The sequence below is a fragment of the Neofelis nebulosa genome, chromosome 5 (assembly GCF_028018385.1).
Source record: "Neofelis nebulosa isolate mNeoNeb1 chromosome 5, mNeoNeb1.pri, whole genome shotgun sequence".
NCBI lineage: Eukaryota > Metazoa > Chordata > Mammalia > Carnivora > Felidae > Neofelis > Neofelis nebulosa.
The window spans coordinates 15866520-16010698 of NC_080786.1; the positions used below are offsets into that span (position 1 = coordinate 15866520).

The 144179-nt window shown below is 43.1% G+C and overlaps 1 protein-coding gene and 1 long non-coding RNA gene across 6 annotated transcripts in view; both read right to left on the reverse strand.

Moving 5' to 3' along the window:
- Positions 1-633: 633 nt before the first annotated feature.
- On the reverse strand, positions 634-92769 carry LRRC3B (leucine rich repeat containing 3B). Of its 5 annotated transcripts, none has more exons than XM_058729709.1 (3): positions 91134-91765; positions 59283-59322; positions 634-1889 (listed from the first exon to the last, which is right to left on the reverse strand). In XM_058729709.1, the coding sequence occupies exon 3, from the start codon at positions 1723-1725 to the stop codon at positions 946-948; it is 780 nt and encodes a 259-aa protein (XP_058585692.1). In that variant the 5' UTR covers positions 1726-1889; positions 59283-59322; positions 91134-91765; the 3' UTR covers positions 634-945. The 5 variants fall into 5 exon arrangements, with proteins under 5 accessions (XP_058585692.1, XP_058585691.1, XP_058585693.1 ...); XM_058729708.1 differs by having other exon boundaries at positions 59270-59322; XM_058729710.1 differs by lacking the exons at positions 59283-59322; positions 91134-91765 and adding an exon at positions 92645-92769.
- Positions 92770-94458: 1689 nt separating this feature from the next.
- LOC131511725 (uncharacterized) overlaps positions 94459-144179 on the reverse strand; it is a 70703-nt gene continuing 20982 nt past the window's right edge. Inside the window, exons 4-7 of the long non-coding RNA XR_009261692.1 lie at positions 109556-109755; positions 107105-107248; positions 106784-107006; positions 94459-94759 (exon numbers count right to left, since the gene is read on the reverse strand). This is a non-coding gene — a long non-coding RNA (uncharacterized LOC131511725). The remainder of the gene's footprint in view (positions 94760-106783; positions 107007-107104; positions 107249-109555; positions 109756-144179) is intronic.

The window sequence follows — 144179 nt, forward strand, 5'->3', positions numbered from 1 at the left end:
GTTCTAACACTTTCTACCTGGCACTTCGTTGGCCTTCTTTCACCTCAGTTTCCTCTTATGTAAATGGGGCAGTTGTTACATTCTCCTTTTGCAGTGAAGGTTTAGAGACCTAATGATAGTATAAAAATGCCTCGCACACTGTTGATGCTATATTACAGTCAGGACTTTCCTTTTCAGCATAGCTATTTCTATGTTTGTCACATACACCTGACCACCAAAAGGTGATCTTCAGGACAGAATATGTGCTGTCCTTTTCTTGTCCATGTATCTGGCATAGAGTAAAAGCAGTGTGTTTAGCTAGATATAATATAATATAATATAATATAATTAATATAACAGCTAAACACACCAACTTTTAGATAGCGAACATCTAGCGGTATCCCAGCTGAAGCCTCTGCAGGATGCCGGAATGTGTGTTATCACTCGGGTTTGCTAAGGCTCAGTATTTTAAAGTCTGACAGACACTTTCCTTGCTCGATCATTCAGCTATGGCTTCCCCGTGTCCAGTAGGACTTAATAACACATCTTTCACTATGATAATTCTTTAGGCTCATAAGGGTTGTCGATTTCTCTTGAAAGCAACGGAATGACTGTACTGTTTTCTGGACCAATAAGTCACTCTGTTTTCCATGGTTCAAAGTTAAGCTTTTATTTGGTTTTAAATTAAAAAAATAAATTTCATTATTAAATAGTGAGATGGATCTAACTTATGTCCAGATAGTAGCTTACTCAGGAATATACCACTGGGGGTACAATTAAGGGGTGGGACACCTAAACTAAAATTATCTGTTATGTTGTCATGTTTGTTAAAAGCTCGACAGTGGCATAATTCAAAAGAAAGGGAGATACAAAGTTTTAGATGTTTACAATGGATGGGAAAAGTAAACCACTTATTCTATTGCAACTGCAAATGAATTTCTTTCTCGGTGCCAGTCTGTTTGGACGCTATACCACAGTGCTAATGTCATCGGGCTCATCTGCTTTCTTCTGCCTGCTGGGCAGGGATTTCAAGTATTCAAGGTGTCTCCGGGCATCCTCCTGATTTTGCCTCACGTAATACACCACATATGAGATCACCATGGTGAACCAGCCAAACATGGTGACCAGCATGGCATAATCGGTAGTCTTTTTGGGGAGGTTACAAAGGTCAGCATCATTGGCAGCATTGAGGAATGGTCTCCCGGCGTGCTCATCCAACACAGAAGTCTTACAGATCACATTGTGGGCTGTCTCGTGGTTGGATGCCATGCTCCTCAGAACTTGCTGGAGAGTACAGTCGCAGTGCCAGGGGTTGTTGGCGATTCTGGCCCTGGCCTTCAGGTTATTGAAGGCATTTTTGTGCACGCTTTGAATCCGGTTGTCAGACAAGTCCAGAGTCTGCAAAGTTTCCGCTACTCCTTTGAAAGCATGCTCATCGATAAACTCAATGCCGTTTTTGGACAAGTTGAGAACTCTTAGTTGATGGAGGTCCTTAAAAATCTCATTGGGGATAGATGTGATCTGATTGGAGTCCAGATACAATAAGACTGTTTCAGGAGGAAGATCTCTAGGTATTTCCTTGAGATTTGCATTGCTACAGGTGACATTTAAACCCCCAGAGGAAGAACAGAGACAGCCCTTGGGACACATACTGGCTGAATGAAAGCACAGTATCATAAGAACAAAACTTTGTAGGAGGAGACACATGGAGAGGGAACGGGTTAACCACAGGTCTACCAGATTCATGCTGGAATGTCAGCATAATCACAAGCCCATTCCTCATTCACTCCGACAAGCAAGCGTGGCAACGGTTCCAGCCTTGTCCACACTGCTGATTTCCTTCTTGCTTATTTCAAAAGGTTGCAGCTAACACATGTGTCTCTTCATTATTCCTGTCCTTGCTTGGGTACCTAAAGGAAAGGGAAGCAGAGACAATTAGCTTTTTTTGCAGAGAGAGCAATTATAAGTGCTCTCAGGCGCCTGGCATTCTATGTGGGCAGGAGAGGTAATTTCCATTGATACCACTGGGAGATGTCTGCATAATGGGAGTCTCCTGCTCAAATCCCAGGTGCTTGGGGAAAGGTCTGTCAATAAATGACATTTCCGAATCATGCTGCCTTGTTTTTAGTTGTGCAGAATTACAGCAAACAGTCTAGAATTCTGTCATCTCTACTAGTCCTCTCAACATCCTGAACCCCTTCTAAATTATATAGCAATAAAATTTAATTATGCCTTTCCTCCTTTCTACAGTTGCAGATGCATGAATGCAGTTTAGACCTCCTCTTGAGCAGCAATGAGAAATAACACTGATATTTCATGGTTAATGACCATAGATAGCAATAATTGTCATGGCTCCTGAATGGATGCTCAATTGGAATATTTTCTCTAAAGAAACATCTTGCTTGAATTAAGAAATGAATAAATGCATTCCAACCTTTACAACAAAATGTTGCTAGGGACTGATAGAACAGAATCCCCAAAAGGGTTGTCTCCCTGATTCTCTCTGTTTTCTAAACAACCTATCCCGTCCCCAATAGGTCTTCAAATATGACACACACCTCCAAGACTTTTTAAAATATAAGATAAGGACTAAAAAATATTAGCCTCTAAGACTTTCCCAATAGCTTATTTTTTCTTTCCAATCATTATATGTATATATTATTGCTGAAATGTATATATATATACATATACATGATAAATTATATATATATAATAAATTACATATATAATAAATACACAGTAAAACCTTGGATTGCAAGTGACTTGCTCTCTGAGTGTTCTGCAAGATGAACAAACATTTCTAATAAATTTTAACTTGATAAACGAGTGATGTCTTGCAATACCAGTGGTACATGACACCGAATGTCATATGATCACAACGGAGGCAACGGTTCTTGAAATTCACTTTGATATACAAGTGCTTTGGATTACATGTATGTTTCCAGAATGAATTATGCTTGAAAACCAAGGTTTTGCTGTATATATATATAATATTGTTGGAGGGGGCTTCTGAAACGTAATTAAGTGATATTTTAATATTAAGTAATATAAGTAAGGATACAAGCTTACTCAGGAACAGAAATGAGAATATTAAGTGAACCCTCAAAACTCTTTTCTCATATAGAGAGGACAGGCATCTTTGGGACCAGTTCACAGAGGAAGTGAGTGGATTTTGGAGAGATTATGTGATTCGCCCAAGGTTATAGCTCGTAGGTGGCAGAGACAGGACTTACGCCAGAGGCTTTATTCTGACTTATTAATCTCCTAACACTCTCTACTACCCCTACAATGCTCTCCCAACATTATCTGCTCTATAAAGACAGTTGGGATCAAGGAAGCATTGCTTGTTGTGACTTCTGATGCTGTTATGTTGAAGCTCAACCCCAAATTCAGTACCCCATGGAGCTCGATGTCTGATTTCAGAGTGTCCTCTCTCAGGATGTGAGAAACAAGGGGAATATTCCTTCCTCTTACCACAGTGAGTAATAAATGACTTTCTGCATGAGCAACAAATGAGTCTCTGCAAACTTATCTTTTCTAAAGATCCCAGATGGATAAATACAGGGGGAAATGACTCCAAATGTTACCAAACTCACAGAAGAGAAGATTAATGTGAGCTGAAAACATAATGAATGGGGTTGTTAATCATGGAAAAAATGAGATTAGCACTAGCAGAATGGAGTGGATGTGCTTTTGGAATCCTGAGTCCCTTAAATGCCAGAGAATGCTAAAGAAGGACCTCTAGGCTTACTGAGCCATCCATCAATAGCTCATTTCATTTGCAGTGAGTTTCCCTCCCTTCCATGTTTTCCTTGAAAACTGCATTGCACGACATTTGGGACTCTAGTGATTGTCTAGATGGGAGAGAGGAAAAAATAAGCAGGTGTGGAGGGGAGGGCATTCAGAGAGAAAGGAGGGTGGCAGAAGGATAAGATAAAGGATGTTAGGAGAAAGGCATGAGAAGGACACAGGAGATGGGGGACATGAACATGATTAGAGAACATGAAAAAAGTCTATGCGATCAACCAACTCCCATCAACTGAGGCTGTACAACCAGCCTAAATCCTGCTGAAAGGTGGGAAGGCTTCTCTGGCAGACCCTCCACATCTCTCCAGAGACTGATTAAGAGTCTACCTGAAGAAAAGTGTTCACCAAGTTAGACCGTAAGTTCCATGAGGGCAGGGGCTTGTTTCTGCCTCGCGCGGAAACAACAGCAAACAATTAAAAAGTGCAAAGTGTAATTAAAAAGTACACTGGCATGTATCCCAGCTTTAGTCCTTATTAGCACTGTGTTCCTGGGCAAGTTATTTAACCTCTCTAAGCCTTATTTTCCTTATCTTTGAATAGAAATGATAAAAGAACACAATTACAAAGTTGATTTGAGAATTATGTGGGATAATCCACATAAAGCATTTAGCCCAGTGTCTAATAGGTAGTAAGAGCTCCATACTTGTTACCTACGGTTACTGCTATTATCCCAGATACGTTCCCAAATGCTAGCATAGTGCTTGACATGTAGTAAGGGCTATACAAACATCTATTGTATGAATGATCGAATAACATATTGAAGCATATAGCTTTACTTTTTCTTCCCTAAGATAATTATTTTTATTTTTAATATAAATATTGGCTCTTCCAATGTCTATTGGTTTTACATGTCAACATGGTGGTCTTTGGAAAAATCATGAGCGCAGGCTCCTAGCTGATGAAAGGAAGAATGGAGCTTTTCCGGGAGGCTTCTTGAGACTTAATCTTGGTTTCTCCAGGATGATCGGTCCAATAGTCATGGTAACAGACAAGAAATGATGAGAACACATCTTGAGTTTTCAACAACAGAATGAAATACCTCTTGAGATGGAATCCAATGAAATGGCTTCACCTTGAAACCTTGAAATGGTCCACCTATACACTGAATAGAACGCCTATTAGGAATACAAATACAGAGTTATCTCTTGCATTCAGAGATGCTGGGCTCAAACTAAGTATTTCATTTTCTTCCTGTCATGTTGGAGAAAAGGGAAACAAAAGCTCTGGGACTGGCTAGATTACTTGGCTGCTATGACTCAGCCTCTAGTGCTCCCATGCTCAGCCAGGACAAAGTGACAAGAGATGCAAGGAGTAGAGAATTGAGCCCTTGGATGTCTAGGAAGCAGACAGCAGGGGCCAGAGTTATTGAGTCAAGGTCATCTTCAGCAGGGAAGATGGAAGAACGGCCTCTCCACTCTAATATGCCGAATTACTATTTTCCAAAACCAGCTTGACATTGTCTTAAATTGCTGGAGAGGTCAAAAGAGGTTCTTGGAAAAGAAAGACATGGGAGGTGTGCCTCACAGTGAAAAACATAGGTATTCTTCTGACATCAGCTACCACCCAGCAGAATATAAAGCTAAGGAGCAGCTCAAAAACTTAAAACTCCCTCCTGCTCTATTTCCAGTCAGGTCTACCCAAATATGCGAAGCAGCAAACACAATATTCTGCTAGAAAAAATAGAGTGTCTCCTTTCTAACTTCAGGAGGAGTATGTAGAACACCAGAGAAGGGCTGGGGTCACACTGGTGATGGCAAGAATAGAAGCAGCATCACTGCCTGTCCTCCTGATAAGGAACAAGACCCGATAAAGGGACAGAGCAAATTAAACAGTGCGTTCTCTACCTCTTGACTCCCCCCGGCATTTCTCAACTCATCATACTACCCTATCTTCATTCCCTTTAAATATGTCTGGGGCAGTCAGGAAGCTACTGTATTTTTGGAATGTGGTATTTAGGTATGAGCTGTGCTCCCAAAGGGGGCCATTTTATCCCTGGACCCATGCCTTGTCCACATTTCCCCATCACACGGGTCTCCAAGGTCCAACAATTAATGCCCGGATTGGGTAGTAACTATCAAATGTTGTTTCCAGAAGAAAAAAAAAAAAAAGTGTATTTAGCAAACTGCCTGAGAAGACAGATCTTTCAGTGGTTGATTAACAACTCTATCTTGCTTCCTATTCCTTTCTTCTCATCATTAGGGGATAGATACTCAGGGACACTCAGGGCTTCAAACCCAAAGCTTTCATTAACTCTTCTAAGATCAGTGAGCACACCAATTCAAGAAGAAATAACAGACCGATTTCTCCCAATTTCTTTCCATGCAACACTGCTACCAACAAGGATTTGATTAAAGAGCACAATACAGCAACACAGGAAGGCCCTTTGATTCGGGGTGGGGGGTGGGGTGGGTGGGTGGGTTCATTAATTTTCAAATTAATGAAAAAAGAAAAAAAAAAACCTCATAAGTTTAAGCACTTAAAATTAAAACTTCCATAGGGCAAAAGTAAGACCATACACAAAATGAAAGGGCAGATGCTAAAACAAAGGGTTGATTTCTTTAATATACAAGACATTCTTACCAAGGGATAAGAAACTGATCCAACAGAAAAATAGGACAGAAAAACAATATATACGAATGACCAAAAAAATCCTATGAAAAGATCCTTGATCTCACTGACACAAGAATAAATTCAAGTGAAAGTACCTAACATCTTGGTTAAAATTAGGAAAACTAGGGTCACTGTAAGTGACCTTGTAAAAAACAAAGTGACCTTGTAAAAAACAAAGCACTCTCAAACCCTTGATGAGGGGATACTTGGGACACTCTTTTTGTACAAGCAATGTAGGAATATCTATTCAGATTTTAAAACATGAGAACAAGTTAGACTGACTTGTACTGATGTAAAGATCTCCAAAGATGACCTCAAAAAAGCAGCTAGGAAAAAGGGGTTTATAGTATCATCCTGTTTGTGTAAAGTTTTAAAAAGAGGACACGAATGTGCAGCTATAGGTGTATAACATATGTTTGCAAATGCATAGTTCGTTTCTGAAAGGATCTGTATGGAAGGAAATGTATAAGAAACTATTAATAGTGTTAACTGAGGAGCAGGACTCAAGGGGCTGATGGGGAGAAAAGCAGTGGTCTTTTTATTTCATACCCTTCTAGTGGATTTAACTTTTTATGATACAAAGGTGTTTTTGTTTACATAAAATTTTAAAAAATATAGTGCAAAAGGACCAGAACTTAACTGAAAAAACAATCTGAACATAATGCCTCAGAAGACAACTTTCGAGCACCATGAAACAGTTGGACAATGGCGGCCAAGAAGGTTGGGTCAATAACAAGACAATAAAGTTTAAAAAGCTGAACGTGTTTCAACCTGAGAGACTGAATACGCGAAGGGACAATGGTGAGACCACATATCAAAACAGAACTTCAACTCACAACCTGCTTAATCCAGCCCAGGGAGCCAAACTGCAGCCTCTATAGCAATTGTCCCAACTCAGCCAGATCAGTAACTGCCAGCTTCCCTCATTTTCCCTCCTGCTTCCAATTTAGGGTTAACCAGGGAGAGCCAAATCTGCTCCCCTAAGCAACCACATAACGAGGTTCTGGGTCTAGTTAGCCTGCTTCCAGATTCCTCATGCCAAGAGCCACCAATCAGGGCACATCTGAAGCCTTTCATTTGTCCCACGATAAAGCTTTTACACTCCCTGCCTCCCCGTGAGTCTCTGCCGAATGCGAGGGATCAGGGCTGGCTCCCTTGCTATAGAAAGCTTGGGGAAAATGGCCTCTGCTTGTTCTCATTTGGGTAGTTTTCATTTACTTCCACGAAGACTACAGTATGTGATATTTTCAATGTAATATTTCCAAAGTTAGCTTTATAACTTATTATAGAAATTATATAGGGATTTCTTTCCATGCTCAGGTTTTCTATAAACTAAGTATTGGTTGCATAAAACATCAATGTGTATAATTCCTGACCAAAAAATGAGGGACAGTTGGGATCTGGATAATTCAGGTGAATGAACTATATAGATAATTTTGAGATGACGTTCACAGATATGACACCTTAATTCACAATCTTTAGCATTGAGCTCTGCCATGAACTTTAGTTTTGCATTTCCACTCGCAACCACCTCTCACCAGAAGATTCCACCTGGGCTTCACAATGGGCATCCTTAAAAGTAAAATCACTTTCACCCTTTATCCTCACCCAACTAACTACCTTCTACCATAAACCACCTATTCTTCCCTCCTGATTTCTTGGGAACCGTTTCCATTTTCATTCTCCCTGCCGGCTCTCTTGTGCTTTGTGTCCCCTTTTTCTCTCTCCTGTTCAAAACACTATCCTCTTACACCAAAAGGAAGCCAAAGCCTCCTTCCCGGCCTGCCTGTGTGCAGCTTCTGTTCTCCTTCCAATGTCAGGTGCAAGTAACACTTTGACCATGAATTTCCACTGGCCAAAAAGCTTTCACGAGCCCCTGTTGTTCATGGCAACCCTCCTTTTCCAATCCTATGTCCCACCACACTTACTCACACAGACACAGAAACCTGAGCTCAGGAAACAGAGATCCACAGTTAGAAAGCTGATGATGAAGAGCACTTCCTTCCACAAGCGTGAGATTTATCACAGGTCATCCCAACCCTCTACAGCTTGGATTCGCTTTCCTGGTTTCAAATCCGACGATGAAGATCTGGCCCAGGAGTCATTCGGCTGGTTTATAACAAGCAACTATCATCATTTAGTTATGGATATGAACTAATAAGGCCAACAGATACAGGAGGAACTGAGGATCATTATATTTAGAAGGAGTTTAATCGGCTTGCAGACCCAATATGTCATAACAGGTTAAGTCAGGAAGCGCCTGAAATCTCAAAATTCTTGCTTTTACAATTGAGGATATCGGTTTACTTTTGCTACCAGACCATGAGCTTTCAGAGGGTAGGGGTCAATGTCTTACTCATTTTTATATTCTTGCATCGCCCATAGTAAGAGTTTAATAAATATTTATTGAAATGAATTAGGATCCATCCTCATTTCATCATAAAACAGCTACTGTTCACTTGGCATTTATTATATGCCAGGTATTTATTAAGTGATGAACGCATCTAACATGAGTAATGGATGGTGAAACTGAAGTTCTGATTAGGTTCCTATTAAATGGATATAGAATTCCAAAGTGAGGGCTCAAGTTGCCATGTGAAGGTTGGGTGACATGTTCTGTGAGTCTAACATCTCCTTGTCCACTTTGAGGGAAAAAGGTGTCAAGAGGCATCTATCTTATCACCTCCCCAAAGAGAGGAGAGAGTTAATAGGATTCCTGGAGCTGGGGTGGAGGTGCAGAATGTCCTAGCACAAGGTTGGCCATTGATTGGTGGTAGAGTTGGGTAATGTTTTGATGTTGGGGTGAGCCTGCACTCCCAGAGCTGTCAGACAAGGGATAGAAAACTACTCCCTATCGGTCAGATATGGCCACCTGAGGGAAGGAACTCCCCAGTGAAAAGTATCTTGGGTCCTTTCTCATAGTCCCATAGGATTCCCTGGTAGGGCCGAGGCATCTGAGCAACAAGAAACTGAAGGCCAGATGTTTGGATTTGGGGAATGTAGCCATCTGGAATGTATCCGCCACAGGGACCAGGGGAGTCATATTTCGGGGCATCATACAGGTGGTAGGGGGCACAAAAGAGCTCCAGAAAGAAGCACCAAGCCCATCTCATTCTACCTTCCAATGAGCCTCTGAGGAGAGTAGCTGAAGCCCAGTTATGCTGATGGCCTGGGGTGGGGTGAAAGGGCAGAGAGAAGAAACCGAGCTACCCACCATACCTTCTTTCCCTTTCCTTTACGCCTGAAACAAAGAAGAGAGGGGAATAGTTGAATATTAGATGAAATTCAGTGTATTGGCTAATCTCTTGAATTAGACGCTTACATAATCATATTCAACTTTTACTTTGGCTTAAGTCAATTGACTTTGTGACTTAAGGTAATGGTAGGACAATCTATTACCTGAGATTGGCACAGATTGGCTGACTGATGTGTCATTCAGGGACTAGAGGAAGATGGTCACTTGCACAGAATAGAGATTAAAGGAGTGGCGAAAACAGAAAGTCAGTTGCCTTCTATTCTGGATACACATATGTCACCTTGCAAAATCCTCAGGACAACCCTGAGCACTGGGGGAAGCGTTGCTGAAAAAGAAGACTAGTGAGATAGCAAGAGGGAGGGAGAAAAGGTGACACATGCTTCTGAAGGGGTTCAGAACAAGTCTCCCCAGAGAGCACCGTTCTGGCATGATGACTACTTTGAACTGAAGACGATCAAGTCCCAAAAGACTCAGGAAGAGCTTGGCACCTCCCCCTTAACTGCCTGGAAAAATTCAGACAGAGGGCCCAGTTCGGAAGAACAGGATGGGCTAGAGGATGGCTGGAAGTCCACAGAGCCTGTTGGTTCAGATTCCCTTCTGCGTCCCATTGTCTCTGCATGGCACCACAGGCATTTGTTTACTAACCATTTGGTCTTCCCATCGTTCTGTGAGTTGGCTTCCTCCCCTTTGAAGCCTCAGATCCCTACCCCCTTCCCCTTAACTCAGAATGGCACGCACACCTCAACTGCCTGTCAGGAAGCCTCTCATTGTCTTTGTGGGGCTCCCACTCCATAATTAAAGTTTTTTTCTGTTAACCTGTTTTATGTCAATTTAATTAACAGACCAGCCAAACAAACCTAGAGATGTGGAGGAAAAAATTTCCTCCCTTACACCTCTAAACTGAAAGCTCTAACATGACACATTTGCCTTACGTTTGTGAACTACATTACATTAGATGCCTGCGGGGCAAGTCCATGGATATGCTCTTATTTAATTATCTCTAAGCAGCCTTTTTAGGGAAACATGATAAACATCATTGGTCCTACTTTAGCACAGTAGAGGAACGCACCAAATGGAAATGGCTTAAAGTCACACGCTGGTTAGCAGAAGGACAAAATTTGGATCCTAGGTGTCCCACAGGGTAGATTCCATTCAACACTCAGTGATTTATAGAATCCTTCTACTGGCCACATTTAGATATAGAGGGTCTGCAAACACAAGTACTGAGTTTCAAATGCCAAATCAGTCCTCTGTTGACTACTTTCCACAGACTTTGGGAAGGTCAATAACGAGAAGAGAAACTCCTTTTCCTGCAAAAAATCTTCTAAGAGCTACTCATACAAAACTTTTATCAAAACGACATGATGTCCATCTGTCCCAGATCTCAGTCATTTTAGGCACTGCTTTTCTTCTTTTGAAACCTATTTCACAAAATAATTCTTTAAACAAACCCTGAACTTATTGGGGGACAAACAACTCTTATGAATACATTGCCTCCTTTCTACATGATCTAATGCCCATAGATCTCCGGAGTAGATGTAAAAATTCTTCCCACCCATAAACCTGCTTGAAAAACAAAGAAATACATAAACAAAATCCACTTTTTTTTTTTTGACATAGTATCTATCTCTCTCTGGGACTAAACACAGAATAAAGATAAGACTATGTCTTTGCTTACATCTGTATTTATTATTCAACATGCTGCAAGTTTATAGGGAGATTGAGTGGGAACCCATCTATCTCAGTTTCTTTCTGCTTCTCTATTATTATTTCTCAGCAAGTGCCTATGACATTTAACAGTGAGAACTTTGCAAGCTCTTAACACATAATCTACATAAATGTAGGCTCCCTAAATCTCAAGAGGGTCCTGAGGCAATCTGAAAGCTGCTTTTATTTTATTTTTTTATTTTTTTTATTTTTTTATTTTTTAATATATGAAATTTACTGTCAAATTGGTTTCCATACAACACCCAGTGCTCATCCCAAAAGGTGCCCTCCTCAATACCCATCACCCACCCTGCCCTCCCTCCCACCCCCCATCAACCCTCAGTTTGTTCTCAGTTTTTAACAGTCTCTTATGCTTTGGCTCTCTCCCACTCTAACCTCTTTTTTTTTTTTTTCCCTTCCCCTCCCCCATGGGTTTCTGTTACATTTCTCAGGATCCACATAAGAGTGAAACCATATGGTATCTGTCTTTCTCTGTATGGCTTATTTCACTTAGCATCACACTCTCCAGTTCCATCCACGCTGCTACAAAACGCCATATTTCATTTTTTCTCATTGCCACGTAGTATTCCATTGTGTATATAAACCACAATTTCTTTATCCATTCATCAGTTGATGGACATTTAGGCTCTTTCCATAATTTGGCTATTGTTGAGAGTGCTGCTATAAACATTGGGGTACAAGTGCCCCTATGCATCAGTACTCCTGTATCCCTTGGATAAATTCCTAGCAGTGCTATTGCTGGGTCATAGGGTAGGTCTATTTTTAATTTTCTGAGGAACCTCCACACTGCTTTCCAGAGCGGCTGCACCAATTTGCATTCCTACCAACAGTGCAAGAGGGTTCCCGTCTCTCCACATCCTCTCCAGCATCTATAGTCTCCTGATTTCTTCATTTTGGCCACTCTGACTAGCGTGAGGTGGTATCTGAGTGTGGTTTTGATTTGTATTTCCCTGATGAGGAGCGACGTTGAACATCTTTTCATGTGCCTGTTGGCCATCCGGATGTCTTCTTTAGAGAAGTGTCTATTCATGTTTTCTGCCCATTTCTTCACTGGGTTATTTGTTTGAAAGCTGCTTTTAGAGCACACTAGCTTATGCTGAATTCAGTCGAATTTCTGAGTAGGCTGAGTGACTGTTATCATTTTTTTTTTTAAACCCTTGTTTTGTTTAACCTTATTCATTGATTTGGTGGGGAAAGTACAGGATTGAGATCCAAACCAAGGTCTAGAAACTGGATTCAAACCCTGGCTTCTGAGGAATGAATTCCAGGAATTTAGCAAATCACACACTTCTAAGCTTTATTTATCATAGACCTATAATGAATAATATTCACCTCCCTGGTCTCATAGTTATGAGGATAAACTGAAATAAATATATGTGAAATGCGCTTCAGAAGCCATCAATGGCCACTTAAAGATTATGCTGTATTGTGGGTTTCAGTATTTGGCTGTTTTGCTCGAATATCAGATCATTCTTTTTCCAGAGCCTTACGTGTCTTTTTCTTAAGCACAACCAACTAGGATGTGATTCTCACATAACCTATGATAGTATTCATTTCAAACCATATTTAACCTGAATCTAATCATGAGGAAAGGATTTGACCGATCTGAAACGTGAGGCACTTTGCAATGTGACTGATCAGGACTCTTCAAAGGGTGACTGAAGGGAAACAAAACAAAACAAAACAAAACAAACACACAAAAAACCCAAAGCAGTCTGCGGAACTCTTCCTGATTAAAGAAAAAAGATGTGATAACCAACAGCAATGCAAAAGACTGACTTCTGGCTGTAAAAAAAAATATGCTAGCGAGGTGCATTATTGGAACAATGAGAGAAAACTCTGATTACAACCTATATTAGATATTATTGAATCAAATATAAATTTCTTGGGCTTTTCATGATTTGAGGAGGAAGGAGAGAATCCTTGTTCCTAAGAGGTACATACTGAAGTGTTTTGGGGTAAAGTGTCATGACAACTGCAAAGGGTATCAAAATACCCAGGAAAAACAAAATTATATTTTTATCTGGAAAGAGAGAGACAAAGGGGCAAAAGATTAAGAACTGGTAAATGGAAAGTGATCACCTAAAAGTATTCATTGTACCAATTTTCCATCTTGTCTGAAAGTTTCACGTTTCTCAAAGGAACATGTGGAGGGGCGGTTCTAGGCTTAAAAAATAACAGCAACGGAAAGAACTTCAAGAGAAAAAGAAATCCCTTCCTGATGAAGGAAGAGAGTTTTAGGAATACTCATTTGAATGTGGCCTATCTCCTCATAGTGACACTGAATAGAAACCGAAGGTGAAATGAGAAGGACTTCTTTAAACTGTATTTTGTGGAGGCACCTGAGTGGCTCAGCTGGTTAAGCACCTGACTCTCGGTTTCAACTCAGGTCATGATCTTGCAGTTCATGGGTTCGAGCCCCATGCTAGGTTCCACACCGACAGTGCAGAGCCTACTTGGGATTTTCTTTCTCTCCTTCTCTCTCTGCCCCTCTCCTGCTCATCCACCCCCCCTTTTTCTCCCCCCACCTCTCTCAAAATAAACAAATAAACTTAAGAAAATAAAATTGTATTTCTTGTATGCCAGGACTACCAAAGTCCCAGCACACGGACAGACGTCACATATGCGGTGTGGACCTGGTTTTAATTGGGCAGCATGGAGATCATGGCTTAGCCATTTACTAATTATGTATCCTCTCTTCCCCACAGTTAAACATGGGGGTATTAATAAGTTCTATCCAAGGGATTTCATGAGGATTCACTGAGGCAACACATATAAAACACTTAGAAAAGCTTCTGTTACATGAGAAAGAAACTGTCCATGAGAGTTTACTATTACTCACTCTACCACTACGATTATTGTTACTATCATTACCGTCATCATCTTACACTTTGTCTTCTCTCTGCTAGGACAATGGAGGACCAGAGTGATGTATCTTTGATGCAACAAAGGGAGTAACTCCGAGAGTGGCTGACATTTCTTGGACATGTACTATGTACAAAAACTTTACTTTGAGACAATGAGGAATTTTGCCCCAGGAGGCATCATGCCCGGAGTCTCCTCATATCCGCTTTGGATAATCTGGATGATAAGATCTGGGACTTTTGAGCTGATGATCCTCAGATGAAATTTTGGATTTTTTGAATTGATGCCATCATGGGCTGAGACCTTGGTAATGTTGGGATAAGATGGATATATTTTGCATGGGGGACGAATGTGAATCTTTGGGACCAGAAGGTAGATTGTAGGAGGCTGAAAAATGCCCCCCCCCGTCCCCGCCCAATACCTAGGTCCTAACCCTTGGAACCCATGCATGTTACCTTTTATGGAAAAAGAGACTTTGCAGATATGATTAAGTTAGGAATCTTGAGATGGAGGGATCATCCTGGATTATCTGGGTGAACCCTAAATGTAATTATAAATGTCCTTATAAGAAGGAGGCAAAGGTGTAATTGACATGGGAAACAAGAAGGCACTAGGACTCCCGAAGTAGAGATTGCGGTGATGTGGCTACGGGCAACATGGCAGTCCCCAGAAGCCGGAAGCAGCAAGAAACAGATGCTCCCTTAGAGCCTCTGGAGGACATGGGCCCAGCTGACAAACTGATTCTGGTCCAGCAAAACTGACTTCAAACTTCTGGCTTCCAGAACTATAGAACAGATGTGTGTTGTTTTAAGCCACAAAGTTTGTGGTAATTTGTGATAGCAGCCATAGGAAACTAGCACCACAGTAAGTGAAGAATAGAACCCACGGTCCATTCTATCTGACTCTCCATCACACTGGATAAAGGACTTTTGCTACAACTAAATACCTGGCTTAGCTCTGAGTTTCCTGCCAAAGGAAGAAGACAAAAATGTCGAATTACAAAATGATTGCTATCTAATGTAGTGAAAAATGACTGGCAAGCAGAGAGAAACTTTCAAATTTCATGATTAAAAATTATTTTTGAGAGAGAGAGAGAGTGTGTGTGTGTGTGTGTGTGTGAGCAGGAGAGGAGCAGAGAGAGAGGGAGACACAGAATCCAAAGCAGGTTCCAGGCCCTGAGCTGTCAGCACAGAGCCTGATGTGGGGCTCGAACTCACAAGCCATCAGATCATGACCTGAGCCAAAGATAGATGCTTAACTAACTGAGCCACCCAGGCACCCCTCAAATTTCATAGTTTTAAAAAGATTCTGTGAAAGGACGACCACATGCCATAACGGGCAAGATCTTTACAATTGCACTAATGACGTACGCAAACTCTCTTCTGGCTCTAGATGGAATGTGAAGTCATTGCTCTGTGAAAGGCTTCCTAAACCACAGAAAGCTAAATTCTCATGTCGGATATTTACTAGAGATGCAGGATTAAAACAGGGATGGGATAGAAAATATGACAGAACAGGAAGGTTAGTATGCCCCTTATAGTGCAGGGGTCCACAGACTTAATCAGACAAACCAAGTCACCTCCGACAGTGAAAAGCAGTGCTGGGAACAATTGTACTGGGACAACAGGGTCAAGCAACAACTGTCCCAGAAAAATGAGACACGTGGTCATCTTGCTAATAGGCAACATCCTTCAAAGTGAGGAGACAGCCTAGCCAGACCTATAGTATGCCTTTTCAAAAGAATACGTCAGTCTTTGAGACAAAAAACAGACTTTTGTTCAAAACTCACATTCTTCATGGGGCACCTGCGTGGCTCAGTCAGGTAAGCATCCAACTCTAGATTTTGGCTCACGTCATGATCTCACAGTTTGTGAGTTCGAGCCCTGCGTCAGGCTCTGCGTTGACGGAGCAGATCCTGCTTAGGATTCTCTCTCTCTCCTCTCTCTCTGCCCTTCCCCTGCTTGTGCATACTCTCTCTCTTTCAAAAATCAACACTAAAAACAACCTCACAGTCTTCCTCGACATCCATACAAATTATCTTCTGTGAACTAGTAACTTATTGAATTTACAAATAATATTATATACCAGATATGTTTTCTAAATGAAATAGACTACCTAGAATTCAAACATCTAACAAATTAAGTATCTTATCCTTCCACGCAATTTTATAATTGCCATGTTAGCATAGGTGACAATTTTGTTTCTTTTTTTAAGATTTTAATTGTCATGTTCTTCATCATTTTAATACCAGCACAATGCCCCAGTTATACATTAGATCCACTCAAACGTTATTCTTTTGCTAGATATTTTGATTTTCTCCCATTTTTGCTAGTAATTTATCATAAATAATATGCAATTGAAATAAATGTTTCAGGGTGATACATTTTCCTCTTGGATCATTGCCTTATGATAAATTCCTAGAGGTGAAATTTACTCAAGTCCAACTCTGCATCTGAATTCTGTTCACTGTTTCCATCACTGAAAGGGCCAATTGCATAAAATTATGGGCAAGTGTTTAAATGACATAGAGTTGGTTACATCTGTCCACTTTGTATTGAGTATGTGTCCATAGCGTCAAAACCAAAATATGTAACGTTGTTCCACAGGGCAGGTAACAGCTTCCAGAGTCTGAGTCACCCTCTCCTGGTTTTAGTCATTGTGGACCTTAGTCAGAGTGGCATTGGATAGGACCACTGGCTCAGTCCATTTGCCCTCTGGTCAGAACAGAGCTGACCAAACAAATAGGATACTATATTTGGTCCAAAATTTGTATTTAAAGAAATGTTTATTTACAGCTCATTAACACTTCCTTGGCAATGGTCCACTATTTTTCCTAAGAGAGGTCACCGGGGAAAATGATGTTCTGTATTGTTTTTGCTTTTTGTTTTCCATTAAACATGTAACCGCGCAAAGATATAGGTATAAGATTGTTTTTTCACTGAGACGCTGTTTGCTACAGCAGAACTTTTTTTTTTAAAAGAAGGAATTAGGGGTGCCTTGGTGGCTCAGTTGGTTAAGCATCTGACTTCGGCTCAGGTCATGATCTCATGGTTCGTGGGTTTGAGCCCCGCATCGGGCTCTGTGCTGACAGCTCAGAGCCTGGAGCCTGCTTCAGATTCTACGTCTCCCTCTCTCTCTGCCGTTCCCCCACTCAGCTCTGCCTCTCTATCAAAAATAAATAAAGATTGAAAAAAATTTTTTAAATAAAAAAGAAGGAATTAAAAATACAACTATAAATACCTTAAAAGTCCGTCACAAAAATTGATTAAATATGGTTCATAAATACAAAAGAAAGAAGCAATCTATAAATCCTGATTTTAAAAAAAGATGTCAAACATATATTCAGTGAAAAAGGTACATGTACAATCTCATCTGTGTAAAACAAAATAGAAAGATCTATACACACACATACACACGTAATTAAAAAGCTACAGGAGAACAATAAAAAATGATAGTCTTACCCTCTAGGGGAAGGTTCTGGAGCTAAAAAAATGGCGAAGAATCTTCACTTTTTATCTTATACCCTTTCCTAGCCTTGCAATTTTTTTGCCATGAGCATAATCATACCGATAAGTAGGTAATAAAGGGGTTGGCCAGGAGGCATTGACATATCATCTCTTTTCTGTCAGGAGCTATAGGGATTACAAAAATGTGAAACATAGTGTCTCTTCTGAGCAGCTGAGTCACCACAGGCAGTCATTTAAACTTTCTGAATCCCAGGAGAGTGTACAGGAAACATTATAGGCCTGATGTTAGATAAAACCAGGTTTAACTCCCAGTTATGGCACCAGCTTCTCAGTTTCTTCCACTATAAATAAAAAAAACAATGCCTATTTCATGGGTTTCCGATAATGCCTGGTTCTGACAGTGTCTGTCTCAAAGCAGATGCTTGACAAATACTATTGACCTTCAAAGGGATGAGAAAGAATCCAGTTCAGATTTCCCAAGGGTTCTGCGGAATACTAGGTATCTGAGATTTCTACCATGTGAATGTTCTGGAGTCACATAAGTCGGAGAAATACCCTCTTTGAGCGCCACAATGGGCGCCAGCCTGTTAAAGGTTCTGAGAACTTAAATAGCAAAGTAACCGATTACCTCATAATTTCCCCAATACTTGGTCCCCTTGCCAAAGGCCTCCCCACACCCCATTATTTTTATAGCATAAACACCCACAGAATGCATTGGCTAAATTCAAATTAATTACAGAACATTTCATTCTCCCTCCGTTATAATCACTAGTAATATATGGTCACAAGTTTTGCAAATGCGAATTCTATTTGTACTTGATCCCTCTCAGGCTGCATAATATAGAGAAAGAGCCACTGCCAACTGATGCCTATTACGGGCGGAACGAAAAAAACTATCCATAGCTATCTAGGGTGGTTTTATTTAATTAAAGAAATGCCCCTTGATTAAAACTAGTCATGCCTATAAGTAAATGAAAAATGGGTTATTATTATCTTTGAATTTTATCCTCTGCTATATCTTTTTCCTCAGGCACCACTTAAATGATCAACGAGATCATTTAATAACATGACCCCCAAAGACCTTGAAAACCTTACAGAGTGGGGGTTTCGAAGGACTTTGGAGTTAGACGTGCCTAAGTTTGCCTAACTTTGTCATTCAACCACTTACTAGTTACTAATCAGTGCTAGTAAGTTACTAGTCGTCAGTTTGTTTTTTGGGCATGCTACTTAATACTGGGCCTCAATTTTTTTCGTCTATACAGTGAGCATAATCACTTCACGTGCTGTCGTAGCTTATTTTCAAACAGTTTCCGTTACTCCCCACCCCGTAACATCCCTGTCCTTTTGCAAGGTAACCTGGAGTTCCTTCCATGAAGACATGGGGTCCATTTCTCTTTCCCTTGAATCTAGGCTGGCCTTGGAAGTCCTTCTGACTACAGACGAGGCAGAAGTGACATTATGCCAGTTTCAAGCCTACACCTCTCCAAGAGGCCATCCATGCTCTTGCTTTTGCTGTGGGAACCCTCCCCCACTGCAAGCCACCACAATCCTTGCCTAGCCTGCCGGATGATAAGCAGTCATATGAAGGAGGGGCCACCTGGCCCACGTGGATCACTCTAGCCTAGAGCTGGCCACACTTCCAACATGCGAGAAAGGCCAACCCAGATCGTCAGATACAACTCTCCGACCTGTAGCTGACCACAGATTCGTAAGTGAGCCCAGTCGAGACCGGAAAAACTATCCAGCCACCCATGAATTTGCGAATGACAAAAATGACCCTGGGTGTGGGGTGTGCTTGTGATGTAGCAAAATCCACCTGATACACATGACTATTTTAACAATTTAAAAAGTTAATATGTTTCTGTTTCTTACGACACCTGTTTGACATTTGTTTCATGCATATATACTACCAATAGAAGAACATGCTTCTTCATACAATAATCACAGAGACCTCATTCAAGAAAGTGCTAAAGGACACCAGCAGTTACATTATCAATGGAAACCAAACTATGTATTTGCTGACTATGACTGTCAATAATATTCAAAATTGTTACGGTAACCTCCAAGTAGCCCAGAAAAACTGATACATAGATGGAAGACATCCATCCAGTTCCTAGGTCAAATCTGAATGAGACACTTTAATATTGTTTGCTTACATATTCCTCGTGCCAAGCGCAGTGCCAGCATGGAGTCAGGGCTCTACCAGTGCAGCCCAGGGGTTAGGAGCAAGGGCTCAGTCTGAGTCCCAGTTCCTTCCATAACTTTGCCTTGCCTCAGTTTCCTCACCTGTAAGTGAGGATTACAGAAGCATTTACTGCTTCTTTCGTATAAGGATTAAGTGATATTATTTAGACAACGTACCTACATGGCACATAGTACACAAGAAATGTTAGTCATTTCTCTTTGCGAGTGATTTTTGTTTGAAACATCCTCCTGGAAACAGAGCCCGTGTGGTAGTTCTGGGCATATGTGAGTAGCCACCCTTGGGCTTGCTGGATCTCGCAGGCTCTCAGAAGCTATCCTGCAAACACAGAGGCAAACATAAAAGAGACAACTAAAAGAAAGCAAAGTTTCTAGAGAGTCAGTGAAGAATTGAAATGTCATGTCTTAGCAATCGCGATGAAACAGAACTGAAATAGGTAACATTTTATTAATTCAGGAGCTATAGCGAGCATGTAGACACTCTGAGGCTCTTCCCTGTTGTTTTGTCAGCAAAAGGTTTCCACCAAATGGAACCCACTCTCCATTACACAGATCTGAAGGGTAGAACCCTGAGGGTCCACTTCCTCCAATTTCATTTTGGCCATTTATCCATTAACAGGCCTGCCCAGACCTGGGACCTCGTAGACATTTTCACCGAATGACCTAGGCTGATGACCTGAGGCTAACACCTGAACTCTGATTTCAATGAAAGGTGAACAGAGAATTTATTTGCACTCAGATTACCCTTCCTTCTAGAACCTCACAGTTTCTCCTTTCCAGAACTGCTGTTTTATCAAAGCACATAGAATTGCTACCCCTCCAATCTGTTAGTGGAAACTAAGTGGTAGATAAATCATTCCAATCTTCACGTAAATTTGCCCTTGATTTCAAATTTAGATTCTTCATTCTGTTAAGCTCTCTAATGTACACTTTCAAATTTCATCTCCTCAGTGACCACCTGGGGATCATGTAAGATAGAAATTTCTTCATTTATTTTATCCTGTGAAGTGTATTTTTCAAACAACAACAACAACAACAACCCTTAAGTCCTCCCTAAAGAAGAAGACAGAACAGAAGAACAACCCAGTATTTGTAGAACAATAAAGTAGTACAAAGAACTTGCCTGGATACGATGGATGGCAGTTTAATTTTAACAAGAGGATCATGGGACAGGCTGCCTGCTATTTACCTAATTATGCAAATGCATGAAAGAGGCAGCCCTTTTTAGATCAATGGATTGTATCTAGTCTAGAAATGGTCTTACTGCTTCCTGTTCTCCACCTGAGCCCTTTATCTTTTCAGTTAAACGTAAGCTTCTATCAAATGTAAAAAATCTTCTTTTCATAGTAAAAAAACAAAACAAAACAAAACTCCACAACAAAAAAGAAAAGAAAAAAAAAAAGAAAAGAAAATCAGAACAGAGATCTATGGTTTTTCTTTTCCATGCTGTGTAGTTCACTGAAGTTCCATAGAGAAATGCGTAGCCCTGAGTTGGCTTGATTGTCCTTTGGGAGTCACCCGGAAAAATCAACAGCTACCCAGGGACTTAGCTCCTGTCAACAACAAAGCAAATCAGACTTTCCAAAGTCATTTAATTGTCTGCAGGATGTAGTAAGGCTTCCCCTATCTCCTTGCTCAGACATAATATGCCAGTTTAAATAAAACTGAATTGGTATTCTTCATCCTAGCATTTCCTCTTATCTCAGTGAACCAACCAGCCAGGTTATGATAAGTAAAAAAGGTAAGGTCAGTCCAGGTGAAGCTAAGAAAAAGTCAACCAGAAGAGAGACAGCCATTTTCAGAGAAAAAAAGATCATCTGAAATCCTATCTTGTCTCCTCTAAATGCTCGCACAATTAAAAAAAAAAATAGGTCATCCCAGTATTAACATGCAATCACAAATCTCATTGCCTATAGGATGGTTTCAGTAATCAAGACCGAATAGCTACTGCTTATACATGTTTGGCTCAAAAAATGTTTGGTTAGGTGAGAAAGTATTGTTTATACCCAACCTGTTGCTTTTTGCCTTGCACGGAGCCTCAGGATATGATAACAGGAAGGGTGGTGAGACTGGTCTGGTGTCCCTGATCCCCTGATGCAGTAAACTTGGTCTAAGCATGAGCACAGAGCCCATTCACCCCCAACCCCTGGCACTCTTTTCCTTTTCTCTCTTTCCACTTCAGCAATTCTTAAAGTCACAGAGGGAAGAGCTGGACAGAGCAGAGCCAAACTCCCATGTGTGGTGGGCCTCTGGACCATCTGAATGCCTCGGCTGTGGGCATCCCCAGAGCCGCATTAGGGACAAAGACACAGGAGGTGCTCAGGACGTGTTTGCTCAGTGAAGGGCCGGATGACTGAAAACACACGGAAGCTTCTCACAAACCTAACCCTGACAGGGTAGGGGCTGGGGTCCCGGGGATGAGCCACCCTCCCCTCACCAGTGCAGACTTTTCCACCTCTTGTCACTGTGGCAGTCCACGTGGAAATGGAAGAGGAGGGAAGGAGCCCCTAATTATGAGCTGCTTCTTATGCAACTGGGTTCAGAATAAAAGCAGAGCTGCTGACACTGGGGACATGGGGGAGGCAGCATCCAATTCATGACATCTGACACCTAGCCAGATAAAGGAGGATGACACTTCTGCTCCCCACAAGTCACCCAGAGATGCCCGTGGTCACAGGAGGTCAGGCTCTGGGAGGGCTCACCATTGGCCACTGGGCCCGTGACTCGGGCCTGGCCCATGATTTTCAGAAACACATAGTCAAAACACGAAGGTAAAATATTTCTGCGCTGTGAATGGCAGAAAGAGACTGACCGTACTGACTGTACTAATGTACAGCATTTCCCTCTTTGCCTCTACTTTGCCTCAGCTCTAGAAGGGAAGCCATCATTATCAACCCTTAGGGAGACGGGGCATCGGAAGAGTCTACACATCCTGCTTGTGTGCAGCTGCTGAGAACTCTGTGGAGTCCAGGAAAACGTGGTAGAGCTGTGGCCACCACGTTCTGTGCAGCTGCAGAAACAGATGGCACCCCCCCAAGGATGGAGAAGCGGAGGCCTTGGCCACATGACACGCCGATTCTTCTAGTATCCAGGTATTAGACCCTTGTCATCTTGGGGATCCAGGTAGATCTGATTGAGCCAGCTGACAATTAGACAGGCATACCTTGTTTTATTGCACTTCACTCTGTTGTACTTCACAGATATTGCTGGGTTTTGTTTTGTTTTGTTTTGTTTTGTTTTATACAAATTGAAGGTTTGTGGCTGTCCTGACTCAAGAAAATCCATTGGTGCCATTTTTCCAACAGCATTTGCTCACCTCGTGCCTCTGTGTCACATTTTGGTCACTCTCACCATATTTCAAACTTTTTCATCATTCTTACATTCGTTATGGTGAACGGTGACACGTGATTACAACTCACTGAAAGTTCAGATAATGGTTAGCAGTTTTTAGCGATAAAGTATTAAAAAAAAAATTTTTTTTTAACATTTATTTATTTTTGAGACAGAGACAGAACTTGAATGGGACAGGGACAGAGACAGGCAGACACAGAATCCAAAGCAGGCTCCAGGCTCCAAGCTGTCAGCACAGAGCCCGATGTGGGGCTCAAACCCATGATCTGTGAGATCATGACCTGAGCTGAAGTCAGAGGCTTAACCTACTGAGTCACCCAGGCATCCTAGCCATGAAGTACTTTTTAATGAAGGCATGCACATTGTTTTTTAGACAAAATGCTATTGCACACTTAATAGACTACAACGTAGTGTAAACATAACTTTTGCATGCAGTGGGAAACCAAAAATTTATTCGACCTGCTTCATTGCAGTGGTCTGGAATTGAACCCACCATATCTCCAAGGCATGCCTATATATGGCAGAGGCCATTCTTGCCCTGCTAAAGCCAGAACTAAGAGGGAGTGGTTGAAAAATATGCTCCAGGCAGTAATTACGGGGGTGGATGGGAGCGGTCGTTATACTTCACTGGTGCTGACAAATACTCCCCGACTAAGCTGGTCTTTTCCCCACCGGCACAAAGAAGCGGCAAGTACTATTTTTTGCTCCCTGTTCTCCCAGGCAAGCATTACTCTGATCTGCTGACCAGAGAAGGACAGACGCCCGGGTGTCTGGAAAGGGCCGTGGACAGAGTTTTGAAGGTTCATCCCTTTTCTATCAACCTATGATCGTACAAAGTCCATGTTATGTCTTCCCAAGTGCACTTGTGGATACCCGAGCTTTGTCCTGAGATGACCAAGAGGAAAGCTTCGATGAGCTGCCTTTGTCGTGTCAACAAAAGAAGAATCGGACAGAAATCTTCCCAGAGGCCACTTGTGGAGCGGCTCCGCATTCAGCGGGCTCTGTTCAGCGGCCACATGAGATACAGCAGGGCGAGGGGAAGGGACTGAGGTTAATTCTTGAGTGTTCAAGGTATGGACTCTCTCAAGCCCTGGGTTCTCCCCCACTTCCATGTGCCTCCTGGGCCCCCGGTCATTTTCACTGCTCATTACCACGAGCACCAGAGGGAAGGCAGGGGAAATGAAGGCAGATGAAATTCAAATGAATCCATCCTGCCACTTGTTAGCAGCTCAGCTCACAAGTACACAAAGGGGGAGGAGGCTGCAGTTCTGTGGGTTTCAAAGCTCCCTGCTATTCTTGTCCCTCGTGCTGCCAGGCAATATCGAGTGGGCTGTATGGAAATGATCTGTGGGATGAAAGAAGAAAGGAGGGGGGAAGCAGGCTCCATCAGTCGCTTCTTCGAATAAAAGAGAAAGGAATTATATGCTCGGTGGCAGCGTGCCATGCAGAGTAGCCCAAATTTTATTAAACAAACTCGTGTTTGGAAGCATCTTATTCCCTCAGCACTGGAGGGAAAGGGATGCTGAGACCGTATTTAGAGCAATTATAATGCAGAGGATGCACTGATGGTCATAGCAGCAAAAAGAAAATGAGAAAGTATTCTTGAGAGCTGCTTCCAAGGACGGCAGAGGCAGAAACAAGCAAGGGCTGTATCAAAACCTTAAAGGATAATGAAAGGGAAGAAAAACACAGTAATCCTTTAAGCCCACTCCCCCTAACACAAATAGGCGGGCAGGGAGTGGATGGAACTGTGTTGCAGAAGGAGGTGCCCTCCTCTCTGAGCTTATGGAATAGGAAGGAGGAGGCCTGTGGTTACCACGGTCCTGTCCTGCTCTGTGGTGGACGCTGTGATACGCCATCCAAATGCCCCTCTAATGAAGGGCTTGTTCCAGCTGCTGGGAGCGCTGGGGGCAGAGAACTTTCCCCTGTCAGCTTCTTCGGGGCTTGTCTCTGTGTGGCAGAGGGTGGCTCTGCCCTCCAGGGACAGCCTACATCCAATGACTGACCGATGTAGGAGGATAAAGGCCTGGCCTGCTCAGCCCAACCTGGGGCAGCTCCGAAGGGCCACTGGAGAGATACAGCGGGGCGAGGGGACTCAGAGCTGCCTGAGGGACTGCCTGAGGTTGTCGTTGGGTATACATTACAGCTCAACTTCTCTCTCCAGTCCATCCCATCCCGCCCACAAATGTTGATTCCAAGGGTACTTTTTTTTTTTCAGAAAGAAAGAGAGAGAGAGAGAGAGAGAGAGAAAGCCCATATGAGCAAGGGGGATGGGCAGAGAGAGGGAGAGAGAGAACCTTAAGCAAGTTCAGTGTGGAGTCAGACGTGGGACTCAATCCCATGACCCTGGGATGGTGACCTGAGCCAAAATCAAGAGTCAGATGCTCAACTGATGGAGCCACCCAGGTGCTCCCCCCACCAAAGGTACTTCTTAACGAACCTCTCGCATATAGAATCCCATTTCCAGAGTCTTCTACCCTGGAAGCTCAACATGCAATGGTCACTACTTTTTCCTTATCCTGCCTGGGATGTATAGCTTATCACTTTCTCTGAGTGAAAGATTTACTTTTATGTACGATGCTGGCATATACAGGAAGAAAAGTTATGAAACACATCAGAGAGAGACAGGTTGGAGAGATAGGGGATGGAGGAGAGAACAAGACCATGAATGAACCAAATGGGAATAGAACAAAGAGACAAAAAATAGAATATTGAGCATGAAGACGTCACAACTACATCATTCAAGATAGTTGTATGGCACCCATAACAGGCCCAAGCACTGGGGAGACCGGGGAAGGGGACAGCATGAGTTTACCTCAGCAAGGCAAGAGGCGGAGTCTGTGTGAATCCTATACCATAACTGAGTCCATCAATGGGAACATAACCTGTTTTTTGTGGTGTTTTTTGGCTAAGCCTAAGAACATGATACCTTTCATTTGGGGGAATTATTGGCAATACAGTCACAGAGAATGCTTGCCACCAGGTAAGATCATAACAGAGAGTTTGGACTAAATTATTATTTAAAAAATTTTAAGTTTAGGGGCGCCTAGGTGGCTCAGTCGGTTGAGCGTCCAACTTCGGCTCAGGTCATGGTCTCACGGTTCGTGGGTTCAAGCCCCATATCAGGCTCTGTGCTGACAGCTCAGAGTCTAGAGCCTGTTTCGGATTCTGTTTCTCCCTCTCTCTCTATTCCTCCCCCGCTCACACTCTGTCTCTCTCTCTCAAAAGTAAATAAAAACGTTAAAAATTTAAAAATAAATAAATAAATAAAATAAAAATGACTCAAATGTATATATTTTAATATTTATTTATTTTTGAGAGAGACAGAGCACAAGTGGGGGAGGAGCAGACAGAGAGAGATGTTTATTCATTTTGTCTCTCTCTCAAAAATGAATACACATTAAAAAATTAAAAAAACATTTTTAAGTTTATTTATCTATTTTTGAGAGAGAAAGTGAGAGGGAGAGAGCGAGAGATCCCAAGCAAGCTCTGCACCATCAGCAGCAACCTCTGCAACGTCAGCTCAGCAGAGTTCAACTCCACATGGGGCTCGAACCCGCAGACCTTGAGATCGTGACCTGAGCCGAAATCAAGAGTCAGACACTTAACAGAATGAACCACCCGGGTTTTCCTTTGGACTAAATTACTGATAGATCTGAACACACTTCCCCAATGAATGGTATTAGACACAGCCTTTAGAGCCTACATCTGAGAGGAATAAAGCAGGGAACAGCTCAACAAATGGAGATTCATGAAACCAAGGTTTTCCTGAATTGTTTTATAGGAATTTTTCATCACTGGAGGAACTGCCCGAGAAAATTAAGATACAGCAAAAAAAAAAAATAATAATAATATGTAACCAGTTTTAAAAACAAGGTGGATACACACATACATACACATGCACACACCCACACACATAAAGTCTACATTATTAACAACAACAACAACAAAAAGGCCAGTTGCATAACAGTGTGTGGTGGTGGTATAATTCCATTTGACTCAGCAAATACTTATATGGCCTCAGGTACACCTGATAATTTCACAATTCCCAGCTCACTTAACATGCCTAACCACCTTCTGGGGAATTTACAACTCTTGTCCCTATTTCCAGGTGGAGGAGTTGCAGAACAGACAAGTTAACTAATTTGCCCAAGGTCACAGAGTGAGTAAGTCATTAAGCCAGGATTTGCACCAATGCAGAATCTATGTTGACCGCCATGTTGGGCTTTCTTTTATCATGCCTGTGCAAATAAAGAACAGAGAGGGGTTAATTTAAAATCTCTTTCTCATCACCAAACTGAAGCTGGACCTTGCCAAGAGGAAGTATAGTGCCATCTGTATGGGTTTATCATGTGCTTTAGAGAGGATGGGCTGCCATTTCAGGGCCTCACAAAATTCTCAGTGCTCCTTCTGGAAGGTGGTAGGATTGCACTTCTCCTCCTTCTTTGAGGTTAGCTGTGCCATGTGATCACTTTGGCTAGTGAATTCTGGGCAGAACTTAGGCTCCCCTACCTCTGTCTCCATCTTCCTGGGTCAGTGAATAACTAGGAAAAGCAGATCCCCTCCCTGACCCATGTTATGTGGTGTGAATGAAAAAGAGGCTGTTGTCCCTTTATGCCACTGACATCTGAGGATGATTACAGTTGCTTTTACCGTCCTTCCACAGACAAAGAAATTGAGGTTCAGGTACTAGTAAGATGGGAAGCGGTTTGACTGGCAGAGAGTGAGGGGCAGTATCATTTCGGGAAGGAAGACCAACTTTAGCAGCGTCGAGAAGGTAAAAAAGTATACTTGAACATCCGCAAATATCCCTTCCAGTGTGGGGGGACAGAGAGCTCAGAGGAAAACTCAGAGTTCTGAATGCCAAGTGACTATCAGGTTCATTCTGAACTCATTGGATATGTTTACAGGAAGTCAGCAAGAGAGCTGGAGCAAAGGACCAGAAATTGTCAGAGGAGAGAGAGAAAAGTGTAAAGCACAGATGGAGCTTACACCATCGTCAAGGCCAGGACATTATCAAGATTTTGCTACAACCTGCCCAGTTCCTAACACTGCATGGTCCGTTGTTCAATGCCACGTAGATTGAGACTCTGACTTGATTGCATGGGAAGCAGCTGGACTGACCAGTTCCATGCAAATGGCTTCCACCTTTGGTTCCTTTGCTGCCGTCAGAAAACGCAAAGCCAGGGGTGCCCGGGTGGCTCAGTTGGTTAAGTGGGTGACTCTTGATTTTGGTTCAGGCCATGATCTCACAGTTCATGAGTTGGAGCCCCACATCAGGCTCTGTGCTAACAGGGTGGAGCCTGCTTGGGATTCTGTCTCCCTCTCTCTCTGCCCCTCCCCTGCTCTCTCAGTCTCTCTCTCTCTCTCAAAATAAATAAACTAAAAAAAAAAAAAAAGAGAGAGAAGAAAATACAAGGGGATACAAAGTGGAAATCTAGCGAGCCTGCCCTCTTGACTCAGAAGAATGGATAACTTCTGAGTTAGCAGACTAGTGGAAGTTGTCCTGCTTTGAGTAGGCAGTATTTCAGGGATGGAATGTGGGATTTGTTTCACCGCTTCAATAGTGTAGAGTCTCAGTCACTCTCGGATCCACCTAGTCTCTGCCCTTCCGTGTTGGATCAGGCCTTTGGAAATTCCTGACCTGCAGCATATAACACCTGGTGGGGCCCTGCCATCAACTTCTCTGCTCCTTGAAATCCAACTCCCCGCATATTCCTGCCAAGTCCCTCTTCAATGTGGGGATTCCAGCTGGGTGTCGATGCATCCTCTATCGAGCCAGTTTTTACCAGGCCTCTAGAGGTATGATCAGAACTGCTGTCCCCTCCCCAGATGGGGTGAGGGAAGCCTCATATCTTCATTAGCTTCCCTTTCCTAGATGCTGACCTTTCCTAATCTCCTCCTATTTCCAGAAGGTGCTTCTGAAGTTCCCGCATGCCTGGTAACTAAGCATGACTAGAATACAAAAGACCTCAGAAGTGAGTTGCTTGGGTTTAACTGGTATATAAAAAAAAAATGCAGACAGAATTGTTTTTGTGTGTCATTCTTAATACAAGCTGCAGAATGCCTGTGCAGAGAAACACAGGGTGTAAATTAGGAAATCTCAGATGTTGCATTGTTTTGGGTAAACACCATGGAAAAGTGAAATAGGAAATACAGAGCTAATTGATGTAGAGGAAGGAAAAACAGCAATCTTTTGATGCTAATGTTCTGTGGGTGAATGCCACATACAATGCGCAAGGGGAAGGGGACGCACCATCCCACTGGGGTAATAATGGCCCTGGTGTGAGAGCCTTGTGCGGGACTGCATAGATGTCTAATGATGCTTTAAAGTGAACAACGTCACTACCAAAAGGAATGTTTAATTTTTCTCTAGACGGGGGATGGTCTTTCCAGTGGCACACAGCCAGGAAACACATTTTCCCGTCTCCATGACAGGACTTCCTGGGGGTAAATAAATAGCTCTTCCCACCAAGAAGAAAAACAAAAGGAAATGTTACGCGGTAAACCAGGTGACAAGAGAGCAACCAAAGAAGTTCTCTTCTTCAGCTGATCATGTGTGTGTGCACGGCAGGTGTGGCACAAAGAGAAAGGGCGAGTGAACTTGAGAGTCTGCGAGGGAGAGGTGGCAATAATGGGACACACATTATGTGTAGAGGGGTCTCAATCCTGGGCAACGTGTAAGGAGAACAAAGTAAGTGTGAAATAAATGGGCTGGACAGAGAGGAGATGCCAGCTACACAATCTTTGCCAAGTCCTGAGTAGGAAGGGCTTGGGGTTCACCGTAGGACTTGGCTGTACCATAAAATGGATCTGGTTAATGGCTAAATCTGGCAAACACACTGCACATCCTGATTTATTACGTGAAGTATTTTGTGTTTGTAAGTTTTCAGCTCAGAAGAGGCTTTGCCCATTTCAGAAACACTTTTACTCATACCAAGTTCATCAAACCATCTGGTTGCTAATCTCGTGCCAGACAGTGATTGACATTAATGATCGTATGGTGATAAGAATGATGATTATAACTGTAGTGGCTGACATTTATTTAGCCTTTACTTTGGACTATATGCTTTATACACATCGTATCATTTTATTTCACACGCAGAGCTACCCAGAAATGTGTGAGCAACTGTAGCTCCTTTTATAGATGAGGAAATCAAGGCTCAGAGAAGCTTGCTTGAGTCAGGTACACAGCCTGGATTTTGACCCAGATCTGCCAACTCAAGAGCCTGAGCTCATAAACATTATGGAATATCATCTCTTGGTGGGCAGAACTGATGGGGTTTGTATCTATTCCTCCCTACTGGGCTGTGAGAAAGAGTTTCGTGTGCTACAAATATGTTCTCATAAATATATTTAATTCAGCTTCAGTTTTCAAATATGTTCCCTGTTACAACTACGTATTCAATATTACCCTCTCTTAAACCACAAAATCAACACCTATCATTGTGTTAACACAGCTTAGTGGGATCCCAAAGGATTGATGTTAGATTACCTAAATCTGAACAAACTTCCACGAACACAAAAGAACAACAACAACAAAAGGACAAGTAAATGCCAATGAGAACAGAAACCATATATTAATTATTTCACTTTCCAACCTTTCCCTAACTGCTTTCTTGCTCCCTCAACAGCTATTGTTTTAAAAGCCTGACCCAGACCACCGTATTTAAACTGTCTTGGGTAGTATGTAAGTGACAAAAAAACACATTTGGGAGAACAAAAGAGTCATTTTTCCTTTCTCTGTCTAATGGTGCCTTTGGGTTTTAGCTTCCAAAAGAAAATTTGATGATTACTAATGAAATAGGAACGATAAAGCCATCTTTCTGGATTAGGATACTTGTCTGAAATATTTGGGAATCTGTGTTTTAAGATACGCCAAGGTAAGTCCCCTCTCTGAGCTGAACTATATTTTGATTCTTTTAACCACAGTGAAACAAAAGATGTTGAGCCCAAGAGGGGGGGTACAGTTTCCTCTACCAATCCCAATGCCCAAACAATCTCTGCATATTACCCATAGGCTCTCTGCATTCTGTTTAAAGGTCTGAGAAGTCAGTTGTTTTGAGCAGTGCTGGGCTATAGGAACTGCATGTTTGTGATTTGGGGTGACAGAGAAACTTCAGAAGTGCCTTATATGTGACATTTCTGGAATGATCCTCCAGCAAATGGATAGGATACAAAATCCTATTTCATAGGCATTGGGAAATTTGTAGTCTCTGTCCATGGCATTAGGCCTCATCCAGAGAAATCCTAGCAGAATCTCCTTTTATTTCATGTGTGAAAGAAGGAATGGTCAACTCCTAAGTAGATTAACAAGGCATATATTTAAAAAGTACAACTTAGTACAATTCTTAAACATAGGAACTTCAAGAGAATTTATGCATATAATTTTCTTTCCCTTGGGAAAGTTCTTGGAACTCTGGGACAGTAACCACAATTTATTGATCTGTTTGGATTAATATAAAAAGGAAAATCTTTGATATGGCCAGAAACAGGAGATTCAGCTTTTTAATGGAAATTTTTCCAAGGATCTCCCATCAATTTCAGTGAATACTAAAGCTCTGTGCATTCCTTTCTCAATAAAAAAAGGAAAAAACATAGGCCTAAGTGTCGAGTACATTTGACATTTCTTCCATAAAAACAAAGTTGTCATCCTACCCTTGAATCTGCTAGTTATCATCTATAATTTTCAGCAAGTTACCTTATCCTCTCTGTACCTCAGTTTCCTCATCTAATTAAATGGGGACATTGATTATTCCTACTTCAGGATTGGCTCATCTACTTCAACAGTCTCATTCTACTAATTCTCAACTTGACTCTTAGGTAGAGTAGTAAAGGTAGGTGATCCAAGCCTGCAGGTGAAATGGAAGAGAATCTCATACTGGCCAAGTAACCTCTGATACTTTTGCAAAGGGAGTGCTCAGAATACCCCTCTCTCAGAATAAAAAAAGAATGCGCAATGAAATGGATCTTTGTAGCCTGCCCAATATAACGTGGTTGTTACTTGTACTAATCTAGTAATGCAAGTTATACAAGTTATGGACTTTTATGCTGGATTGATTGTGATGGGTAGGTAGTAAACTGATGTCTGGTTTCTAAATTCCAGTTTTTAAATTATTCATAAAGTATGCCTCCTGGGCTGGGCCTTGCTTCTTTCTTGCATATCTGGTTTGGGAGAGGGAGTGGTCAAGGAAGGGCTGGAAATTTCAAGTAAGGAGTCCAGGATAAGGATGCCAGGCATGACTTTGTGCCTCTTGAGTTGGGGGTGAAGAAGAGAATAAAACTCTGGAGGGGACAAGGAGGCTGTAAAACCCTCCTGGAGGGAAAGAATGTCACATCCACTCTCTTGTTAGCACAGAAGTCCCTGCGTCCTGGGAGTCCAGACTATTCTCCAGAAAGTGAAATGCTCGCTTTGGCAGATGGTAATGACATTCATTCACTCAACAGCTCTTTACTGAGGGCCTACTATGTGCCAGGCACTGACTAAGGAGCCGTGGATGCAGAAATAAGGACAACAGAGTGAGCCTCCGCCTTCACAACAAGGACTCCAGACACCACATAAGCGAGATGGGCACCGCCTCGTTGTCTGACCATGCGTTCCTGTGTCTAAATCTGAGCGACAACAGGTGCCACGGGGAAGAAGAAAGAATTTGAGTCCAGGCTCGGCAGTGTGATTCTGGGAGGATGACTTAACCTGTTTAAATTTCTGTGAATGTATTTTCAAATGAAAGCAAAACCATATGGTCTCTAGTGCATCTTCCTTAATCTTTACCTGTTAATTATAAATGAAATGCAGAGAGAAGCTACTTTCTTGTTCTGGCAGGAAAATCTTCGGGAGGACTATCGATACAGAATGTTTACAGACATAGGATCTTTAACACTATCTAGCACATAATCATCATTTCCTAGAGGGGATTACCCACCAGCACACCTCACTGGCTACCCCAGGACTCTGAGATTTTCGAGAAATTATCCAGTCACGCTAGCACTGCACCAAATGTCTAACCAGACTGTCACAGTGGGTATCATTTCCACTTATCAGTAGAAACAGAGTGAAAAGGATAAATAACTCTTTATAAATTGGTATCAAAATGCATTAAAGATCCACCCAAATAAAAAGCTCTTATGTTATTTTGACTCTTCAGTCAGGATGAGACACACGGAAATTGAAATTACAGAACTTGAAAAAAAAATGTTTATTTGATTATTTTTCACCGAGAAAGAGAGCGAGCGGGGTAGAGAGAGAGGAAGGACCCCCCATGGGGGGCTCAAACCCACAAACCACACAAGATCATGACCTGAGCGGAAACCAAGAGTCAGAAGCTTAACTGACTGGGCCACCCAGGCACGCCCCCCAAAATTACATAACTTTTAAGGGGCGAGGAGGTCCTCGGACAAGCAAAAGAGCTTTCCCCCCTCCTTGAAATTCAAAACGACCTCTGGGAAAACACGGTTTATTTTTGTAAATAAATAAAGTCAAGAAAATGTAAATCCCAGAATTTCAGGTAGTCTGGGTTTTGTCATTTTATAGTTTCCTTGACCTTTAATAATTTTTTTAAAAAAATCAAAAATCCCATGGAATTAGATCCTCAGGAGGACTCATTCAGAGGGAATTTACCTTAAGGGCCCTGGGGGAGAAGCCGATTCCATTGGCAACTTCCTCAGGTTTTCCCTTTTGCCTTTTGCTCAAGGCCCCACCCACCTGAGGCCCACAGGTAGGGAAAGGGGTGGGTGGGGCCAGGAGCGGGGGGAAGGGCCCCGGTGTGGCAGGCCCTGGCCCACGGAGCAGCAGTAATGGCGGCACCTTCCAGATTCTTCGAAATGCAGAATCTCAGGTCCCACCCCAGACCTCCTACATAACGAGCTGCACTTTCACAAGGTCCAGGTGATTTTCTGGCACTTGAAGGTTTGATTCGCTCGGCCTCAGCCGCCTCTGCAGGCTGAAGGAGGAAAGCAAGTGAGCATGGCAGAGGTAATGACCCATGGAGGGAATGAAGCTCAGGGCCCCCTCCTCCCCTGAATGTGGCGTTTCTTTGCTTTTTCCCCACCTCCAATCCCGCATCCCTCGCTTTCATTCGTTCATCTGGCCACTCAACAAACATTTTCTTAGGAGCCTCCTCTGTGCTAGGCACTGTCCCCCGCTGCATTGAGGGTATGGCAGTGCACGCAGCAGACCAGGTCCCTGCCCAGACAAAGCTTGGGAGGGAGGAGGGTGGAGGAGGAGGAGGAGGAGTGAGATGGACAGGAGGCAAACACATAAAGAAACCATTTAATGTCAGGGAGTAGCTATGAGTCATAATAAAGTAGGACAAGAAAAGCCTGTGGTGGTGGGATGGTGCTGTTTCAGACAGGGGTTGGGGGACGCCTCTCCAAGGAGGTACCTGTTGAGCAGAGAACTGAGTGAGGAAACCATTCTGAAGGTAGTTGGGGAACAGTGTTCCAGGCAGAAGGAACAGCATGCGCCAAGACCCTGAGACATCTGCAACTTCTTTGGGGAAGAGTGAAAAGTCTAGCTTTGGCTGAAGTGAGGTGGTCAGCAGGGGCTAGAGGTCAGCAGGTCTTCAAAGACCATAGTAGGGGGAGGGGGTTGGATTTTAATTTATGCACAATGACAAGCCACTGGAAGACTGTGAGTAGAGAAGCAAGACTGTCTGATTTATATATTGAAAACATTACTCTGGGGGCACCTGGGTGGCTCAGTCAGTGAAGTGTCTGACTGTTGACTTTGGCTCAGGTCATGATCTCACGGTTTGTGAGATCAAGCCCCACATGGGGCTCTGCACTGACAGCGTGGAGCCTGCTTGGGATTCTCTCTCTCTCCCCCCCCGCCTCTCTCTCTCTGCCCCTCCCCTATTGGGCTCTCTCTCTCAAAATGAATACATAAACAGGGAAGGGGAGGGGAGGGAAGGGAGAGGAGGAAAGGGAAGATTACTCCAGCTGTTGTGTTCACACCAAGGCCACCAGCCATCACCTCTTCTAAAGAAGCATCTACAATGCCACAGATTGTCCATCTCTAAGGGTTTGTACCCCCTTGTTCAAATATTTGATGACTGAGTCAAAAACTGAATGAACGATTGAATAAATGGTTCCGATTGCCCGTATTTTGGCTACCTGAAGCAAATAATCCTATGCTATGCAGTATTGATCTTTTCTCACCATATCTATTTGGATTTGCTATAGGATAGCAGACACATTGTCAACAGGAAGTCCACCCAAATATTCCTTCAAGATCTGAGGTTTTTAGAGAATTCCGGATTTCACTTTGTTTCTAATGGGAAACCATGGAAAATACACATTTCTCTCATAGGCAGACTTAAGAAGGAAATTCATAACCATTCCTCTTAGGAAGCTCGTCTCCCCCCCTTACTCTCAAAGACTTTTATAATAACCCTCAATAGAATGTGAATTGCGTATTGGACGACCTTCGAAGTCACTTTTATCTCTGGTTCTGTGAATCTACGATTTTGGTGAATCTTGACTGTGGTGCTTTTCCAACCTTTCTTCCAGAATAAGCAGCAGGAACGCTGATCATGATTAGCATATGGCTTTGAGGGTTAGGTGCAAAATCTGGTTCCTTGGACACCAACACTGATCGACAATCTCTACTTCTGCCAGATGTTCACAGGTTTCACCAAGAAGCCCTCTCTTGTGCTTTTGTATGTATCTAAAACAACTTTTACAAATTCTAATCTGGCCATATTGGCAGCTCAATTTTGGCTGGCAGTGAGAATGCATGACATGTGTACCTGCGTTTCTTTGGAATTACAGCGTTATTGTCCTTCCGTGCTCTAAATAACCTTCACATTTTTATAGCATTAGCACAGAGGTGCTTCCAGTGTCCCTCAGCCAACTGGCCCCCTAGTCAATCTGCTCTGACTCACACAGATGATCCCTTCTTCACATACAAACCCCTAGCCCCTCCAGAGTGGGTCAGGACCATGGTGGACGAGCCTGTCTCCTGACAGACAGCAGTGCTAGCTCCACGAAAGGTCCATTACCTGACTCCAACCACCACCCACCATTGTGATCATAGCCCAACACCAGACAAACCTCCCTCATATTTGCCCTCACGTGGAAGCCTATGGGAAGTGCAATCTCTGCAGCACACAGCACTGGTGGTTGAATATTCTCGAAATCAACCTATACACATGCCCACTTCCTCAGAGGAAACTATGGCTTCCTTATATAATGAATGACTTATTTCTGCATAGTACTGTACAATTTTCAAAGTGCTTCATGCACATTTCTTTTCTTTGATTGTTCAACATCCCTGCGGGGAAGACAGACACGGTTTTTATCTTCATTTTGCAGATGAGGTTAATGACTCATCTTCATGACCAGTCAGTGATGGAGCGAGACTGTGAAGCCTGCTCTCTGACCCCAAGACTAGCGCCCTTTTTATTCCACTGTGACACCTCACCCCAGTCCAACTTTATGCTGCAACTCGGAAGCACAAACATCTCCGATCTACGTGCCCATCCAGTCAGAGACTGCAGGGAAGCCTAGACTCCCATCCTCCAAAACCAAGCTTCCACACCAGTGTTCATGGACGTGCTAAATTTAAAGATGAAATAAACCAAGGACCGATATAGTACGGTCACATTTTATTGTGTCAGCTACCACCATTATTTCATAAAAGTAACATGGCCACCACCAAAATAGAAAGTAAAACATTTTAGAATAAGAGCTAGTCTTTCCTAAGAAACAACCATTAAACCATTTGCACCACTCTATTTTTAAAGATATAATTATATTTTTGGGGGCACCTGGGTGGCTCAGTCAGTTGAGAGTCCGACTTTAGCTCAGGTCATGATCTCACAGTTCGTGGGTTTGAGCCCCACGTCAAGCTCTGGGCTGACAGCTCAGAGCCTGGAGCCTGCTTCGGATTCTGTGTCTCCCCACCGCTCTCTGTCCCTCCCCTGCTCGCACTCTGTCTCTCAAAAATGAATAAATGTTAAAAATATATATATTAAAAAAATAATAAATAAATAAATACATATGTATAAAATTATTTTTTCAAATCTAAAATTAGAAAAATGAAAACAATTTTCCTTTAACTATGCTTTATATATATTAATAATTGACAGTTTGTCAATCTGAGTGTGTGTACATATATGTGTGTATATATATTATATACATACATATATACATATATATATTCACCAATGCAAGGAAAAACAGTTATTTCAATTAACTTCATTTCTGTCAATATTACCAAACCCCCCAGTTTCACATGCTATTTGATAAAAATGGAAATAACACTCACTAGGGCTTCTTCACATAGCTTAGAATATTCTAGGCCAACTGAAAGAAGTGGGGAATCAACTGTTTCTATGCCACTGGCTTCTTTTCTGCCTCTGTCTCTCCCTGGAACTCTAGGAGGATAGTGGATCGTTGGCAGGGTGTGCATCTGGCTGAAGGTAGCAGGTGCTGTAGGAAGGGGACTGCAGCACCTAGAGCCTCTGCTGAGACCCAGAGCTGACGGCCTGGGCCTGATTCAGAACCCTGCCACTTGCAAATCATCTGATTGGGGTATCACAGGCACTTGTGTTACAGATCTGATTTTAATAATCACTGGCTTTATTTACATGCTATACTTGAATGTCTCCATTTTATTTTAAGAAAATAACGTTAAGTCCCTACCTGTATGGCATCTATCTACCTACACAGGTATCTTCTTATATGCAACAGAAATTAGGTGGGGAAGGACTCCATAGGGAAGACATTCTACTAAAGTACAGAGAAAACATATATCAAAGACTAGACGACAGGGGTGCCTGGGTGGCTCAGTCGGTTAGGTGTCCGACTTCAGCTCAGGTCATGATCTCATGGTTCTGGAGTTCGAGCCCTGCACCGGGCTCCGTGCTGGCAGCTCAGAGCCTGGAGCCTGCTTGGGATTCTGTGTCTCCCTGTCTCTCTCTGCCTCTCCCCGACCCATGCTCTATCTCTGTCTCTGTCTTTCTCTCAAAAACAAATCAACATTAAAAAAAATTTTTTTTAAAGACTAGAAAACATTAAGAGAAGGATTTCTTGGTCTTTCTGTTTGCGATACCCCAGGGTGTTTACAATTATTTCAGATCAAGTCATTGAATGTCAACACAATAGCCCAATATAAAATGATGCTAAATCCATTTTAGATTATATTTATAAGCTCATGCTCTTTGACAGACAATCCTGATGGACAAAACTTGAAACATGTTGACACTCAGGTCAAACCCTTTTCTCTTCACTGGGGAAGAAAATGAGAGGAGTAGGTTGTGGGTTGAAGCACATAAGGAATGGTCAAGTTTGAGCTCCTTTCTAGAAATGCTCGTTTGATGTACTTGTGGGACTTTGAGGTTATGAGGTCTCGTAGGTAGCTTATAAACCATTTAATCATCTAAAACTATTTATTATTACAGGTGACCCTTGAACAACACAGGGTTAGCTAAGGGTACCAACCCTCTCCCGCCCCCGCAGTTGAAAATCTGTGTATAACTTGGACTCTTCAAAAACTTTATGAATAGCCTACTGTTGACCACAACCCCCACTGAAAATATAAACAGTTGATTAAGATATATTTTGTATGTTTTATGTATTATATACTTTATTCTTATGGTAAAGTAAGCTAGAGGAAAAAATGGTAAGAAAATCATAAGAAAAAGTACATCTACAGTACTGTAAGGTATTTATTGAAAAAAAAAAACCCATGTGTAAGTGGACCCATGCAGTTCAAACCCATTTTGTTCAAGGGTCAACTATATATTTAATGACTGACAACCCCAGCATTAGGTTCTAGGGATTAAAAAAAGAATACGGGCCCCGCTTCCACAGAGAACCTACATTTTAATAGCAACCATTTCTGTGGTAGCTAATAAAATGCTTTTATTCTTTGAGAAAACTTGTTTTTAAATATATAATTCATTTGCAAATTTTAAAGAGCATCCTTCTTTTTCTTTTTTAAGTCATCACCACACCCAATGTGGGGCTCAAACTCACAATCCCAAGACTGAGTTGCATGCTCTACTGACTGAGCCAGCCAGGCACCTCATCTTTTTTTAAATAAGAAAACAGGAATAGAAGTCAAGTGCTGTCACATTTACATAATTCCAACATTTTACTTTTGTTATTTTGATCTGGCTAAATTAGTCAAGAGCCTACATTTTATTTCAGTCCGTTTAATTTCACCTTAATATTTTTCGCCTTCACGAGTAAATGTGTTTGCTTCTGTCCTATGACAATATGACAAAATATAGTTACCAAATATTCATAATTAACCTGTTGAATTGGATAGCACAACCTCCCACAGACTTCAGAAAGATCTCTATTAATTAACTTTGGGAGATGCTGAAAGTCACAGCCACATTTCTGAGAGTGCCACATCATGAATCCACAAACTAACCCAACATAAACCTCTCTTGTAAACTGCAGAGTGTGCTTGCTTCAAAAATTCAGGAGGTTTAAATGTTTCAATGACTACTATTAAATCATTGAATTGACTTAGCCCCAAATCTCATCATCAGCAAACCTATTTATTTCTTTGCTATTGTTTTATTATTATTTGTTATTTACAATCTCCACGAGGCCCGAAGATTGGGTCTCCTGTAGCTTGCCAGCTTTCCAATGTGGTGCACAATCCAGGGGTCATCTTCTAGAACATTTGAGATGTCTCTATTTTAGTTTAAGAAAACGACCTAAGTTCCCACCCATATGGTATCTAACTACCTACGCCGGTATCTTCTTACATGACATAGACATAGTAGAGGGCAAAGTAGCCAGAGAGGAAGCAAGATAGAGAGGACAGCTTTTACTCCATCCTGTGCCAGAGAACAGCTCCCCTGGAATTCTATCCTGCTTGTAGGCTGGGAATAGATGTGGAACAGGCAAGGACTCACTGGTAAGTGTCTGTATCCAATCCACAGGCCCCGTTGCACTGTCCCATTTACTACATGTCCCTAAAATTCTCCCTACACAGCTGAGAAAACCTTAATAGAACACATTTTCATAGTACCGTGGCTCAACTGTGGTGCCATTTTTTTCTCCACTATCTACATAGTTTGCAATAACCCCTTGAATATCGTTGGGTTTTCATCTCGCACAAAGTGTATCTAAAGACACAGCAGTACAGTTACTGCTTGAAATGAAAACCTTAGCATAAGAGAAATAAAAGACTGCAGAAGCTAACTTTTAGATACTTCATGTTCCCATTTTTTAAGGATTATGATTTGTACCAAGAAAAAAAGAAAGCAATCTATGAACACTTTCATTTTTCTTGGTTTGACATTTGTGCAGAAAATACTGCTCACCACTGCAACGGACCTTCTTGGGGGCTATGCAAGTGCGATCTCTAAGATTCACTTTATGAGGCAACGTTTACATTCGCCGAGGCCAGAACTGGAATCTCAAATGCTATGAAGTTGGGTGTGGTGTGGGACTTTAGAACAGTGAGTAAACCTAGTCTGCCATCCAGGATTCTTATCTCGTGGGCAGCCTTGCTCTAACTCACAGTCATGTGGTGTAGTCGCCTTGGTGAAAGATGATAACAAGTATCGTCAACCTTCCAAAAAGTGGCCCCTACAAAAGGTACGCTATGAAGTTGTTTCTGAATTAAGATGTTCAAAAAAGACCCGGATGCATTCTATCCAAAATGGATTGATTTCAGAGACAAGGAGGGACTATCAAATATGGTGAGTGCAAAAATCTTAAGTAGCTACTAGAGTAGCTGCTACTGTAATGTGAGCCCCAGATTTGAGGCTGAGGTTTCAGTCTCTGATGGAAACTGGATAACCAATTTGAGATTTTATGTCTAACGATAAAAATGTGAATATCAACAGCCTGACCGGGTTGGAGGTTGGGAGCAGGGACTCAGTATGAACTGCCAGTCCAGGAAATGCACGCTAAATCTAACGTTCTTTTTCAAAAGGCAGGTGATCTTCCCAGGGTAACCACCCAAGTGAAGGGTCTTCTTCTTTTTTTTTTAATTGTTTACAATTAGCTGAACATCGTGGGAAGATATTTCCATATACCTGTAATCACAACTAACTTTTATCAAACAGTTAAGAACTGACCTAGCAGTTGAACAATGAAAATACTAAGAAATCAGGCTGAGAACTGCATGGCGTGTTGCCAACTTATCACCACCTCTCTCCTCCAGAATTGCTGACTGTGATTGCTAGGATAGCATATCATTAAAAGCTGTGTTCCCTCTTTCTTGATATGTCTTTGGCTTTGCCTTTTGACAAATCGAGATTATTCTCTTCAAAATGTATTTTGTCTTCCAAAAAATGTACTCAATTTTAAATTTAAGGGTTCCATTTAAAAAGACTGGCATTGCCATATCAATGTGTATGTATGTATTAGATCTTTTTATATTCAATATTTTTCTTATAAATCCAAAAAATATATGCAGAGTGACACAGTTGTTTACCCAGAAAGCAGGGTGTTTTCAGGGGACGAACATCTCAATTACTGGATAGCAATTTATTTCAAGTGGTTGAAACCTAGAGCTGGGGGGAAGGGGTGTGCCCAGAACACCATATGTTTGAAAAGTCCATAAAATGAGTTTCACAATGAACCATTGTTACTGTAGGGGCTTTTCAATTTTCTAGCAACAAAACAGATCTTGTGTTTAAAATCCACAACGTTTATATCTTGTCCTTTCTGGGAGAGTTTTCTGTTAGGGAAGGATGTCAAGCTCAAGTTTGCAAATACAGAAGAAGGAACTCTAGGACAGAATTTGAACACCTAGAATGTGGTCCTGGTTAAAATAATCTGCTTCATGTCCCTGAACTTCAGTTTCCTTTATCGGTAAAATGGGGCTAGTTTTGATCCTTTAAATATAGACATTCTTTTCGTAAGATACATGAGAAAAGGACTGTGTTCACTTTTCCCAATGCAGGTTCCACTATGATGCACCTGCCATAGGATGCAATGAACATAGCCTGAAAGGATTGAAATGTCAGAATTCTCCTTGCTAGTTCTTTATATGTGCTGATAAAGACATTAATGGTTACTCAACTTTTATTATGCTCCAAGTACCACACTGAGCTCTTTATGTGAATTATTGGTTTCTATTTGCCTAATCTAATGAGGTAGTAGCTATGATTATCTCTATTTTATGCTTGGGGAAACTGAGACACAAAGAGGTCAAGTAACTTGCTCAAGGTGATACGTCAGTAGGCTTGGGAATTCAATACCCAGGCTTGTTATCTCTTTGAATAATAAGGAAACAAATAAGAAACTAATGACTGTGCCTTCAGCTTTGTTAATAAAACTTTTGATTCCTGATATTTTTATAGCACTTGTGGTATTTCTTGAGATTCCCAGACAATCCTGGAATATCATGAGCTTTATTTGATAGCTTAAAAGGCCCAAAACTCAGGAAGAAGAAATAATTTGCCCAAGGATCTAAGTGGAGCAGTGAACAAGAATTCGAGCCTTCAGAATACTAATATGACGACATTCCCCTGGATAGTTCACCATGACCTTCTATCAAAAAATGGGGTAGAAGGGAGGGCACAGGACTGCGAACTAAATCCCTTCAGTTATTTTGGGAAACACGGTACGAACATGTCTCTCCATATTCTAGAAAACTGCTTTGCATCTCTCACTTGTGAAAGTCAAAGTGATGAAGTGATTTCTCTTTAGAACAGAGCATCCACCAAGAAATGTACCTCCTTTCCTAAACACCCTCACTTCTCCAGTGATGAAAGAAACAGACTAATTAACAGCACCCATAGGATAAAAACAAACAGGACAAAGGAGATAAATGATGAGAATGAGGTGCTAAGCTGATGGCAAAACTTCATCAGGTATAGAAAGGACAGAAGTATTAATTCTAATCACCTAAAAGGAGAAGGCTAAGCAGGGTGGAGAGGGAGAAGGAGCATTTTATGAAGCTCAGGGAAATGTGATTATATTTGGAATGTGCTAGAGTGGATGAGGAGGACTTGATTCTTCTCCTGGGGTGAGCACCCCCAAGTAACAGAACTGAACCCAAACGAACAACACTAAGCGAAACTAATGGGCTTGGAAGGGGCATCTGTGAGCACATCCTACTCATGGAAAATCCAAGAAATCACCTTTTGCTAGAGACTGTATGGCTTTAAGTAAGATTCAACTTTGGGGAAAGTAAAGTAATGAAGTGTGAAATAGTGTTTTCTTCAGAATGGCAAATAGGAAATCTTTATTTTCCAAATTACTGGGTTGCTCTCTTCAAATAGGGCAGATTTCACTAAGAGTAAATCTTAAAGAATAGGAATCAAGCAATTAGTGAAAGAAGGTTCATGACTCTCGGGGTTATCAAGGGTAAAATGGCAAAAGTCATCTCCTTATTTTACAAATGTTGGGTCACTAAAAATTTTCAGTGTACCATCAATGGATGAGTCTTTCGAGTCAACATGGCTTTGAACCTATCATTAAGTGTTGCATAAACAGTGTTTTGGACCTATCATTTTCAAATAACTAGACGATGGAGACATATCTGGGTTGCAGTTAAATCCTAAAGAAAATGGATTTGCTGTCTTTATAATCTATCTTGGGAATGCATAGAATAGGGGAGCTCTCTTTTTCCCTCCATAAGTGAATTGGAGAGCCTTTGTTCCAGAGGATGTGTTCTGGGAAATGACTAGACTTTTTGAAAGAATAGTAAGCAATCAGGTTTATTAATGTAACTGTGGAAGAAGGACCTTCCAAACTATGTGAGCAATTTGCTGCTTCTCATTGAAAGGAGCAAAGTAAGAAGAGTGAAGGCAAAGGAGGTATTCTGGAAGCATGTGGCTGGCATGGACTGAAGTATGACATGGTCTAAACAGTGATGGCTCCATAAGTCAGTCATCCCTCATCACAAACACAGGGACCCCTCTGGAACATCAGTACATCGGGGGGCCTACTATAAGGTAGTTGAACTTATTTAATATTCATTGACTGAAAAAATAACTAACGACAGCAAGCTACTCTAAATTCAGTAGTGCTTTTGAATGAATTTGCATTTATTAATCTCAATGAATAGCATCTTTGTATGTTTACCCTATGGTCGAACATGTGTGTGTGTGTGTGTGTGTGTGTGTGTGTGTGTGTGTGAAATATTAATTTGTTCAATCTATTGATAATGTTTGATAAGCGGGCAGATTTGAGGACGCTTATAAGTAATTCGTGGCTCCCAAGGATTCTTCAGCTGCCAGATGGGAACTACTAAGCCCTTTCTCTTCTACTAAAGACTCCATGAACTAAAAATAGGCTTTTAGAAGGCATTCCAGCACGTTATCCTGCAAAAATTTGCAGTCTATCTGCATTGAAAAAGAGCCAGAGTATCAAACACTAAAATGGTAACAGTATTCATTGCTGGCTAGAATAGTTTAGGGAGGTTTATTTGCTTTTCTGTATTTTCCAAATTTTCAACAGTAATTATTTATTCCCTTTGTAGTAAAAACAAACAACAAAAAAGCCAAACAAAAACTTAACAAAAGGTCCCCATGCCATGATTATCAGGAAGGCCCTACCTAGCAGTTCACTGTAAACACCCAGACTCTTGGAAAATGTCCCTAATAGCTGCTTCTACTCTCTCCTGAGGACCCATTCCTGCAAAGCAATGTGGGAAACTATGAGAATGTAAATGTGCATTCTACAACCATGACGTATCCCACAAAAACTAGGTTTCTGGCAAGAACAACTACATCTTCAGCACAAAAGAAATCCTGTTCTGCTTCTGTTTGACTTGGAGGAAAATTGCACAGCCTTCAAAGCTTTCTGATACTGCCTCCCCCTAACCTCTCTAGCTTAATGCTTAACCATGATGTTGAGTAACCAACTCTGGCTCTGTCATGGCATTTCAAAGCCATCTTGCTTACTAGTTCTTCAAAGAGTCTAGGTATTTATTTCCCAGGACACATCCTCTGGAACAAAAGCTCTCCAATTCACTTATGGAGGGAAAAAGAGAGCTCCCCTATTCTATGCATTCCCAAGATAGATTATAAAGACAGCAAATCCATTTTCTTTAGGATTTAACTGCAACCCAGATATGTCTCCATCATCTAGTTATTTGAAAATGATAGGTCCAAAACACTGTTTATGCAACGATTAATGATAGGTCCAAAGCAATGTTGAGTCAAAAGACTCAACCATTGATGGTGCACTGAAAATTGTTAGTAACCCAATGATCTGTGTCTGCATCTACAGGAGGGATCATACAACATTGCTAAGTGTGGGGGAGACCACTATTTATCTCCCAACTCCCAGTATCACCTTCTTCTTTGGTAAGAGATACTCAATTTTTGCAGGTACGTGACCACCCGCAATAAAAATCATATACCCAGCCTCCCTTGTATTTAGGACCGTTCATGTGACTAAGTTTTGGGCAAGAAGATATGAAGAGTAAGTGTTGTGCTGCACTTCCGGAAATCTTCTTATAAGGGAGAAGGCACACCCTTTTCTTGCTCCATCCTACTACATGCAATGTGGATGTGATGAATAGAGTTTTACCAGCCTTTCTGGACCAGAAGAATCAGGCCACACTCTCGGGATGATAGAATAGTGAGCTGAAGGGGGGGTTATATCCCTGAGTGAATAATTTCTTTAGCTTTGATTCCAGTTCTGTATTGCCTACTCTGAATTGTTTCTAGGTGAGAAGATAATAAATGTTTGCCTTCTTTAAGTCGCTATATTTACTGGGCTTTGTTTTGTTTTTTGTTGTTGTTTTTTTTTTTCCAAACCTCTGTACTTGCAGCCAAACCTTATCTTGAAGGCTATATGAAGTTTTGTATGACAAGCAGACATTTTAACAGAATGCAGAATTAGAACACTTAATAAACTTAAGTTAGGCACTATGTTCAGTAGTGAATATCAAGTGTTAGTGATCCCTAAGAATTCACTCAGAAGGTTAGCATCCTCATCAAATCTCCCAGAGGCTGAAGGGTCATGGGAACGGATATTCTGGTATAACCTAAGGCTTGTTTCTTTCTCTCAAAAGGGGGCCTTTAGAAACAGTGAAAACAAAATCACAGAGGCAACATTTCTAGAATTCAAGGAGCCCAGGTATTGGTACAAAACAGTTCATTCTTAGTTTTCAATGTTGTTGCTGGCAAAAGTTCGTACTAATACCTCCCTTTTCAGCCGAAATCTCTATCTTTGATGTAAGTGTTACAGTTGATACATGTCTATTAAAAATAGCAATTTCAATTCTACAAATACCTAACCAGTACTCTGCAAAACTGCCAAGATCACGAAAGACAAGGAAGATTGAGAAACTGTCATGGACCAGAGGAGATGATAAGGGTAGTTTGGATACTGAATTGGATCCTGGAAAAGAAAAGCACTGTGGTGACATCCAACTAAAGTCTGGAGTTTGGTTGATAGTGATGTGCCGATATTAAGAGTTTTCATTGTGACAAAGCAGACTAACATAAGGTGTAAACAATAGGGGAAAGTGACTGAGGGCATAAAAAGAACTCTCTGTTCTAGCTTTACTTTTTTTGTAAACAAAATTTTAAAATGTTATTTAAAAAATGGTAATATCTTTGGTAGATTTGTTGTGTTAATAGGTTATAAAACCATGGACTTGTAGAAGGGATCCAGCAAGTGGTAATATCCTTCCTTCCAAGTAAACCCTTAATAAAATCCTTATCAACCACTTCACTATCAGACAAATTCTTTGATGTGTACTTCTGTCATGGCACAACTGAACAATCTATTCTCTTATTATGAACTTACACAAATTTGAAGATGGTTTCGGGTTTTTTGTCCTTTTCTTCACCATCAATTAACTATTTGTCATCAGCTTTTCCTCTTACACTTCTTTCTTCCATGAAGTCATTTTTCTGGTCTTTCTAAGTTTTCCACATATGACTAAATTTCAGATTCAGATCATACTAAGTGCTCTCACAAAGGCATGCTGACAGTAAGCTTTCTAAGGGCAAAAGTTCTCCTTCTCTGTGGTTCCGTCTCTTCCCTTTACACAGAGTAGGTTCTCATTATGTTTCTATTAAGTTGACTTAAAGTAATGAACAAGGAGTATAGTGAAAGAACCATTTCATGATTCTTGAGTGACTTATCACCTTTGCAAAGATTCTAGCATGATGTCAGATTTAATCACAACACTAAACTTTTAGCTCTCGCATATTTATTTCAAAGCACCAGGTTAGATAGATTTTCCACTACATCATGAGCTACTCTTGTGAACATCAGATGCCTCTGGGAGCCTAATGAACTTTTTCTAACAACCCAGGATAAAAACTGTGGAAGGAAATCCTCTTTTAGTAAAATAAAATCATACCTAAGGTTTGGCCAAAATTCTCACAATTGCCAAGATTCCTCACTTATTTCCAAAGAGCATCTAGAAAATCCACAAACTAAGCTCTAATTTTTGTTTTTGTTTAATTCTAGGTCCTTTCTTGTTGAGTTAGCCTATTTTACTGTCTGGTTGTTTATTTCTTAATGCTACACTTTTTTCTTACACTATATTTTTAGTTTGTTGCCTCAACTCTTTTCTTTATTACTACACTCTACTCTTTTCTGATTAGATAATGACATTATGAAGTTTGTTTTGGTACATTAAGATAAAAGAGAACATACAAAGAAGTCAGCTGGGAAGAAAAACATATCAGCAAGACAACATCCAATGTTGCTTCCAGGAAGTACTTTTGGCAGAACTTAATGAGGACAAGAAGAGAATCAACGATAAGAAGAAGAAATAGTTTAGTGAAAGTGTGATTGTCAATTACCGCAAAGTGAAATTTGATTTAGAAGTTACTCACATAAGTCATCCTTCAAATTGGGATCTGGCCTTGGAGTACAAATGGGGCCAGCAGCACTCTGCCCTGGACAGCTCAAATCGTCTTGGGCATTAGTCTGGGCTCAATCCCTGAAAGGAGATGCTGTTGAAGCAATATCCTTATTCCCTTGGATCCCTTGATGATTCTGGTATGTCTTCATTCCTAGAAGCCTATATATCCACGCCCTTATTGTAGGATGACCCTCACGCTGCTGTAACTTGCTTTGCTTAAACCAGTGCTTCTCAAAATACGGTCTGCAAATCAGAAGCATCGGCACCACCTGGGAACTTGTTGAAACTGCAAATTCTTGAGCCCAACTGCAGACCCACCGAATCAGCAACTCTAGGGGTAGGGCTCAACAATCTGTATTTTAATAAGCCCTTTAGGGGATTCTGACACATGAGCAGTTTTGAGCTCCACTGACTTATATACATAGAAAGTCAAGTGACTGGGACTTTATTTTTTTGGGGAGAGGCAGTACCTGGCCAATGTTGATAGATGTGAGTGTATCGAAACCCCAGGTGCCCCACTTCTGGTGGGGACAAATCACAGGTGGGACCTAAACTGTCTCCAGAACTCTCTTGTAGAACTGAGCCAAAATTACCTTCTGTGGGACTCTCCTGAGAGCAGCCCATACTTGACCTCTTTACCTTTATATCCCTGCCTCACTGCCCTACTCCTTTACTACTTTTTCCTGGGACCAGTACCTAATAAATCATTTTCACATGAGCCTTCAGCTCAGAGTCTGCTCCTAGGGAACTACACAAGAAATATGTCCTTCAGGGAAAAAAAAAAAATCCACCTTCGTTGGTTATGGCCTGGTGACCCAGCATTACATTATCAATTGTTACTAGACTCCGGGCACCGTATTACAGAATGGGGACAACACGAACAACAGGAGTCTTTCTGCCCTTAGAGAACTTAGGGCTAGCGGCAATAGTGGTGGGAAGCAGACACATGAATGGATATTGTCAGTATAACAATAGTGAAATTCTCAACAGTGCTAGGAAAACATTTCCCCCCAAATTCCTGAAAGGGGCAATAAGCCAAGCTAGCTGCTCAAGTGTGGATGAGGTTTAGCGAGTCAGGATAGGGAAAGTGAACAAAATATTCCAGCCCAAACCACGGACCACAACATGAAAGCGAGCAACAGAGAAAAAAGTCATGATTTGGTGTTCGTGTGGTGTCAAGTTCAAATTGGAAAGGGGCAGGTGATGATGCTGAAAAAAATAGGAAAGCACTGGAAGCACAGGAAGACACGTCCGTGCCCTGTAAAGTAGCATGGCCTTTTTCTGTATCTGCTGATGGCTCTTAAGCATGAGAGTAACTCTGTCAGAAGTGCATAGGGAGATCCTTCTGGCTGAATTAAGAGGGATGATCCTACCATCAGGCAGACCAAGTCAAAGACTCCAGGGATAGTTCAGGCAAGACATACCAGGGGCCCGAGCTAGAGGAGGATCTGTTAACACACGAAATATTTAGGGGGGTGAAAGTGACAAGAGTTTGACTGCATAAATGTACTGAATGACAGGGAAGAACGAGGCAAGGACAAATCCAGGTTTCTGGCTTAAGTGATGCAATTAACTTAGAGTCCTAATCATTTCCATTTTGTCAGTTCAGAATGAGGACTAAAACAGTCCTGCTGAGAACTGCTCCCCCACCTTAGGAAAGCAAGACACAACTAATATTCTACATCAACACAGTTGACGGAAAACTTCATCGGTGCCGACAGACACAAGGCGGCTCTGATTAGCACAGATACAGAATTGCCTAATCAACAAAAACACCAGGCACAATTAATACACAGGCCCTTTCAGTTAAATGCAATTTAGGCATGATTACTTAAATGGAACGTTTATGAAATTATCCAGTATTTCGTCAGTAATTAATAAAATTCTAAGCCTTGAGAGAATCAGACGTAGAGCCATGTACAAGTTTACTAGAGAACGAACAGTGAAGTAAAGATGTTTGTGTTGGGGTGCAGGGAGCAAATACGTAGTCACTGTAAGCGGTCAGCAAAGCAACCTGCAAAATGAAACCCTCGAATTACTATTTGGACAGGAGCGAGCACAGCACCTGACTCTGGTACATAAATATTACCATTAAGTGTGCCTCTTTTCTCAAAGCCAGAGCTTACCACCTGCATAAAGGGAGGAATATGTAGAAATGACTTGGAGGAGGGTTTACTGGTGCCTACAATACAACCCAGTCTAGCTCCATCCTCTTGCACACGATGCACTGGGAGCAAAAGTGACTGAATGGCAAAGCCAGCACAAGACCTTGGCTCCCCTTCTGTCCAAGTGTTCGAGCTCTTAGAAAGGGCCCCTGAGTAATACACATGCACGTATTCACATCTCTCCTTCCTTTCTGCTCTCTTTGACTTAAACTCCTTGGTATCCAAAATGAGGAGAAATAGCAATAGGAAAGACCAGTGTCAGGTTTCCCTGAAAATAATGGCGATGTCAATTGGCCTCATCATCCCACCATCAATCTGAGAATAGACCTCCTTTAAAGAAGCGTCTGGGTCGGGGAAAGCAAGAGGCAATGGTGGGAATCAAGTGATATTCGTACAACCAAAATAGCTGCCTTCTTTCCAAGAAATTTATAGGCAAAGACCCCAATCCCAATTTGAATAGAGCAGAGATATCTGTCTATCTGTCTGTCTTAAGGCAAGCAGGAAACAGCAGCTACAGCAGAATTGAGAAGCTGCATGGCACAGAGATTTCAGAGGAGGGGCTGGGGTTGCCAGAACAGTAGGAGAAAGTTAGGGGTGAAGGGGGGCCTTTTAAGGGGACATAGTGGTAGAAACTATTTATTACTCAGTACTAATGCATGTCACTATTTCAATGACTGGTGTGCTGGTACCATGTGGATCAGAAGAGTATCAGTCCTAACAAACAAGAATATTGTTCTTTTATTAAACTCTCTAAATCCCCAAATGTGAAGCACAGGTAGGGTATGGCAGAGAGTTTAAGGACAGTAACAAATTGAATTAACTATAATGATCAAGGGGGGGAAAAGATAAGGCAGGGTAGCTTTAATAGTTAGAAGAAATGACTTAAATTATCTAACTCAAGGGAAGGATAAAGAAGGGCTTTGACGAAAAGATCTGAAATGCATATTCCCTTAAAGGTGAAGTTAATGTGATTGGTTTTCTGGGATAGATAAGGGAATGCTGGGGTGATAGGTTAAGGACAGCAGCATTTCTCAAAGGAGCCTCAGGAGCCTCGGGTAATTACTAGAAGGCTCTGAGGGGTCACAGAGTTCAGAACCTATAACCCTGAGAACACAGTTAGCTGAGCAAGATGAGTGACCCCTATCCATTCCAGACCTTTCTGTACCTTCCTGACCTTCCAGCCTTTAAAAGACATGGAGATGTCAGAGACTGACTTGGTCTTTGATCTTGAGCTGGGGACTCTACAAAACATCAGGAAATACAGTGGGAGAAATTGATGGCAGTTGCATGAACCAACTTCCAACTCTAATGACTTGACATATTTGGCATATGCGGGAGACATGTGACCATTGTCACAAATGCTGCAACATCAGTATGACAGCTAAGAACTGGGAAAGCATGTGTTTTACTCTACAAACTTGGCCTGAAAACTGACAACACATCCATTCAATATGATGGTACACAGTCATTAAAATGATCTTTATCAAGACATTGTAATAATAATGTTTTTTAACATACATAATGAAAAGGGAGGATATAAAATTACCTGTACAGTATGATTGCAACTAACAACAAACACCTAAAGTCATTAAAAAACCCCCCAAATATTAATAATCTTTGGGTTGGGGATTGAGATTTTGAGTGGCATTTCTTCATCCTCTGAGCTGCCAGCACAGAGCCCAATGAGGGGCTTGAACCCATCAACCGTGGGATCATGACCTGAGCTGAAGTGAAGGGGTTTCTCTTAAAGATGCACACATTTGTGGGATGGCATTTCTATGGACTGGTTTGAAAGGCATTCCTAATTCATTCAGGGTGTTTTTGAAATCGTTCAAATGTCTAACACAAATTATTGCAGCCATTAGGGTCCCACGTGGATTAATAGTAAGTCAAAGATAAAATTATCTCAAGACTTGTCTTAACAAGTTTTATCATCTTTTAAAGAAATACATGATATTCCACACAACACATTAGTGTGGTCGCCACCACAACCCCTGAGGTGGAAACTATTACCACTCCACATAAGGGGGAGGCAGAGGCTTAGGCAAGATGAGTTAACTCACTCAGGGCCATGCAGCTAAGAAAGGAAAAAAGCAGCATCTAAACTGGGTGCTCTCTGACCTCAAGCCCTATATCTTTGACCATATCCTATACTGTCTGTATTTTTTGACTCCAGAAATACATAGATAGCTTGGAAGCCAACAGTCCTCACAGACCGTCTTTCTTTGTCACTGTTTGCTCTAAAACAATACCAGAGAAAGCAAGCCATGTTCGGGAGCACACATACACACAGTAACCACTGGAGTTCAGTAACTACGGGCCACTTCCGAAATCTAAACGAACCCTATCTTAGAAGCTACACTTAAAGGAAAATGATGATGTCGTTGTCTGATGGTTCTCCTTTGATGAAATCAGCTTCAAAATGTTACCTCCTTGCACACATAAAATTCACTCTGTGAATTTGTTCTGTTTCGAATTTGCTAATTTGTTTAAGAGAGCTAATCGTATCTAACACTAACATTTACTCTGAAAGACTTATCATGAGCTGCTGCCCAAAAGGAAACAATTCTGATCTGGAGAAATTGAATGAAATAGAATAATATTCTGGTTTAAAATTCACTTGCTTCAATTCCCTGACTTTCTGACCAAAACAAACAAACAAACAAACAACAAAGAAAAAATTAATCTCTAATCATAATTTGTATAGTTTAATGATCAGGAGGCACCTCCATCACACTCATCCAGGAACCAGAGACATCAAAATCCTGGTCCCAGCAAACAAGCAAAGCCCCTGTGATCTTTCCTCCTGACAATTCATATTCTCAAGTCCCCTAAATTCTTGGGCAGAGGAGAGATGTAGTAATACAATTATGACCCAAGTCCTATCTTACCTCTCACTAAAACTTAGAGGGACAGAACTGTGTGCAGCTGGAACGTTAAAACTCTAAGTGACGGCTTTTGCAGAATGAGAAATATGCTGGCGCGAGACAAGGCAACAAGACAAATCACGGGCTGAATCTGAGTGCAAAAATCTCTGGTGAAATGGATTTCATCACAAAACACCTTTCCAAATGAAGAGCTAAATGCTAGAGGCCTCAGAGAATCATTTCAATCCAGATGGGCTAACACTTCAGAGAAGAACCTGTAGGGAATATTTCACAAAATAGGAATGAATGAAATCAGCTGATGGGGCTTCTACTGGTTTTTAGCCTCTGCAGAACATTCTATTTTCAGAAAACCTAAAGAAAGCAAATCCAAAAAGACTTTTTTTTGTTGTTTTCTGTTTAAGTGTCCAGGCAAAACTAGTTCTTTCTGAGGAAGCAGCAAAAATATAAAAATAGAGACTCAGGAAACATAAGTTGGGTCTTTACCCGATGCTATTTAAAATATATACCAATGATAACTGAATGTGTCCATCTAACCTTTGAATCTGTCTATACAGCAGTATATAATGTATATAATTTCAGTGCATTATCTTATCTCAACGTCCCAAGAATCCCGGGAGGTTGCAGGACAGCACTGGGCTCATTTCACAGGTGATGAAACTGACACAGAGAGACTAGAGGACTTCTCAAAGGACAGATGCAAATGGCAGAATCTGAACTTGAACCCCCACATCCTTGGTGTATGTGAGCCCAGGACGAGCATGATGAGAGAGTACGCTCGGCAGCCAGCCTGCTCAGATTCAAAATCTGAGCTCTGTTGAACTGGAGAGTGTGCTTAATCTCTCTGTGACTCAGTTTCTTTATCTATAAAAAGGAGACAAGGACAGGACTGTTGTGAGGATAAAATGAGTTAATATGAGCAAAGCGCCTGGACCCCGTAAGCACTATACTTGTGGCTGTTATCATTAACTATGCACAGATATTTGGTCCCACCTCCCCTTTTAGACATAAAAACGTACTTATGAAGGTATGTCTCCAATATTTATATCTGGGTATCTCCAAATTCCCAATGTACTATGCAAAATCATTAGCAAGTTAGCATCTGATCCCAAGCCAGATGCCTAATTTTCTATGATCCCGATATTCACCCCTGCTCTCATAGTTCACCATCCCTTCTGTTGGGTAATCGGTTGCAGTCAGCTCATAGCACCGCTCAGATGGAATGGGATCTGTTATCTTCCTGTTCACCGTCTGTGTAGATGCAACCTTAGCACTGGAGTGGCCTGAATTGCACAAACTCGTTCGGACCCAGAAGAGGCACTTTATAAAATACCGTAGATTAAAAAAACGTAAACGATCCCACTTGCCTCCTGATTGCAATTTTTTTAGCTACTTTCACAATCGCAGCCTGGTTATTACTCCTTATCACAGAGACCACCTCATCTGAAAATATTTTGTATAAAGAACGAGGCCTTGCAGCACCTACCGGTTTGGCCATCTCAATCACCCTAAATTTCAACTCCCAGAAATTGAGTGTTGGAGAAAAAAATTCCTTGGAGAGCTCATTGTCATTTGCTATTTCTGATGAATGCCCATTATTCCCTTTAAATTTTAATACATTCAGAGGAAATAGCCATATTGTATGGGCTAATGAAATGTACTACATGAGCAACATACTCTGAAAAAGCTGACGCTTGGAGTTTGCTTTTGGAATTATCATAACTTAATTTGACAGAGGTTTAAGAAACAGATAATAATAGTTGTATGCATTAAATATTAATGAGATGCTATGGGATGTTCCTAGCTTACAGCTGGTCAGTGAAAATGCTCCATAAATGTTCATTCCTTCCCCTTCACTGCCCCCCATCCAAAAAAAAAAAAAAAGGCTCGGTAAGAATGGTCTCAGCCTCATCAACTCCCCCACGCTCCTCAAAATGTGGTAGCGCAACCAGCAGCATTCCTGGGGAGCTTTCTAGAAATGCCAAATCCCAGGCCCCATTTCACACCCACTGCATCAGAATCTGCAGCGTAAGGTGATCCCAGGCGAGGGGCTCCGTTGGTGAAGCGTCCGACTCTTGGTTTCGTCTCAGGTCATGATCTCATGGTTTGTGAGATCAGATCGAGCCCCGTGTTGGGCTCTGTGCTGACAACATGGAGCCTGCTGGGGATTCTGTTTCTTCTCTCTCTCTGCCCCCCACCTCCACCCCCATGTACTCTCTCTTTCTCTCTCAAAATAAATAAATAAGCTAAAAAAAAAAAAAAAAAAAAAAAGGATGATCCCAGCTGGTTCCCGTGCACGTGAAAGTCTGAGAAGCACGGGGCTACCTCTCTGCAGGACCTTTATTTACAATTGTCTCTCTTACTGGAGAGCCCATTCAAGGAATGACACTTTGGTAGCTGTTCGGTGGGCAGGTAAAGTCAAGATTAGCCTAAATTTGATAGTCAGTACTACGATCCACCTCAGCAACCATTCTAGAACTAAAGGCAGCCAATCTATCAGATTTTCTCTAATGTCCCTTGTTATTTACTCATGAAAGCTTAAAAAAGCAGATGCGGCCTCACCTGCAACCACCCAGAACCACAAAAGAGTGAGTCATCCCACTTTCACAACTCATAGCTGGGTGAGCCCAGGAATGAATGAAAGGCCAGGCGGACCATCCCTCTTCGAGACTCAGCTCAGAAAGCAACCTCTCACAGAATGAACTCGGTGGCTGGAATTAAGAAGTTTCAAGAGATTCCAACAAGAAAAAAGAATTGGAAAAGGAAAATAACATAATGAATCACTCTGATTTTGGCAATACTCAATGCAGGAAAGAAAGTCTGAGTCTGTTTAAGTGACTAACACCATCAATTCAGAAAAATGATTTAGCAAATAAGAAAGTTGGAATGTGATCACTTAGGATAAAACACCCTCAAAGAGAGAAATGGGACCTGAATGAGCCCCCCGTTAAATCCCAGGGGGGTCAGTCACGAACTACTCTTGTACCAGCCCCCTAGTCACTCTGTCTTTGGCCAGCAAGTATATTTTAAAATTGAAGGTAATTCAGGGGTGCCTCGGTGTCTCAGTCGGTTAAGCGTCCAACTCTGAGTTTCAGCTCTGGTCATGACCTCATGGTTTTGTGAGTTCGAGCCCCGCATCAGGCTCTGTGCTGACAGGGTGGGGCCTGCTTGGGATTCTCTCTTTCTCTCCCTCTCTCTCTCCCCCTCCCTTTCTCATGCTGTCTCTGTCTCCCTCAAAATAAATAAGTAAATAAATAACTTTAAAAAAACTAAACTTGAAAGTAATTCAGTAAGCAACAGTTGGACAGCAACTGCATGCCTGGAACGTATGAATATCTGGTGGGGATTCCAAACATGGAGGTGATGCAGGGTGTTCGCTCAGGAGCCTACAGTTAGTTACTCACGGTGTGTGTTGAGAATGAACATCTATTTCAATCTTTAGAAAAAAAATATATTTTCACGCGTAAAGGCTCTACTTCATCCAGGGGGGAAGGGCAAAGCACGGAGCATGGGGTTCAGAAAGCAACTCCCCAGGTAATAGGCCCTTAAGCAGAAGTCCCCGATGATACCAAAAGACAAAACATTAAATGCTTTAACTATCTCCTTGACATTGAGTGGTTTCTCAAACACTTTTTCATAGCCGGTTCATTTGTATATGTTTGGGAAGCCTACAAAGAAGGTAACGAGGTGCTTTTCCTCCTAACTTAAGAGAAAAGGCCTTGCAGCTCACAGCTCAAATGAGTGAGTCATGCTTACATAGCTAGGAAGTGGCAGAAAAAAGAATGTGAACTTGGATTCCATATCTCAGTCTAGGTCTTTGCCTCCTATTCCATGCTAAGTTGCATACAAAGCATACATACGCACATACCTTATTTCGCTTTAATTTTGATCTTAAATTACCCTGTGGAGTGCAAAGCTGCAAGGGTGATTGATTCTGATTTTTCAAATGAGAAACTTGCCAAGTGGCTGTTAGTAATGGGTCGTCAGGAAATGTCTGGGTTCCTAGACTGGGGAAGCTTTCCTCCGCTCCCTGATGTGAGTATTCGGGACAATTCATTTCCTCCTCTTCTTGGAAACCTAGCTTGACGATATTTCACAGGCTTCCCTGCCATTAGGGTATCCGTGTGACTGAATTCTGGCCAATGGAATGGGTGTGCAAGGAACATACACCTCTTGTAAGGCCTGGCCTATGAAAGTATCCCATGTACATTCCTCTAAACCTCTTTGCTCCTGGCTGACTGGAATGGCAAACAACGACAACCATGGAAGCCACACATGGTGATAACAGAGCCGCAGACAGCTGAGGTCCCTGAATGGCTACATGGAGCAAAGTCACCTTTCCCTCCCACCTTACCATCAACTTCAAACTGCCCTGGAAACTATTTGACTAAGAAATAAAACTTTTGGGGGCACCTGGGTGGTTCAGTCGGTCAAGCATCCGACTTCGGCCCAGGTGATGATCTCACAGTCCGTGGGTTTGAGCCCCACGTTGGGCTCTATGCTGACAGCCTGGAGCCTGTTTCAGATTCTGTGTCTCCCTCTCTCTCTCTCTGCCCCTCCCTCACTGTCTCTCTCTCTCTCTCTCTCTCTGTCAAAAATAAATAAACATTAAAAATTAAAAAAAAAAAAAGAAATAAAACTTTTGTTGTGTTGAGTCATGACATGATTGGGTCAATTTGTTTAAGCAGTTAGAGGATCCTGGCTATGATACACAACCAGCCTCCCCGCCTGCCAGCTCATTTGGGGCAACAGCAGCAGCGACGTGAGTCCTGCTCTGTTTCACAGAGACCGTCAAATCCCTCCCTGTGGTGATTGTTCACTGTGCTCGCAAGTCATTGAGCCAACTGGAGGCAGTGTAGACAAGCAGATGAGATTGACTCTGTGAACAGACCTCAGTCTGGAGTCTAGCTCCGTCATTCCTCAGCTACGCAAACTCCGGCCGGTCCCTTAGTTTCGGAGTCTTGGTTTCCTCATCTATAAAATGGTGATGATAAACAACAGTAATGTTCTGGTGAATGTTAAGCCACGTCACAATGTCAGTGACAGGCATGGCACAGGCCCTGGCCCGTAAAGGACGTCTAGAAACCAGCAGGCATTAGCGATCTTTAGCAGGTGCACCGTGGGCTCTTCTGTCACCACAACACAACTAGAATGGTGGCTGAAGGTAATACGAGCAATTGGTAATAGAAAATCAGAGACATGAGCTCTCCTTCAACTTGGCTTTCCAAGGAGGAGACAGCCGCAAAGGACAGTTACTTGACAACGAAAAAGATGCAGGTAGGTGCTGTCGATGCAAACAGGGCAGATGACTCGGTGAAATGAACGGAAGCGGGTTTGTCTCCAGCACTACTGGGTTTTACTCATAATCCTAGACCTACCTGTCGAGTAAGATCGATTTATCAGCAGAATGCCTTAGTCATGCAATTGTAGCAGGCTCTAGATTGGATTTTACTAATAGTCTACATAAACAAAGCAGCATGTAACTCAAGATAAGGACATTATTATGTGTCTCGAAGGCTTTAAGAGAACTCCAGAGGGTTAGTAAGAATTACATTTCCTTCTCCACTGGTCACTGGCTTTAAAGATAGGGTCGTAATGTTTGCTCTGCGAGTGCCGGCTTATTTCCCTCATTACTTTCTTTGCCCAGCAGTTTCGAATCTACTTTGGAAAGTTTCCATTTACCATAGTGCTTCGTGAATACAAAACACAGACACATATATGGACACCACAGTGTTCTCTCGGCTTCAAATCTAATCAGCCCCTCACCAAAATAAAATGTGCCCACATACGACTACAGCCATGCAGCACACTATTTTCAAATTTCGTGACGCTCCAAATTCTCATGATTCTCTTATTTGGTATTGTGTTTTATTTTTTTTTATTTTTTTATTTTAAAAAATTTTTTTTTTCAACGCTTTTTATTTATTTTTGGTACAGAGAGAGACAGAGCATGAATGGGGGAGGGGCAGAGAGAGAGGGACACACAGAATCGGAAACAGGCTCCAGGCTCCGAGCCATCAGCCCAGAGCCTGACGCGGGGCTCGAACTCACGGACCGCGAGATCGTGACCTGGCTGAAGTCGGACGCTTAACCGACTGCGCCACCCAGGCGCCCCGGTATTGTGTTTTAAAGATGACAATCACTAAATCCAACTGTATTTAGTTACAGTGTGTGTTACCAGTTAGGTTCATACACACCGAGAGCAAGTACGTTCTTCCTGGGATTATCAAACCATCAGGAGCTGCCTTTTCTGCAGGCAAAATAAAAGGGGATGATTAGATCTGAAGGAACTCTCGAAGATTCGCTGTCCTGACCTTTACCATCTTTCTCAGCCACATCCCTTGTAGGTATTTTGGCATTCGAGCTGACACATGGCAGGCAGACTGGAGCTGCATTCTCTGGGGGCAACACTGACAAAATGCCCATCACCCTCATGCAGAGCCAACAGGGGCCACTGGCCAAAGACCGGTGCGTCTGCCTCTGAGCGGTCTCATTTCCATTCCATCTTCTCCAGACTCATGGCCACTGCCCTGCTTGGTGCCGTTCTGTCTTTCACACCCCTTGCAGACCTTCCCTTTTCACAAAGAGGCCGGGCCTCGAAGTCGGACTCCTCGGTGGGTGAGAGTATCTATCAAGAAATGCCTTTGTTTTAGTCCTTTAGTTCTGTCTTAGTTCCTAAGGTTAAGCTTCCATTTATGAAAAGTGCTACTAATTTTCCATTAAGGGAGTTGTGTAAGTATTGACGGAGATCCACATACATATATATTCTTTGTAGATAATTTAAGTAAAGTAAGTCCATTTAAAGAAAAGTATTAGGAAATTGTGCGCAAAAATCATGAAGATGCCAGCTAATGACTAAAGTTGGGAGACGCCGCTTAAAAGCCACACGAGCCTCCAGATGTGACGCAGGGTTAGAGTTTCTGCTTTCCCGTAGGCACTTTGTATACACCAGGGCTTTGTTCATTAAAAACAAACAAACAAACAAACAAACAAACAAAAACAAAACATCTGCAAAGAGGAGTCGGAGAGGCCGCCGGAGCCTCTGGTTTCTATTTAACATGCACAATGAGCAGTTTTAGGAAGCAGCCTTTTGGAGATGAGTGTGCCCGGAAGTGTGCCCTTTCGTTTCTTTCTCAGCTGAAACACAGTGGCCGGAAAGCAAGCTGCATTTGCCCGGGCTCATGCTCCACGGTGCACCGCCTCTCATGGCACCGAGGTGGCAGCCTGTCTTCAAAGGCCTTCTGGAAGAAGTGGCAGCTGCTTTTACCAAGGACAATGTGATTTTTCTCAGTTTTATTGAATGTGGAGCAACATTTTTTTTTTTTTTTTTAAGGTTTGCTTCTTGCGGTTTTCTTTTCTCTCTAAAATGGTCCCCTGGATGGCATGTGCACGTACAACTCAAGTTTTGAATGACAACTTCATGTCTACCTCTGTGTCCTCACTCAAGTTGCAGCCTCACCACCACACCCCCCCCCCTCCCCCGCCTCGTACCTCACTGTCATCAGGAAGGCATTGGGTCCACAGACAAATACACAGGAGACAAGGTGCCCAGCAGGACTCGGAGAAAGAAAAGAAAGGCTTCTGCTCTCCTTTGCCATAGTTGAGGGGATGCTAAGATATAACAAAATGGTGCCATTTTGTCAACAAAAATTAATTCTGCCAGCCACCAGAAGGCTTGTAACCCAGATGCCATCTGTCAATGGTTTAGGAAACGTGTTGGAGAATCACCTCAACTTTGTCACCCGTAAAGCAGGGTTCTTTTATCCGATCCCAACATCAAAGGGATATTATAAGAAACATTTATATGATATCTTTAAAGTGCTTGTGGTTCTCAGGGCACCTGAGTGGTGCTCATTCGGTTGAGTGTCCCACTCTTGATTTCGGCTCAGGTCACGATCTCAGGGTCATGGGACTGAGCCCCGCGTCGGGCTCTGCACGGAGCATGGAGCCTGCGTGAGCTTCTCTCTCTCCCTCTGCCCCTCTCACCTGCTTGTCCGCTCTCTTTCCCTCTAAAAATAAAATAAATCTTTAAATAGGTGCTTGTGGTTCTCGAGGGGAAAAATTGGTGTTTGGGGTGAGGCTATACAATAAAGCATCCAAAAATGAATGAAAAAAAAATAAACAAACAAACACCTTTTCTCTCTAATAGTTACCTCTGCCAGAAACTACACGTAAGATTTCATCAGCCTGGTAGTCAAACCCCCTCGATAGCATATCATGATACTCCATGATATTTTCTCCCCCTGTTCCTTTACGCCTCCACGCTATAGCCAAAACCAAACAAAAACAAAAGCAAAAAATAAAAGCTAACCGCAAAAAAGCAACCAAGTTTGCACTGTCCCACTACATGCTTTCTTATCTCTGTGTTTGCTTATGCTGTTCCCACTGCCGGGAACACCCTCCTTACTGCCTGCCAAGGAAGCCTTCGCTATTTTTCTTTTCTCTGAGGTACATCTAGAGTATACCCACATTTCCCATCAGCATTTCTTATACTAATCTATAGTTGTGTATCAGAACCACCTGGAAGATATGTTAAACTACTGATCATTCAGCCCCAGCCTTAGAAATTCTGATTTAATGTGTACAGAACATAGCCTGGAACTTGGCGGATTTTAGAAGCTCCCAGGAGACTCTGGCATGTAGTGAAGCTTGAGAACCATTGCTATAGATACTTACAATCCTCTCTAGGCCTCTGCTGTTGGACAGTGAACTTCTTAAGTTTGTCTCCCTTGGTACAGATGGATGTCAGTGGGAAAAGACTCAAGCATCTGGTTCAGCATTCTGAACGGATCTGGGCCTTGGCTTGCTAAAAGGTAAGGCTACCCTGGTCTCGTTCCAGGACACCTACATTTCTGATGGATTTTCAGTCTGCTTCTATAACATTATTGTGCAGGTTATTAGAAACAGACCACCAGGAACAGGAAGGCATCACAATTCAGCCAGGCTGTGGATGGCTTCTGCATCTAGGAAATGTATCGTGCAGGCTATTTTAGGTTCTTAATTAGACATCGAAAAAATAGCCATCTGGTGCCACCAAGTATGGACACTATAAACTTCTCCAATATCCACACGAACGTAATTTGCCTCTTAATAAACCAAACGCCACCCATGAGATGAACTGCTGTTTTCAAGATGGCGTCTTTCAGTATGGCCGGGCATAACTATTTCTTGACACACACATGGGCACAGTCTGTTCTCAAAAACAAACGGTTCAGAGTGACTTTATATGAGTAACATTATAATTCATAGTAAAATCTAATACCTGGCCCTGAGCAGTAATCAGATTGATTTAAAGGCCTAATACACCCAGCATGGTCAAGAGTTCTCAAAATCTCTGCGAGACTCAGGTTATCTTCCTGTTGCTTAAGGGACACCGTCAGCTTTCTTCTCTGTGAGTTCTTCTTTCTGACGGTTTACATGTTTCGTTTTATACTCCACCTCTCTCATCCTCCCAGAGGCTTAAATCAGTGAGAAATGGCATGTCAGTTTCTCCTAAAACATTATTAATGACAGACCAATTTCTGCAACATCTGAACTCACATGTATATCCAAGCCCATCTTTGAGAATATTTCAAATCAGTCTTTCCACCATATTTGTTACTCTGCCTGAAGAAAAATGACAGAAATTCTAGATTTCATGGAGAAACTGCCCCGATGTAGGCTGTGGCTAACACAAATTGGCCAAACTGAATGTCAGGGAGCTGCAAGTCATTTTCCTTTCATTCATTCCCTCTAATAACTTCTTCCTACCCATTTTCCCCTTTCCCACCTATGTCTGTTCTATTTTTTTTTTAATCCACTCTTTTAGGCACTTTTGCTCTCTCTTCCTTACTCTATTCCCTGAGCTGTGAGCACAGAGCCTGATGCGGGGCTCGAACCCACCAGCCGTGAGATCATGACCTAAGCTGAAGTCGGACGCTTAACCGACTGAGCCACCCAGAAGCCCCAATCTCATTTTTTTAAATCTCACAAGCTCAGCCTCTGCTTTTGGGGTGACCTCTCCCTATGTGTGAGTCTACGAGGGATGCTGTCATCCCTTCAATCTCCTCCTTGACCCTGGCCATGCCCTGCACTGGTGGCAGTGGAAGCCACAACTCCCTCCAGAAACAGATTCCAGCACATTCCAGATACAGGCTTCTGCCAAAATAAAAATATGCATGCAGATGGACAAGAACTAGAAAGGGAGGAGCCCAGAAAAACTCAAAAATATTTTTTAGCATGGTGAAATTTCAGGAGATGCTCTGTTTATTTCCTGCAGTGTTGTTATAACTTTGTTATGGCAGGGTTTTAGAGCAGAAATTTAAACTTGTAATTAAAAAAATATACACTTTTTAAAAAGCTGCCTTCAAGTCCCTAAAACATCTATGAATGGTTTGGGGGAAAAGTGGGGTTGAGGGGTGGGTAATTGACAGAATGAATATCGTTGTGGAGGCATTCTTAGGGCACGGACACAGGAAACGGGCCCCTTCCTTGTGTGCAGTTGACTCTACGAACTCCCGGATTTCTACGCATCCTTTTCCCTGAAGACCATCTCTTTCACTCTTGCAGGGTTCGAGCTGACGTGGTTCTCCTAACCTTCTGAAGCCCTGCATTTAGTTCCCTAGCTCTTCTGTGCTATTCCCTCCGCTTCTGGCTTCCACCCCACTTCACAGCTGTGCGGTGACATCTAACACTTCCCGGCAGCATATGCTGGCAGGAGCCGATGCCAAAGCAGTGGAGACTGAGAAATGGAGAAGACCCCATGAAGGGCTGGGCTGTGCCTCCCAGGGCCCAGCTGTCCTTCCTCCTTGGTCCCGGGGACAGGGCAGATCCAGCTGATCACACTGGTACTGGTCTCATTTCCAAAATTGCCTTTTTTTTTTTTTTTTGAGAATTCATTGAGATAATACATATTAAATGGCCTAACGTGGTAAATTTTCAATATATGTTACCTGCTGATTACACATCCATCTTCTGAGTTAGGCCTACAGGGCTGAACAATGGGTAGAAAAGTTGGGGGCAATTTTCCATCAACTTCCAGTTTAGGTAAAAAAAAAAAAAGCACTATATCTATGACCCATGTGAAAGTCTGCTCATTTTCCCTACTCAGATAAGCTCTGGAGAGAACATAAAGGAAAGGTCTCTGTAGGACGTATTATGACACTTCATTCATTCATTCATTCATTCACCAATATTTACTGAGCCTTGACTGTATGTCAGACTATCGTACAGGTGTCTAGGATACAACACTGATAAAGCAAATTTCCTGGCCCTGTGGAACTTGAGAGCAGCAGAAGACACACACACACACACACACACACACACAATATATATATATATATATATATATATATATATATATATATATATATATATCAGTGCTCTGGAGATAAACAAACTGGAGTGGGAATAGAGAGTGGAGGCAGGGGAATGACTGCAGACTGTAGGTGGTTGATCAGTGGAACTTCTCTAATCGGGTGACATTGAGTAGAGCCTTCCATGGGGACCTCCTAGGAGACTGTCCTTAGGTAAAACAAATGCATCTGATACATAAGAATTCTTAGTATATATGACTTTTGGACTAAGTCATTTTTATCATACCCCTTCTCTACATGAAAAAAAAATGACTTGTGGTGATGATCATGAAATGGGACAAATATATTTATTTCATGTACAAACTAAAATATGCATTCATCAAACAAAACCCTGTACTTTGAAGTATCCGATTGTTAAAAACTAACAAACAAAAACCACAAGTGGTCACAGAGGATGAAAGAATTAGATGAGAATTAGATGAGACTCAAGATCTATTCATTTTTACAATCATCATCCTCCACTGCTAATTCCAAATCTACTAATTAAATGCAAGAATACATGATCCCACAGGGGCTGGGGGCACAAGCTGTGCCTGAAACAAGGGAAGGATACAGGATCCGTTAAGTCCCTTTTGGTAAGTGGACACCTGAGGCCGTGTGGCCCATGCGGCATATTAGGATCTCTCCAAACTAACACCCGTGCATAATTCAGCATTTATTAGATAATAATAATAATGTGCTAATTTGGAGTTTACATATATTATTTTTTTAATGTTTATTTTGTTATTTTAGAGAGAGAGAGAGAGAGAGAGAGGACAAGCAGGGGAGGGGCAGAGAGAAAGGGGGACAGAGGATCTAAAGCAGGCTCTGCACAGACAGGAGCGAGACCGATGAGAGGCTCAAACTCACAAACCATGATATCATGACCTGAGCCGAAGTCAGATGCTCAACCGAATGAGCCATGCAGGCACCCCTGTAGTTTACATACATTATTAAAATTTAACAGTAACCACAGCAACATATATTTTGGGGAGGAAAGAGTATTTTAGCACTGACGTTGTTTAGATGTGCTAGTGTTTGGTGATAATAAGAAGAACCACTCAGCAGGTTTATGACAGGTTTAAATCCTCTGTGCACCTGCTTATTGCCTGCCCACGAGGTGTGCTGCTCCCCCTGTCCCACCCTAGACAAGCCACTGATGGGATGAGCTGAGTGTCCCCACTCTCCTCACTTCCAGATCTGGTGTGATGCCATCGAGTATTCTTCATGGGCCTTTCAGGTCCCGGAATACGACAGCTCATCCCTCAGAAGCAAAGTGATATGACAAACAAAGCTTTTTGATGAGCATAGAAATGGAGCCACCCAACCTTCATGTTTATGAGAAAGAGCATTACCTCATTCTTGACAGCAAATAACAGATACTGACCGAATATCTATAATGTGTGAGAGGGCAAGCTAGGGGTTCACAAAGTTATGAGACACAGTCTTGGAACTTAAGACATAGCTTGGGCACAGATTATAAAAGGCAAAAAACAAACAAACAAACAACCCATAGTGCAAATAAATTCAAGAGATAGAATCTTATTAAAAAGGAGAGATTACTTTAATCAGGGGTGGTCAAGGCAAATGTCTGCATTAGTGTTTGACCCAGGTCTCAAAAGGATGCAATGGCATTGGATGAGTAAAAGGAAGAGGAGAAGAGAAAATCTTCAGGGCAGACGACCTCAGGGGTGTAGAAAATGCAGAGTGTGTTAAACAGTCAAGCAACAGTTTGGATGATGTCCAACAGGAGCATGGAGATGCACCATGAAATCTATTAGGGGAAGTAGAATGGGGCCATAGGTGGCCTTGAAAGCCGGGTCAAGGGGTTTGACTTTACTGGCAGCTGAGTGTCACCAAATGCTTTAAGCAAGGAGGTAACTAAATCAAAGCGGTATTTTAGGAAAATATGAAGTCATATGAAGGACTGGGGTAAAGGAAGGAGGTAAAGAGAAGCAAAGGCGGATACAGGCATAAAGTGATAGAAGAATTTGAAGAAGTTCTCCTTCAGATATAATGGAATGGGTGACATTAGACAAAGGATCAAACATCACAAAATTAAAACTCAGAGGCTGGGCTAAATTTTTAACTTGGGGAATGTGAAGTATGAGGCTGGGGAAGAAAGTCACACAACTGGCATCTAGTAAAATGCTCTTGTATCTGCTGACATAATATTCTAAGCTAAAGATTCTGAGCTAGATTCCCAAAGAAACAATACAGAAAAGTCAGAGGGACAAAGACTTCTCTTTGAATGCTAGAGTTCAACTGCTGGTTTCTCCACAAAAACCAGGAGAAGCTTTCCATCCTCAAAAATAAGTTAAAAAAAAAAAGAATCACTTACATGAAGGTCCAGTAAACTTCTGTCTGGTGGTTGGTCCTACCTGGGACAGCTGACCTTAAGTCAGACAATAGAATATGAAACCCTGAGAATCTTTTAGAAATTAAGATCTACCTTCTATTTCTAATTCTTTTCTTGGAAACGCAAGTGGCTTCAATTGTAAACCCTAAAACAAAGAATAAAAATGAATCCTTATAACCAAGAGATCACGACCTGAGCCAACATCAAAAGCTGGATGCTTGACCAACAGAGCCACCCAGGTGCCCCACCTCTCCTCTTTAAATAACGCTGCCTACAAGAAATCTTCAGCGCTCCAAAAAAGAAAAAGGCTTCGCTCTCATTTGTGAGTTGTCTCAAGGGAGAGATGCAAGTTTAAGAGAGTCTAGACAGCCAGTATATTCATCTTTATCAGCAATAATTTGCTGATTTTAAGGTCTCATCCATATTATAAATTTTGTGTTGCAACCATGCATTCTTCAAATCACTCAAATTAAAAACAGTATAATTGAAATATTTTGCATCAAATATCAAAGCCCTCGTGCTATGTACATTTTTTTTTTCAGTAGATCTGAGCATTTGTGTGTGTTTCTCTTGGGAGAAAAAGACTCCACATCCTAGGAGGTGAGGGCAGGATTTGGAACTTCCAGGGAGGGGGGGAGGAGAAAACAGACTGGATATTCAGTCTCCTTTTCTGACTCAGTTTACCAAAATCCTTGCACTTTGAGAAACAGGGCGAACATCCATTTTGAGAGCTACAGGTGAAGTGATTTTTCCCAACATTTTTCAAGATTTGGTTTCAGTTTTTTAAACCGGAGGCTTCAATTTCCACTGAAACTTAAAGAAGCCCTTTGAACTGCCTGGGGAACTGGAGGGAGAACGGGGAGGGGAAAAGGCAAGCATCCCTGCAGACTCTGTCTACAAGGTGGCAGCGAGTGAGGGGTCTTCACCGCGAAATCAACATCATTTGCTCCTTGATTCAGTCTCTATCAGGATGATTTTCACACTTGCAAAAACACATCTTTCTAAACATCATGAATAATGGATGGAGATTTCTGAAACCCCTTCCTTTCCCTCCATAATTTAAATCAAGCTCTTTCAAAGCCAACATACTACATCTTGATTGAAGCCTGAAAAGGTTATAAATAGTAAAGGTTGAAAATTTTCCACAAAGGTAGGTAGATGAAGAAAAAAAAAAAAAGCCTTATACCATACACGGGCAAGATGTACTCAGCAGCTCATTATCAACACTGTTCTCCTTCATCACTGTGCTGCTGTCTTGAAAGAACGCAAGGAACAAAGAAGGGCCGCTGCACCATTGTGCCTGCCTCCGAGCTGAAACCTCTGCATTTATTCGTGCCTCCCCCAAACCAGGCATATGATGCCATATCCTTTACGCCAAACTTGGCACAGGGAAGCTGTGTGTAACTTGAATTCTTAATACAGTCTCCCTCTGATGCTGGCCATTGTTTGCTGCATGCTCTGTGCCCTCTAGAGGACTGAAGCTTTACACCTGTAAACTGGGTTGCTGGCTACCAATTTCCAAGCAGGAACCGTTTTCCTCTGTTTCAAATTCCTCTAGGTTTCATGTGAAACTCGTGCCGGGGAAGTATATCAGGAGTGAAATCGTGTGTCACAAACACCCAATCTCTACAGAAAATGCTGTACGAATGTGAAAAGGATACTTCAGGCGGAGGCACTGAGAAGGGGTGGTTCATAGATGAGGTTGGGAATTCTTCATAATACTAAGCATCATCTGCGTGATGTGATTTAATTTCCAAAGGACTCTCAGAAACCCGAACCATCTGACCTTCAGAATAGCCCTGTGACGCTGTCCCATCTCTCAGGGAGTTTCTGGTAGCTTCCATACAATAAATAATGTGCTGAGTAACCGGTGTGTGTTACAGGTGTTGTTGGTACACCCACTGGAGTCAAGGCCTCTGCTCCCATGGAGCTCCGGGCTGGGAGGGAGAGACAGATAATGAACGGCAAACACAAATGAATCATCGAGATAACTTAAGACAGTGAGAGACGCCATGAAGAAAATCCATCGGGGCAGTATGTCAGAGATGGGGAGGCTGTTCTTGAGGGTGATACTCAAACTGAGAACGGTAAGGGGTAAGTGGCAATCAAAGGGTGATCTGAGGGAGGGGCATGTCAAACAGAAGGAAGGGCGCGTTCAGCAACTTTGGTTTTGAGAGGCTGGGGGGAGGGAGAGAGAGGACCGGAGGGGTTCGAACTCACGAACCTTGAGATCACGACCTGAGCTGAAGTTGACCCCGGCACCCCACGTTCAGCCACTCTGAAGCAGGGACCTGCTTGGCATGTCCTACAAACCGCAAGAAGGCCAGCGTGACTGATGGGGGCTTTGGAGAGAATGGGAAAAGAGATGGGCTGGAAAGGTGGAAAGGGCCTTCCTGCTTGGAAGTACAAGACCATGCGTAAAGAAATAAGATGGAGGAGGCTCATATTTGTCGAGTGTTTACTGTGGGCCAGACTTGGAGCCAAGTTCAGCCATAAGTGGTGGGGCTGGGACTCAAACCAGATTCTCTGACTCCAAATCCTGTGTGTCTCGTGCTTTGCCGTGCTGCCCAGCTCACACCCTGCCATCCGGAAGGCCAGCTTTGGTTCACCCAGGTGGAAGCGGGAAAGAGAAGGAAAAATGATATTCTGAATCCCACACAGGAGCCTTTTTACCTGCTGGCCAATGTCGTGAGCGTTTGCTTATGAGGGACATAATTTCAGCCTGAATTTTAAAAGTTGCAATTTCTCTAAATGCGAAGCAACATCGTCTTCGTTTCCTATTTTTGGTGGCCTCTGGTCTAAAGAATCAGCTGACTGTCTCTACACTCTGAGGCAAATTCAAGCACTGAACATAGAATATAGTTAGATGAAACTAAAAAGGTGACGGGAAAAGAAGTAAAGCATATTTAATGCCTCTAGGAAATGAATCCAAATGGCTCTGGATTGGTGTTGAGGGAAGAATGCAGTATAAGTTCCTTCTCTAAGCAAGTTTGAATCCTCTCTCTGACACTGCTTTTACATGAGCTCAAATTGCTTTAGAAACCTGTCATATCGAATTAGCAAAAGAAGATAGTAATTCAGAGGGGTGCCAATGTGGCATTATTGAAAATTGCTGGCTGGAAGGCTTCCTGCAGCATTATTTGGGGACAATAACTCACTTTCATCACCATGTATCAGTACAAGCAAATGATGGGCTTTCTGTGGCTCTTGGATTAAACTTTTTCAAAAGTCCACCACACAGATGAAAATGCCCAGACATCTGCATTTAGCAACGAGAGAACGAGGACACAAGAACACATCCAAGTGTTGGCTCCATTTTGGTCAACTGGCATGAACCAAAACCAGAAACACAGACCCGTGGTAGCCCAACAGAACAGTCAGGTTTCAGAAGACGCTTGACCTTGATGTCAAACTCAAAGTCTGGGAGAATTGGGAATAAGCAGTACAGACGTGGAAAATAAAATACTCTTCCTTGTGATCTTAACGATGGGCCATCTCTTCAGAGAAACCTTCCACGACCATCCTATCTCACCCTGCCTCATCACTCTCCGTCATATTACCCTCAGAATTTTCTTTTTCTTTACAAGACGAAACAATTTCTGGAATCGCCCAATTAGTTTTCATTACTTGCCCGGCTATTCTATCCCTCCCATCCCAGAACATAACCTCCCTGAGAAGGAGAATTTTAACCACCCTCCACCAGCCCCTAGGAACAATGCCTGGAGCACAGTGGGTACTGAATAAATCTTAACTGAAAGACTTCCGACTTCACATTAGACAAGAGCAGAGGCTATTCTGTGTGCAAGAGTATTGTTTCATCAGCTGTTAACAGTGAAGCCTATGCAAGCTAGAATCTAGGCGCTCATCATGAACTGTCTGCTGACCGGAGACTGATTCTATGTCTAACAGTCAGTTGCCAGAGGGAATCTTAGGTGTCCAAGAGCGGCAGGGCAATTTGGGTTCTCCGCACCAAAGTAAGCATGCCCCTGAGTAAGCTCAAAGAAAAGGTTACCCACCTCCTCAACACCTGCTTCCTGATCTACACGATGAAAATCTCGCATTATCTTAGACTTCTCTACCTCAAAAAGTCTAATATTTTTCCACGCCTTTTTATTTTGCCAAATTTTGAGGTCTCGGCCTTCAGAAAGGGTGGGAGAATTGCACGAAGGACGCTATAGACAGAGCGACTGTTAGAAATTCTGTCACATTTGCTTTCCCTCTTCTTGTACATGTGAGTATGCATGTGTGAATGTGGGCACGTGCATCTGCGTGTATGCACACGCGTACGTGCTATGTGGTATGCATAGCTACGTACATGTATGTATGGGCATTAGGTGAACACGTGAGTGTACGTGTATATTTGGCTTGAATTGAGAGTTTGTGGCAGACATTGATGTACTTCATCCCTGAATACTTCATCAGGAATCTCATTAGACCAAGAATAGTCACCTCTACTACAATTATCACACTCAGAAAATGTAAAACTTATAACTCTACGGTTCCCTAATAAGCAGTTGGTTTTCACATCCCTTAAACATCCCCAAATGTCCTTGATAACTTCTTATTTTCGACCCAGGGCCCAATCACGTATCACCCATTATATTTAGTTGTCATCTTTCTTGAGTCTCCTTTAATCTAGAATGGTTCCCCAGCCGTGTTTGTTTGTTTCTTTTTGGCCCTGTACGACACTGACATTTTTGTGGTGTCCTGGGCCAGCTTCTTAGGGAATTTCCTTCCATTTTAATTGACCTGATTGTTTCCTCTAATTATATCTAGGGTGAAGTCTATCACTCTAAGTACCTGACATGACCAACGTAAAGTAGATATGAAATCCCTCTGGTTCCCAAAAGAAATTTTTAGGCTGAAATAGCGAATCAATGAAGGGTAAGAACACTTCTGACACAGGCATCAGGTCTTGCCTGAGAAACAAGTCTCCTCAATTTGTTAAAAGCCTCCTCAACGCAATCAGGTTAGTGCTTCCCACACATTAGTCACTCACATATGATCTTCAAGAATTTTGTTACACCCAAGTTCTACTTACATTAGCATTGATGCAATCATTTATTTTAATTCGACTTATTGAAACTGTTATCCTAAGAAATAATATCCATAACAACGGTTCTGCTGGGCTTGCTCTATTTTTCTAACACCTATCCGGTATACAAAAATACCGAAAACACATCTGTGCACATCTAAAACCATCTCCCATAACACAGTGGGGTTCTGGGGGAAACACTGAGTACAGTAGGGTCGCCCTGCTGTGGGCACACACGTGCGCGTGTGTGTGTAGACCGAGTTGGCATAAAAGGCCTTCTCAAGAACTAAGGAAACAAGAAGGTGCCCAGGTTGTCAGGCCAAGTCAGGGACAACATCTAAACAAATGACAAGGCCTGCATTTCCTGAGAGGCACAGCTGCTATCTCCAGTCCCCTGACGCCAGATTGATTGCTTGTCTATTCATTTCCCAGGCCCTCAACAGGCAAGATTGAAAACAGGCTCAGGAAAATGCTACTCGGGCAAACTCTGACACTGATGGAAGGAATCACTGTGTCCTCCAGAAGATCACTTTGTGGCCTATAAAATATGCATATGGATCACAGAATTCCTGAGGTTTCATCCCCTCTGCATTTGCCAGAAAGAGACAGAGGCCCGGAGACGCTGGGTGGGTTGTCCGGGGTCACACTGCTCGTTGGTGGCAAACCAGAAACTTCATCTACAATCTCAGATCCCTGAGAACAGTTCATTCTACACCCCATGCTGAGGCCTGAGCCTATACAGTTTTTGATGTATAAAACCATATACATATACCATTACACATATAAAGCCATATTTATACACACACACACACACACACACACACATACATGCAAAACCACATTCTGGCTTCTTGAATCCCTCCTAAATGCTTTTTCAACCACAAATGTGTTCAGCCCCAAAGGCAAGGGGCAGAGGTTCATTCTCTGAACCTCACCATTGTCATTTTCACTGCTCACCAAACAATCATCTTTCCCTGTGTCCCTTGCTCTGTGAACCATGCAGCCCTGGCCAGCCCATGCAAAAATGGTTCTAGTAACTCTACCCATCTTAATTCCTGCCAGGGTATAATCATACTATAAAAACTCAGCATTTGGACCTCCATAAAATTATTTTAGGGCTACACCTCCCACCTCCTTTACACCTCAGGTCAAAGCCTTGTGGAGCAGAAGGCCTGGGGAGCTCCGGCATGGGTTGGAGAACCCCCACACCTGTTCCGGCAGCTGGTAGACACCCAGCTATCCACTGGCCCAGGACGCTCTCAGGGGCTCTCCCCTCTCTTTCATCCCAACAGCCGATTGGTTACTGAGTTCTGTGGCATCTGTCTCCCTAGAACTTGTCCCCTCCATTCTCTCTTCTCCTTCCCTACTGATACACCTTGGTGCAGGCCCTCATGTTCCTCCCCTACACTGTTACAAGGTCCCCCCCCCTGGTATCCCTGCCTACTGCCTGCCTACCAAGCCACCCTCTACATCAATGGCTCTCAAAGTTTGGTCCAGGGACTCCTGGGGTCTCTGAGACCCTTACATGAGAATGAGACTATTTCCATGATTCTGTAGACATGATTTGACTGTGAACATGATATAGACTATTTCCATAACAATACAGATATAATATTAAAGATGCGATTTGCCTTTTCTACACTTATTCTATCATGAGTGTACTGTGGAGTTTTCCAAAGGTTTTCTGACATGGGCTATCGGAACAGAGTGAATCCAGAAGCAGATCTGAGAATCACAGTCTTGTCTTAAGTCGGGTATTAGAGACGTGCAGAAACATAAAAGGATGTCACTCTTCTCACTGAATTTTTGTTCTGGAAAGTAAGTTTTCATAAACATGTGTTCTTTATGTTAATAGGTAATGGGTTTGTTATCGTTATTTTAATGAATCAGCAATCATTTTTTAAAATTTCTCAGCCTTATTTTCTAATGGAAATTAGGGATAATATTGCCCACCTAAACGAAAACTGTTTGGGATCCTTCATACAGTAAATCCTTCATTCATGATAGCTCTGTTTCCCTGTTCACCTCATTCATACTAGGGTCTCCAGGTATCCTTCCCCTCCTCTATCAGGCCAACCAATTTTATCTTTCCCTCAACGCATCCAGGGTCTCTAAAGCCCCTTTCAAGCCATTCTCATCAACTCACAGTCCAGGTAAGTATGACTCTTTTCTCTGTGATCTCCCTGCACCCAGAACATACACATAGCACTCCACCTGTGATGCTTTATGAGCTCAGTTGTCCATAGACCCATCCCTCCCTCCTGTGTCCGCAAGCTCTCAGAGGTCAGAGACAGAATCTCACAATCTATATCTTTGTATCCCCAATCCCTGGAACAAATGCATATTTGTTAAATGACTTGAACACAGGGGAAGTGGAATAAACGGGACAGGGGGTTTCTAAACATCAGACATGGGGAAAGAGAATGAACGAGAAAGAGTGGGATCAAAGAATTCTGTCTGTCCAACTTGGGAGGGGTCTGCACAGAGCAGTGCTTTTTAAAGTCACTAGGCACAAGAATTATTGAAGGGGCTTGTTAAAATGAAGATTCTCAGCTCCACAGTTGCAACTATTCTGACTTAGCTGGTTTGGGGCAGGGCCCAGGACTCTTCAGTTCAACAAGACATAGAGTACAGAACACATTTTATGGACCACTGGCAAAAAGAATATAATGGGGCGAGGGGTAGTAGTTAGTAGATTAGGCTGTGCCAAATCACCTGGGGCGGGGAGGTAGGGACAACAAAGAAGACTTGATGAAAATGCAATTTCCTGAGCCCCACCCCAGCTCTTCAGAATCAGAATCAGAGGTGCGTCCAGTGGGGCTTACCGTCAGGAAACTTTGCTCCTGTGTTTTAAGTGCTTAGTCATAAGAACCTGGAGCAGGGGTATTAATTCTGTCCTTTGTCTAATCATCTCTACTCATCCCTGAACCTTCCATCTATGAAGCAGAGGCCATATGGTGCCCCTGGATGTAAATGGTAAATACCCACAAGGAAAGGCCCTTTGCGGGGTGGGGGTGGGGGCGCATATAAATGGATTCGAAGGAGAAGATGGGAAGCTTTTGGAAAAATACTGGATTAACAAAAAGAACTGTTTCATAGAAAGGCCAAAACACTGGAAGGACAAGAATCTCCCAAGTTTTCCAGAGGTTAAATGTCCACACTGTGCCTATGGATCCCACTCCCAATGTTCCCCCGTATAATCTAGAGCATTCACCACCCAATGAGGTAACCACTATACCGAGCACTTGAAATGTGGCTCATGTGACTGAGGAGCCAAATGTTTAATTTTATTTGTGATTAAACTTAAAACCTAATACTCCAGTCACCGGAAAACACTCAAGCATATTTGAAGCAACGTGGTTATGGGGATTTGCTTTCCCAACAGTTTTTTGAAATCTGAACACAGGTCAAGTGTTTCTGATGAAAACTCAGCGTCCAAAGGGCAATGGGCTGTGAGTATAAAATACACACTAGATTTCATAGATTTGGTATGGAAAAAAAAATCAATAAATTCTAACTTGATTATATGTGAAAAGGATAATTTTGGATATACTGAGTTAAGTAAAAAAAATTATTAAACTTAATTTCACCTTTTTTCTTTTTACATGTTTAAAATTTCTTTTTTTAACACTTTAGTTTTGAGAGACAGAGAGAGACAGAGCATGAGCAGCGGATGGGCAGAGAGAGAGAGAGGGAGACATAGAATCCGAAGCAGGCTCCAGGCTCCAGCAGAGAGCCCAATGCAGGGCTCCAACTCACGAACCCTGAGATCATGACCTGAGCCAAAGTCGGACGCTTAACCCACTGAGCCACCCAGGCGTCCCTCTTTTTACATGTTTAATGCAGCTACTGGAAAATTTTAAATTCCTTAAGTAGCTAGCATTATATTTCTACCAAAGAGCGCAGTTCCATTCAAGACTATATAGAATGTGACTACTGAATGTTATTAAATATTTTGAAACCATCTTGGAACATTAGTTTATAGAGGGAAATGGCTGTTCCTCTATGAATTAGTCACCCCAGAGGACTGAAGGCTGATTCCAAGGATATTATCATTTTGGAAACTCAAATCTTTTCCAGACCTCATCCTTACTTTGCCTCCATCACAATGGATCAGATTCCAGGAGAGCTGATGAGTCCCTTCTGAAAAGAAGACTTAGAATTTTCAAGTCCCAATCTGGTGTGCACACCTGATCACCCTCTATATTCGGCAGCCTTACTTCAAATGACCTTGGCTTATTTCAAAACACCAGACCCAACCCTAAACAGTTTAAGAATTAACAGACAAGACTATTCACAACAATATACCCCTGGCTCTCAAAGACTCCAAATGTCTATTGAATACAGGCAACAGCATCTCTCTCCAAAGAGACTAGTTACTAAACCAACCACACTCTTTAGGTCAAATTCTGGCATGTTTGTTAAATACATTACCAGGGGCACCTGGGTGGCTCAGTCGGTTAAGCGTCCGACTTTGGCTCAGGTCATGATCTTGCGGTCTTTGAGTTCGAGCCCCGCGTCGGGCTCTGTGCTGACAGCTCAGAGCCTGGAGCCTGTTTCGGATTTTGTGTCTCCCTCTCTCTGACCCTCCCCCGTTCATGCTCTGTCTCTCTCTGTCTCAAAAATAAATAAATGTTTAAAAAAATTTAAAAATAAATAAATAAATAAATAAATACATTACCAGACAGTGACATTTTTTTCTGACCCCTTCTGTGGGTTTCATGTGTCTGAAAACTGCTTTCATTGTTATTTCCCATGTTATCAGGCATCAACTCTCACCTTGAGACAGAGGTTTTTGGGCTCCATGGTCCCCCACTGAGGCCATGGTTACAATGCAGGGCATCCACAACTATGGGAGGTCTTTTCTGATTTTTTTCCCCCACTCATCAACAACTGGAATCTGGCATTTTCTTTAATTTTAAAGACAAGCAACAGATTACACTACTGTTAATTAGTACCTGTGACATCACCAAAAAAAAAAAATCACAGCTTTTTTTTTTTTTTTTTTTTTTACATGGCAGCACAGCTGTTTAGAAATCCTAAAATAGGACCACCTGGGTGGTTCAGTCGGTTGAGCACTTGACTCTTGATTTAGGCCCAGGTCATGATCCCAGGGTTGTGGGAAATAGCCCCTCCTCGGGATCCATGCTGAGTGTGGAGCCTACTTAAAAGTCTCTTCCCATCTGCCCCTCTCCCCCAACTCCTACTCTCTCTCTCTCTCTAAAATGTGTGTGTATATATATATATATATATATATATATATATATAATGAAATCCTGAAATATCATTTACGAATATCACAACTTTAAAATCAGGATAGTTAATTCCTCCTGACCACAGCCCCTTCTAATGTAGGGAGGGGATTACTGGTCAACTTCTCACCTGGTAGTCATTCAGCCACAAAAGGGAAAGGGTGCATCTTCTCACCCAGGGATCCAGGCGTCGAGGCTGCTTAATGGCTGCCCCTGTCGACATTTGTTTATTCTTCGTGGATAAATAGAAAGAAGTCAACCACTTAAATTATTTGTTATAGTTCTGCAAAGCCAGACAGCTTAAATGAGAAGGTTTAATTCTTCATAAGTTAGCACTGGCTTTTGAAATATGACAGGTCTGTGGACTACAAATCCAGACCAGGCAAGTTCAAACACATCTGATGGTAAAGCTAACTATCCAAGTGTGTTATTTAAAGTGATTTTTTTAAAACACTGATGACGGAGTAGGCAGTGATATAGGTCATGCATAATATTGTAAGTTCAGTGTGACAGAGATTCCCAGAATCCCTGAGAATCAGGGCGTTTTGTAGGTGGTGGGGGTGGTGCTGTTCTTTGTAATTTTATGTACATTAATTTTTACATTTAAAATATTTCTAGACTTAATCTCGACAAATTTGAAATGTTAATTTTACATTTAAAAAATAAGAGAGAGGTGTAATGGTGTACATTTTCACCTGTTAAAGCCTTAGAAGTTGATGATGATGTGGAGGTTTTAGAGCTTGGGAAGCAAACAGTAACTTCCTAGTGACTCGATAAGTTACGATCAGTTTTTCTAGAAACCACTTGGCTCTTCCACCTGCAATATGAAAAGTGGATTAAAACCTTGCCTGTTATTACTGAATCTATTTCCCTCAGTTAAGTACAATATGAATGTATATTTAGAAACACTGCAACACATTCCAGTTTTTAAAAAAGCTACACTGGGCTTAGAAGGGTAAAACCAGGCAGGGCAGAAAGAAAGTGATGCACACTGAAGACCGGTATTTCTAGGCACTTGTTGTCCCAACATTTAGAAACACCCCGGCATCAAAACAATGCTGTCGCTTTTGAAAATTTTGTTCTTTTTCTTTTCTTTTTTTTTTTTTTTGTAACACCAAAAGCCAGATTCAGCCCACAATTTAATATTGTCAATACATTTTCTTCATTACAGAACTGGCACCCCAACTGTTACCTAAGCACTTCACTCTTCAAATCCCACACCCACATGTTCTGAACTCATCTGCACTCAGATATGAATAAAGATGAATAGCATCTTGAGGAAATAGCTTCTCCATTCTCAAATGGCAAAAGCCATGAAGCAAACACGTCACGGTGTCTGAGGGATTTCTCAGAGGAACAAGAAAGAATCCTAAAGCCACCATTTTGTTAGAAAAAAAACCACATCCTTCACTGGCAACATGCCCACTAGGGATTTAAAGTCCAAAGGAACTTCAGAAGTTCCAATACTGAGAGGTTCTGTGATTCTCTTATGAAGAAATGACTTTTCTTTTTCCTTTTACTAAATTTCAGATAATTACATTTTGGTAGGTCAGCAGTCCAACTCAGCATCTCTTTATGGAGAATGGTTCTAGGAGACCTTGATGAAATTGCAAATGCTTGGAAATAGTCACTTGCTTGCATGCTGGGTAAATAGGAAAGCATGCTGACTGTATTTATTTTACTATCATTATGTCTCCGTGGGGTGGGCTAGTAAAAAAGTGCAGGCTGTTAACAGCTTGGTATATACATACACATACACACACCCCCCACACACACAGTATATTCTAAAAGAATTTACTCTTCCTTCATCTCAAACCGTGCCTGCAGAAAATCCCCAATACTTGAATGGTTTTCCAAATATTTGTTTATAAGTTGGATGGTTGTCACTTCATTCATTAGTGTTCATTCATTCGACAAGTTGTGAGTGAATGCCTACTATGTGCCAGGCTGGTGGTGAACATCACATACACTGGTACCAACACAGGCCCATCTTTGCTCAAAGGAACGTTTCACAAGGTGGCTGGGTGCCCAGACTAACCTACGGTCACCTCCTGTATCAGTCATCTCGGGCTGCCATAACCAAATACCAAAGCCAAGGTGCCAGCATGGCCAATGTCTTATGAAGGATCTCTCCTTGGGTTGCAGATGGCCACGTCCTTGCCGTATCCTCGCGTGACTGTTCTTGAGTGGGTGTGGTTGGAAAGAGAGGATGTAAACTCTCTAATATCTCTTCTTATCAGGGTGCTACTCCCGTAATGAGGGGCCCACCCTCATCACCTAATTACCTCCCCAAGGCCCCATCTCCGAACGCCATCACATTAGGGGTTAGGGCTTCAATGCCTCTTTAATATCAAATGTGCTATTTCATCTGTCATGTTAATTCAATAGACCTAAGTCTTTCAAATCCATCTCAGAAGAGTGCGACTTTGGCTCCTCTGCCATTTGGCTTTCTGTAGTGGTTAGGGCTGAGGGCCTTAGACACCAACAGAGGATGAGAGCCAGAGGAGCACCAGACCCCCCCAGTCCTAAGGACGCAGGTGGTTTAGGGTTTGGAAGAAAGTAAAACAGGCTCTGAGGCTCTCTGGTCAGCATCTAAAGCAGAACTGACAAGATCTCCGCAGTGAGGTCGAAATTCAGAAACGATATGCTTTTTAAAATCCAGTATCCTTACTCCAAGGCCTGCCTCCCTCTTTGAAGTTCTCGTGATCAAGTCAATCAGGCAGTAGAGCAAAACAAATAAAAATAACACAAACTCAGAATAACAGCAAGATTCAATGCGTTATCATGAGGTTTTCACAAAACTGCAATCACAGAGCACTTTTCGCCGGACCTGAGGAAGTAGGGTAGGTGGGTATTCACACCCCACCCCCCAATACATTAAAGGCAACACCTACCAAGCTCAGCCCCTCCACTAGACGTAATTTGACTCTTCGAGGTTTGATCATTTCCTTAAAAGCCCGGATGATCACAGCCAGCCTGGCACGCAAAGGGATCAAAGAGGAGAAATTACAGAAATCCAGATGCAGGTTTTGACTCTAAAACTCAGGGCAGCAGACTTCCTTTCAGACCATCCTCTGCCACCTCAAAGAAATAATCAGCACACGTCACAGAGGCTGAATGCACCTTTCGCCCTGGTCCTCGGTCCATGCAGAAGCAATAGAGAACTTTTAGCTGGATCTCTGACATCCAGACTTCCAAAACGGAAGGTCAAGCTCCTTCCTGTTTCTAACAGAACAAAGGGGAAAAAGACACTCCTACATGTCTCTTCCCTCATCTAGTGTTAAAATTAAAAAAGCGGGTATCGTTGGGTGACTTAAATCGGGCTGTGCTGGATGGATGGTTCTGCCACAGCACACAGGGTCTGGGAATAATTCTAAGGCATCTCTCGTTCGTTGCAAGGGCTTTTATTTCCATAGTACTAAAGGCTCCTCACAGCCACTGATGTAGGACAAGAAATATGATAGCCATTTAGCAGAAACCCGGGGCTCAGAAAGTTGAAGGGACTCTCACCTCTGGTCACACAGCTAATGGCAGAATCCTATTCAAAATCAGGAATTCCAAGGGCAGATTTTATCATCTTTACATGGGCTTGGGAACCTAGAAGTCCATTCTTCTGCAGGAGGCTGGACGTAGCCTGCGGATGTGTTTTGTATTTTGTTTTGTTCTGTTTTTAATTGAGCTGGTCCAACCGTCAAACATCAGGAGGTTTCACATAAAAATCTGGATTTCTGACTTCTGGGGGGAAAAAAAAGCTCAGATCCGTCCTCACACAGGGCAACCAAAGAACAGAGCTAAGAGGAGACTGTAGCCCGCTTTCCCATGGATAATCCAGAACCCAAACACAGTCAAAGACTCTCTCCTTCCACGGTCTCATGCTCAGCTACACAAAACCCTAACAGCTCAGGCTGTTCCCACTTTCACGCCTGTGCTCACATGACTTCTGTCTTCCTGGGACGTCTCTGCCTGTCTTGCCAGTTTGGTATGTGTATGTGATCAGTCTTTCAGGATCCAGTTCGCATGCGCTTGGCTCCAAAAAGTCAGTTCTTGGTATCCCTGGAAGAACGAACCAGCCTCTGTTCTTGAATATTTTTTGTGTTTATTTTATTTATTTAAACATTTTTTAAATGTGTATTTATTTTTGAGAGACACAGAGACAGAGTGCGAGCTGGGGAGTGGCAGAGAGAGAGGGAGACACAGAGTCCAAAGCAGGCTCCAGGCTCTGAGCTGTCAGCACCGAGCCCGATGCAGGGCTTGAACCCACGAATGGTGAGATGATGTCCTGAGCCAAAGTCGGATGCTTAACTGACTGAGCACCAAGGCCTCCCTTTTTGTGTTTATTTTATTAAACATCTTTTCATGTGTGCATATTCAGTGTTGGGCACATAGTAAGCAATCAGCTATGTTTTGATCCGTACTAAAAACAAAGAATTAAGTAGTACTTATCATGTACCAGACGCGGTTCAAAGCACCTAATACATATTAACTCATGTAAGCCTCACAACTCTCTATCCTTACATTCATCTCACCTAGAGAAAATGGATGTCTGAGGATATTTAGGCACATTAAAGGTTAGGGAATATTCTCGGAGTCACTCACTCTGCTATTCAGTTGCAGAAGGGGAATTAGAACCGAGTCTGGCTACCTCTGGATAGATGGGTAGATGAAAAGACAGAAGGAAGGGAGAGACGGAAGAAAGGAGAAAGAGAGGAAAGGAGGGAGACCCAGTCAGGTCAACTGTTAGGAACAGGAAAAGGCACGTTCTGTGGCAGCAACCACAAGGTCCCTGGTGGGGCCAGGGCAGTGTCGTATGCTGGTAAAATGTAGCAACAGATTCTCTGCATCAAAAAAGCCCTGCTTTGCAGTGTCTGTGAGTTTCTGTGGTGCCGATAATCCTACCGTGGAGGATTTTGAGCTCTCAACGTGATATCACTGAATGCAGAGTTGGAAAGAGGAAATGGGACGAGTCGGTGGCACTACCCGGTGCTAACACGTCAGCTCAGATACACCAGAGTGCAGGATGTACCTAGGAAGGTGACAGAGGAAGAGACAGGCAGGACCAGGTGAGGAAGGAACTGTGGAACCCTACTGAGGATCGTCCTCAATACAACAATGAGTAACCTGAAAGTTTTTAGTAGCAAGTGACACATCATACAGTTATGAAGACAGGCACACAGTCAAACCTTCAGGAACCCCTCCTTCATCTTTCCTGCAACTTTCCTGAGTGACAGTTACTGCTGCAAGGAAACTTACCAATGGTTCTGCCCTTTGCCTACTCTATCCCTTTTCACCTGTTACCTGTCGTTCCCTCTATCAATCCCTCTGCCGACCACCACCACCCTCTTATTCTGGGCTCCTGGAAGTGCTCTGGGGGTCAACAGACTCTCAGGACTGGGGAGTCTCTGCCCATCATTACTGGGCCTCTGGTACGTCAGGGCTGGAGGGCCTAAGCAAAGAAGTGAGCTTGAACGAGCTCAACAGGAAAGCCATCATACGGAGTATTATCAGTAAAGCAAAGCCAGACACATCCTTGACATTAGAGACCACAGAGCTGGAAGGGGCTCTAGAAAGCCTCCAGTTTACTGGGGAAGTAGAGCAGAGGGCAGTCAACTTAACCAGCCCAAAGACATCATGCTGATTAAGGCCAAAGTCTGATGTAGAATGAGGTTGCCTCGTTCCCAAATACTCTACCTGCATACAAGCAGGATGTTTTCTGAGATGTTGCTTCCCTCCTGCAAAGTCAAAGGCTTTCTTAGGAGAACTTTTTCTATTAAGCAGGTTCTACTTCACCAGATAGAACAGACAGAAACATGGTGATCTCCACGATCGGGGACATCCTGGCATCCTCCCGTAACACAGGACAGTATGAGCCATCTGTCTGGAAAACACTCCTATGACCACAGTCTCCTTTCTGTCACTCATGGCCTTATTCATCAGTTTAAGAATTCAGTTCTCCAGACCCAGACCTTTCCCCCTGGGTCTCCATCTACCTGGCCTGCACTGAGGCCATTTCCTGATAAGCAGGAAATGGACAGGGAAAGGAAGTGAACCATTATAGCAGCTCTGCTTTGGGGATAAAAGTGTTGGAGGGGAACTTAAAACTTTCAGCTGAAATGCACACTTCAGGTGACCAGCCAAGGCGACAGGGCACGTAGCCAAGGCAGCCAGCCATCGGGGACTGAGAAACAGGCCAATCTTCACCTAGCCAGGAGCCAGATGCTGCTGCCTATTTTCTAGTTCTTACAGAGGCATCCCACAGCCTGCCTGTGCCCCTGATATGTGAGTCTCTTTCAGCTAACAGTGATTTTTATTTGCCAACGCCCGTCATTGCCTACAAACATGACCCCTAGGAATAGGGCAGGTAAGGCCAGTTCCTGGGGCGGGAAAAGTGAAAATTGGTCCAGAGAGAGAGATGGAGAGAGAGAAGATCCCAGAGAGACAAAAGAAGCTGGGAGGACCCTGTTATAATCTGCCCAAGTCTGTTCCGATGTACTCCTACCGCGTTAGCTGGAGACACCGAACATGGGTCCAAGGTTTTTGGGGTCGCAGACCTCTAGGGCATTTATCAACAGAATGCAAGTGATCCATAAACCTGAACAGGGAAAGAGTCACAACTTTGTTTATGAACACTGCACTACAATTTAGTATTTCATTCCATCATAAAGGCAGGCGACAATACTACCTTTACGGTCTGCCATGTCGTAAAAGCACCAAAGACTTTGCCACTGACAGAAAGCAGACTTTTTCGTGTCCGAACACAGCTGCTGCAGGTGTCTCAAAGCAGCCCCGTTGCAGATCCCTACTTAGGAGAGATGGTGGCCATCTGTCCCACCAGATCTTGTTGTTACACATACATTAGGAGCTTACAATGGTGTGCGTGTGTGCGTGCGCGTGTGTGTATCTAGTGTTATAATCTTCTGGGTTGCATTTGAAGCATTTAAACACGTCATTCTGCGGGTCCCTAAGTTTGGAGGACTGCCAAAGGGCCACAGGCATCAATGAGATGAAGAGCCATTGATTGGCCTGGTGGTACAGAAGCCACATGAACAGGGGACAGGGGAATGTGGGTATGAGACCAGGCCCTCTGGCTGAGCAGCCAGCCTGCCTGTCCTTTGACCTACACCTTGAGGAATTATTTGGGTACGTTATTTTTCCTTGTACACTTCTTCAGCCCTTTATCATCCCCATTAGCTTTCCATATCTTCTTATTTTTATGCCTTTTAAATCTTATCCCTCATGTTTGGCGTACTATTAAATCTCATTTAGTCTTTCTGTGCACAGAGCTGGGTTTTCTTCCTTCAGGTGGTCTGTTTTCTTTCCTGGCCTACCTCTCTCACCCCCTTTCTCTCCTTGCTGTATCCTGTTACCTCTCTCTTCGCCCCCCTGACCCAGCTGGCTGTCAGTCCTCCCTCCTTCCTGGATTTTGCAGCAGATGCTTCGGGCACCAAGCGCCTACAGTCCACCTTGCACTGGGGAAGGGAATTTATTTTGTCTAGATGACACGTTTCTAAGGAGCCACCAAAAAACAGACTGACCACCTGAATAAATGACAACCAAACATTCCACAGGAGAAGGGTACCTGCCTTTGCCAACGCAAGCTTAAATATAATTTGTAGGAGGATGGGAAACACTCCTGCTTGATAATCCCTGCTGACCAGATGTCTAGGGAAGGTCAGCAGACTAGACCAGGATTCTTCTCAGTGCATAAATTCCCAGAGTAGCAAAAGAGAAGTATACTGCTTAGTCACTGCTAACAGGGGGAGCCCTCTGTAAGCAGGCCTTTACCAGCACTGCTTTTCTAAATCAGAAGTGAAGAGGTTAGACTAGAGGGAAAGCCAGTGTGCCTTCATGACCTGTGTGCTTTTGCTCTGGACAAACATCCAAGTGCACTGCGCCTCCTCCCTGCCCTCACCAGGGGAAACATTTGTCCTGAAATAGCCAACTCTCCCGGCAAGGTATTGAAGGCTTACATGTAGACTGAAAACGTGAATCAATGGCCTAAAAAATGAAAGGAAGAAAGAACAAAAGGGAAGAAATAAAGAGAAGAAAGAGAAAAAAGGAAACGAATCTGCATTTGAAGACATGCTTCATTTTGTGGAGGGTTATTCTGTGTTCGAGAATGGTTCACAATCTTTTATTTTTTTTTAATGTTTCTATTTTACTTCTTCTTCTAAAAAAATGTTTATTTATTTTGAGAGAGAGAGACAGCACATGTAGAGGAGGGGCAGAGAGAGAGGGAGAGAGAGAACCCCAAGCAGGCTCCGTGGGGCTCGATCCCACGAACTTGAGATCATGAGCTGAACTGAAACCAAGAGTCGAACACTTAACCGACTGAACCACCCAGGCACCTCTGTTTCCAATTTAATTCTAAGGAAAGGCACAATTCTTTTTAGAAAACTATCTGAAAGTGTAGTGACACTTACATTGGAGAGTTGTTAACATATGAAGCAGCTCAGAGAACTTGGGATACATTGAAACCACAAATTTTATAAACTTCACTGATCTGTTCATTGATCCTCTTAAAGAAAAAATCCATTTTTATCAGGGTGGTTCTTTTTCAACACTTGTTCATTTATTTATTTTAAATGAATTATACTGCCCTTGCCAACAACTCATCCCCTTTGGGAAAATAGCATGTTCCAAGGCTGTTAGCTCTTGAGAAGACTGCAGACTTCATTCTCACATAAAATTTCATATGCCATGTTACAATGTATTAATTCACTGGGCTTTTATAAGGGATATACAATTATATACTAGTATGTCAGATATAAAGGCTGCCATCATGGTTTCCAACCACTTGTAGAATGAAGCTCTCCAAAGTCACAACTAGCAGGTAAAATATTAGATTTATTGATCTTATGGAATATTCAAACTTAAGTGTAAATTAAGATAGTATATATTTATTTAAAATAAAACACACAAGGGTAAAACTTCTCAGGTTCTACTTAGTGAACCTTTTTCCCCTCCAACGTCTTCTTCAAACTCCACAGAAACTTATTATACGGCTTCTCGTTACTCAAAGTAGGTCAAGTTCAGATGCTCCGGTCCTTGATTATGTTTTTATTTTCAAATATCTCACCCAAACTGAGAATTTTAATTCATGCTACGTATTGCATAAATGCGTTTATTCATTGTGTTCTGAATAAAAAGGCTTCGGGGTTTTTTTTTTTTTCCATACTCTTTTCCCCAGAACATGCCGTTTAAAGCAGTTGCTCTTCTGCCAACAAACTGATATCAGTTTATATGATTTAAGGTAGATACACGCGCAAAGAATTGTCCCAGCAGAAGTGCTGTGTGGGCCCTTTAACACTACACCACATAAAAGCCACAGTGAAACAGGGAGAAGGGATGCCAACCACATAAACAGGATGAGGCTCCAGCTAAGTCTCCTATCATCCCTGAAAAGCTACAAATTGGGAACCAGGATGTCTGCCCAGATCAAAAAGGATTCTTCTTCCTGTGCTTCCTAAAAGAGAGACCATTTCTTTTGGATTTTGTCATACCTGATTTCAGTGGTACATCTTTTCTCCTCTAACACTGCTGTGATCTCACTAGACCAGCTTCTCCACTTTAATGTGAATTTTCATGGTTTCCCCTGAAGATTGGGACAGCTATGTATGTTTTGTTTTCTGACTTAAAATAATATTCATTTCTAATAAATTCTCTAAAAATGTGAGTGCTCCCCTCGAGATAACAGGGGATTCTGGGATTCGGACCAGTCTACCCAACACAGAAGGCAAACTGAGGTGGTGGGGAGGCGGGGAAGGGGAAGGAACAGCATCTCTCAGTTCAGTCTCTCCATGGTCATTCCTGTCACCCCAAAGCCCTTTATCAGCCGACCTCCATCTACCCCCACCCCAGGTTCTTGACAGCAATGATCCCTCACCTTCACCTTTTCCTCCTTCACCCCTAGTTACTGCCTGACGGCTTCTGTCCTGGCCTCTCACAACATCAGGGATGCAAATCCTACCCCAGGCTACATAAAAGGCACCAAGCTTCCACCATCTGTCTGCCTGTAACTCTCACCCCTCTGTGTGGCTCTAAGGAACAGGTTTTTCCCAATCCCCCTCTCTGTTTACTCCAGCTGACTTTTTCTTGATTTGTCTCCAGGGGCAGGACCTCCTGATGCCAGTAGCTACAGAGAAAAGACATGGGATGTTCTTAGAAACCAAAATTCTGTCCTATAAGAATGGCTAGGGCCATATGGCATCCCTAGGCTGCTGAAGAAGGTCCCTTTGTTATAAGGTCTCTGTGGGTAACAAAGTGGCAAAGGGCTATTTTCCCCCTCTCTGAGCCTCAGGTATATCTGCTAGAAAGACATTGTTTTGCCTCAGATTTGCAACAGCCTAAAGTGTGACCCAACGGTCAGAAATTCAGAAGAAATCATACCAAATCACTCCATTGTATTCAAAAGAATTTTCCCCTCTGATCTACTATGATTTCTCTTATTTTCCCAAATACTTGGGAGTGAGGCCAGACAGAGCTACTCCTCCTGACAAAAAGACTGCTACAATGATTGGGAATCCATTCAATTTTATTTAATGTCACCTAAAGGTTTGCATGGTTACTTAAACGCTGTTGATTTGAAGGCTTATAAGTATTTGGTTGCAATTTTTTGCAAATGAGACACATTTGTGATGGTGTATCCGTTATATGATAGTTATTTTTTTCTGGTTATGCTGACTGAGGCAGTTATGAAAAATTAGAAAAATGAACTTTCTTTTAATAAGTTTTTCCCTAATTAATTTTAAGATGCTGAAAAACAGCAGTGGCCATAATCCATTTATGCATCAACATGGCTTATTTTGGCCAAGAGTCAGAAGACAGTGGTTCCAGCACTGGTTATGTTAGGAACACACAGAGTGGCCTTGAACGTATCACTGAATCTCCTCCCTGCTTCTGGATTGGGGGCAGTGATATCTGAGATCCCTTTAGCTCTAATATTCTGTGGTTCAATCACTAGAAAGACACTGGCAAAACACAGTTTCTACGGTTTGTGACTATAGATCTCTTCTTACGTTTGGATTCCCCCCTCTCCACTGCTCTTCATATTTTAAATGGGAAGGTCTACCAAAAGGTTCAGAAAAGAAGTCCATTGCCAGCAGCCAGTTCCCTAAATTTGCTTTCAGCACCAGGATCCCATTCTACCAAGATGTACCCCAACAGACTCTGAGAGAGGGGACATGCCCCATCAGCCTCCCACAGTATGCCTGCAGGGTTTGGAGTAAAGGGCTGGGAGACCTCACCCATACTTCCTTGTGGACAAAAGGTCTTTAGTACCAAACAGGGTCAGGGAGCTTGGGGCACACCCAGTGTTCTCTACCCACAAGATTAACCAGCTTCCCCACTTGCTGGCTGGATGACAATGAACACATAACTGAAGTTCTCCATGGTTTAGTTTCCTCACCCATAAAATGGGGAAAAAATAACTGTCCTCCAGGGTTGCTGTGAGGAGTAAAACTAAAACAGTTCACGCAAAATATCAAGAATAGTGCCTGGCACAGAGTAAGAGCTCAATAAACACTGGCGCGGATTATTATTACTACCTGTCTCCCCAGGATATCTCAGCAACGCGGGGGTGGGGGGTGGGGGGAGGACGGACGGGGACACTTTGGTGTGCAATTGAAGTCTTCCTTCAAGAGTTCCCCAGGGACATGTTCCAACCTGTTTCTCCATGCAGAGGGAAGTGGCCCGAGCACAAACCCAGGTAATAGGCATCGGGAAAGAAACTGGCCCTGGGGTAGTTCTCGCGGGGTGAGGGACTTCATTCTGGGATCCTACCTCAGGTATCCAGGTAATTCGGCAGAAGCCAACGCTCTGTCCCCTGCGATGCCTGGCCTGTGAGGGTGTGGCCTTTGTGCTCAGGAGCCGCGGGGAGTCAGCGCTGAGGGAATCCCCGGTCCCGCTCCTCGGGGCTCTGAAGCCGGCCGCGGGGAGACTGGAGCTCGCTGCTCCAGGGGTGCCCCAGGGTGGGAGTGAGCGACCTCAGGATTCCTCCCCCGGAGCCCTGGCAAGTCGACGTCTCTTCCGGAAGGGTCTGGCCAAGGCGTGGGGCCCAGAAAAGGAGACTGCGCTGAGTTCTGCTTTCTCCCGGCTGGTTACGGGAGAACAGCAGACTTATTATAACAGGGCAACCGCAGAGGCGGCTGTGCCCCGAAAAGCCTGCACGTGGGAGGCCTGGGCAAGGAGGGCCAGAGGGTTTTAAACAGCTCGGGACCCCACGCAACCTCCAAATTCTTCGATGGGCCAGTGGAAACCCGGCACTGGACTCTCCAAGGTGCTGCTTGGAGAGGGGCGTGCACCTCCTCAGAGAGAGAAGGGTTAAACGAGGTGCTTCCAGGCCTTTGGTAGCCCACCTGGAGAAATGGAGCCCGGGGGGGGGGGCGCCCCTTCTCTGCAACAGCAGTCTAGGCCCCCTCCCGCAAATGGTCTTCCATTCGAGATTGCTGGGGGGCAAAGGAGGAGAGAGCCTCGCCTTCCCGCATCCGTTAAGGCGGCTGCAACAACCACAAGGACCTACCGGGGGGCCCAAACGTGGAAAGACCCACCTCTGCCCGGGGCCCCGGCCTGGAAGCCAAGTCTCCCCTCATCGGATGCCCACACCCCCTCGCCCTGCGTTTCCCGCACGCCCTCCGGCTCTTGGCTCCCGAGCCTGCGGGCACAGCTTGGGGCTCCCCCACTCCCTCGCTCCGCCCAGGTGCGATTTGCGGAAGGGCGGGGGGGGGGGGGGTACGGAAAGGTGGCTTCCCACTGCAGCCTCCGCCCCTGCGCTCTCCTCCAACCGGTTCGAACCCCAGTCTACTCTCCTGGCGCTGGGGACTCCCCCCGCCCCCCTGCCCGGCACACACGCCTCTCCTGGGGGCCAGGAATCCCCTTCCCACCCTGCGGCTGTGCAGACCTCCTTGACTCCAGAGCGCCCGGCAGGGAAGGTGGGCGTGGGTCTACGGACTCGGCTGCGGAGGTGGAAGGGTGTAGAAGCGGGTGCCGGGGAAAGGAGAGGACTCTGGTCCTCTTAGAGCCAGGAAAAGCATCCCTGGTCCATGATCTGACCACTCGGTCGCCGCCTGAGACGCCAACGCATTCACAATCTCGCCTGGAGGTTTGTTTCTCCTGAAGAGGAAGATCGCCCCGTTCCAGGCACCCAGAAGCCGGCCTTCCCAAGTACCCCCCCCCCTCCACCCCCCTCCCCCCGGGCTCTGGCATTCCAGGGCTCCATTCTGCCTCTCTGCGCCTTCCCAGGTGCCCAGCCCCTCCCCCCATCTCTATTTACACACCCGGGCCAGAGCTCTCCGGACCCAAATCCTTTTTCCTCCGTGTCAGGTGACGGCTTGGACTGGCCCCTCGCCCACTTTAAAAGCGGAGCCCTTTGGTACCCTGTCAACCAGATCTACCCGAGACCCCCACCCCCACCCCTCCAGCAACATTTCTCTCCCCAAATGACTTACTTCACCCACCCGGATCTGCACTTGCTGTTCCCGCGGCACACAGCCGCAAGCCACTCCAAGGGTTTCATTACCGAGTTCGGGATGGCATACGCAAGGATGGACCGTGCTAGACTGAGCCCCAAGGGTGGCCGCGGCCTCCTCCCATGTCCCACCCCTCCTATTGCATTCTCTCTGCTCCTATCCCACCCTCACGAGCAGGATGAGCACTGCTGAGTCCCAAACCCTCGCCTCTCTAGCGGGAGCTGCAGGGAGTGAAAAGTCGACTGGCAAGAACACCGAAAGAGAAATGGGCAGATGCAAACGTCAGGGGTGGTAGTGGGGGAGGGCTGGGGGAAGGGCGCACGCGAGAACTAGACCTGCAACTTGCACGGCACGGGGTGAACACCGCGCGGGGAGGGGGGGGGGCACAAAACTTTGCAGACTATTGCACAGCAGCGGGCTGCAAGCGAGCAGGGGGTCGACTTCCCCCCGCCAGGAGGGGTCTCTCCCAGGGTCTGCGCCAAGGGGACCGGAGCTTTGGACGTGGCTCTGACCTGGGGTGACAGTTCCCCTCTACTTGTTACGGGAAGGGACGGCCTAGGCACCCGGGTAGAGGGACGACACCGCGCTTTGCGAAAAGCAACAGGCGGCTGCACCTTACCTTGCGCCAGTCCCGGGCCGGGGTGGCTGCTCCATCCTCGTGGCGCAGGGAAGAGGCGTTGGATGCGTCTGCCTGGGGGTGTGAGCTGCCAGAGCTGCAGCGCCCGCTCTTCCCACCCCGCTGCCAGCCGGGCTGCCCACCCCGGACCCGGCCGGCCGGGAGGGCTCGTTCCCCGCCGCGGCGGCGGCGTTAGTGCGCGGCGGCAGGAGCGCGGGACGCCGGCTGTGCGTGGCTGGCCGGCGTCCTCCGGCGCCTCCACCGAGCGAGGGTGCGGCTCCGGGCGGCCGTGCGGAGCACCGCTTGGCTCCCGCTTCTGCGGCGGCTGCTGCAGACCCTGCGCCCGGCCCCGGAGCCTTGCAGGAGGAGGAGACAAAGACGCGAGGGAGGCGAAGCGCCGCTCGCCCAGATGCGATCGTCTCAGTCACTAGAGGGGAATCGCCTCCAAACCCCGGCTGAGGATGAGGGAGGAGGGGCGAGGAGGCTGGGGACGGGAAAAGCAGCAGGGAACGAACGTGACAGTCAGAGCCCTGCCACCGCCTCTCCCGCGCTGCCCTCTCGCCAGCCGGGTGGAGGGTCCGGAACGGAGAGAGAGGGCGGGGGCTGAGCGTTTGCTGCGGGAGGAGAGGCGCCGAGGTGGGAGTATGGGCTCCCTCCGCCTCCCTCGCCTGCCTTCCTCGCACCCCGCCGGTGCAGAGCTCCTCTCTCTGGAAGCTACGGCCCCATTCTTTCTCCTGTTTATCTAACTACTGAGATCCGAGCTGAATAAAATCGGCAGAAGAAGCATAATGAGGTGATGGGTTGATTGTCCTCTAATGGGGAAAAGGCGGATGCCTAACATCTCTTCGACAAATGATGGCCTACTGGGTGCCAAGTGCTGTATGTAGTAGGCTGTTCCGGGGTAAGAGGGATAAAGTGAGCTATTCCCCGAAGGCTCTATGTTCCAATATCAGAATGATCCCCTGCGGTTCCTGAAGCACAAAGTTTTGGCCATGAGTCCTGGGCCTTGATCCCCACCCCCTACTAGTCCAGTTTCCCAAAGCAGAAGAAGGTGTTAGAATTCAATTTGCCTTCCCGTTGCAGGGATGACTTTCTACAGCCAAAACCAAAACAAAACAAAACAAAACAAAACAACAACAACAACAAAACGGCGTGCAGAGTATATATAGACCTTAAGAAAGTGTATGTGCGTGTGTTCATGTGTGTTTGCTAAGATTAACACAAATTGCTGGTTTTAGTGGTTCTCAGTTCATGATTTAAATTATTTAGCAGAGCTGCACCTAAATAAATAAATGAATCAAGAAACAAACAAGTGGGGCCAGAGGAACCAGCCTTCCCAGCATCTACAAATACCACCTTCTTTTACAGCCCTGTTTCCACCCCAGCCCTCACCCCTCACTCCAGGCAGAATTACTTTTCCTCTTCTCTTTGCTATCACGGTCAAATTTGCCAATCACTTGCAGAATTCACATAGGTATAGATTTTTTTTTATAGTTTTCTATTGCATCACTCACCTGTATTACCTCCTTTTTTCTTCTTTTTAAGGATACCACTGCAACATCCAGACTTGTTTTGTGTCTAGTGGGTACTCAAGGAAAGCTTAGCCTGTTGGAAGTCGTGTTCTCCTTTAAACACTGCTAAATCCCAGTGTGTCTAGAATTAAAGGAACTTGGGTGATGAAATTTGGGAGGGTTTGGGGAAGGGGAGGGCACACACAGTTCTACTCCCAGCTCCTCTGACCTAGAAATGGAAAAGCATTTAATTCATTTTTTGTTTCTGGACACTTTTCTTTTCCCACTGACCAGCCTGCGTCTGTTTGCTGAATTCCCATAAGCAAGGGAAACTAAGTTGTTGGGCAACTGCATAGAGCAAGTGATATGTACTCAGTTGCCCACACCTAAAGCAAACCCATTCCAGGCAGAGAATGACCAAAAAAATCTTTATTATTTCATGACCTGTGTCAAGTATGCTGAAAGACTGCCAAGGTGTCCTCATTTCCAATGAGGCTCTCTTATTGTAGATGCATTTTAGAATAGTTTGAAGAGTACTTCATTGCTGAGAGGTAAAAAAAAAAAAAAAAAGTGCTATGTAGTTTAGGGATATTTAAAATTGTTCTTTATTTTCTATCCCCACTTCCTATGCATTGTAGGATGGATACCATCTAGATCGGGGATGTGCTAAGGAAAAGGTCCATAATGTGTAGGAGATTAGAAAACATGATTGCTAAGATATCTTCTATTTCTAAGATGAAACTGTGATTGGAAAGGTTGTGGTTTTTTTGTGGTTTAAGTTCTGTTTATTTATTTTGTTTTTGTTTTTTAAATGAAGTCTTAGGACTTATGGATGGCAGGTATGTAATTTGGTGTAACTTTTCTGAAGGGAAATATGATGTTACTCTTGAAAGCATAAACTTTTTGGAGGTCATTGTCCCTAAGACTGTACTTCTAGAAATTCATCATTAGGAATAAATAATGGATATTCAGTAAGATTTATATGCAAGGATATTCATTACAGTGTTGTTTACACTAGTGGAAAATTGAAAATAAACAAAACCAAATTGAAATTTCTAACAAGACTGGAATAGTGAAATGTTTTTTAAATCTATAAATGGATACTGGTCAGACATTAAACTGTGGTTGTAAATGAGTTAAGTGAGTATTGTTATAAATGATAATTATAATTTTAGATGCAAAAAAATCAGATGCACAAGATGAGAGACACAATAATAAAAATTAATATCTGGAGTCAACAGATGTAGGTTTGGAGCTATACATTTCTACTTGATAGCTATGTAGAAATCTTAGACTTGAACTTCCAATTCCTTAAAGGTATAATTGGTTGATGTTAATTACCTCATAGTGTTCTGTTTTCATTGAAATTTGCAAAACACTTATTTCACAAATAAGTGCCTACTACACGGTAAAAATCTCAATATGTTTTTCTCTTGGCAATCATTACATGTATAAATGTGAATATATGCATATGTTTAGGCTCGTGTCTAGAGTAATGTATACTCCAGTATTAACAGTGGTTATCCCTGTTCATACAGGAATTACAAGTATCTTTTAAAATATATAGGTTAGGGGCGCCTGGGTGGCTCAGTCGGTTGGGCGACCGACTTCGGCCCGGGTCATGATCTCGCGGTCCCTGAGTTCAAGCCCCGCGTCGGGCTCTGTGCTGACAGCTCAGAGCCTGGAGCCTGTTTCAGATTCTGTGTCTCCCTCTCTCTCTGACCCTCCCCCGTTCATGCTCTGTCCCTCTCTGTCTCAAAAATAAATAAATGTAAAAAAAAAATTAAAAAAAATATATAGGGTAATCAAAAGCAGAGGAATTTGTTTTAAATTAGTTCTCTTTTAATTAAAACAAACAATTTCTACCTATTGACAGAGGAAACCTCTAGACTTGGGATGCTTTCTGCTCTACTTGATTCACATGCTCATCAACAAGACTTGCTGACCATTGGTGTCGCCCATGCTATAAAAAGGATAAATGACAGGGCATGGAGTTTGTCACCTCTGATATAAACTTAGATTTGTTTTGTAGCAACCAGGAGTCAAATCCAGCTCAGCAAAATATGCTGTTTAATACGAGGAGCTGATTGGTTGCTGCCCCTGACTTGTCTTGACAACCTATAAAAAAAGAGAAGAGAGGAGGTATCAGAAGCTATATTTGTAACTTGATTAGTGAATTAAGAAGGAAGCCTAGCACTGAAGGGCCACTTCATCCAATGACCTTCACATCACAGCAGCGGCCCCTCTGACCCAGAGGGGGAGCTTTTGTAAAACTTATGTGTGTATTACAAATATTACATTACTTACTGGTGTTTCCAGTTTAACTCTCTCTAGAAATAGGGGTAAGCAATTGTTTTAAAATCAATATATTCCAGTAATTTTGCAACTAAAGGAAACCTCTTGAAATTGTAATTGCATTTTCCATTTGGAACTCTCCAGAGAAATGGAAACGCATTTTTCCGAGCCCTTGAGTTGATTTTCTGAAATCTAAATAGTTGGGGTGACTTAAATGAATGGAATCGAGGCAAGAAGATGTTAATATCATGAATCCTTTGTGGAACGTGTTCCAGTTAAGTACTCTTCATAACAAATCACCCCCGAACTTCTTGGCTTAAAATAACAACAATCTTTTATTAGCCTGAATCTGGAATTTGGACAGGGCTCGGGGAGGAAGGCTCACTTCTGGCCCACTCAGTGTCAGCTTAGGGCCACTGGAATCAGAAGTAGAGGATTCACTTCCCAAATGGTTCCATCACATGCCTGGCAGCGTGTGCTGGCTCTTGGCGTTCGACAGGAGCTGAGGCTCAGACCTCAGTTTCTCTCCATATGGGGGTTTCTTGTTCATCTTTCCCATATCTTCATAGTTCCTCATAGATTTCCTCACTTTATGCCATTTGGGTTTACAAAGAGAACCCGATAGGAGTCGGACCTTGCCTGGATAATGAAAATCTGAACATTATACAATCTAGTCTTCGAATGGCATTGCAAGTTTTAACCCAGAACTCACTGGGCAATGTACACTCGTGAATCTAGCTCATCATTTGGAAGACTTGGGTACATGGATCCGTTTTTCTCCCATTTACTGAGATCATTTGGAATGCAAAGTAGTGCACCCACCATGGGAAACAATATGGAGATTCCTCAAAAAATTAAAAATAGAACTATTATATGATCCAGCAATTCCACTTCTGGGTATTTATCCAAAGAAAACAAAATCACGATCTCAAAAATATGTCTGCACCCTCATGTTCATTGTAGCATTATTTACAATAGCCAAGACATGGAAACAACCTAAGTGTCTATTGATGGATGAATGGGTAATGAAAAATACATACACACAGACACACACACACACACACACACACACACACACACACACACAAAATGACACCATGGAATATTACTCAGCCATAAAAACGAAGGAAATCCTGCCTTTGTAATAACATGAATGGACCTTGAGGGCATTATGCTAAGTGAAAGAAACCAGAGAGAGAGAGACAAATACTGTGTGATTTCACTTCTATGTGGAATCTAAACCAAACCAAAACAAAACAAAACACACAAAAAAAACCCAAAAAACAAAACTCTTCAATACAATGAACATATTGGTGGTTGCCAGAGGCAGAGGTTGGGGGAGATGGGAGAAATAGGTTTACTGTTTAATAAAAATAAAGGAATTAGAGGACTGGCCATGTATAAATGCATAGTAATTTGTGTGTGTGTGTGTGTGTGTGTGTGTGTGTGTGTGTGTGTGTGTGTGTGTGTATTTAATGACTGGTCCACATAGTGAAGACCAAATTCCCTATCATGGTTTTTTTCATGGGCCTCTGCCATTTAACTTTCTTTCCAGCTCTGTCAGCTTCTTTTATCTTCTCATGTTTATCCATCTTATCTTGGCTTTATGTAGACTCCTATTCAGGCTAGCTGTTGACAAGTTCACCTCTCCTAGTAGACTTATCATAGGGGGCTAAAGTTCCTTGAGAGCAGAGACTTTATTCCGATCAATTTATGCCCCCACAACTGTCAGTCAAGCCATGCAAGGAGTGGGTGCTTATACATGCTTATTGAAAAGATGAATAATTCAACACCCCTTGCCTTTCCAATTCAATCATTCTATCTCTAAAATGGCAATACTGCTCGTGAGCTGCTCCACAGGGGAGCTAATTAATTCTCTGAAACTGGAAAATGTTTTGAAGTTCCACACTACTTTGGAAGCACTCAAGAACATTAATATGTGCAATAAAGACATTATTATTACTTCCCTGACACATAAATGGTGAATAATCCATTTTAATGTGTTTGTTTTGAATATACTCAACAAATTTGCAGGAAGTAATGTATTGTTGGCTCATTTCTACTAATGGACACCTTGTGTGGACTGAATAAGACGTGGCCTCTTCTGGCTCTATTGTTTGCTCATTTCTCCAGCTCTCAGAATGGCTATTATACATGTTTTCTGCCAGAAAGGTGCCCAGGATATGAGAATCAGCCTTCTTGGGGTTCCGTGTCTTGACAGGTCATATGGGTACCTATGGGATTCTAGGATTGCACTCTTAGTTCCCTAGCCATATAATTATTGTGGGAAATGTCTTGTAGCTGAGAGATCCAATAGAGAATTCCTATCCGTAGGTGGAAATATCAGACTCTCTTCTTGGGCATTTTGGACAAGGAAACTGGGAAGACCGGGCTCATCTTTCTGATGACTAACATCGCAAGGTGTAACTCATAGGAGCCATGAGCAGGCATGATATCTGCCATGCAGAGAAAGCCACACTATACTGTGAGTGACAAAACTTCCACACAGGGACAAATGTGAGAGGCAGAGTGATTCCCTGTAGGGTCTGAGTCCCTGGTTCAAGCTATTTGGAAGTCCAGCCATGTCTCTGCTCTCCCCTGCTTTTATTCATCCTCTTTTTTCAAGAAATCACCTTTTTGCTTAAACTAGTTCACATTTAGTTTCTGTCTCTTGGGACCAAAAAAAAAAAAAAAAAAAAAGTCCAACTAATGCAACATCAAAGAAAGATTTGAGAAATGCTTCTCAGAATGTGTTTGATTAAGGGTTGGAGAGAGTGTGCTTGGGGACACTTCGATATGAGGCTTATAGTTTGAGAAGCTAAAAGCCCGGTGACTAATATAAATTGAACCATATTTTTCCAGATAATAAAAATAAGATCTGACATGTAAAAGCAGGATCCCAGTGTTTTTGACTTACTGGAATGTAGGCTTCATGAGGTAGAAATCTGGATTCTTTACCAGTGTTCACTGATGACTACAATAGAATTCTGCACATGCTAGATAATTCTGCACATTATTTAATAATTTAATTATTATTAAATTTTTTTTAAATATTAAAATATTTAATATTTGTGGAATGAATGAATGCATTTATTTGTTGCATATCTTCCTTAGTCCTAGTCGAAATATGGAAAATGACTCCTTATTGAATCCATACTACAAATCAGCCACTGTGCTCAGTGTCAACAAACATGTCATTTAGTTTATTACCCGACCTTGGAGCGGAGGTTGTGGGTGGGAAACAACTATGGATTCCGAGAACTTGTTCTAAGATGAGACAGTTTGTTCAAACAGTTTGCACGTAGATTCTATATGGTGGGGGTCAGGATTTGAACCCAGGAGCATCAGTCTCCAAAACGTGTGCTCTCTCTAACATACCACATTCACATATTAACATACAGGGCAGGGATCTCTTCCGGAGCAATAAACTAAAAGGGGACAGGGCTGGACTGGAATATTGCTTCATATATAACTCCAGCTCTAATGATCAAGGATTTAGTGAACACGGAATTAGTCTTCACTCTACAGACGAGTAAGTGCAGGTCTATAGGGCTGCATCCAGTACTCATCAGTCAGTATCTACTCAGAAAGTCTCATTTTCAGGATGGAAGCTCTCTTCTTGTTCCCCTGGTCTTCCCCTGGAAGAGTTAGAGGACTTACTCCTTACCCCCAAGACTGATGGGAGTTGATGGATAAATACCCTACACCTTCCTCCTCTTTTGGTGTGACTCCAAGGCATGTTCCACACTGTCTCCAAGAGGTCCTCGATGTGACTGTGACCCAATTACCCACAACACTAATTTGCTTAAAAGTATACCCTTTATTGGTTTCCTTTCCTTCCATGTCTCACTTCCCTTCACCTCTCCCAGAACCTTCCAAACAAACTACTCAAACTCTCGCCTTTATCTCAAGGTTCTGCTTCTGGGCTCACCTAAGTTAAGGAGCTAAGTCATATCTCTGGCCCCTTTATCCTCATCCTGAAGGGAGACTGTCAGATCACCTGATCGATGAGTTTGAAAGAAGAAACTGAACATTATCTATTACTTCAACTCTTTTGAAGAGGGCAAGTTCATAGGACATGCATGTTTGGACTACCCTCTGCTGGGGGCTTAAAGGCTTGCCTTCGTGGGAAGGTCTTCAGTTAGCAACTGGATGCATAAGTCAGTTTATTTCAGGAGTGATGTATTAGGACACTCACCAGATCCTTACAGATCGAAAATCATGCTCTCCAAACAGCTTTATCAGCAATATTCACATGGCTCATAAAAGCCAAATGTGGAAACAACCCAAATAAGCATCAACTGATTAATGGATAGACAAAATATGTTTATGGAATATTATTTGGCCATTAAAAGGCATGAAATATTGAGACCTGCTATAGCACAGCTGGATCTTGAAAATGTGATGGTAAGTAAAACAATACAGTCACAAAATATCACATATAATATTATTCTATTTATATGCAATGCCTAGGATTTCTGCAGAGGCATAAAATAGATTTGCCGTTGCTTAGGGCTTGGGCGTGTGGAGGGGAGTGGGGAAGGGAGGAGATAGCTGAACGGTGTGGGGTTTCTTTTTGAGGTGATAAAAATATTCTAAACATGACCAGAGTTATCCATATCTCTTAATATACTAAAAACCATTGAAAGGTACACTTTAAATAGGTCAACTATATAGTATGTGAATTGCATCGGAAAAAAGCTCTTGAAGTTAGGTCCACATTGAGATGTAAAATGTTAACATTAGGAGAGGCTGGGTAAAAGGTGTCCGGGAATGGCCGGTCTGTACTATCTTGGCAATTCTTTTGCAAATGTAAACCTACTTTAAAATAAACAGTTTTTAAACTTGGGTCTAAACTTGGGAAGGTCTGAGCTTGGGAAGGGTCAAAACTTCTCTGACTCAGTTTCCCTACCTTAAGGGAGAACAATACTAAATACTACAATATTCATCTCGTAAAGTGGTTATAAGAATTATACACTGTCAATTGAGATAGTGTATATAACACTTACTTTGTCTGGCAGATAACCTCTCTCTCTTTCTAACTAACTAACATGGGGATCTAGGTGTATAAGGCAGAATCATCAGTGCGTCTCAGGCATCCTGTTTCCCCCATGATCTCCATTACCATCCTGTCTCCCTGTTACTTTTCAGATGTGAGATTTGCTTTGACAAGGTTTGGTCAGAGGTTAACATTTATAATAGTACAACTTAATAGGTATAACGAGCCAACTCAGTCTGTAATGCCAGAGATTTGGTGGTGGGGTTTGGCGGGGGGGAGGGGGGGTGAAGCTGGGTGACATTAACAATTGATGCCAAAGTGGCCCTCCTTAGCAATTAGTTGTTCTTGTTTCTTTTTGCCTCCCATCATAGCTATTTTTGTTATTGTTTGTGCTTTGTGAAATGGTATCGTTCCATCAGACCCACATGTAAGCCTCAAGTTGCTGATGCAGACTTTCCTTTCCTCCTTCTGTAGCACTTATGGAAGCCGGCACAATATTTCTGCTAGCTGGTCTGGAGTCAGTTCTGTATCTAATTATGGGGTTGATTTTCTTCTTTTGTATTAAGGTTTTCTCCACCCACTGGGGGTGTTAAGGATTTGACAAGGAAGCTTTCCCTATGGTCCCTGTTTCATTGTAAGAAGCCAAGGGGGTGGGGGAAATGCCCTTGTTGGAGTAGAGGTTGGGGTTTCAATCCTTTCTTTAAATTCAAGGGACAAAGGAAGCTTCAGGCAAGCCATTTATTTCCCCAGGCTTGAGAATTGGCCTAAATCATCTCTTCTGCAACTCTTAGTTCCTCTTAGGACTGACATTCTCCAAAACACAAGCATCTTCTTGAAGCTTACTGACAAGTAGTTGCCAAACACCAGAGGAGTGCTGATATGTTGTTAGCTAATATTATCTCTCATCTGTTTGTAGCATCTTGATGGGAAATCATCCCTGGGAGCAGCCCTCTTCTGGAGTCTGCTCTGAGAACAGATTTAGAGATCGCAGGAAGAGGGGATTATGGAGAAAATGGATCCCTCCAGCATGGACAGGGATGGTGTCATTCTGTTACGGTTCTGAAACAGATACAGACAAACCAACGGAAGGCTGGTCTCAGTGCCTGGAAAAGGAGTATTACATAAGTGCAATTTTACTTTCTGCGTTAATCTTTGCTGAGGTAATTGCTTTCATTCTATTTTCAGTGTGTTGTTGGCAATGCTGCGTGGCCTACTGACAGTTGTTCAATAAAAATAGAGATCATACCCGAGAGGAAAGGTGCAATATTCACACATGGCCAAAGTTCTTTGAGCCACACTACTCAATTCCTCAAGAGTTACACGGCGAGAGGCACTGCTAGCGAGTTGTACCAGGAATTAAGATTGAGTTACATTTATAGGTTGTTGGGTGTATCTGGCACGCACCTTTGGACATAAGGAGTCGTGCAACAATTTCAGCGAGGGGCGCGAAGGGGCGTAAAAGAAGCTCAAAGTCCTATTCTTCTCTCTACTCACCACATAGTCACCCTTGGCCTCCCTATGCATCATCAAATAGAACTAAGTTTACCCCCTCAATATCTTGCTAATGGTCCACACCACTCTGTCAAGGCCCCTCCACTGCTGGCTTGATTCAGAACATTATCATATCTCACCTGGGTACTCTATTACCCTCCGAAAAAGTCTAACTGTCCTCTGCTCTCAGCCCAGCAGCAGGAGCGATTCCCTAGTCTGCAATGTGTTGGTCACATGCCTTGTTTAGAATTCTTCAGTGGTTCATAATAAAACCAGAACTTTATCACACAGCCCTATAAGTCTCATTATAATCTGTCTGCCTACTTCACTAGCCTCCCCCTCTGTGATTTCCCCTTCTTCTAGGGTCTAGCCAAGTTTAGCTGTTCATGGTTCCCCCAAATTCACTGCACTCTTTGCTGCTTACTGGGATACTTCCCAGAAAGGATACCCCCAGGTTCTCCTTACCTTTTAGGTGTCTCTCACCAACATCCTCCCCAAATCACCTTTCCTAACTCACTAAGGACGATTTCCTTCCCATTTCCAATGCTCCCTACCTACTGCCATATGGCTATAATCAAACTAGCATTTGCATGGTGAACTCAAGTGTGACCATCTAAAGGCTGAGACCATGTGTTGGATCTTCAACTCCCTAGCACCATACCAGACAAAAGGTGCTCAATAAATGTCTTAGGATGAGAAAGGAAAGAGCATTTTCTAAGCACCTAAGATACGACAGGCTCCGTGTTTGGTTTGGGGGAGGTGCAGGACAGGAAGGGAAAGTAAGCAGCCTATGACTTACATCTGGGAGAGTGATAAAAATAATGAGAGGATGGGCAGAGATATTAATAATAATAAATCATGCATACCGAAAAGTCAAATAAGCCAGAAAGTCCTCAAGTCTTGGGTAAAATTTAATAAATCACAGAAAGGAAAGCAAACTAAGGGTAATATTAAGGAAATCAGAACTTTGACTCCAAATGACTCCCCCTCCCTCAGTGAATGAAAGGCCCCTGGAGTTCTCACCATTAAAGCCTCCTGGCATATTTGAGGATGGCCATGATAATCAAGCATCTAGCATAGGGGCTGGATTAGAAAATGTACATGTTCCATAATAGGGGAATCCTAGTAATCATTTCTCAATGATCTGTGGAGATATTGAAAGGAATTCTTAAGCAGATGGTTTTATACCTATAGAATTTAATCATAGGTCCCAGCAAAATCATTCTCTTATTCTCTGTAGCATTGAAGTCTGACTTTTAGTGGGTAGTGTTGGGAGGTGAAGCAGGACAAACAAGTAGCAGACAGGAAATTATAACGAAACTTGAAGACTATATTACGGAGTTAATATTTTATCAGGAAGCACTAAAGAGTTTTGAACAAAGTATATCACAGTCACATTTGCAGGCTAGGAGTCTGACGCTGTATGCAGGATGGATGGGTGGTGTAGAGGGGTGGGGATAGGGAGAGCATTTAGGACTCTAGGACAATATTCAAGGTGAGAAATATCAGTGTTTAGAATCAAGACAATAGAAGGGTGGATGGGGAGACATGTGCCTCTAGAAGGAGACAATTCTAAGGTCTAAGTTAAGTCATCTAATGCTATCTAAGTGACACATTATATGATGGACTCCAATTTCCCCTTCCACGTGCTAACTCAGTGGGGTGTCCCTAGCCCATCAAGATTTCTATGGCCAACAGAACCCCAGCCCCACTGTGACAAGTGCAGTTGGCTGCCCAACCAACTTTTCCTCCCCACCATTCTTACAACAGAGCCCATAACTCACTGTGGGAGCTGCAAACCTGCTTTCCCAGCAGACTTTGCAGTGAAGGATTAACATCACACATGGCTGCAGTCACTGGAAATTAAGGGGAAGCTTGGTGCCAGGAATTTTTTAGTGAAGGCCTTTTTCCCTATAAAAAAAGAATAACAAGAGGAGAAATATCCCTCTTCTTCTACTGATCATGCCCTTTGTCATGCCTGTGTGTGACGCCTAGAACTGTGGCAACCATCCTGACACCATGAGAGAAAAGTGTGAAGACAGAAGCCATTATGTCAAGGATCGGAGAAGAAAAATGGAAAGAACCTGGTTCTTTATTGAAGTCATTTGAGCTTTTTAAACCCACCCTGAAACCACATGTCTCCAAACTTCTGTTATATGAAATAATACAAAGCCTAGTTTTAAAAGTTCTTGCTACTCAAAGGGTGGTCAGTGGACCAAGTCTCTCAATGTAAACTGGAACCTGTTATAACCAGAGAATTCTGTTGTAACCACAGAATCTTGGGCACTAGCCCAGAAAACCTGAATCAGAATCTGCATTTTAACCAGATCCCCAGTGTCAGTTTAAGCTCCTTTTCATTGAGTATTGTGTTACTTTCCTTGAAGCATCCTAATTAATATATCATTACATACAGCTCCCCCTGTAACTAGAAGCAATTGTGTTTTCTCCTGTTATTCCACAATACTTGACCACCTCTCTGCCACAGCATGCCTTTTATTTTGTCATATATACGTAGTAGAGTTAGAACTATCTGTGGCAGTCTGATCGATACAACGTCATAAATTCCTTAAGAGAAGGCCCTATAACCTACTGGCCTTTCTACTCCCCCTTCTGCCCAGCATTAAACTCCGTGAAAGCAAATATTCAAGGATTTATAGAATGAAAGAATAAAAGGAGTAATAATTTCTTTGTAATTCTTCTTGCCAATGAGAATTTTAGAACCTCCAGTAGATAGACAAAATGGACTCAGAGGTATGCTCATGATCTGCCTCGAGCTATAAATGTATTTTGTTTTCTTATTCAACCATTTTTCCAGGTAGAGCCGTGCTCAACAGAGCTGTTCAGAGGCAAAATGCTCCATAAGTCTGGTTTTTTCCTCATGGTGGGCCACATCCTTGCCGTCTTTCTAAAGCTTAATTGCCTTATTGTCATTGGAATAATGGAAGTCATCCCAGGGTTGGCCCTGTCCAAGTCGCCAGATGCAGCCCTCTGGGGACCACTTTTTCCATATGCTGATTAATTTATAGTAATCAATGCCATAAATTAATCCACCATTTAGCATCGAGCGTTGACCACTGAATATGGCCAGGAAAGAAATTCCTGGTCATCTAGAAATCAGGAAAAGCCAAAAAGAGGCAGGCACATTTAGCTGACTCTGCTTTCCTTAAAAGGCTCTGGCGGTGGCCAAGCTTAGAGAAGCTAGAAGGCAGGGATAAATATAGAAAATTGATTTATTTTTTTCATTTAATAAAAAGCATCCATAGATTCTATAAAGTAGAAACTCTGCATATAGGTCACCCAAATAGAGGACGCACACGGGGAATAGATTTTAGCCTTCTCACAACACATACAACAAATAGAGAGCCATGTGGTTTGACTTTCTGGTTTTTCCATGATTTTGTAAACACACCTTCACAGCCCACTGCATATCGGCATGCTGGCCTCCCCCCTCAATATCTGGCAAAACGGCAGTCACTGTAGGTGTAGTGAGCAAAACCCAAGACCTAAGGCAAAGAGGCTTAGGATCTGGTCCCAACTCCATACCAGTTAAAGGTAAAAGGTGAGCCTATCCCAGCCTGTGGTGCAAATGAGTGCCATCCATTTGATTATGGACACTCCTCAATCCCAAATTTTAGGGTGGATAAGAAAAACCATATACTTATTTAAGGGAAATAGTTTCACAAAATTCACGGAGGTTGTATGAGATCATTTAGAAGAGGTCGTACCAAATTTTTCCATCTGTTCCAACAATTTCATTTATTTACTGACAGCCCTAATTGGGCAAAGGAGGGGAAGACGTGATGTAGCAAAATAATCCCTAGCAGTGCCTGCCATAATTCAACATTGTCCACTGAAAGCTAAACTTTATTGGACCAAATTGCCCAATAAGGCCCACAGAAAACCACACATGGACAGCTGTGGTTTTAAGTCCCCAATTGACTTTGCAAATAGGAAAATTGCAGAAGCTATTTCAGAATCTGGGAATGCTTATTAGCAAATTTTGCCTGTTCAAATTATGGCCTAGATTGAGAAAATCAGTCTTATAATTGTTGGGGGCATTTTTTCACTCCCAGAAGAAAAACTAATTTTATGTTTATATTAATAAGATTTTTTGAGACACTGTTCATTTGAAATTGAGTGGAAGTTAATTCCCCAGAAAGGAGTTGGTTAACCAATTTATAGACTTACCAATTTGGGTTAACAGACATCTTATTCATACTTCTGATAAATGCACAGCAAGAAACAGAGCCCTGAGCAGTTAGTGGCTTGCCCAAGGTCACTCAATTAGAGGCAGAGCTAGGCCACAGCCTCATTACCTCTTTTAGAGCAGTGGTACTCAACTGGTGGTAATTTTGCCCCCCTAAGAGACACTGAATAAGGTTTGGATACATTTTTGGTTTCACACTAGGAAGAAAGTACTACTCACATCTAGTGAATCGGGCACAGGAATCCTAGTACACATCCTATAACGCACAAAATGGCTCCCCAGCATAGTAGTGATGAGGCTAAGAAACCCAGGGGTGCAAGTATCAATTAAATAATAAGGCTTGCACACACACACACACACACACACACACATGCAAACACAGAAATGACCAGAAGATAAGATAGCTAGCTAAATTACTTCTAATACTTTTTTTAAAAAATTTTTTTTAATGTTTATTTTTTATTTTTGAGACAAAGAGAGACAGAGCATGAATGGGGGAGGGGCAAAGAGAGAGGGAGACACAGAATCGGAAGCAGGCTCCAGGCTCTGAGCCATCAGCCCAGAGCCTGACGCGGGGCTCGAACTCACGAACCGTGAGATCGTGACCTGAGCTGAAGTCAGACGCTCAACCGACTGAGCCACCCAGGCGCCCCTCTAATACTTCTTTATAAGCAAAACGGGAACAGAAATGACAACAGAAAACCTTCGACTTTTCCATAACTTCTCCTCTTTCACCCATCTTACTTCCAACACCAGCCCATCCTGCCAGCTCCTCTTTCAAACAATATTCCCAAAAGCAACTGCTTTGGGCCACCTCCACTGATACCTCCCAGACCTGCCACCATTCTCTTTCCCCGGGTCTACTTCAATAGCGTTCTCAATGATTTATCTTCAACCTTCCACCTGTTCAATCTGCTTTCTGCTCGGCAGTCACGGTAACCTTAACAAAGCAAACCTGATGGTGTCACTTCTTGTCGTAAAGCTTAGTCTCCACTGGGACTAATTCCATACATAGCCCAGTGTGTTACTGGAAATAAGTAGGGACGTATGTTGGCTTGTCCTAGTAAGTGGGGAGCTACTAGCCTTTAGCACCTGGGGGCGGAGGAAACGTATTGCCCCGTAACAGGAGGGCTGTGAAGAACTGACTCACCCAAACTGTTGAGCGCCTCTGGTAAGGTCCTGTGGCCTCACTGCCTCACGCTCGACAGGTCACTCTTGGTGCTCTAGCCAGCGCACTTGCCATTGCTCGAAACTTCCAGGTGTGTTCCATTCTCAGGGATCTGTCACTAGCTGCTCCCTGCCTGAAAAACACCGCCCAACATAACCATAGGTCTCGTTCCCTTGCTTCATTCAGGTCTCCACTAAATTGTCATCTGATCAGAGAAACATCACATCATAATCTTATCTAACTTAGCATCCTCCTCACTAAGGTGAGGAGTTATTCTAATCGATGTTTCTTCCTTTCACTTACCAACGTCCGACACCATTATACGATGTATATTTTTCAGTCTCTTCTGTTTCCTCTCTGTCTCCCCTTTAGCAAGTGAGGTCCAAGAGGGCAGGAGTTTTTGTCTGTTTTGCTCCTCTTTGTATCTTCAAGAGCCTAGAACAGCACCTGGCACACAGAAGGCATTAGACAACATCTGAGAAATGAATAAATGAATGTATGTCTTTACTTAGCCAAAAACTATCCCTCTAGAAATGTGTGATCAGAATAGAGAGAAAAATCATACATTTCCCCTTAATTTGATGGCTGTATATATTTTTAAAAACCTAACATTACTGGGAAAAAAAAAACAAGCCTGCGTTCACCAAGGACTGCTTGGAAAATTATACTTAGGAAGCCGTCTTAACCGTTATTTTAACTATTTGGTCACCATAATCTGTCTTTGTGGACTGACTGGTATAAATAGGTTGAGCTATTTCTCAAGAACTTCAGGAATCACGGAAGAAAAAAGACCTATTCACATAAGATATCCTTGATAGCCTTATTAAGGGATGCAAAGATTCATGGGCTATTTTGTGCTGATGATCTTAAATGCATGAATTCAACAGGAATGGTGAAGTAGGAATCCCTCCCCACTAACTTTGATGGGAGCTGGGTGCCAGACAAAACCGCGATTGCCCTGAAGCCTAGTTTCCAGCCAAGAAACAAATGCTCCCCTCAGGGAGAAGGAGGAATTTGGAGAGACAGTCCTTTGATGGGTAGGCAGAACTCGGCTTCCTCTCTCTGATCAGTTTCTGAGCTCTGACTAGCCACCCCCCCCCCACCCCCTCCCCGGGCTAAAGAACAACAGGAATGTAGCAAAGCAAGGAGGATGTTATAGGAGAAGTACCTACAATACTCATCACCATTTGACTTTGCTGACCCCGTGTGTTTTGGGTCATGTTCCATAGGCCCAGAGCCCCAGTGGGTATTTCTGTGTAAGTGATTTATTGGGTGCTCCTCTCAGGAGAAGGGCAATATAGGAAGCCAGACAAATTAGGGAAAGAAATCTAAGCAAGGATGTCATTTTTGGCTGGAATTTAGCTTCAGTCTGATCCCCTGGGCAGATGTGGAATACGAAGTGTACCAAGGAGTTGATCCTCCTGAGGCAAGGGGACCCGATTTTCATAACCCTTTGTCGGTCAGTCTTGGGCCTTGGAGTGCTCAACAGGGTGGGGCATGAGCCCCCTGGGGGCAGCTGTGCACTCTGGCCAGCCAACAATCACAGAGGCTGAGCGTGGGGTGCCCCTATCCCACGAGGGAGATTTAGATGAGACACCAAGAGCATTTGCTTCATGTCTGCCAGAGTCCAAAAGAGACATGAATCACAGTTAAAAAAAAAAAAAAAAAAAACAACCCAAAAGCACTTCTCCAAGTATCACTGCCTGGCACAGCATAATTCATAGTGGCCTTGAGAATCATGTCTGGCATCTTGAGTTCCCTTCGGAGGGAACTCTGCTAACGTAGGGCAATGTGGACACGGTATTTGCAATGCCGAATAACAAACATCTCCTTTTCTCCTTGAAATGTTCCAAGCATTTTACAAACAGCCATATTAATGAGTCTCAGACAACAGTGGAAGAGGTTAAGAAGAGATGTTAAAACGTTGAACTTCAGGATTTAAAACAGGAATTCATTTTATCAGCAACGTTGAGTAATCATCAACTGAAACCACTGCAGCGAGTCCTTTAGAAATGTTATTTGCATATATTTTCTTTTCACTTATTTTCCTTAAACCGACAAAAATACCTCCGAAGCAGCATGGTTTAGTCCAGGGTTCTCAATCTTAGCACTATTTACATGTGGGGACAGATCATTTGGGGTTGTTCGGTGCCGTTTAGGATGTCTACCAGCATCCCGGCCTCTACCTACTAGAGAAGTGAGTGGCACCACTGATCCCCCTCCAGACCTCACAAGGCCAAATGTGCCCTAGGGGCAAAATTGCCCTCCCCACCCCTCCCCCTGGGAGAACCATTGGTAAAGCCAAAGAAACTCGGGATAGTAACCTTTGGAATCACAGGAGGGCCATAGACTATGTATCTTGAGCTAGCTTTTTTCGTAATCTTGGTTATCGTAAATCTTGGTTTAATCATACATGAAGGGAGGACAATACCTGGCTTATGGGACCTGCTATAATGATTTCAATGAAGCACAGCAGTGTGGCCTGGAACCCGCCACACTGGTCAGTATGTGTGTTGAGTTCTCGTCCCCCCACTTCCGGAGTAAAATACTTCCAAAAGTGCTCTGCATTCTCACGTAAAAAGTGAAGGAAGGAACACTTTGTACAAATTAGGACACAGAGTATGTTGCGCTCCAAAGATCTGAGGTTGGTAGAGGAAAAACTAATTGGAAAAGATGTCATTCCCACTTGTCCCGTTCAGTTTCTACTGAATATTCTTTGGTGAAAGCATATTGGAGATTTAAATAGGCACTTACCATAACTAACCTTTTCTGGGGGGCGCCTGGATGGCTCATTGGGTTAAGCATCTGACATCGGCTCAAGTCGTGATCTTGTGGTTTGCGACTCTGAGCTCTGCGTTGGGCTCTGTGCTAACAGCTCAGAGCCTGGAGCCTGCTGTGGATTCTGTGGGTGTCTCTCTCTCTGCGCCTCCCCAATCACACTCTGTCTCTCTCTCCTTCAAAATAAATAAACATTAAAGAAAATAATAACTAACCTTTTCTCGATGCTTGAATGTATACCAGATAGTATTCTAAGAACATTTTGTGGATTATCTACTAAATAGATACGAGCATATCTGCTCAATTCGTAGCTGAGAAGTAGGAGAAGAGAAAGATGAAGTGATTTCCCCAAAATAACAGCAAATGGTGGCTCTGGAATTTACACTGAAGAGGTCTGTTGGAAAGTGGAAGAGCCAGGTCAGCATCAACAAGGCCAGTTGGTGGTTTGAGAAGGGGAATACGGCAAGAAGGGCATCCACAATAAGTTGCCAACCCTTTGTTGACCTGTCTCTCAAGTCAGTCCCGCAGGCACACTTCTTCCTTAAATTAAGAACTTCGACGCCCTAAGCATGGAAGGGTTGCTGCCACAAACCATATGCAATTCAAATTAAAATAATAAACAATATGAAATTAGGAAACCCCAAAAAGTACTCATTTTTCCCATGATGAATATCTTGATGTTTTTTTTGAAGCATTTAATATCACATTTTTTGAAAAATATTTTCCCCATGTTTAGCTTGTCTATTGTGGGTATAGTACTGATCACTCTGAGTTTCTTCATCCTCCTGCAAATGTTTCAATATTGAATCAGTGATCTTGACCTTGACCTTGGACTGGAACATTTCGCTTTACTCTCCTAACCTTGGTTAGACCCCTTCATTGCTACCCTCCACGTTCCTTTTGAACTAGGGCAGACACCAGTAGAATTTGTTTTTAAAGGGCCAGATAGTAAATGTATTAGGCTGTGTGGGCCATAGGGTGGGTCTCAGTCACAGATAGTCAGTTCTGCCACTGTAGTTCAAAAGCAGCCATGGGGCACCTGGGTGGCTCAGTCGATTAAGCATCCAACTTCAGCTCAGGTCATGATCTTGAGGTTTGTGGGTTTGAACCCTGCATCGGGCTCTGTGCTGACAGCTCAGAGCCTGGAGCCTGCTTCGGATTGTGTCTCCCTCTCTCTCTGCCCTCCTCTGCTCACGCTCTGTCTCTCAAAAATAAATAAACGTTAAAAAAATTTTAGAAAAAGCAGCCACAGATAGTAAATAAACAAACTGACATGGCTCTGTTCCAGTAATGTTATACATACACACACACACACACACACACACATACACACACACACACAAAAGCAATGGTCCAGATTTGGCCCAGGGGCCATAGTTTGCCAATCTCTGATTAAGGATCCTGTTTTGCAACATTGTGCAAAATTATATAATAAAAATAACAAGGCTTATGGGCAAAAATGGAATTAGGAGAACAATAGTCAAAAACTTCATCACATATGTGTCAAAAACACATAGAAAATGATGCCGACCTAATTCATGCAGTGTCACAATTTATACATGTTAAATGGTTAAGCAATACACACACAGTAGCACAAATGCTACAATAAATATTGAAAAATACCTGACGTTTGCCTGGAGAAAGATGCTTTGGAACCATCACACTTGGTGAGTGATTGTGAAGTGGTAGAAGGAGGGTCATGAGATGATTCAGAAAGTTGTAACACTAGACGTGGATAGGTGTAACTCTGGACACATGCGATTCAGCCCAAGGTAGCTGGTAGATGTGTGAGGCGTGTGTGTGTGTGGGGGGGGCAGGGATCCCTTTGTGGCTTGGTTCAGCTGGGTACGGTTTTCTGCATTCGCCGAGTGCTTCTCGTGGATGAAATCACACATGAGCAAACACAAAATTCTTGTTTCGCTCAAATTGCTCCTTAATCTATTACTATCACTGGAACAAAGTCAGATGTCTCGCAGGCACCTCAGTGCCAACACGTCCTACCCTAAGGCGTCCAACTGCTTTCCTTCGCCAAGTCTTGCTTTCTCCATAAACCTGCTGATGCCATCAACAGCTATCCAACTGCCTTGAACAAAAACTTTGACGTGATCTTCAGCTACTTCTGTCTCACTCACTACATTCAACTAGGCATCAACTGCTGTTGGTGTTACCCGATAAATATGTCTCAAATTCATCTTCTGTTTCCATTGTGTACTTGTTCACACTTACATCTTTTCATCTCTTGCCAGAACTCTCACAAGAGTCTTTTTTTTTTTTTCTTCCATTCCCATCTCCCTACACCTGATCTTCTGTGTATTCTGTGTAACCATCATAGTGATCTTCCTTGGAGCGAGGCTTTCTAAGAGTAAGGGCCTCGAATTTCAGTCCTTACTTTGCCCTGCTATCTGTATGATCTAGAGTAACTTACTTAACCTTTCTACCCCCTCAGCTTCCTCATCTAGAAAATGGGAATGATAATAAGTCTTGTGTCATAGGATTGATGTGAGGATGAAGCGTTTAGCAGACTGTCCGGTATACCATCATTATTATATGTGCTCAGCAAATGGCAGTTCTGATCGATACCATTATTCTAGTCGTTAACGTCACTGGTATCGTCATTATTGTCACCATCAGGATAGCACGATGCTGGGAGCGTCTCCCCAAGCTGTAAAACTGGGCTTTTACCCTTTTTGTCATTCATTTGAACTCAATGCAAAGGAAGTGACATTTATTTAGTGACTACTGCATCCAAAGCAGCATCAGGATGGATACTCAGTTGAATGTTACCACCTAGGCTGAAAGAACATCGTATTAATATCTTTAATTTAGAGCAGGTTGTCATGATGGCTATGTATAAAATGCAAAGGGAATATAGGCAAAGAGAGATTCTGGTGGAGGATTTGGGAAGCCTTTGGGGGAGATGATAGGATTTGACTGGTCCTGAAGGATGGGAAGGGTCTTGAGAGGCAGTTATGAGGGATACGTTCTCCTTTAGAACCATCCAGTGTTGGGTGTGGCCATAAGAGGGAGGGTTTTGAAAGGGCAGGTCATCCACTGCAGCTGCCCTATGGATGAGGAGGGAGGAAATGGGATACAACGCGGATCGCTGATGGACTGGGTGGCGGGGAGGGGTCGGCAGGTACTGCTCAGTGGACTTCCAAGTGAAGTCCACGTCCACTCATTCATTTTCATTCCCACCATTAGGAAGTAGACTAAGGTGTAACATTCTCTGGGGATAAGGCATTCCTCGTGGAGGAAGGCACAGGCCAAACCTCAGTGGTGGGGATGTGCTGTGACTCTTTGTAAGTTGCCTCCAAACTGGAGTGACTTGAGTGCAAGGTCCAGAGGTAGAAAAAGAGTATCTAGGAATAGGAAATATTATTATCTTTGTGATTTATTCGGCCTTTTAGAAGGAAGAGTAAATGCTGAGAAGACGACGTCACGCCTAGCTCTCTCCAAGCCAGGTGAGCCAGGACCATCCTATGACAACGAGTTTCCAGAGGATAACGGTGTTGAGCTGACCTTGTGAGCTGCCCACGCCCACCCCAGTGAGTGTGCCCCAGCCTGAGAGCAGCCCCTATATCTTGCTTCCACCAGTTTTATGCTGAGCTCACCAGAAATGTCAGCCCCAGTTTTCACTCACTGGGGTCCTTCTCAGTTGAGGCTCAACGCTAAGCACTCCTGAAAATGTGTTTGACATCAGCAACTGGACTTCTAGTCTCTGACGTGTGCTTGCCCCATGGATGATGTTTACAACAGCACATGTGGGAGAGACCTACAGAGGACAGGTTGTTCACCCCGAGAGCCTGGGGAACACTCTGTGTGGGTCACACAGGTGTCAGTGTAGGGGCAGACAGGCTCTGGAAAACAAGTCTCTGGTAGTACAGCCCAAGAGCACTGCCCTTTTCCAGAACTTGCTCAAATTACTTTCTGAAACAACTGGAGATATGTGGCTAAATACTGACCAAATTCATCATCCTCAGGGTGCCCGGGGGGTTCAGTAGGTTATGATTTCGGCTCAGGTCATGATCTCACGGTCCTGGGATTCAGCTCCTAGCTGGGCTTCAAGCTGAGGATAAAGCCTTCTTGGGATTCTCTCTCTCCCCCTCTCTCTGTCCCTGCCCCGCTTGTGTGCCTGCTCATGCTCTCTCTTTCAAAATAAATAAATAAAACTTAAAAAAAAATCATTATCCTCTAATTCCTAACTTCGGTAAGCCAGAGCTATAATAAATAGTAACCAGGCACTGAAATATGACAGCGAAGAGACATATTGGCAACATTGCTTCCTCACACTGGAGAGAGAAGCAGACACCGCGCCTGACAGGAGCTTGGTAGATAAACACCACCCAGCATCTGAACCCCTGTGCAGAGATAATTCTGAGGTGCCCTGCCCTGTCTCCAGAGTTCCCAGAAGGGCAAGTTTTTCACAGCCGGGCCCTGACTGAGAAAGCGCCCTCTACTGGCTGCCTCACTTCCCCACTTGGCCCGTCCTTGCTTTCTGGTATCTTCTGCCAGATAAACTGCTTGCCCTCAAGCTCTTCTCACGTCTTCCAAGGGAATCCACCTCGGCCAGGAAACTTGTTAAGGGTAGAGGGAAGCTTTTATTGAAAACTTAATGGGAGCCCGGCTCTCTGCCTGACACTTGCTTTTGTATCCACATTCTTTAACCCCTCGGCACTCATGGAGATTGCTCACCACAAATTCCTTCCACACTCTGCCCAACGCTGGACTTTTCCAGCCATAGGAGTGCTCTGCTACAAACTGGACTCAACTAAAAACAAACAAACAAACAAACAAACAAACAAACAAAAAAAACTGGACTCAACTCAGGGCTGACACAGAATTAATGCTCCTGAAGCAGCCCTCAACCACTAAAAGATGGCGGCCAGTCCCACATGCCAAGGGCGACACAGCTTTCAGGTATGTCTCACCCTATTTCCCCAAGGTCCCCACAGGCTTGAGTCTCCAATGCCCACGGCAGTGACCCGACCACTAACACGCACTTTGACAGCTGCCTTTCCTTCCCTCTCCCACTTCCTGGGTCCCTACAGTACCTCCTAAGACCACCTCCCTGATACACACTTGCCAGAGGATCTGCTTCTGGGGGAGGCCGGCACAAGACAACACACACCGGATGCTGATAAACAACCGAGTGTCATAATGTACTACTACTAATGATTATTCATTTTTCTAAGTGCTTTCCACATATTACCTCATATCATTCTCACATCACCATAATGATATGGGTGTTAATATCACCCTCATTTATAGATGAGGAAAGCAAGGCATAAAACATTGATTATGATGAGGGAAACAAAGGCAAGAAAAACGTAGTTTAAATTAAATTCCCGTAGAGCCTGCAGCCCACTGATAGAGGCCAGAGACCTGTAGTGTGGAACACTCATCAAGAAGTTTATGGCTGTCTTAATGCCTTAATGTTTACACCTCCTTAAAAACTAAAAGCAACCTTATCTTGACAATAGCTAAATCCTCAGGGTCCTGTGAGACTCTGGTTTTTGGCATCCAGAAATTCCTTGGATACCTACGTTGTCTATACCTTTCCCCCCTCCACAAACTTAAAAGTATATAATCAGTCGCTCCTTACAACCCAATACAGCTCTTCCTGCCCACGGGTGCTGCCCCTGTGCTTTAATAAAATCACCCTTTTGCACCAAAGATGTCTCAATAATTCTTAGCCGTTTGCTCATGAATCCCACTTCAAATTTCAACAATTATGAGGACATTAATTGCCCAAGGACACATGACTGGTTAGTAGAGCACCAGGTCAGGCAGCCTGGTCACATTTTTCACACAAGGAACCTAGGCTCAGAGAGCTTAGTCAACCTGCCGAAGGTCACAAAGGTGGCAAGTGACAAGGCTGAGATCAGAACCCATGTCTGTCTGGGGCCAGTGCACTTCCTTGGCCAATTAACAAAAATCCTCCTGGAGGTCCCTGCATGCATTCAGTCTTCCACTTGATTCTCTGAAGGCACAGGCCTGGACATTTCACCTGGAGCCCCATCCGGTGGTACTCTGCCTCATTCCATTCCACAGTCTTGCGCTGAGAAAGACGTGAACCTCATGAGGTAGGGGAGGAGGAAACCCCAAGCCACCATGTAGCCTGAAGCTACCCCAGCTTTCACCTGGATGCTTTCCAAAATGTGAAACTGCTTCACAAGAATTTGCTTCTTACACGTTTCTGATCCTTGATCCTCCTCGAACAGCTGGCGTTTGATGAATGTATTGTTCTTCCAAAACAAGGGGAAAAAGAATAAGGTTTGGGCTTTGAGAGAACATCAAAGCCTTCGGTTTTCAGAATTCGTCTGTAAGTCGCCCCTAAATCAGCAGCCACATCAGTAAGAAGACAGCACTAAAAGATCAAACACATTGTAGTGGGAGGCGTGGTTCAAGGTGGGGCTATGGCACTTCTCGGCTGTGTGAATTTATGGAAATGGCTTTACCACTCTGAGCCTGAACTTCCACAAGATGAGGATAATAGTGCTGGCTCTGTCAGCCTAAGGTGAGGATCATACTGGGGCAAAAGGCATAGGAAAGGTTTTGCAAATATTAAAATGCTATAACGTACTAGGGATACTGCATTATTGCAAAGCAGGGTGTGTGTCTCTTCTTTCAATGTTGCCAATATTAACGAATGCAATAAATATTTACAGAGTACATATGAGATGCCAGACTGTATTGTAGGCTCTGAGGACACAGGGTAAATGAAACAAACAGAATTTATTGCCACGCATCCTAGTGTAGACAAAATAAGTAAATACTTAGTTTGTTAGAGGCTGGTAAGTCCTAAGGGGAAAAAGAAAGCAAGGAAAGGTAGAGGAAGTATTGGGTGGATTGTTGCATTTTTAGATATCGTGGTTAGGAAAGATCTCTCTGAGAAGGTTACATCTGGGTCAAGCCTTGGAGAAATGAGGGTACAGACCATGAAGGAATAACTCAGGACAGTAGGACATGCTGGGGTTCCAAGGAGCACACTTTGGTAAGCACTGCCCTGGTGGCCAGACCAGCCTCACTACATACTCTTGCACTCCATGACTGTGGCCCTTTGGAAGAAGCAGAATGTGTCTCAGTCCGGCAAAAAGAGAAGTGACCTAACTTGGCCTCCATTCCAAACATGCTATTGTATATTATGAGGTTCAGGACATGCTACCCCCAAATATGACACCTCAGCATATTAAGTATTAAGCCGAAGGATTTTCTTTTTTTAAAAATGACAGGAGCAAAAAGGTCACTGTGACCCCCAACGCTTCGCCCTTCATCTCTGAAAGCATGAGATAAATCCCCCATGTGAAGGGTACCCGACCTGAACGTGGAGGGAGGGAGACACTCTTACCATCAGAGATGGAGAATTAAGGGCTGGGAAATCTGCACAAACCTTGTGAAACTCACTCTTCTCTTTCTGGTTACTTCTTCACCATTTACTACCCCTGGTCCAAACACCTCTGTCTTGCCAATTCCTCACAAGTTCATTGTCCAGTTGTCTAAAAAAGTATAAAAGCTTTCTGCTCTGGTTGCCTTTGGGTCTTCATTCTCTTGTGAAGTTTCTCGTGTGCATGTAAAATCCAAGGACATGGATATGTTTTTTGCTAATCGATCTTTGTCAGTTTAATTTTCAGACCGAACCAGGGACCCTCAGGGAGCTGAGGAAATCATTTTTGTCATCTACATAAGCTACTTGCCATCCCATAGTTTCTCTTATCTGGAATCCCAGTTCAGGAAACCTGAGAAAATAGCCCAGAAAGTTTCCATGAACTGGCAGCTCGATAGAATCATCTGCAAAGCCTGCTAATTTTGCAGACGCTCAAGCTCCCATTAGGGCTGTAATCATGCGGGAACATTCGCCATGCGGAGGGGGAGTGTCCGGCTGGCAAGTCCTGCCCAGTCCAGGCTTCTCCTGCCATCCAAAAGTAGAAGGGACCTGTGAACCCTTTCAGAAGCCCAAATGGCACAAAGCGAAACAACTGCCATTAATTTATATGGAACAGTTTGTGAGCATTCCAGATTCCCCCCAAATAACCTCTTAGGCTTTTCTGATACCTGAGGACACATCTTGCTAATGGATGCACGAGATAAATCGAGAGAAAGCACAGATGCTCAGAGACGCAGTTCAAAGCTATGGTGGCCTGACGCTAAGGTGCCGTCGTGCCCCGGGGAAGGAACTGGCGGGGCCACTGCCGCTGCTTGGGGTACGTGCCGCATCCATCGCGGCTCACTGCCAAACAAATGCTGAATGTTGCTTGCGCTTTCTGCCTTTTTCTCATAAGAGCAAAAACCCTTTCCAGATTTCTTTTGTTGGCAAAAAACAGGTACTAATGTTGGTCTTTTCTAAAAGCGAAGTGGTATAACGCGAACTTTTGAGAAAAGTGGGGGCTACTACTGCACTGTCTGCATAGGGAAGCCACGCTTTCTAGGCAACTGCTTCTGACAGGAGATAGTCAGCAGCGTCCCCAGTGCTGTAGAACCAGGATGGGTTCAGCAGCCTCCTCTGCCATCACAGAGGAGGCCCGCAGGGTCCCCAACGGCACAGAGGGAGGCATCAGGAGGTCAGTAGCGAGCCCGGAATGATGGAGCTGGCCCCACGCTGGCCAAAGACTGCATCTGGACCGCCTGAGGGTCAGACTTAGGGTGTTCGTCACGGCTAGAGCTCCGCACACACTGCCTTGCACGTGGAGAGCAAGAAGCCGAGCACTGGGCAGGATTCCCAGGCAACACGTCTGGCCTGAATTTTACTTAACGTGTATCGGGCTTCAAGTGCTACGCTCAGCTCCATAGTCCCATTCCTTCCAGGAGAGCAACACGAAGGGATTGGATGTGTCTCAGCTGCCCTGGGATGTGTTCTTGCCGCTCGGGGATGAGGTGAGAGACTCGGAGGTAGAGAGCAAGACATGTTTCCAATCCCAAGCATGTCTAGCCAGGGGCCCGTGGCAAAGGGGGTCGATGCTCTGAGCTTCAGTATTTCTACCTGTAAAACGGGAAACCATTTCTTCATCTCTAATAGGCATTTCCCTGAGGATACACCATCTTATTGTAAAGAATGATTATGTTGCTTAACATAGGGTTTGATGATCAGTCGGGTGCAGACACAAAATAACACCAGAGAGGCGTACGAGAGCGAAAGAGATCTGTTACACTCACGAGTCATAGAAGAGAGAGGCGTGGCGGGCCGCGCCGGGGCCACACGGGAGGAGGGGGCAGGGAACAGGCTCCGCCAAGCAGGTGGGGAGCCGAGAGAGAGCGAGGACCTCTGGGCGAGCGCCTTTACTGGAGGTCAGGGTGTGGTGCACAACAAGCAAGAGAGGTGAGGAATTTCACTGGTGTGGTCACTGGTCACAACCAGGAGAGGGCCAAAGGGGGAGCTTTGGCAGGGACTAGCCTTACCACGCTGGTGCACCTGGTCACGTGGGTCAAATGCTTCCTGCCTGTTTGTTTGTGGATCTGTTGAGGTAGCAGGAAAATAGGAAGTCTTAAAAATCTATAATGCAACGTCTTCCAAGGGGAGAAGATGCTGTTTGAGTCTACCTATGAAGGACATCCCACCAAGGTACAAACCATCACGCAAAATATTTCCAGGTCCTTCCGGCAAGCCAAAAATCTCTCTGTGGGGATTTATATTAATATGCCAATTGGCAACCACATGGGCAGGGCTAGAGAGTAAGATGTTTAGTGGAATAAGTCAGGCAGAGAAAGAACAGATCCATACGATGTCACTCATATGTGGACTTTAAGAAACAAAACAAACGAGTAAAGAAAAGTGTGGGGCGGGGGGGAGAGAAGCCAAGAAATGGGCTCTTAACTATAGAGAAAAAAACTGATGGTCAGCAGAGGGAGATGGGTGAAATAGGTGATAGGGATTAGAAGCACACTTCCCACAGTGAGCACTGAATAATGTATAGAATTGTTGAATTACCGTATTGTGCACCTGAAACTAATAGAACACTGTATGCTAACTGTACTGGAATTAAAATAAAACTGAATGAAATGTGCAAATGAGACAGGCCATGGGCCCCTTCTGGACCACCAGACAGCCAACATTTTTACCCCCCCTCTCATCCATCTTATCTTCACTGCTCATTGGATCCTCATTGGTAAATGCGTTTTCTCCAACCGCTTTCATTAGAAACTAGTTGTAATCAAAACCACACTCAGATACCACCTCACGCCAGTCAGAGTGGCCAAAATGAACAAATCAGGAGACTATAGATGCTGGAGAGGATGTGGAGAAACGGGAACCCTCTTGCACTGTTGGTGGGAATGCAAATTGGTGCAGCCGCTCTGGAAAGCAGTGTGGAGGTTCCTCAGAAAATTAAAAATAGACCTACCCTATGACCCAGCAATAGCACTGCTAGGAATTTATCCAAGGGATACAGGAGTACTGATGCATAGGGGCACTTGTACCCCAATGTTTATAGCAGCACTCTCAACAATAGCCAAATTATGGAAAGAGCCTAAATGTCCATCAACTGATGAATGGATAAAGAAATTGTGGTTTATATACACAATGGAATACTACGTGGCAATGAGAAAGAATGAAATATGGCCTTCTGTAGCAACGTGGATGGAACTGGAGAGTGTGATGCTAAGTGAAATAAGCCATACAGAGAAAGACAGATACCATATGGTTTTACTCTTATGTGGATCCTGAGAAACTTAACAGGAACCCATGGGGGAGGGGAAGGAGAGGAAAAAAAAAAAAAAAAGAGGTTAGAGTGGGAGAGAGCCAAAACATAAGAGACTTAAAAACTGAGAACAAACTGAGGGTTGATGGGGCGTGGGAGGGAGGGCGGGGTGGGTGATGGGTATTGAGGAGGGCACCTTTTGGGATGAGCACTGGGTGTTGTATGGAAACCAATTTGACAGTAAATTTCATATATTAAAAAATAAAATTAAAAAAAAAGAAACTAGTTGTATACTACATGTAGATAAAAGGTGAGTTTTTTTTTAAATTAGATTTATATTAGATGTTTCTTTAAATTAAGTAAGAATTTTTTTTTTTTTTTGCCATTTAATCCTATCTCTATGAGGCAGGAATCATGAAATGAAGTTGACATTTTTACATGAGAAACCGGGGGCTCAGAAGGGTAGGAACCCACAGAGGTCACCCAGCTAGAAAGTGGCAAAGCCAATCCCGGGTGGTTTGATTTCAATTCCCTGATCTAACTGTAAAGCTATACCAATTAATTATTTCTGCCCAACAAATTACCCCAAACCTTAGCAATTTAAAATAACAAACACTGATGATCTCACTTGGTGTCTGAGTGTCAAGACTCAGGGAGCATCTCAGATGAGTGGTTTTGGTTGAGGTCTGTTTTAATGCTGCAGTCAAGACGTTGCTTGGGGCCGCAGTCATCCCAGGGCTTTGTTGGATTAGAAGATCCAAACTTGTTCCCATGGATGTCCTCAAGAAGCATCAGTTCCTCACCACATAGGCCTGCACACAGGGCTGCTTACAATATGACAGCTGGCATCCCCAGAGTGAATGACCGAGAGGGAACGATACCCAGATACATGTCCTAGGAGGTATCTAACCTAATCTCAGAAGTGACATGTCATTATTTTTCTCATAAAATGCAACTGGTCACAGAGACCAACCCTAGGAGAATGTCGAGGGCACTATACAAGCATGTATCTTCCAGGAGACAGGGACTACTATGGGCCACCTTGGAGGCTGGACATAATTGTCTAGCAGAGTTTCGAGTTATCACTCACAAAGGACTCCACAGCCCCCTTGGCTCATGGTCTCCCTACCAGCTACACTTCAGCATGGAGGATGTAGGGGGAGGTCTTTCTAGGCATCTTCTCCTTAATATAGAGACAGGAAAAAGGTTGAGAGAGGGACTGCATAAATAAATCATTATTTTTTCATCTTTCATCAGTGCCTTCAAGACATTGGACATGATACGTTGAGGGTAGTTAACGCTTCTCAGGACATGCACACACTCATTGTTTTTTAATAAGAAACAGAAAGAAAGGGGGTGGGGGAAGGGGAAGGGGCTGACTTTTCCAGTCTTCCCGGACACAGAGTCCCCATCAGATTTACTACTGTTTTTCTCATAACATGGCAGGACATAATCTAGCTCAGAAACTAAGAAAAGCTGATGGGGAGAGAAAGGGAGAAATGAGCCATAAATGTTGGCTATATTCCACAGCACCAACAGATGATAAACTCCCGCCACTCCTTGCATAGAGCTGTAACCACAACTGCACTTGCCCCTTTTAAAAATGGCAGTTGGTGGGGCACCTGGGTGGCTCAGTCGGTTGAGCGTCCAACTTCGGCTCAGGTCATGATCTCACAGTTCGTGGGTTCAAGCCCCGCATCGGGCTCTGTGCCGACCTCTTGCTCAGAGCCTGGAGCCTGCTTCAGATTCTGTGTCTCCTTCGCTCTCTGCCCCTCCCCCACTCACACTTTTTCTCACTCTGTTTCTCAAAAATAAATAAATGTAGGGGCGCCTGGGTGGCGCAGTCGGTTAAGCGTCCGACTTCAGCCAGGTCACGATCTCGCGGTCCGTGAGTTCGAGCCCCGCGTCAGGCTCTGGGCTGATGGCTCGGAGCCTGGAGCCTGTTTCCGATTCTGTGTCTCCCTCTCTCTCTGACCCTCCCCCGTTCATGCTCTGTCTCTCTCTGTCCCAAAAATAAATAAAAAACGTTGAAAAAAAAATTAAGAAGGGGAAGTGGTTGCTTGAGGGATTCTTCTGGAGGTCATCTTGACCCTAGCGCCCCCCTGGCGTCAAGAGATGGGGATTTCTCCTATTTAAAAAAAAAAATAATAATAATAAAATAAATAAATAAATAAATAAATGTAAAAATAATTAAAAAAAGAAAAAAATTAAAAATAGCAGTTGGAGTGGAGAGTGTTTCTAAGATAGTAGGGTGTCACCTTCATTTTTAAACATGAATAAGCTACACAAATTAAGCCTGTGGGGGCTAAACCATCAGGCAAGAGAGAGTGAGAGCAGAGGAAGGGGCAGACTTTGTCGGGGGGGTTCTAGAAAAGAGTTGGTTATTCATTCACTCTTTCAACTAGCATGTAGATAGTCTTTGTTATGAGATGTAAGCATTTGGGGGAATATTAAAATATATGGAGTACAGGCCCTGCTTTCCAGAAGTAGAATAGTATCGATTGATTCTCACAGATTTAGGAGACAGACGTATCCTCAATCACTTATTCTTTCACTGACCAAATACTGCTGGGTCAGACAGACACCGGGGTGGCAAAGATAAGTAAAATAAGGCATCTGTTCTCCAGAGCCTACAGTCTCCTGGAGGGTCAGGATTCAGGTGGATCCAGAAAAATCAGGAAAGAAAGAAGAAAGGAGGCACCTCATTCCATTTGGGAGAGAGGATGGAGAAGTTTCTAAGGGGAACTGTTACTGCTGCTGAGTCTCAAAGAGTTTAAATCATTCTTTAGATGCATATAATGTAATCTGCATATAATGCACAACTGACTTGTATAACTGATTTTCCATCTGTCTGTCCGTTAAGGGGGTGTGGCTTAGAGGTGACAATATTGGGCTTTGGTTTGGATCCCACTCCTGCCACTTGCTAGTTGTGGAACCTTAGGTAAGTGACTCTCTTGGTGCCTCAGTTTCCTTACCTGTAAAAACAGGGATGATATTAGAGATTACTCCCTATGATCATCATGAGAATTAAATAGATGAGTTAATGTCTGCAAGGTGTTCAAAAGAGTACCAAGCCCAAATAAGTGCCGAGAGTACCAAGCCCAAATAAGTACCAAGTTCTATGTAGGCATTACTTATTTCTATGTACAGAGAGAGGCAGTAGTAAACTTTTCCACTAGAATGCTTCCCAGTGATACTGCTGGGTCATGGGAATCAAAATCAAGACCCATGAAAAGGAAAGGCCAAGATGCTGGTTTTGAGAGCATTCCTAAAGACGAGGTGAGGAGTCTTTATGGCTATCCACTGGAAAAAGCCAGAGTTGCAAACTTTTTGGCAGGAAGCAGAGGCAAGAGCCAGGCATCTCAGATCTTCACAGGATCAGAGGCCTTGAGGTGGAATCTATTGTCCTGATCTCTCCCCGCCCCCCCCCCCCCACCCCGAGGTTCTGGCTTAACTGACTGCAAGAAGGAGGGGCCCAAGTGCTTGGTTGTGTCTCCGGCAGCCTCCTACCGGGTGGACAATGGCAAATAAAAAACCTGTGCTGCTTTCAATTTCCGTGTCCTCATTGTTTCTCCCCTTCCCCACTCTCTCGTTTTCGTTGGCCCAGAGACGGAACTCACTGGGGAAACGAAGGCTGCAATCAATGTCTGGCTTGTATCCTAGTACCTGCTCTACGAAGTATGGAGTGGGAACCCTTATTTGTAGCACAAGAAGTAAAACCAATTGTTATGGTATTGTGTCTACATTGTGGTACCATGTTATATATGTATCATTCCGTGTTTAGCTTCAAACCAGCCTCCTGAGGAAGCAGATACTATCATTCCCATTTTAGAGTGAGTAAAGACAGATGCAGAGCAGTCAGTAACTTCCCCAATGTTATTATCAGTAATTGGAAGAACTGGGTTGTGAGCCTAGATCTGTCTGACTCTAAAGCGAGTGCTTGTAACCTCTGTGATATGTGGTGTCAGAACTAAGGAATTCTAGAATTTCAGAGAAGAGTAGAGGTGGACATAGTGAGGATTTCCCCAGAGACTATTTGGTTTGAGTATCAGACGTGGGTGGGGTTGCACATGTGAGAAAGATGGAGTAGGTCATTCTAAGCCAAGAAATGTGAAGGTTATGGTGGCATGAGGGTTACAAACTTCCCAGGGATATGGGGAGGAATCCAGTGTGGCTGACACTTGGGGATGTGGTGCACACAAAGCCGGCTAGGGTCAAGTTCAAAGAGGGTCATTTGTTCCCTCAACCTAATAAAAATGCAAGCTCTTCTTTAGAGTGAGGTTGTGGGCAGGGGAAATGGAGGGAGACGCTGTCTCCTGTGTCCTACCAGGCACCACAGGGAGGCAGCATTCTGTCCCAGCAGCCTCCTGCCCGTGGTTGATGCCCAGTTTCTGCATCACTGTCTGAAGACAGTGGCACGACCTCTAGACACTGCAAGGGACCCAGCTGTCTGGATTGGACTTGATGATGTGAATGGAGAAGCAGAAGAGAAACATGTAAGGAGCTGAACCTTAGACCCTAGCCTGATGGATCATGAAGCAGAGGGCTATGCCAGGAAGTAACCTCTTCTGGCTCCTGTGGGCAATACTAACGATTGCAGAGACGCCAGTTTGGATACAACCATTCCACAAAGAGGCCATGTTTTTCCAAATTGTGGTTCATGGAGATAACGAGCCTAGGATTTGTTTTTAATGATCCTATTCTCTCCCAAATGATCCTTGACTAGAAATCATCCCCAGGAAGCTAGCATGTCATTTTCAGAGGTACTGTGAATCCAAAACAACAGAATTCTGACTATTCACTACGAGAGTAGATATGGTGTCATCAAAAAAAAAAAAAAAAAAAAAAAAACAATAAAGTTGTAACCAACAGTTCAGATTCATACCCCAGCTCTTAGCACTAAGCTGTTCTGTGACCTTGGACAAAGTGCTCAACTTGCCCAAACCTCCATTTCTTAACTGTAAAATAGGGCTAAGAAAGTGTACCTCACAGGGTAGATGTGAGCAGAAGTGAAATAATGTGCATGAAAACACACTGCTATTTTAAATTAAAAAAAATATTTTTTAATGTTTATTTATTTTTGAGAGACAGAGTGCAAGTGGAGGAGGGACAGAGAGAGAGGGAGACACAAAATCTGAAGCAGGCTCCAGGCTCTGAGCTGTCAGCACAGAGCTCGATGTGGGGCTCAAACCCACAAGCTGTGAGATCATGACCTGAGCTGAAATCGATGCTCAACCGACTGAGCCACCCACGGGTCCCAACACGCTGCTATTTTAAAGCCTTGAGCTTTGGGACTGCAGGAGAGTTAACAGAGTCGTTAAAGAATCTGAGGGAAATGTAATGTGCTTCTAACATCAGGACCCCTAAGGTATCCCCTTGGACACTACTTTGTGCCCTGCCCTGTTAGGTCCCCCGCAAGTACAGTAGAGGCTTCCTGCCAGGGACCAGGCAGAAGAAAGAAGAGTTTCGGTCCTGCTTTAGACAAGGCCTCTCATCACCTTCACGTCCCTCTGTGTCCAAATGTTAGACATGGTGACAAACCAGGTGCATTTATGTTTAGATGTGTCTGGAACAAGAGCACAGAGCCAAAATGTATCCCTCGCCACTGCCCCCTGGCATGGCTAGTTACTCTCTCTTTGTGGTTCTGTAGTCTTGAGAAAGTTATTCAATCTCTTAACGCCTCAGCTTCCTCATCTGTAAAATGGTGATATTAATAGTATTTCCTTTGTCATACTATTATGGCGAACGATACTTAGGATACTATATGTAAGTGGAACGTCTGGCCCATAAAAAGCACTCAGTGAATATTAGCTACTGCAAACATTATAATTACTGCACTACGTCACAATCACCTCATCCATTTACGGCGGGGGCAGAGGGGGGTCTCAGCCCCACTGGACTGCATGTCTCCTGGCAGCTGGGCAAGGGTAGAGGGTCTGCCCTACAACAGATGATGAATAAATGAACCCAGAAAGGCCAGCCATCCTCGTGGACAGGAATGGGCAGAGAGCAGGAGAGGAGAACTACTTGGAGGGGCAGAACACTGAGCTGAGACTCAGAAACAGTGGGAGTCATTGCCAGGTAAGGAAAGGTGGCCGGTGCACTCATTCCAGCCAGGGCCCAGCGACTGACAGGAGGGCAGGACTCCACGCAGCCCACAGGATGACAGCGAGGCCAGGACACGCTGGTACTCAGGGCAGCTGGAAAGTGAGATGGGAACAGACAGTGGTGGCCTTGAGCGGCACATTAAGCAGCAGGGATTAGGTCCCGTGGGGTCAGTGTTTTCCAAACTTCAGCCAGTGTCACCTGCACAATTTTTGCCAGATCTAAATAATGCAATATCTCTCACTTAACCTCTTAATGTTTTCCTTAATTTACCATTCTTTGTATTTATTTTATTTTATTTTTAATTTTTAAAAAATGTTTATTTATTTTTGACAGAGAGAGAGAGAGACAGAGCATGAGCGGGGGAGGGTCAGAGAGAGAGGGAGACACAGAACCCGAAGCAGGCTCCAGGCTCCGAGCCGTCAGCACAGAGCCCGACGCGGGGCTCGAACTCACAGACCGCGAGATCGTGACCTGAGCGGAGTTGGACGCTCAACCGACTGAGCCACCCAGGTGCCCCAACCCGTTCTTTTTAGCTTAACTAAACCTGCCATCTAAGAAAACTCTATTACTATTGTAAGTAATAATCCATGTCTTTTGCTGTAAACATAATGGTGAAACGAGTAAAGTAAAAACAAATTACTTTCATAAACCCTTGCTAGATACTTTCGCCTGCAAAGGCTCTGAGCCTACTGTCTCTTGGCTAAAAAGGGAAATCAGTAGGTTTTCGAGGAGTGTGAAAACCATCAAGCACATATGGCAAACTTTTCACTTAGAAAGATGGAGAGGAAGCTGGGAAGGGAATGCGCTTGGTGCTGTGGAATTTGATATCAGGTAATGCTGTCACCATGAGTTTCTAAAAGCATCCTGAGAGCTTCCAGTGGCAAAGGTCCCACAAGTAGGGGAGCCATCTTGGGGTGATGGGAACATCTCTTAATGGTTTTAGGGAAGCAAAGTTACCCTTTTGGAACACCTTTCTGGCGATATTGAGGGTTGTGGATTTATGGGGGCTGAGACTGATGGCTGGGAGAAGGAAATGACCACACCCCAGGTGAGAGGTAGTGAAGGTCTGAGGGAGAAATGCTGTGGGGCCGGGGAGGAGAGAAGCCACTGACAAGATATACACGGAGCCTGGACTGTGCTTGTTGACTGACTAGGCAAAGAAAGAGTCTAAGATGCCTCCCCCCACCCCCCGCAAGGGATCAGCTTGGGTAACAGGGAATTTGATGGCACCACGGTGAAAGAGAATTCTTCAGACGATGTTCCCACTTCTCTTTTCTGAACTTGTCCATCATCTCCTTCCAGGTTCCTAGATTCTTCCAGCTGACTTCTAGGTACTCAGAACTTCAGGAAGCCCCCGGTCAGAAGAGTTTATTTTCTAAACTCTTATACTACCTAGGACTATCCAAGGTGGGGGTCAGGCTGACGACAAACCAGTCTACATGTTGCTCTCACCAATCCACTACTATTATACAGTTGAGAACTAGTTAAAAGGAAAATCAAGCATGGGGGCAAAAAGATGTTCAAAAGTCACCCAGAGAATCCCCCAAATCCAGGCGTGGTTTCTAGGATTTCACAAATTTTCTTTTTCCACTTGGTGACTAGGTGGGGTAGAGAAAATCAGAGGCGAGTGCCTGGGTGGCTCAGTCAGTTAAGTGTCCCACTCTTGGTTTCTGCTCAGGTCATGATCTCATAGTTAGTGGGATTGAGCCCCACATCGGGCTCTGTGCTGACAGCATGAAGCTTGCTTGGGATTCTCTCTCTCCTCTCTCTGCCCTTCCCACCCCCCACCACTCTCTCTTTCAAAATAAATAAAATTTTAAAAAAGAAGAAAGTTAGAAGCTAAGTGTATGCATTTGTGTCTCAGATCATGTCTTAGAGCTGTTGGAGGAAGAATTTCCTTGACCCCAGGCTTCCCCACACTTCACTGCTCAGACAGACCCCTTTAATTCCAACAGTGGAATTCTTGCCCTGTCCTTGAGGGGCCAGTGGTCTTCACATCAATTTGCTCTATCCCGGAAATGAGACTATCTGTCTTATTCTCCCTGATCCAAATGAAAACATCAGCCGGCAGTCACAGCAGAAAGTGGCTAATGAACCAGCTCACGCTATGGTGTAAATGACTGTGAATAAGTTAACTGTCTAACATTTAGCAACAAATTAATCCAAAGGAATAAATATCTTCTGCCAAGTTTCAGATCCATGGGGCTTATTTTGAAGTAGCAAATACATCTTTTCCCTCCTACGAGGCTACCTTAAATCAACAGACACCAAGGCACTAAAGCTCCATTGATTGGGTAAGAGTGGTCTATAAAAGACACTCCCAAGAGTGTCACTGGCTGTCTACTTCCAAGTCCGGCCATGGAGTCCATTAAGTTCCAAAACAAACACCTTCTCCTATTTCTAAGAATGATCACACCTATTTCAAAACGAAAACTTCTCCTTTGGTGATGCTTTAAATTGGAAACACACTAAAGGTAGTGGCAGAATGCATAAAGGCTGTCTGTGGAGGATCCAAATATTTCCGCATAACTTTGTGTGAGTGAGTGGACTAGTGATGTGATCTGACATTGTACAGGCCACTCAAACGTAGTATCTGAATAGGAAAATGGAAGGGAACACAGGTGGAAGGAACAAAGCTTCCAGGAATTATATAGGCAAACTATGGAGTTCGCTATTTTCAGAAAGTGATGATTTCTCCTTCCCTCATTATAAATATGTCAATTTCCTTTAAGTGAACTCCTTTCAATTTGCCCTTGTTGACAAATTTCCTATTTGAAGCTACTTGAAGAGATTGAAGAAGTTGTTCCTAATTGGATTTAAAAATACTTCTTGACTCTGAGATGGGAGGCAGTAGGTTTTGCAAACTGTGACCATTCAGAATCCATAAGGTCAATGTCAGCCAGCAGGCCTATTTCCTTTAACTTTTAGAAGGAGAGTAGCATAAATATATAGCTGTATTATGTCTGCTATGTCAGAGGATCAAAATTAATGATATGGGCTACAGAACATATTCTTTCTCCATCCACCAAGTCATGTTTTTCTAACTCAGAAGTACCTTCTTTGACATAGTACTTGATTATTCAGCCAAATCATAGATTCCTAAGACAGAAAGGAACTGAAACGTACATATACCCCGTATTGTTACATCTAAAATAATGGTTTCCAACCCTGGATATTCATAAGAATTCCCTGGGGAGATTTTTTTTTTTTTTTAAATGCACATGGCTGAGGCCCACTCCTCAGCTACAAATCATTATTTGTGGTAGTTTGGGCCCAGGCATCAGTATTTTTGTCAACATTTTTTTTTTAATTTATTTTTGGGACAGAGAGAGACAGAGCACGAACGGGGGAGGGGCAGAGAGAGAGGGAGACACAGAATCGGAAACAGGCTCCAGGCTCCGAGCCATCAGCCCAGAGCCTGACGCGGGGCTCGAACTCACAGACCGCGAGATCGTGACCTGGCTGAAGTCGGACGCTTAACCGACTGCGCCACCCAGGCGCCCCTGGCATCAGTATTTTTGAAAGCAACTCCGTGACTGTGATGAATAGCCAGGGTCGGGAACGACTGACTTGGAAATCAAACTCACCCCTAGTGTTGAGATTTTGCTTCCAAGTGGTCAAATTCAAGGAACACTCCATTCCCTAGAGAAAACAGTGAGTTTCCCTCTCTTCTTCAAGGTTCTACTAGCAACATCTGATGAAGACAACTCAGGTGTGAGCAAAGACTGGGAAACTAACCCACTAGATCTTGTGTCAACCCAGACCAGCCTGGACTTTGTGCCCTATGGTTGCCATACCTTTGGCTTGGGCAATGTATTTCTGCCTGGGGAGTGAGCTACAAGGATCCCTCTTAGCCTATGTGCCTTGAGGCATGTGTTATTCTCAAAAATGATGATCTAGCTTTTCTTTGATTGATTGATTGATTGATTGATTTTAAGAGAGAGAGAACATGAGTGGGGAGGGGAACAGAGGGAGGGAGGGAGAGAGAAACAGAGAGAGAGAGAGAGAGAGAGAGAGAGAGAGAGAGAGAGAATCTTAGGCAGGCTCCAAACCCAGTGCAGAGCATGACACAGGGCTGGATCTCACGACAGTGAGGTCATAACCTAAGCCAAAAGGAAGAGTTGGATGTTTAACTCACTGAGCCACTCAGGCACACCAATCTATTGAATATAATAAGTCAGTGAACAACTGTTGAACTTCTACTGTGCTTAACACTGTACCAGGCACGTTCGTGAACAGAGAGTAGGAGCTAAACCCTGTCTTCAGAGAACATCTGTTTTGTGCACCTATAAACCAGTGACAAACAAATTGTGACTTGAAAGAGCAGTGATCTCTCAGATTTTAGACACTGACCAAAATAGAAAGTACACATAGCAGAATAACAAAGAATAGACTTGGACCCAAATGGGGAGATATTAGAAAGCGTCGTGGGAATCCGACAGAGGAAATTACACTTGGTAAAGAGAGCCATGGGGGTATTTGGTCCTGAGGAATACCCCACTGGCACTGTGAGCCGTGGTGCCAGCAGAGAGAGGGGATGGGCTGGTGGAACACTCAGGAAGGTGTCTTCACATGACTTTGTGGCCATGGGATCCCATTTTAAATGGAAAAATGATAAGAATTAGTCTTCGGGAATGGAGAACAGTGAAGAAGTATGAGCCCGGATGCAAGGTTTCTAAGGTAAACGCGGGTATGGATATAAACAGTGATGCTGGAAAGGAACCAAAAAGTTGGCTTGTAAAGACATTGGGTTCGAAGCCATTCTAGGACATCTGAACAAAAACTCCCAGTTGGTAGTTGAGGATAAGAGGTTAGGGTCTGAATAAGGGAGAGCAGAATGATGGCTTCTTTAAGATTGAAGACATAAGGAAAAAGGAGCACAGAGCTGCAGAGTCTGTGGAAGAGCCTTGAGAGAAGAGATACATTAGTGAGGTCTGTGCATGAGAAATATGCTTGTGTAGTTATTTATATGTGTAAATGCCTCCTACGTGGTTTGATTGAGATTGAAATCTCAGACTTTTGCCCAAAACAACTGCGTCTTGTGCCATCAGTTCAAAATCTTCCACACAGCATGAAGTTCCTTTTGTAGATTTGCTTATGTTGACCAATTAGCTGTAACAGAACATTTTGTCAGACAGAAAAAATATGTACAGAAAAAGGGTGAGACAGTTGCCTTTTAGAACTGACCTTTCATTTTTCATATTTTATTCATCCCTTGTTGCAGATAAGGTTAAACTCCCTGTTATTTAAACTGTGTTACTAATTCAGTGAATTCATGGGAAAACATTAAAACTTAATAGTACGGAGGATTTTAAGCATCTTATTTTTAATGAACCAATTATTACCTTTTCTCCAATTATCCATCAATTGTAGCTCTTTTTTGTTCCAGACTGTGAAATATGGAGTAGTCTAGTATTTAGCAGAGAATCTGTATGTAATGGGATTCAACAGGAAACGTACAAAATAATCATTATTTCTCTTTGGAACTCTGAGTAAAATAACTAACCCATCTGGGACAATTTCACTTCATCTTTAAAATGGACCAAACTAGATCTGACTTGTTCATCTAGTAGGTTTTCTATGAAGGCTAACGCTAAAAAAATGGAATAGCATATGAAAGAACTTTCTAACAGTTTAAGCCTTAAAGGCACGAAATTTTTCACTGTTGTAAACTGTATGATGACCATGAAGAGAGCTCTCTGTTAGCATAATGCTAAGGCAGACGAAGGAGCATTTGGCTGGGCTCTGGGCGACACAGAATGTGGGTGCATCTGAGATTGTCCTCGTTTGGGTAGTTCACAGAAGGTGGCACTAAAGCAAGGGTTTTTATCCACGTGATTTATCTGGAAAGTGTTGCGAGGGAGCGGGGAAGGAACCCAGGGAGGAAAGGACAGCAATAGAGGATGCACACATGGGCAGGACCCTGTGGGCAGCATGGGCCCGGTCCCATAGGGGATCCTCTGAAGGACTATGTCCAGCACTCCTCAGAATGACCCACTGGGGTGATGAAGCACAGGTACTCAGTCACTAACTCCCACCCTACCCTGGAGGGTTGTTCCTGGAGCCTTAACTCCTGACGTTTCCAGGCTGTGACATGTAGGGGCTGCAGGAAACCAGAATATGTCACCCCGAAATATACTTCTTTGACAAAAACTTATTTTGAGCCGAAAGCAATTAATAAGCAGCAAAATCAGAAGAAAAGCTCCCTCTGCCTTCCTCCTTTTCTGCCTAAAGGCAGGATGTAAATTCTGTTTTACAGGAGATGGCACCAGAGGAATCTACAAATAAACCTGACTCCATTAGTTTCTTTCTATATAGTTACTTTCCCACAACTTTGCCATCCTTGGAAGCCAGAAAACCACTTTCTTTTGTCCTGTCATTTTCCTGCAAAATTTATTGTTCTTTGTTGAAGGTGCTGTGTAACCCAGAGTTCTAAGCCACCTCTGTGTCACTCATGCCCGGGTTCTCCTGCGTGTTACATGTGCGATACACATGTTGACAAACTTGTTTTTCTCTTGTGAGTCTGTCTTTTGTTACAGGAGCCCCACTTAAGACACTGTAACATGTTTGCTCCCCTATGTAGCTAAGCCCACTCCTTCTGGCCAGAGAGCACCTCCAAGACAGAGCTCCCGGAAGCCACGGGCATGTGCAGAACGTCTGTTGGTGACCTCGAGGGGAGAACAAGGCCATACAGAGGGGGGCACCAAGCCTCTGCTTTGCGGCCAGACAGACTTGGTTTTGAATCCTGGGTCTGGTCCCCATAAACTATCCTGCTTCAGCACATCACTCAACTTTCCTAGCTTCAATTCCTCCAGCTGCGAACTGGGGGCAACAACACTACCTTGCAGAGTATCAAGTAAGTTATTATGCATTCTTTTGATGGTACATACAATAACCCCTGTTATTCAAAAATATTAAATGTCCTGGGACAAAGCTCCTGCTATCAAATTAAATGAATACAGGGGCACCTGGGTGGCTCAGTCGGTTAAGCGTCCGACTTCAGCTCAGGTCATGATCTCGCAGTTCGTGGGTTCAAGCCCTGCGTCGGGCTCTGTGCTGACAGCTCAGAGCCTGGAGCCTGCTTCGGATTCTGTGTCTCCCTCTCTCTCTGTTCCTCCCCTGCTGGTTCTCTGTCTCTCTCTGCCTCTCAAAGATAAATAAACATTAAAAATTAAAAAAAAATAAATGAATACAGGAAGTCACATTTATTTGCACGATGAGTCCACTTGTATAAAGTACATCCATTTTATGCATAAGGATAAATAATTGGGGCAAAACATACTAAAAGATTAAGAGTGCTTATTCTGGGTGGTAGGAAAATAGATAATTTCTTATGTACACTTTTCTTCATTTTTAAAGTTTTCTACAAAGAGTATATATTACTCTATAATCAGACAAAGGCAAATTTCACAGAAACTATTCTTCGGGGCTCTTCGGGGAAATAACAGAGAATTGTACCAAAAAAGTATTTATTATAGTACATGACACAGACTATGTGCTCAATACATGATCGTTATAAAGGCAAGAAAATGCTACTAATAAACATCACTGAGCACTTACTGTGCATTTATTTCCTCTTTTAATTCTCAAATTAGTCTTATGCAGTATGTACTGGCCTCACCACAATTGAACAGATGTAGGATACTGAGAATTATGAAGAATACTGAACCTTATTAAAGAAATACCTTTCTATGTATCAAAACCCCTCAGAATGGCGTTGACATCTTAAAATAAATCACTCGGGGGCACCTGGGTGGCTCAGTTGGTTGAGCCTCCAACTCTCGGTTTCGGCTCAAGTCATGACCTCGCGGTCTCGTGGGTTCGAGCCCCACAGCGGGCTCTGCACTGGCAGTGTGGAGTCTGCTTGGGATTCTCTGTCTCCTTCTCTCTCTACCCCTTCCCCACTCTCTCAGTCTCTCTCAGAATAAATAAAGACACTTAAAATTTTTTTAAACAAATAAATCGTTCAGAAAAAAATCACTTTCCTACTTTTTTTTTTTTTTTAACTTCAGAGATTAAATACAGTTTTAGTAACTGCTACTTGACCAGAACAGTGGTTAAGGGTAAATGTCAAAGAGTAGCTCCTATAGGTGACTTGCATGCCATGAGCAGATCGTGTGGCAGAAATCAGATGGACCCAGGAAGCTTTCGGCTTGTCCTGCAGGGTAAGAGTCCTATGCCTCTCTGACACACAGTTTTCTTTTCTAACAACAAAGGAAAGCCGGAGACAGCATTTCAGCCTGCAAAGACCTCATACCCTGGAGATGAGAAGAGGCTGCTTCCTGGACAGTTCTGTGGCGGGCCACAGAACCAAAAAATACCCTGGATGTGCCCAATATAAGCACAGCCTGAGAAATAAAGAAAGGAAGATTTGTATTGGGCAGAATGGTGTTACTTCGTTGTATCTATTTTGCTGAGAGTAAAGCCAAGGCCCTTTTCTTGTTTCTTTGTTATTGTGGCTGGTGTGTATGTTCTACAGAAGCATTGAGGACTTAATTAAAATAGTTTCAATGGCCCTAGTCTGTCAAGCTTCCAATTCCCCCTTGAAAACCTCTCTGTTCTCCTTCTTAGTGAATTTCATTATAAGGAAATCAAAGAGAAAAACTCTGGAAATTGTCAAAAATAAATGGGGCAGGGGTGGTGGGGAGGGAAGGAGGTGCTGGCACCTGCTTGAGTTTGAATAACAGCAAAGCCATTCGTAATTTTCAGCTGAATTCTTTTCAAATGGCATAGAGCTTCAGCTACTATTTGTCGGAGGTGGAGGCCTTTGAAAATACACAGGAGAGCCCGAAGTCTATTTTCCCGGCACCTCTCTGCCTCTGTTTCTTGTTGGCAGGAGGGGAGTGGGGAAGGCGAGAGAAACAGCTTTGCCTACTGCCGTTTTGATTTGAGGTGGCACAAAAGTTTGCAAGCCCTTTGGATGCATGCTCCTATGAATTTGATGGAGGCTCTTGTGTGGACAAGCAAAAGACCTTGCGTCCCAGACAGAGGACAAGCACTGGTGTCTGGGGGCTGTGAATACCGGGGCTCCCACTAGTGAGCTTAGGTTTGTAGACTGACTCCCTTGTGGTATTAGAATTAAATGGTATTAGAATTAAATGGTATTAGAATTAAATGGTATTAGAATTAAACTTAGAATTAAAATGGCCTGCTATATTGATTTTGGTATCCTTCCTAACTTCGTTTTGTGACGCTTTCCTAGATTTTCCCTAGACTTTCATCACCTTTCTAAAAAATTTGTATTCTCATGTGTTATTTTATGCATTATTGTGAGCTACCTTAAGCCGTTTTTAGAAGAGAGTAAAGTATAAAGAATGTTAAAAGAATTGCTTGGGCAGGGCGCCTGGGTGGCTCAGTCTGTTGAGCATCTCACTCTTGATTTTGGCTCAGGTCATGATCCCAGGGTCATGGGATCAAGCCCCAAGTTGGGCTCTGTGTTGAGTGTGGAGCCTGCTGGAGATTCTCTTTCTCTCTCCCTCTGCCCCTCTCCCCAGCTCATGTTCTTTTTCCCTCTCTCTAAAATAAAATTAAAAAAAAAATCAAAAATAACAGAAATTTTAGAAAAGAATAGTTAGTGGACGATAATGAGGGGTCCACTCAGTACGTGGAAAAAAGGTTGTCCTCTAGGAGTGAAAACAAAGGGGACACTGTGTCCCAGGGCATGGCTATAGATTGCTTGTTCCATCCGGAGAAGGAATGTTTCAGCTGAAAGGGGTAATGTGGATAGAAAACTGGTTCCAATGTGCCAACTTGACAGTCTACCATTGTTTCAGAGAGAGTTCCTAAACCTGGGGGTGACAGGAATTCTGGCCATCAGCCAGGGGTGCCTCTAGTGTGGGGCAGAGGGGGTTTATCAGGCCTCACCACGGCCTGGATAGATAGCTCTGTGAACATCCATTTCCTTTTGCCCTATATCAGTGCTGACCTGACACATTTCTGATTATTTTATTGAGCTTCAGGCACCCCGATGAAAGTACAACTGACAGAAGAGAAAAGCATACTGATTCCTGGAACAAACTCAGTCTTACTATGAGGTTCTCCAGTGAACTTCTGGCATTGAATTATTAGTCACATGTACTTAGTTAAGAGAAGCTGAACTTTAAAACACTCATCACACCAGTGAACTGAAAGTCTAGTTTCTGTATCTGTATGGTTGCATCCCCAACTGAGTTTACCAATTGATCTAGGAAATCGAACCCTATTATGCTTTGAAGTGGTCAGGCCTCAGCACTCCCTTGGTTATGGCCTCGTGCTAGGATCTGCCTGTCTTTGATGGGGTTCCCACAAAATCCCGTGGTAATGATTTGTATTTGGAAGATGATCCTTAGGAGCGCTGGAAAGACAAAGGAGAAAGGAGGCAGAGATGGGAAGAAACCACCATGGTCCCCTGAGACTCCGTCCTTTTGGGAGGCTTTGGAAGATGATGTTGAATATTTCAACTTCATAGGAGAGGTATTTACCCTTGATCACATCCCTCATTGCTGAGGATTGTTCTAGGGGAATTAACTCCTGGGGACACTGCTTAGGTGGAGTAAACTTCTCTAGCCAGAGGAAGCCTCCACCATAGACACAGGGTTGTTGGCAGGGCGGTAGGAAGCCCTTGGGCTATATGGAACAGCGAGCTCTACCAAGATTATAGAGTGGGCTTTGCCAGTGTCTGCTATAGTCCCCTTTAATAATGACAGCAAATAGACTACACTCTTGGATTTCCTGCACCTGCCTACTGCTGCCTGATTTATTTGCTGTGTTCATTGATTTTGATTCTGAATTCTGTAGTAAACTTCATAAGAGTGGTCCATGTTGGATCACTAAAGAACACTAATTGAGGGCTTAGGGCACTAACAATGTTTAAAAAAAAACAACTTTCGGAAAAAAAGTATTGCAACTATGATCAAGGGAAATAACACAATTTTACTGACTTCTTTTCATTGATATTATGGTTAGAATTGTTTTCATTTTGAATCATACGTGGTGATTGGAGAACCATGGTAACCAGAGCTCAGGGCTTCTAATGTTGTTAATATAGCCCTGAGGCTAAAGGTGAATCCAATCAGGGCATAATTAATTTCCTGGCCCTAAGTGTGCTGGAGTTGTCTCTCCAACAACCAAGGAGCTGCCTTTTCTAAGAATGGCTTCAGCATGAAGGAATGAGGTTGATCCTGCCCTTTTGTCATTGTGACTGGACATCTGATGCAAGTTGTATCAACCAGAGTTGCTCTCTAAAGAATCTGAAGTTTGGGATGAAGAAATACATAGTAAGAGGGATTGGACCTGAGTAACCTTAAGACGGTGGAACTTTGGAAGGAAAGTCCAAGTGCCCTTCTGGAATGAGATCTTGATTTTTAATTTCCATTCCAAAACCAAGGTCATTAACTAAGACTCCAAGATAGAGGGTGGTGGACATTCATTTGTTGCCTGGTTAATGTCTATCCCCTAATTCCCACTATCTAACAGGGCACTGGTTGACATTCAGGTGTCTGTCTTGTGGATAAGGTGATCCCACACTCAACCAGATATGGACATTAGTAAGACTAACCCAATCAGTTAATCCCATTTCCTTTATCACAGTGACTAGTTCAGGCAACCCAGATCAGGTCGCTTCCCAGGCCACAGGGATTACTTAATTGTTGGTCACATCACCCGATTTAGACTCTTATCCTTCAAATAAAATGTATTGGTTCCTTGTATTGGCCATGTACTGAAGGGCACGAAATCATGGTGATAATGAGCCATGGTGTTTGTTTTTTTTTTTACAAAGTTCAAGGAGTACTTTTATGTTAATGCTATAATAGCTGGGGAAATACTCTGAAGAATCCAAAGAATGATGTGGTCATCTGACTCTAGGGTAGCCTCCAAGAACTCTCCCCTTATGCTATTTTGTGCCTTTTTATAGTCTGTAAAACACTAAACAGAGCTGTCCTAGGCAGCAAATAAGACATCGCAGAAATGATGGAATGCCACTTATAAGATTAGGTCCTAAAAATCACTGTAGCCTCTATCTTGTTGTCTCGTTTTCACTCACTCTTGGAGAAACCAGATGCCATGTCATAGGGAACTCATGAAGCTGAATGGAGGGGTCAACATGGTGAGGAACTGAGGCCTCCTACTAATAACTAGAATTACTCACATCTATGTCAGTGAGCTATTTTGGAAATGGATCCTTTAGTCCCAGCTTTAAAGATGATAGCTCTGGCTGACATCTTGCATATATATTTGATAAGCATTCCCAAGCCATACAATTCACTTATGCCATTATTGAATTCCTGACCCACAGAAACTGTGTGAGATAATGTTGTTTTAAGCTGCTAAGTTTGAGGGTACATTTTTATGCTGCAATAGATAACTAATACATATGGTAAACCACCCATATATAAACACACATTAATACAATGATATAATTTATATATATTATATATATTATACTTATTATTTATAAATATAATTTATATAATAACCACTAATATAATATAATATATAAATGTATATACACATACATATCTCACAAGTAGAAATATATTTTTCTGAAGAATCAATATATTTTCTTATTGGTTTTGCTCATCCATCCATCCATTCATTTATTCCCTCATTCATGGAGTGTTCACCATAAGCCAGGAAACGAGCTAGGCACCAGAGATACATGGTCCCAGCATTCCAGGTGTTCCATCTATAGCTACAAATTTCCTAAAAATCCTTGGGTTTGCCTCCGGTTTATCAGCTACCGGTCTCAATATTCACAGAAAACACAAAGCTGATTGGAAAAACAATTTGAACATTGAGCTAAAAGGCTGAGCAAAAAAGAAAAATGTTAAAGTGAAGACAGGCTCTCTAATCAAATGCACATGAACACATCATTTTATCAAAAGCCAGCGAAACTGTCTCAAAACTGATGTCCTACCTTAACCTAAAGGCGCTAGGAAAAAAGGTCACTACAGTGGTTGAGCCATTTTGTTTGTTTGTTTGTTTATTATTTACAAGACTTCTCAATTTTGACTGGACATGTTCTCAGAAACAGTAAATCCACAGAAGATGGAGATAATCATGTACAGGGCTAAACATGCTCTCTGTTCAGTATCTATTCCACACACACAAGCACTTAATGCCCTTTATTCGGATGAGAATGATAATCATAATCATCAGACCCAAGTGCAATACTCCAAAAACTCAAGAGCACAGTCAGATCAGAGGATTTGGAGGCTCTGATGTTAATTTTCCCAGACATATTTCTCCTCTCTGAATACAGAGTTAATGGGGAAGCCATAAAGAAAACTTGTCTCTCTAGAAATCGAATCTCCCCCCTTTCCCACAATGTATGTATTTCTTTCATTCCCTACGTTAGGAAATGTAATACTAGAATTGAGCTCAAGAATCCTGCCTTTTTTCAATCTAACTACTGATTGGTTTTGGATGATACGAATGGCATGTAGCCACTTATTAATGTGCGTGGTTTTAGGTGGTATGCATAATTTGATAAACATCAATAAGTACCAGCTAATCACACATTTTAACAGTTTGCTAATATGCTAATATTTTTATGCATCATTTTTACAGCTTTCTAAAGGCATATTTGACATGTACTAACGAAAAATATTTAAAGTATACAATTTGATATTTTGTTTTTTTTAAAAAATTTTTTTTAACGTTTTATTTATTTTTGAGACAGGGAGAGACAAAGCATGAACAGGGGAGGATCAGAGAGAGGGAGACACAGAATCTGAAACAGGCTCCAGGCTCTGAGCTGTCAGCACAGAGCCCAACGCGGGGCTCGAACTCACGGACCGTGAGATCATGACCTGAGCCGAAGTCGGCCGCTTAACCGACTGAGCCACCCAGGCGCCCCTACAATTTGATATTTTGACATACGTATACACTGGGGAAAACATGACCCCCAGGAATATAATGAAGGTGTCTTTCTCGCTCAAAGCCTTCTTTTGTAATTCTTCCTCCTGCCCCTCCCCACTAACCCTTAATGCTAAGTAACCACTGAGTCACTTTAGCATTATGGATTAGTTTACATTTTCCAGAATATTACATAAAGAGGATCATATACTATATATGTTCATGGTCTGGTTTCTTTCACTTAACACAGTTATTTTGAGATTCACCTTTTTTTGTTTTCCTTTCTTTTTCCCAAAGAAACAGCGTTTTGGTTTTTATTTTGTTTTGTTTTGTTTTCATTTTTGTTTCTTGCACAGTAATATTCCATTCTACGGATATAACACAATTTCTTTTTTTCTTTTTTGTTCTGGGGGTGTCTTCAATGTTTTACTATTACAAATGAGACTGCTATGCACATTTGTGAACAAGGCTTTGTGTAAATGTGCCATCGGTTCGCCTGGGCAAAATCCTAGAAGAATGGCTAGTTCATGTGATGGGTGTACATTTAACATGTTAAGCAATTACCAAAGTGTTGTCCAAGGCCGTTGTGCCATTTTGCCTTCTCATCAGGAATATATGGAAGTTCCAGTTGCTCCATATTTTTATCAAGACTTAATATGGGGCGCCTGGGTGGCGCAGTCGGTTAAGCGTCCGACTTCAGCCAGGTCACGATCTCGCGGTCCGTGAGTTCGAGCCCCGCGTCAGGCTCTGGGCTGATGGCTCGGAGCCTGGAGCCTGCTTCCGATTCTGTGTCTCCCTCTCTCTCTGCCCCTCCTCCGTTCATGCTTTGTCTCTCTCTGTCCCAAAAATGAATAAAAAACGTTGAAAAAAAAAATTTAAAAAAAAAAAAAAAAAGACTTAATATGGTCCAGTTTTTTTTTAAATTTTAGACACGCTAATAGGTATTAGTGGTATTACACTGCTGTTTTAATTTGTATTTCTCTAACAACTAATGATGGTAAACCCCTTTTGGGAACTTATTTGCCATCTGATGCCTTTAAATATTTGCTCCTGTTTTGATTGGGTGTTTTGTTTTCTTATTGCTTTGTTTTGAGGGTTCTTTATATATTCTGGTTAACAGTCCTTTAGTAGGTGATTTGCAGATATGTGCCTTTAATTCCCTAAGAATGTCTTTCAGAGAGAGATTTATTAAATTTGATAAAATCTACTTTATAAATGATTTATCTTATGGATTGTGATTTAGACGCATATAAGAAATCTTTCCTAACATAAAGTCACAGAGAGTTTTCCGGTGGTTGGTTGGTTTGTTTTAATAAGTTCTATAGTTTGAGGTTTTACATTTAGCTTATCGTGTATTTGAATTATTTGGGGGGCATGATTTAAAGTATGAACCAAGGCTTTTTGCATTTTTGGATATTAGTTTTTGTTTTTGTATTTTTGCATATTAAATTGTTCAGGTACCATTTGTTGAACAACATAGTTTTCTCCTCCTCTGAATTGCCTTTGCACATCGGTCAAAAATCAATAGACCATATATATGTGTAAGTCTACTCTGGGGCTTTATATTTTGTTCTATTGATTGTTTGGTCAACATTCATGCCAATATTACACTGTCTTGATTGCTGTAGCGATGTCATACATTTTGAAATCATACAGGCCAGCCTCTCTTTGTTTTTCCTTTTCTTTATTTTTTTTGTTTTTTGTTTTTTGTTTTTTTTCAAAGCTGTTTTAGCTAATCTAGGTCCTTTGTATTTTCTTTTTTTTTTAATTTTTTTTTTTTAACATTTATTTATTTATCAGACAGAGAGAAAGAGAACATGAACAGGGGAGGGTCAGAGAAAGAGGGAGACACAGAATCTGAAACAGGCTCCGGGCTCTGAGCTGTCAGCACAGAGCCCAACGTGGGGCTCGGACCCACAGACCGTGAGATCATGACCTGAGCCGAAGTCGGACACTCAACCGACTGAGCCACCCAGGCGCCCCGGTCCTTTGTATTGTCAACTGCCTATCGAGTGAGGCAGCTTGTCAATTCCCACGAGAAACTCTACCGGAGTTGTGTGTGGTATTGCAGTGAATCTCTGCATAAATTTGAGAAGAAATGACATCTTGGTCTACCAAGTCTTCCAACCCATGAACAAGATCGGTCTCTCCATTTATTTCGACCCGTCTCTACCTTCTTCCAGCAACGTTGGGTAGTGTTCAACACTGCATGTCTTTTATCAAATTTATCCCTAAGTATTTTACGTGGTGCTGCTATTGTGAATGGTATTTTAAAATTTCAACGTCAGCTTGTTCGTTGCTAGTATATCTTAAGTTTAGTATGTTTTTCTTGATCCTACAAACTTGCTAAACTCACATATTGCTTCTCATAACTTATTTTTTGGTGAACCCTTTAAGATTTCCTTCAAAATCAGTCACGTCAATCTGTGACTAAAGATAGTCTTTTTATCTCCCTTTGCAAGCTGGATACATCTACATTTTTTCTAAAACAGTTTTAGAGTTACAGAAGAGTTGCAAAGATTATATTAAGTATTACTCATTATTCTTCACCTATTTTCCTTCAATGCTAACAACTTACATCTGTGATACATTTATCAAAAGACATTAATCTTGGCACAATATTATCGACTAACCTAGATATTAGTATAAAATGTACCACTTAGTCTCCGATAATATTCCTTATCTAGGAGTCTACTTTCTGTGATACTAATATAGCCTTTCCAGCTTTTTTAGACTTCGTGTTTGTAAGATATATACTTTCTACTTTCAATTTTTACTTGTGTGAATATAGTTAAAATGCTTTATATAGAAACTATATTTGGGTTTTGTTTTCTAACACAGTATGATAATCTCTGCTTTTATTTGGACTGTTTAGATAATTTGTATTGATATCTGTATAAATATGAACACAAAGAGTAGACAATTAGGGTTTATATCTACCATTTTACTATTTTTTTTTGTTTGTCCATTTCCTGCCCCCCCTCCATCTTTTTCTGAGATTCCTACCCGCCCCCCTCCCCCCAACTCCCACCCCTGCCACTTAGAAAATAGTTACTTAGAGAGCAGTCTGATTATTTGATGTTTGTTTTTAATAATATCTTTTTTTTTAATGTTTATTTACTTTTGAGAGAGAGAGACAGAGCGTGAGTGGGGGAGTGGCAGAGAGAGAGGGAGACACAGAATGGGAAGCAGGCTCCAGGCTCTGAGCTGTCAGCCCGGAGCCCGATGTGGGGCTCAAACTCACGAACCGTGAGGTCATGACCTGAGCCGAAGTCAGACTCTTAACCGAGTGAACCACCCAGGCGCCTCTGTTTTTAGTGATTCCTTAGGGAAACCTCTCTCTAGGGCTATTTTACCCCTATTATTAACATTGGATCCTCTTGGTGTCTCTACTAAATGCCCTGAACCTTCACTGAGATCTCATCTCTCTGGCTGGCCAGCGCTGGAAATTGCTCAGTTTGCAGTTGCCTAGTAACTGTTCTTTGCTTGAAATTTGTTCTTTTTCTAGTAGTTGTTCTGGCGCATGAAATTTTCCCCTACATGTTCACCATTTTGTCTTCAGCCAGAGACTTGAGGGGCCGCTGCTGCAAATTTGAGGAGTTCTTTTCTCTACACAGATCCCTTCCCTCTGGTACTCTGCTCAGACCACTTCTATCCATGTCAACTGCCCTGAACTTTGATCACCGTCTCCTGAACTTCGACGCCTGGGCTCTGCTTCTGTTTCCCCTTCCTCCGCGGCATCATCTATTTCTGCCCCTGGGCAGAAAGCCAGGGTGACAAGCGGGCTCAGCCGTTCTATCCCCTTTTCCCAAGGATCGCTTTCTTTTGCTTCCTGCTGTCCAATGCGATCATTTCGTTTATTTGTCTCGGTCTATACTTGCTTGTCGTCACTGAGCAGTGTTTTCGTTTGCTCCGCCCACTACAGCCAAATAACACCAACTAGGGGACTTAGCAACAGAAATGTACTGTCTCTCAGGTCTGGTGGCTAGAAGTCCAAGATGAAGGTTTAGAAGGGTGGGTTTCTG

Coding starts and splice junctions, on each gene's coding strand:
- LRRC3B (XM_058729710.1), bottom strand. CDS start 1,725: ATGAATCTGGTAGACCTGTGGTTAACCCGTTCCCTCTCCATGTGTCTC.